Source organism: Miniopterus schreibersii (assembly GCF_964146895.1).
Source record: "Miniopterus schreibersii genome assembly, chromosome: 2".
In the NCBI taxonomy this organism is placed as follows: domain Eukaryota; kingdom Metazoa; phylum Chordata; class Mammalia; order Chiroptera; family Miniopteridae; genus Miniopterus; species Miniopterus schreibersii.
This window is the reverse complement of record NC_138102.1, coordinates 10486758-10630936: the sequence shown is the minus strand read 5'-3', so window position 1 is coordinate 10630936 and position 144179 is coordinate 10486758. Positions and strand designations below refer to the sequence as shown.

General features: G+C 39.2%; 3 protein-coding genes across 6 annotated transcripts in view; 1 reads left to right on the top strand and 2 right to left on the bottom strand.

Moving 5' to 3' along the window:
- Nucleotides 1-17031, bottom strand: part of FGL1 (fibrinogen like 1) — a 19239-nt gene extending 2208 nt beyond the window's left edge. The window contains exons 1-7 of one of the 2 annotated variants that reach the window (XM_081130167.1): nt 16953-17031; nt 11560-11639; nt 9318-9498; nt 6000-6159; nt 5648-5745; nt 2369-2457; nt 2021-2208 (exon numbers count right to left, since the gene is read on the bottom strand). In XM_081130167.1, the coding sequence (XP_080986293.1) occupies nt 2021-2208; nt 2369-2457; nt 5648-5745; nt 6000-6159; nt 9318-9498; nt 11560-11622 (779 nt within the window). In that variant the 5' untranslated portion in view covers nt 11623-11639; nt 16953-17031. Of the gene's footprint in view, nt 1-2020; nt 2209-2368; nt 2458-5647; nt 5746-5999; nt 6160-9317; nt 9499-11559; nt 11640-16475; nt 16529-16952 lie in introns of those variants that run through there. The other variant, XM_081130168.1, reaches the window with a different exon arrangement.
- Nucleotides 17032-30147: 13116 nt separating this feature from the next.
- On the top strand, nt 30148-109867 carry PCM1 (pericentriolar material 1). 3 transcript variants are annotated; one of them, XM_081130158.1, is made up of 43 exons: nt 30149-30493; nt 33281-33351; nt 41123-41236; nt 42662-42907; nt 44610-44879; nt 45572-45745; nt 45931-46047; nt 47512-47700; nt 51993-52170; nt 54956-55065; nt 56608-56824; nt 58657-58858; nt 59715-59888; nt 60548-60705; nt 60819-61054; nt 64844-64998; nt 65142-65271; nt 66238-66375; nt 67204-67394; nt 68667-68870; nt 70448-70667; nt 70774-70919; nt 71563-71753; nt 73693-73864; nt 76359-76423; nt 76505-76714; nt 82800-82964; nt 85219-85275; nt 87888-88060; nt 88371-88502; nt 93096-93216; nt 94660-94818; nt 95051-95187; nt 97542-97676; nt 99635-99832; nt 101430-101492; nt 101765-101900; nt 102493-102653; nt 103526-103601; nt 104099-104349; nt 106016-106108; nt 106194-106311; nt 107644-109867. In XM_081130158.1, the coding sequence occupies exons 3-43, from the start codon at nt 41141-41143 to the stop codon at nt 107667-107669; spliced, it is 6390 nt and encodes a 2129-aa protein (XP_080986284.1). In that variant the 5' UTR covers nt 30149-30493; nt 33281-33351; nt 41123-41140; the 3' UTR covers nt 107670-109867. The 3 variants fall into 3 exon arrangements, with proteins under 3 accessions (XP_080986285.1, XP_080986284.1, XP_080986283.1); XM_081130157.1 differs by lacking the exons at nt 30149-30493; nt 33281-33351 and adding an exon at nt 34181-34263 and having other exon boundaries at nt 76359-76714; nt 82779-82964; XM_081130159.1 differs by lacking the exons at nt 45931-46047; nt 47512-47700; nt 85219-85275 and having other exon boundaries at nt 30148-30493; nt 45575-45745; nt 76359-76714.
- Nucleotides 109868-112524: 2657 nt separating this feature from the next.
- Nucleotides 112525-138423, bottom strand: ASAH1 (N-acylsphingosine amidohydrolase 1). The gene is made up of 14 exons (XM_081130165.1): nt 138287-138423; nt 129237-129283; nt 124646-124736; nt 124148-124234; nt 122726-122804; nt 121883-121957; nt 120946-120991; nt 119995-120139; nt 119411-119465; nt 119202-119283; nt 115128-115259; nt 114904-115027; nt 114437-114493; nt 112525-113499 (listed from the first exon to the last, which is right to left on the bottom strand). Exons 1-14 carry the CDS (start codon nt 138362-138364, stop codon nt 113410-113412), a joined length of 1188 nt encoding a protein of 395 aa, XP_080986291.1. The 5' UTR covers nt 138365-138423; the 3' UTR covers nt 112525-113409.
- Nucleotides 138424-144179: the final 5756 nt, after the last annotated feature.

Genomic DNA, 144179 nt, shown 5'->3' with positions numbered 1-144179 from the left:
CACTGAATTGCCTTTGTCTTCCCTGAAGCCCTATCTTTAAGTCCAGTGGATCACTTACCTGCCCAGGTTACCACATGTGCCAGTTTCATCCGGGCACAAGGAAGCGGAACAACTGAGCAGGTACGTGGCTCTGACCTTAGCTAACATTAGCCGACGTGGTGGCTATTTCTGCATATGGAATTCAGGTCAGAATCGAAGGGGAAAGGATGCTTGCAATTCTGTGCACTGCAGGTAAGTTGTACAAAATGCTGATAATTTTTACGTGACGTTAACTCGGAAGAACGGGAAAGAGAAGGAGGTGACCAAGGATGGCATCCAGAAGAACAAAGAAACCATGAGGGGAAAGACCGGAATCACCTTTGGCTCTCTAAGTAGGACAGAGAGCTTTGTCCCTCTGTCCCCTCCCACTGGCCTATGTGCTTCAGTTCCCTTACACATGACCAAAACTTAAAAGCACTCAAACTTGCAGAAAGGCAAAATCCAGAGAAAATGCTGTTTTTACAGCCACTTAGATTCAACTTGGCCCTGCCTTCAACTAGCTGCACCCCATAGAATCTACAACGCTAAAGCCTTACAACAGCTGATGTTCACAATGAGACTGATGACTTTAGGGGAAATTAGCACCTGGCTGGTAGGCCTCCACGTTGCAAAACAGGGCTCTTCAGTGCTTGAGAAGTGCTTACATAAGTGAGTTAGATTGTGCTTACTGAATGAGTTATATTGCCTATAATTCAGTGAAATCCAAAAATGTGAAAATTTGGATTTTGGAACTTAAATGGATAGTCTTTGATTACATGAACAATCTGACATTTCAGAAATGATTACTAACAATTCTGAAATGGAAAGTTTATTTTATTTAATTTTTTAAATATAGCTTTATTGATTTCAGAGAGAGGAAGGGAGAGAGATAGAAACATCATTGATGAGTCACTGAACGGCTGCCTCCTGCACGCCCCCTGCTGGGGATCGAGCCCTCAACCCGGACATGTGCCCTGACAGGGTATTGAACCTCAGTCTCCTGAATCATAAGTCAGTGCTCGACCACTGAGCCACGCCAGCCGGGCCGAAATGGAAAGTTTAAATATCTAGATATGTTTAAATGTCAAAGATGTTTAAAGCGTGTGGGCAGCCTAACAGTTTGAGCACATCTGCTTTGCAGATCAGACCCATCAGCTTATTTTAAGGGAGACTGTTTGAAGTTTCCACGTCTGCCTTAAACTTGTGTTTACAATGAAGGGAGCTGTCTGGAAACCACCTCGAGTGGAGAAGAGTTAAAGGAATCGGGGATATCTAGCCTAGAGAAGAGAAAATATGGAGGAATACAATAAATACTGTCTCAGCCAGAGCCTGAAGACTTATGTTGAAAAGGAATTACAATTACTCTATAGCTACTGAGTAAAAAACTGGAAAAAAGGCAGATGTCAGGTTAATGAAAGAAAAAAATACAATCAACAGTGGAATGACCTTGCTGATTAAGTAACACTGAAGTATTAAATCAGGGTGGAATTAGATTTCAGGAATATTGTAGAGGAAATTTCAGTCTTGGGAGGAGCTTGGGTTCAATGATTTGATGAAAGTCACAGTAATTGAAAAGTAGTATTGTATGGAAAAATTTACAACAACGACATGGTCACTTTCTATGATGGAAAGTGAAGAGCCCCTTGGTTATTAGAATGCCGAAAATATTTTTCCTGTATATAAATACATGATCTCTTTTTCTTCTTGCCAATGTATGGCCTACTGTTTATGATAAGAAACCTATAATTCAGCTTGCAAACAATCTTCTTAAAAGCAGTACTCTGATTTATTTCTCAGACATATCTTTCAAGCTTTGCTAATGTACACAATGAACGAATCCTCAAAAATACTTCACCGGTGAAGAATTCTAATAAGGATGATTGCTTAATAATACTATTATTACAAAGAAGATCAACATTACATCATTCTGGTATTTTATAATTAATGCCCACCAGTGAGATATCACCAATGCCATTACAACTATGTTTATAAGACGTCAAACCTGTTAAACCACCAGCCAGACTGATCTTCCTCCGCACAGTTCCCTTCGTAGTTGTCGTGGTCTCTGTCCCATGTGCTGAATTTCATTCTTTGGTGACTACCCCACCATTGCACCTCTGGATTGAATTTTACTGCAAGTGAGTCTCCAGCTGTTCCAGAATATTCCCCGATATTCAACTCATAGGAATTCTGAAGGAACAGAGGCAACTTTCACTGTCAGTTGTCATTATTTAAGAAGTAGGTTTATTTAATAAGAGAATTCTATATTTTTGTTTCCACTGACTTTAGGGTTTATCTTGTATGTTTTACCCATTGATTCATGGTGTTAGTTATTTGAAAATTTTAGTACCTTTTCGTCTCCAACTTTGAAACTTTTGTATTGGGCGTAACAGCTATTTTTTTCAAAATCTGAAAGGTCGATTTTTAAAGTGTAGTCTCCTAGAAAAAAGAAAAAGAAATTGTAGTTTTTTAAATGTGTGAGATGACATTGACTTACTAAGGTTTAAAAAAAAAAGTGCATGGCTCTATTTTACTTAGAGCATCTCTTTCTGCCATGAGTCAGTTTTTCAAAGAATAAACAGTGACTCCATTGGATTTACAACTTGAATGTCTTATTGTGTATTTTACTTGAAAAAAATTAGGGACACAATATTAAAGACAGAAAATTTCTACTACATCTATCATAGGTAAAAGCTAGAGCAATTTACTTAGCAAAGAACAACAGAAAATATGTCGTTATTTAGTTAATAGATTAAGAAATGTAACAATGAAAGACAAAAGTATAAAAAGTTTAAATGTTTATCTTCTTTTTCTTAATTTCAGTAAGGATGCTGATCTTAAATATAAATAATGACTGAATAGTTGGTATCTTTGAGTAACCATCTTTTTCTCATTGCCCCATCATTTGCAAATAACAAAGACTATTACTTTTTCAGAAACAGAACTAGTGTCAGGAACGTAAAAAGTTATAAATCAAACTAACTGTTAAATAGCATATGTTCTTTCCTCCTACTTTAATAGATAAAATTTCGGAATGACCTGTAAGACCAGGCTTGAATGTAGAGTCTTAGACTTCTCCAGGTTCTAAGCCAGAACATGGAGGCCCAGGAGAGAGCCCCTGGACCCCCCCATCACACAGGCCTGGTCTATGGAAGTCCTCCCTTCTCCTCCCATCACTATCTCCATCACACATTGTAAGGGGCCTTGTCCACTCTGGTGGACTTTCCACAATGCACATCCAAGTTCTGTTTATACCCACAATAAAAGCTATTCCTTCACCTCCCCCTCAGGCTTAGGGGTACACACATCAGCAGCACAACCTTCCCACAGGGGGACAAAGAGGCATGAACAGGTCCTGGAGGCAAGCCCAAGGATTTTTGGAATGCTAGTTTCCTACTACTGGAGTGAGTCTAGGAAGGGTATGGGCTCCTGTTGACCTTGATACTTTGGCCCCACAGATTCCCTGTCCCATGGAAGTCTCTCAAGCGAGTTCCAAGGAAGAGCCCCTCTAACCTGATCAAAAGGCAGTAAAGGTTATATGAACCAGGACTGTGAAGTAGATGGGGGAAGGGGGGCAGTAAGGCAGTCTGTTAACTCTCCTAAAAAATATTTTGTATTATAGAAGAGATACAAAGTCAATCTCAGTTGTTTAGGTAGCTATCTAAATATCTCTTTGGTCATTAATATAAATGCATTTCTAAATTACCTTTACTGCAAACACTTCCAGTCAAAATTTGTGTAATGGGGATAAAGCTATTTTCAGAGGCAAGTGCTTAGCCTTAAGTGGTATTGTAATTGAAGAATGCAGGGACAAAGTCACTGTTTTTCCTTAGGATGATGTGATATGTGGCTATGAAACTTAGAACTGATAAACATATTTTTGCTACCATGAGAAAAGCTAGACTGAACACTAATCAAAAGATGAAGGGGAAGCTGATGTGTTGGCAAAATGCATCTGGGCAAATAAGTGCTTGATAATAGTTTGAAAAATAATAAGTGTGAATTTTGTGTATTTAGAAGGAGCCAAGGGTCACTCTTTGAGGTTTTCATAGTTTCAATGAGACACTGGATAGCTATTAATGTATGAAAGAAACAAGCTGGTATGGGAAATGTTATATATCTATGAAAAAACACTTAAAGGTAGGATAATAAATATGTTGAGATTTAGAAAACATTGGACACAAGAAGGCCAACAAAAAGAGGATTAGGCTTCTAGGATTATCCATCCTTTCTAACCTATTATTCCAGTGTCTCAAAGGGCCCTATAATTATAATCCTACTGATTATTATGAATATAGAAACACCAACCGCTTTCCTTAACTTGGATGGAACCGAGCAAACCTTCGCTCCCATATTTAATGCATTGCTAGTGTCGTTTAGCATGCTTTTTTGAGTGATACAATTGCCTTTTATGAAACATTTAGAATCAGACCTGAGTGGAGCTGACTACAATCTCAGATTGAAAATGGCATGAGGAAGGCAATGGATTGCAGCAAAAGAACATGGAAAGAGAAGCATGGAAACTTTCTTATCAAAATAATGATATTTTAGACAAATATTGAACTCTCGTTGAAGGTACCCATGCAAAATTATATAGGGGGCATTTTGCAGATGTCTGCAATTTACTTTGAAATATGTCAAATAAAATGAATTGATGGACAGATGGGTAGATATGGGGAAAACAGAGTAAAATGTTAATGTAGAGTATAGGTGATAGGGTAAAACTTCTTTCAGTTTTGCTGTATCTTTGAAATTTTCACAGTAAAATTTGGAAGAAAGATGGAAACAAGGACATTTAGTGTATTATGGTCTATGATTGCAAAACAGCCCCAATCCCCCTAATTCTGTACCTCCCCTTCAGCAATGAGGCTTTGTAAAGCCTCCCAAGAAGTCTATTTCCTTTCCCCTTACTTCTGAGCTGGTCCTGTGACTTGCCTTCACCAATAAAAGGCTGGGAAAATGACTGTGTGCCAGTTCTGAGTCAAGAGACATGTACTTCCACTCTGTTTCTTAGACTTCTGATTGGGCTACAAGCACAAGTCTAGGCTAGCTAGCTGGAGGATGAGAGACCCTGTGGAGAAGAGCTGAATTGTTCCACCTGAGGCCAGCCTAGAAAACCCAGCCTCCATCTGACCAGAAAGTTGATCACAGACCCATGAGCAGGCCCAGCCTAGATCAGCAGAGCACAGCCCTGATCAGCAAAACCACCCAGCCAACTTGTAGACCTGTGAGAAAAAAACCAAATGGTTGTGATGTTAAGCCACTAAAGTTTGAAGTGGCTTGTTACACAACATTATGGTAGCGATAGAGAACTCTACCTTAGGTATATTTTGAGGGACTTAAGGCATTTAACAAAAGAATGATTATGACATCACATTTCTTGCCCAGAAATAGAAAATACATACATGAGAAATGACCCACCCCCCCAAACCCAGGTCTAGTTTCTTTTATTCTATTCTTAGCTTTAAGCAGCCACATTTTACAAAGGGAATTATTGCCCAAAGGGAGCATTGCCACCTGCAAATTATAGTAGTTACTGAATGAGTTATATTGCCTATAATTTAGTGAAAAACATTTTAGTGTTGTTTTTATTATATTTTCAGTGAATTTGATAGTAGGCAAATCTTACCTTGTGTGGTTAATAAGTGAAGATTTTTATTACCCAGCCAATATTCACCATTGTTTTGGACAAAATTTCCAAAGCCATTTTCGTAGTCATTCCAGTCTCTAAAAAAATTCAGAGTCAATGCAGATTTTAGCAAAATCCAAATAGACCTTTGCAGTACCCAAGACGCCTGCACCCCCTCACTGCTGCTCCCACACGCAGTGTTTCCTTGACTTGTTAATGCCCTTCCAGCATTCTTATTTAGAGAGAGCGAGTCTATCTAATTAGGAGACTTTAGGACAGGACAAAAAGGTTTACCTATTTTAAATATCACATGTGCTGCTCCAAATAAACGCTTATGTCATAATTAGCACACCTGTTAAAGTTCTCACTGCCATCAGAGCGTCTCTGAATTACAGTCCAACCTCCTCCATCAGACATGTCGCAATAAACAGAGAATTCTGCTGGGCTCTGATGAGGCTTGATTTTGAAAAATCCACTGATCTGATGGCCATCATTGAAAATTTCCGAACAATCTGTTTGCAAAACACGGTAATATAACATTTGTTATGTCTTTTTTTTTTTTTTTACTAAAGGGAGCCTCTAAATGAGATCACTCAATACTAATGGAGACAGATAAACACATGATATAGATAATCAGCTTTTTAAAATTGCATCTTATACATCTTCCAGTGGATATTAGAAAAGTCATTTCTTTTCCTGGAATTTAATTATTCTCTGACTCCTTGATATGATCATGAAAAAAAAAGGGGGGTAGTGAAATAGGGATCTGCTTTCTCATTTCTGATGTTCGTGAAAAACAATTTTTAAAATTATATGTGTTCAGTTAATTACAGTTTATATAAGTGGAACTTACAGATTTATCAGATAGAATAGTGGAACTTATCTCCCCTCTGAAGCTAAAATAAAAGTAGAAATATAACACCAAACAAATAATATTGGTTATCTTGACTTAGAGCATTACAAATCATTCAGAAGATCTGGAAATAAACTCAAAATAGTAATCTTCTTCTTAGATTCTTACAACCTCCCAGTCTCACCAGATGTTTTACTAAACCACTGAAATTTCTAATAGTCCATGTATTCTTAGATATTTTTGCTGAAAACTGAAAGTTTCTACTATTTTTAGCCATGGTATTTCTTTGACCATTGAAGTAAACAAAGCTACCAATTTGCCACCAAAAAGTAATATCACTCCCTCCCTCCCTTCCTTCCTATTAATCCTTGCCCAAGGATACTTTTTACTTTGCTTTTTAGAGAGAGTGGAAGAGAGAGAGGGAAACGTCAACGTGACCAGACCAGGGATGGAACCTGAAACCCAGGTACATGCCCTTGACCAGGGAGCCCTTGACTGGGAATTGAACCTGTGACCCTTAGGCATGTGGGACGACACTCTATCCATGAGCTACACTGGCCAGGACTAATATCTGTTTCTTAAATCACTTGATGGTGAGATAATTAATATCACTGGGTCTCACTGAGGCTGACCTGTGTGGATTAGAGAATATGGCAGTATGGACTTAGCTATGATTTAGATGCCTGGGAAGCTACATTTTAGGGTGGCCACTGTACAGAGATAGTTTCAAGAATACTCATTCATAGACTTTTGAATAAAAATACTATAATATGGCATCACTAACTTTCAAACTTTACCCTTACCATTTTGTTGATTTCTTATCTTTAAAAAATTTTTTTCTCTTCCTGATTGGATAATTTCATTCTTTTAGCATATTTTTAAGTTCTTTCTTCATTTTCATTGTTTTGATACCAAATTGTCTACAACTCTGCTTTGTTACTAACAAAATATACTCCACTTTAAATAGATGGAATAGGCAATAAGAATCAGAAGAGAAAGGAAAATAAAGGAACTTGGACACTTTCTAAAGCCCTCCCCAAGTTGAAACCAATCACACACTACTGCTCTGGTGAGATCATCATCTTTGTAATGATGTAAGCTTTACTCACATATTTATTTTTGAGATTCAGAAGCCCAAGTGTTCTTGATACTGCTGAATTATAAAGAAATACCCTGTTTTGTAAAACATAGGAAAATGATTACCTAAAATTAGTTCAATGTTGTTCAAAAGCTTACATCTTGTGGTCAAGTATATTGTAGGCCACTCTTCATTAAAGTACACAGATTTTAACGTTCCTTGTTGAGAAAGAAGCCCTTTGCTTACATTTAACCTCCTACCAAAATGCTGACTAGTAGTCTCATAAGGTTCAGACTATTTTCCAAGCAAATATGGAAATAATTAGCTATAATGTTTGCCTCTGGAAAACTTTGTGAGGATGGAGTTTTCAGCCAATGTTTCCTATTTGTTTTTATTTTATGCCAAATGTGAGTTTGTTGGTTTGTTGTGTTTTTAAAATATTTTTCTTCTTCTCAGAGGAAAATATCAAACACGACTTAAGATCCAGAGGAAAGTTTTCAACTGGGAAAAAACACACACAAAAAACACAACAACAGCCGACATACAAATCAAGTAAGTTCCTGTAGCAAAGTAGCTCATAGCTAGTAAGTTAGGAGCCTGCCTTGGGGAAATGTGACTACACTGCCACAGCAGTAAGTTCTAACAGTGTAGGGCTTTCAGTATTAACTATTTAAAACTATAATTTTCAAAATGTTTGACCCACTCAAACCCCTGGAAAACAGGCAGGAGAAGGGCGCGGTTAAAGAGCTCTGTGTTCATGGGAGTTAAAAAAAGAAAAGAAAGGGTTTTTGGATACTTACATAGTACCAGAGCGAGGCCAGGACTTCCTGCCCCATTTGACAAGCACTGCATTAAACTGGGTGAGGTGAGTACTTCCTTTGATCATGCAGAAAACAAACCGTGTTGGAAGGCTGAATGTTCAAGGTCTTCATAAAGGGACATGACAACCTGCCAAGTGGGCTTTTCCCTCTTGTCCCAGAATGCAGGCTGAGCTTAAAGCTGAGAAATAAAGGCACTAGGCCTCTGACATTCTAAGCTCAAAGAAAGGCCAGCAAGAGGCCAGCTGGCCCTCCCCGGGGCATGTTAGGAAATACCAGAAGTGGCTCTCCCACGGCCACTCTCAGCCCCCAGATGACATAAGAAGGAAACATAAGGAGAACCTCTTGTGGTTCCTTGGAGAGTGCAGTATTCTTTTATTTATCGATTGATTGATTGATTTGAGAGAGCGAGATCGATTTGTCATTCCACTTATTCATGCACTCATTGTTTGCTTCTTATACGTGTTCTTACCGGGGATGGAACCTGCAACCTTGGTGTATTGAGACACTAACCCACTGAGCTACCCGGCCAGGGCTTGAGAGTGCAGTATTCTTGCGGGGTGGAGTGAGTGGGCTCTCTCTTCTGCAAACCAGTGAGAGATCCTCCTATACAGTAGTCAGCCCTTATCCATGGTCTCACTTTGTACCATTTTAGTTACCTGTGGTTAACTGCGGCCTGAAAATAGTAAATGGAAAATTGCAGAAATATAAGTTTTAAATTGTGTGCCATTCTGAGTAGTGTGACGAAATTTCTTGAGACCCACTATGTCCCACCTGGGATATGACTCATCCCTTTGTCCAGGTCTCCACACTGTGTCTGGGAAGTCTGGCCCATTAATTCCTCCGGCAACAGAATGATTAGCACCATCATTGCACATAGTGTATAAGTTATTGAAACACTAAAGAAAAATAGATTCTGACCTGCATATTGCCTCTTGCCTCCAAGGTCAATGACACTGCTCTCCTCTCCTTGATCCAGGAACTGGATTTCCTTCTCGTGCAAAAGCTGCTCGATCTTGACCTGTTGCTGTTTGACCCGGGTCTCAAGCACGTGCACCTGGGCTCTGAGACGCGCCTGCTCCTGGAGACAGTTGTCGAGAGCCTGCAAAGTAACGTGCATCTTGGTCTCATGGAAGATAAATATTCCTAGTAAGTTGGATAAATCAATGATTCAATTTTGTTCCCAACTCCCATTCCAGAATGTTACTCCAATCAGGAAGTAGTTTGAAAGTTCTAATACTATTTGTTATTTGAAGGATGAGAAATCACGGCTTATGCTAATGCTCTTGAACTAAAAAATGTTATAATATAAAATAATCTGAATGATTACGCTAAGAATTTTAGGGTCACTGTCTCATTTGACCCTCATAACTATTCCATGAGGTAGGAATGGGTTCAGTCCTGATAAGGAAACTTGCTCAGGAATTCCCAGTGGGCAAGAGAAGTCAGGATGTATGACCAGCTCAGAGTTTCTGTTCTCAGTCTCTACATGACACTTAGTGCTCTCTTACCGGTCAAATAAACTAGGCTTTTGAATGACCTTTGGGTATTAATGGCTTTAAAACTATAATTGAATGCTTATAATCTTAGACATATCATCAGCTTCATAAAGAATGCTTAGCTTAGACTCTCATATCCTTGAGTATCTCATCTATTTACCTATTGCTGAAAATTCTACCAGAGTCACTTTAACTTTTTGCTTACTTATTGTTTTTTCCTTAATCACTTTAAAAAGGGATGGGTGGAGGCTGAGCCATCCAGTTAAGTCATTTATCTTCCCTAAAAAGGCAAATAACCCAAGACTATTGCACATGAGAGAGTTTATCAACTCCTTTCTAAAGGGACATCTGGCTGAGCAAACCCTCCAAAGACAGAGCAAATGTGATGGGTGAACTGGGAAGGAGGGTGGCAGAGCTGGGTCTCCTGGGAAGAGGTACAGAGGCCAGGAAGCTGCAGAAAAGGCTCCTGAGTACTCGATGCTGGGAGAGTTACTGCGGGGAGTAAAAACCAAAAAAAAGAACAAATGACACATTTTTGCCATTTTTACCTTGACATCTCTATTTGCAGCCCATGCCATGACCTCTAGTGGTACGTGTAGGTGTTCACTTCTGAGAAATTATCCATTTTAATGTGTAAGTGCTTCACACTACTTTTATATAAATTATTTCTTAAAATAGACATTTGGTTATAGTCAGATATATTTCCCAATTTATATTTGCATAGCTTTCTGTTCCTATCTTTATGTGCTATCTGTGTTCATTCAAATATGAACACCTACTGTGTTCCAGGCCCTCTGCTAGGCAGTCAGAACAGTGCAATTAGATATCCTCTCCGGGACACAGGGAAGAGGTACATGCTTTCCTATGAAAGATTATAATGTAAATGCAGAAATTCAGCCTCACGACTGAAAGTCATATCAAATGGAGAAGGGGTGGTAGAAGCCTCCCCCACCCATCTCCTGGTCCAAGTCGCTGCTGTTTCTGCAGGACTATTTCTTATTTGCCCTCGGTTTATCCCCTTTGATTTATCCTCTTAGCCCCCTGAGTCACATCTGTCTAAAAAATGGGCAGCAAAGATATTCTATGGTGTCTGGAATTCTGTGTTGCTCTCTAATAGTGGGAAACTGTTTGTGATCTTGTTAAATAACTGAAGGAATTATAAGGCACATATGTTCAATCCTTATGAGATTGAATGTACTGTGTTAGTAACCTTATTTAAAACTTAGGAGTTTTCTTTCTCCCAGAGCTGTGAGCAAATGAGTATTTTTACCTTTTTACTCATGAATGGAGGAAGGTATGAGTTCATTGTAATCACTTTCAAATAATCTGTCTAGTGTACACTAATAGTGTTCAATAGTGGAAAGCTCAAGGTCTATTTTAACAGACAGTTTTAAATTCCTAATGTTCTATAACCACCCAAATAACCCCAACAAATTAAAAAAGAGTTTACTTATTTGTTCTCAATACTAATTTTTACTTCAAAAAAGTTTTTAAAGCACTTGGTAAGTGCCTATTAGTTGGCAGGTGCTGCCACAAACATTCATTTTCCCCCTCAGTTAAGTTCTTCAGAGTGACACTTTACTATTGATGTTCTGCAAAATAAAAGAAAATGCAGGTGAAAGCAGGCACTATAAATACAACAGTAGTTTTTGCCATGAGCTTACCCAGCTTTCCCTGCCCATTAGCAGCACAGTGGTAAGAAGGAAGAAATGGAACAGCTTCCCCATTCTCCCCGGTGAAAAGACTGCAAGAACAAAAGAATTTCATTCAGCTTCTTTCTGTGAATTTTCATGAGGCCAGACTTAGGGTCAGACTCAAGGCCATCCAGGAGGTGAGATGCAGATCCAGGCCATCTGAGAGTGGCCAAGGAAATTCTCCTGGACTTTCCCCGGCTTCCCCCATGGAGACTGATGCTTTGGCTGTTACCTTCTATAGACTGAACCTGTTCAACTGCAAGAATAAAGGAGGGACTCTGATCTCTGGTGGTACCAATGTGCTACTTATACAGTGGTGCTGAAAAGGCACAGGCTCTGTAAACTCACAGGGTCCAGATTATGGCCAAGCGTCTTCCTAGTTGTGTGGCCTCAGGTAACTTACTAAAAGGCTTGCTATCTCTAAAACAGAAATCCTGCTTCCTACTTTGTAGGACGGTGGCAATTTTGATGTCATATTTTTAGATACCCTGGCATATGATAAGTGCTAAACGAATGGTAGCTCATGTTGTATATGGATGACAGCTTTTATTTTTAAAAGAAGAAAAAAAAGTTAGAACAACTAGAAGGTCATATGCATTGTTTGTCTTAATGTCTTAATGTTTAGGCAAGCTACAAATATAATATAAAAACTTTAAGCTCTATTTAAAGGTGTGGAGGAAAATTCACTTTACCATTTCTCAAGATTTTTTTTTTTTTAATCAATCTGGAAGTCATTAGTCCTGATGAAAAATTTTGCTTACCCTCAAAATGACTTCTGTGTCCTGCCAGTGGTGCGTTTGTATAAATTCTAGAAGCTAAGGAGCCTAGAAGGACAGAAATATCTGCAAAATTTTCAAACAAATTTTAAACATATGGTTTCTGCTAAAAAAAAAAAAAAAAAAAAGACGAAAGAAAGAAAGAAAGAAAGAAAGAAAGAAAGAAAGAAAGAAAGAAAGAAAGAAAGAAAGAAAGAGAGGGAGAAAGAAAGAAAGAGAGGGAGAAAGAAAGAGAGGGAGAAAGAAAGAAAGAAAAAACACACACACTGGAATCAAGTGAATTATTTGTTAGCCTATTTTCATTCTTATAAAACCTATGACCACAAGGTCCTTCCAATGTATCCCTTTCTCAATTTTATGTAATTATAGAAATGGTTCCTAAACTTTGCTGTCCATGAGGGTCTCTCGGGAGCTTTTAAAAACTCCCCATGCCCAGGGATTGAATCAAGTGTCTAAAGGTGGCAGTCAGGCCTGGGAGTTTTTCAGACTCTCCTCTGACTGCATGTTCAGCAAAGACTGGGAAGCAATCACTTAAAGACTTAATGGACAAAAATGTTTATCTATGTTAATAAAGCAGGTAGTTCTTAACCCTCCTGGGGCCAGCAAAAACAGCTCCAGAACTGGAGAGGCTTTACTCACACTTGGCCACAGACAGTGTGCAGGCCATCTTGGGAAGCACTGTAAAAAATAATATGAATTTTTAGGATATGTCAAGTTTGTGAATTACAGAGACTAATAAAGAATCTGCTAGATATAACTGATAGTTTTACTTCACACATTATTACTTCTGGCTGACATTTTCATAACTACGTATGAAGAACCGTGCTATGCATTTAATAAACATCTTACATATTATCTTCAAATAACTATATAAGGCAAGTACTGTTATTCTCATCAAACAAATGAATTACAGATCAGAGAGGTTAAGTCACTTCCCTAAGCTCACACAGCAGGTGTACGGAAAGCCAAGCAATTGAGCTTTTTGCTTTGAAGGCTCATGCCCCCAGCCTGTAGTCCACCTGGCCTTCCTCTCTGTACACATGCAGGGTGGGGCCAAAGGAGGTTTATAGTTGTGAGTACACCAAACACATTTATTCTTGTATTATAATTTATTAATCATTGTATTACTTCCATGTGAACAACTGTAAACCTCCTTCTGCCCCACCCTGTATGTCCCTCCCTGCTGCCTAGCGGGAAACGGGCTGCAGAGAGGTATGGAGGCCCTTCTGCTTGGCCTTCTCCGCTGAACATCACTCTTGCCCCTGAACACGGCTGTGACTTATTTGTTCTTGAGTCGCATGGTCTGCAAAGGAGCGTTAGGCTCTCTGGGCAGGAGGGGAGACAGCCGCCCGGAAGCCGCACAGCCCCAGGGACCGGGAGCGTCAGCCAGCGGGGACTGATCGTCGCTGTCGCTCAGCACCGTGCTAGACCCACCCGAGAAGGAGACATAGCTGCCTCGGCAAGGCGGCGTTCTGAGGGAAAACCGAAAATAAATATTAAAATGGAAAATAAAGACAATGTAAATTATGCATACGGGAAACCATGTGTAAATATAAAAACTAAACTCTCCCAGCCCACCCCTCCAGACACAATCACTTCCTCCCTATGATCACGCGCTGTATTTAGACTGACTCAGCAAGTATTCACTCAACAAACGCCGTGTGCAGGCCCGCTGGGCTGCAGGCGCTGCGCCAGCTGATGGCATTTCCTCCGGCAGCTTTTCGCATCTCTCTCCCCCTGCCTCCCTTTCTCCATGCTTTTCGCTCAGAGTGAGACTTTTGAGGGCAAAGCCACACCTTGCTAATTGTTGTATCCCCAGCCTCCGACTTACTGTGGTGACTCCGATAATAATTAAGTTGTTGCTTCTGCAGAAAGTAATCCCCAGGAGGGAAAATCTTTCTCAGCCGGGAAAATGTGACTTCCTTGTCATGAAACCAAGGTCTGTGTTTGTGGCCTGCTTCCTCCTCTATGCTTGTTTTGGTCAAGGGGAAAACGGTGGGCTAAGTACATTTTTGAAAGTAAGCGTTAAGGAGGAGCTAGGGACTTTTAGTTGGATTGAACACATGGATTTATTTTTTCTTTCTCACCAAACCCTACTCCGAGGCCCCCTTACGTATCCTGAGCGTCTTTCCTTGGTGCCTAGTTGCTCCTTTCTTAATATATTAGATCAAACCATAAGAAATGACATATGTGTGAACGAAAAGGGGCCACATGCTAACCTGACTAGCTCAGGGAAGGCCTGCGTGGCAGCCCTGCAAACTCAGAGGCCTAAAGTACCCATAAAGGATGGTATGAAATGAAAACTTTTTTTAAAAATTAAAACTTTTTAACCAAAAAGCAGTTTATGGTGGGTAGTCATGTCCTAGGCCGGTATCTTCCCTGACAAAGGTCAATCTTTACCTAACTGAGCCTGTCTATTGTCTTTTTGCATCTATAATAACATTGTTGGAATGTCAAATCCCCTCATTGTTAGAGTTAATTATTGACTGTTAACTATCCTGCACCCACCTAAGTAAAAGAAGTATCTGTCCATCATTTTACTTTTTATCCAATCCCAGAGGTCCCCACCCCCTTTGTTTTCTCCCACCTCCCTACTCTATCACCAATGGATTTCATGTAACCCACTCACGTCTCCTCTTCTGATTGTAATATATAAAACAAAGGGCAAAACTGCCATTCTCCAAAGCATTATCTCAACCCGTTGAGATTCTGCTTCCAAGCATGTATTGACAATTTGGCTCAAATAAGCTCACAAAAATTCTTTACAGGTTTGAATGTTTCTTACATTAACATATGTTTGAACATTTTGACCCATGAAATTGGCAATTTTATATGATTCAAATGAACACATATTGATTAGATGGAAAGAACACACTTGAAATCATTGTAGCCTTTTTGCCAAAAGGCATAAGTTAAAAATAAAATATTTGTAGCTTATGAATGAGAGAAAACAATTTAGCAACAGCCTGTTTCAATATGAATGCTGCCACCGTGTTAATACATTAATATACATCAATTAAAATATGTTAAAAAATTGCTAACACATAGTCAACATGTGGAGTCTCATAGTTCGGCCCTAAATCAATCCTCAGGAAGTCTATAGAAGAGAAATTACATCTCTCAAAATATTATGTTCCTATATGTCTGAGTCTGGCTCTTGCTTAAGCAACAGTGCATGTTGAAAGTGTTCTGGGAGATACTGGGAAAGTATATAACATTGTGTACATATTGCTACACCTTAGATTTTCTATAAAATAAAGGGCCAAAGAAATGCTTTGGCAGATCTCTGTATCTTGGTGTCCTGAAATTCCTATCTCATTGCCATTAAGTTAATCAAATCTGATTTTTCCCAGAGAAAGGAGTCAGCCTCTAATCTTCAGATCCTGAAACAATGAGTCATTTCAAAATGTCACATATATTTTAATAGTCATTATGTTAATTTGTTCATTTTTAGAGTAATTCCTGAGGATATCTTAAGTCCTCTAAAATTCTGCAGTGCACTCATTTCTAATTCTAACCATCTTCTACAATATTGAAGAAATGTTTAGGCATTAAGAAACTTGCTTTGAAAGCCTGGTCTCCATCATTCATCAGAGCAAACCATTATTATTCTGCAAACCTGGCTTATGGTAAAATTATATCAGGTTATTTAGTTCTTTGCTATGCAACTAGTTCTATTTCTTTTGCAATGTTTTTGCTTTGGGCTATCTCAAAACTTTTAATTATTGTAAAATAGTTTTCAACTGGCTATCCCTTGATGTACTGTGTTGTTTGATATAAGTTATTCTAAGTCTATAAAGTCTAATTTCTTCCCCACTAAAATATTTTAAGTTGGTTGATTATAGTGGATTAAATTTAAAAGCAGAAATATCAAGTTTGGAACTTAGGAGTTCTACAGCTGATACGTAACTTTTACAAACACATTTACAAAAGTACATTAGCAGCATGTAAAATTTCAAAAATGGTATGGTTTACAAGAGCTATTATGGAAGAATACAAGATAAAAGAAATAGAAAAGAAATAAAAAGTCACTGAAGAAAGTGTGTTTAATAAGTTGGCATTCACAAATGGACTGCACCCTTAATGTAAGACAGTTGAAAATTTACTCACGGTCCTGGACTTAGAGGTTGCTTATATCCTATTTTCATCTAAACTTTTTCCTTTTTTTTAAACAGAAAAATAATAGTATCTTTGTTATTTATCTCAAGAATTTATACTCAGTGAAAGCTTATAAAGCTAAATGAATTTGATGCCCAAAAATGGAAATAAAGAAATATTTCTGAACTTTTTACTTCTGAAGTGGAAATTATAATATGGTCTTTTTTCCCCCCACTCTCTATAATGAAACTTCATATCTTATTATTTACGTCAAATTCCCATCCAATTCATTCAAAATATAAAGGAGATAGAATGGAAAGGAGATAGAATTCAAAATCTCTTTTCCAAGCTGCAGAAGCAGCTGTTTCTCTCATCAGCCTGACCTCTCTCAATAGCTGACGGTTGTCTACTGAGCTCTGCTGAATATCAATCCTATTAAATAAATGAGCATTATTACAATTATGCCAAAAGTGGAGAGATGTTAAATACCTTGCCTGAAGTCAGAGACGAGTCACACTCAGCTCAGGCTAGGTCTGGCCGCTCGGCCCACCAGGGTCCACTCAGAACTTGTCATTGTTCCTCCACTATTTGATTAGAAATAGGGACAATGTTGATTCTGGCTTTAATCCAGAAACAAATATGTGAGGAAATCGGTTTAACAGGAAGAAGAACTAAAAGAGGAGATCCAAGGACAAATCCCAATACTCTGAGATATTTTTTCTCCTATTTGTATGAAATTTTATGAATGATCCAATGTCCTTACAAAAATACATCCCTGATTTTTAGCTTCTCATTACTGTGCTCATTCAGAGAATTTCGTACTTCGATTAACTTCAGTAATTCTTAAAACTTAAATAAAACCAAAGTTCAGTTGAAGCTTTGCTTTATAGTACTACTACTACTACTACCAAAATTTTACCTATAAAGATATGAATTAAAATGTCATTTTAACTACAATATAAAGAGAAGCTAACTCATAGATAGAGAGCAGGCAGACAGCGGGCCAGGGGCAGTGGAGGGATTGAGCAAAAAAGTAAAAAGAGAGAACTCATGGACATGGAAAACAGTGTGGTGATTTCGGGGGTAGAGGGGGGGGGAGTGGAAGAGGTGATGGAGGGAATAAATGGTGATGGAAATAATTTAATTTAAAAATAAAATAAAAATAGGGCAAGTTAAATAATTGCCAACATGAAAGGGTCAATTTATTAGATCTTTAAGAAAAGCAAAAGGATTCCGAGATGCAAAATTGTGACATTTACCTGTAAGCATCGATTATCCTCTGAACAAATTGTTCCTTTTGTTTGAAACTCTAGAGGATTTTTTAATGTGTGACTTGTTAGCTCCATTAGTCACATTGCGTAATAGGTCAGGCTGCAAATCCAGGTTCATCATTTCTCTTTTCATTCTGATGTTACTCAGCCGTTGTTTGCTGTTAGTTCTGTGACCCCTATTTCTTAACTCAGATTCCAGTAAAATACTGAAGTTAGGTTTTCTTTCTGTTCTGGACTCAGGCATTGCCGGTGCTTGGCCTTCCCATTAAACATTTTCCTGTCATTCACTCAGGAAATGTGAAGTTTATTAAGGAAAAGGTAATCCTGATGATTTACTGGAAAGAAAAACAGTCCATTAGGTTGAAGTGGCTTACACACACAGAAGTGGATATTATACATTCATAATCATAGTAAATTCAAGATGTTGACATTAAATCTCAAGAGCATGGGTTTGGCTGATTTGATGATTACCCCTGTGAAAATAAAATATTTTGAAATACAAACCTATATTTTCCCCCTTGTACCCCTTTTGTCTTCTCCCCATCTAAGCATTTAATAAGTGCTGAGCGCACTTCCTCAGAGGAGGGACAATAATAACAACAGCAGTAACTAACATGTGGCACGTTAAGTACGCGCCAGACATGGTAAATTTATTAAATAATTCAGCCACAACAGTCCTATAAGCGTGCATTGCTAATACCTTCATTTCACACACGAGGAAACTGAGACACAGAAATTTAAGGAACTTGCCCAAGGTCACATTGCTAGCAGGAGGTGGCCAGGATTCAAGGCAGTCTGGCTCAGATTCTGTGCTCCTCGCTATTCAAAACAGACAATTCTGTTGATCAAGGACTTGGCCAAGGTCATTGCCTCGGGAGAAACCTGGAAAAAACTTTTCAAAGGGCAGAATAAAGGTCAATATTCTGTGGAGGCATGAGCTCACTGGGAAGAATATTCTTCCTTTAGCCATGGCTGCTGTGTCAGAACATGGTGGAAGACTGTGGTCAGGAAAGGTCAAATTTGCGACCTTGTGTGACTGTACCAAAGCTGTGAGATGAGAATGAGACCTGACATCACTGGCTGAAAGAAGTTTGAAAGCAGGATGATATAAGAGGAACAGGTTGGATTTAGGGGTTTGAGGAGATGGACCAGAAATATAAAGGTTGGGATCCACACTGTAAGGCACAGTTTATTTTATTTTAATTAAATGTATTGGGGTGACATTGGTTCAATAGGGTTATATAGGTTTCAAGTGTACATTTCTATGATACATGATCTGTATATTGCACTGTGTGTCCCCACTCAAAGTCAAATCATCTTCCATCACCATATATTTGGCCCCCTTTACCCTTAGGGCCTTCACTGAACAGGACTGGGAGCTTGTTAAGGCTTACATCTTACTTACATTAGCTTATCTAGAAGTTAGATTTTATGGACTTACCCTAAGAGTGATTATTAGTTTCTGAAGAACTAACATTTCATAGTTTCTCATAGGGGATATATAAAACAGAAGAGCTAACACATAATTTAGAACAAGAGAATTGCTTGGTAAGATAACCCATTTGGTCACTTGCCATAAGACATCCTCATGGTGGGCAAAATCACCCTGGAGAGCAAATCAAGTGACAGGAGTTTTGGGGAACAAAGAATATGAATAAAGGACATTGGATAGTCTCAGAGCCTTTTGTTTTTCAAAGTAAAGTAATTAAATATACTTTTCTCTGGCCTGAAAATATTTCCATTGGACAACAGGCTCAGTTGCACCAAGATCAGGTCACACTGGCTCCTAGACAGGGCTGGATGAGCACTGACAAGTTCTTTTCTTCTTTTGGAAGTCCTTAGTCATAGGACCCTCTCAATTAATATATCAGTTATAACACAATTGTCATTGAAACCCTTTGGACTCTCTTGTGTCTGCTAGATTGAACACCTGCCCGTCACCTGATAGCTCACCCAGAGGCAGCCTTTGTAGCTCTCACACGCTGTTGGCTCATCTCATCGGCCCAAGATGGTGACCAGGCCTGCCCAGCCGTCCCCTGGATCTTCCTTCAGCACGAGACAAAGCATTCAGCTCCTACAGGACACCCACGTCACCAAGGTCAGTGGCAACAAGAACTGCCACAGGTTTCAGTGCGTCCTCATGGTCTCCAGCTCCTGCTTCCCTCCTCGCTTACCTGCCCCGCGTGCTTGGAGGTCCAGCATCACATGTGAAGAAAAGAGCCTTTCAGAGACTGTTTAAGCAGCTCCTGCATTCCCAGGAGGGCATCCCTCACATATCCCAGAGGCTCTGCTTCTCTGACTGAACTCTTTTACAAACAGGATCCCAAAAAGGAAAGCCGGAAGCCTGAGAAGGAATTTTCCAAACGCACTGTTGTTTCCCGGAGGCCTCCCTGCCAGAGTCTTCTGTTCTTTTGCTCAAATCCGGACCACTCCCCAACTTCTGCCGCACGACGTATGTAAAACGCAATCCTGACGGACATTTGACAGATCCCCCCAAACGCATGGCTCCAGGGCCCACAAAGCCTGTATTCTCCCTTGCATGCCAGTTAAGGTAAAATAAAATACCGAGTCCCTCCTCCTCTGTTTAGAGATTTCTCACCTGAGGAATACGTGCAGACAAGATCAAGTCAGTACAGCAAAGCTGCCGTTAAATGGAGTCTGTACAGTCAAGCCGACTGAACCGGTTCAGAGCAAACGGGCCGAAGCATGGTGAGTGAATTTCATTTTACTTGAACGAGTCTGAGAACTTAAAGTGTTGACCTTTTCAGCTGTATACACATAAAGCCGACAGATAGCCTTCTGAAGAACCTAGGGAGGAATGTCCATGCGTGTATCCAGCCGCCGGACACCCTTTACCCACACCCCGGCCGTCTGTAGATTACGGCCTCAGACCAATCCAGGGGCTAAGAATGCAGGACCTATTCTTCTCCAGAATGTGCTTCTTACTGTCAGAACTCTCAGTTCTCTTTTCATCAGAACACTCTGGGTGTTGCCTGGTTTGCAAATCCTGAGACGCATGAATAAGTCTTTGTCATTTGTGTCTAGATAAAACCTTCTCACTTTTTGTGTGCTCAGTCAACACACCTATCTGAATTTTTTTTTTTTTCTTCTGGAATCTAAGTCTAAATTGGTTTCCTAACAGAACAAAGTGGAAATGATGTTTTCTTATTCAATTTTTTTTCCCCCTGCAAAGAATAAAAAAGAGCTCTGGCCAAGGAATGTTTGTTTTTCTTTCTATGTATGCAAGGACTTCAGAATTGCATATATTTTATGCTTCTAAATAATAACATCTTTCTTATTTGAAAAAAGAATCTCTCCATAAGATCACACCATTAAAAACAAAACAACTGAAACCAAACAAATGTTAAATTCTAATAGAAAACAGACTGTTTACACTTAACACATGAAAAAGTTCAGCTTTATTGTGTAAAAATATGTGCAGGAAAAAGAAAACAAGAGCACATGTTAAATAAAACCACATTTTAAAATATGCCTTTGGACATAAGGAAGAGGGGCGGTAACTCAAGATGTTTGCTTTCATTGTAGTCCTCAGTATGACTTCTCTGCTTTCTTTAATAAATTTGTTATAAATCTTTTTTGTTCAGGTACCCAAATGCAATCTCTATGTGTACTTTTTCTCCAGTTTTTACATTCTTCAAATATTATCTCATCTTAAAACATTATCCAACTAATTGGGAAACATAGGATGAGTCATACTTTTATGACCACATCTAAAAATAGAATGAATCCCCAGAGTTGTTAGCTATCTGACAAAAGATAGAACATATAAGTAAGTAAGACCACTTATTTATTTATTTATCCAGTTCAAAATCTTGGCCTTATCACATATCATTTCTCACCCTCACCCTTCATTTCCGTAGTGAGTAAGTCCTGTTGATTCTATCTCCTGATGCCAAACTCCCTTCATCAGCCCTGTTGTTACCACCTCAGTGCCACTGCCTTAATTTATGTCCTCACCACCTTAGCATCATGTATTGGTACCTCCTAGAGGATCAATCTACTTCCAGTTTCTTACCCATGCAAACCATCTCCTAGTCAATAGAAAAAAAAGTTATCTTCATAAAAACAAATGTGACCACATCACTCCTCTGCTTAAGGCTTGGTGACCCTCCATAACCCGACAAGATAAAATCCAGTTTCTTTCATGTGCTGATCTAGCCTAAGTGTCCAGAGGTAGTCATGTAGTCTCTACAGTTAAAGCCATCATGAATGAGCCATCCTGGCATGGTGCGAATGCTTGGAAATCGATGCTAAAATGCGAGTCTGGGAATGGATGCTGAAAACTTGGAGGCCCAAGTCAGTATTACCACAGAGCCTTGTTCATTAGCTTAATAAGTGTACAATTTATGTATCATGTACTGCATGCCAAGCCCTAGCAGAACAGTTTCCCTGTTTTAATTCATTTAATCCTCTTAGCAGCCCTTTGAGATATTATTTTTATCCCTATTTTGCCAATGAGGTAGCTGAGACTTAAAGAGGGCAAGCAACTTGCTCAAGGCCACGTATGCCAGGATGGGACTCTTAACAGTCCGGCTCTAGGACACTCACCCGCTTGCTGTAGCACCTCACTAGCTGCACATGGAGGCGGGGGCAGGAGGAGTTGACCCAGCCTTAAAACACGATTACGGCCTGTTCAGGGATGGGTGCTTATCAGAGGCAGTGGTGGCCGAGGGCAACCTGAACCTGGAGCATAACATCATAAGGAGAATCTTGTCTTCACATCTTCCCAGTGCCTACAACTCCCCCACCCAACACACACACACACACACACACACACACACACACACACACACACACACACACACACTTCATGAGAAGCTTCTGAGAGACCAGAAGAAGTGAAATCATCTGTAGAGGATAAGGGTGGCCCCAGATCATGTGAAAATGTTTTCAAAAATGATGAGACGGGGAAGTGTAACAAAGAAAAATAAACAGGACCCATCTAGAAAATTAGACAGTCTCCATTCCTCTCTGCAGGATGAGTCTGGACTAGAGACTGGCCCCTAAGAACTGAATTAGCCAACCCCTACTCCATTGTTAATTAACAAGGGAAGAGACGCCAAGGAAATGGAAATGTTTTTGGTAATATCTGCTAATCAGGACAGTAAACAGTCTTATGCAATTAATTTTAGCACTCAAAGAAGACATAGCTTTCCTAGATCTCCATGCTGAGGAAATGCGTCACGCCAATTAGTGGAGCAGAGAGAGAATATTGTTTAAATAGTGGGTCTAGCTGGGATAGGCTAGAAGGGGGACCAAGGGAACAAAATCGTTCTGTTAATGAATTAATGAAGAATTAGGAGTTCCCGTGAGTAACCTAAGAAGAGGAGGGTGAAAAGGTAGGAGCGAATGCACTAGGAGTGAGGAGGTAGGGCCTGGAGAAAGAATCCATCAGGATGCCAGGGAGTGGACAGGGGGCAGCCAGTGAGAAGTTCCAGGCTACGGCCAAACGTCTTTAAGAAACAGTGGTGGCCAGGACTCAGCTTTGAGATGGTTGTTGCAGTGTAATTTCTCCTGTCTTCCACTGTTAACATCAAAGCTACTGCAGGGAGGTGCCTTGGGTCTGTGGTATTTTGACAAAATAAAGGGAAAGGGGCAGTGTTCTGTCTTGGGAATGACGTGGGATAGAGAGAAATCAAGAATTCAGCAGAAGCAGAAAATAATAGGAAGACATTAGCTCCGAGGGTCCTAGAAGATGCCAGCAAGTGAGATGAGGTCTCCTGCTCTGTGTGGGATGGAGAGCTGGTTACCCAGCAGCTTCAAGGGCTTGGGAACATTTAGGTAGCTGACATTTGAACTCTGTGAGTCAAGTGGGCGTGTTTTTTATGCCACAAATTTACACTTGAAAGGGAAATATAACTGTTTTCTAATTGTGTTTCAAGACTATATTCTGTGGGCTTGGAGAAACCTAATCTCACTGGATTGAGTATCACATCAATTTGGTCTCTCTCCGTCCTGGGATGCTTTAGACTCCTGGGGTTTGTGGGGGGCGGGGTTTACGTAGTGCCTCTGCACCCATCTATTCCTGCTGCCCTCTGAGCTCTCCAAGTGCCCCTCAGTCATCAGCCACACAGATGACACCTTCCTCCTTTTCAAAGATGCAGGGAAGAGTATCAAGTTCTGTTGGTTTCCAATCCCTTATCCCTCTTTCCATACAGGCAAACTGTGAGGGGTGGGACCTGCTCTAATTTTATTCTCTGATGTCTTAATTTTTAAAATTTTTTGTTTCTCTGATTACTGGCTGTGACAATCCTTCAGGCAATGCATGTCTACAATTAATCCGAATGGAAAATAAAATGTGTAAGAAAATGGTACAAACTAATACCTGTAAGTAGTGTTCAGTTATGTTTGCTTTATATCCTTCCTTTCTTATTAGTTCAAAATATTCCTTGTAAAATAACCACCCTACAAAGCAGTGATGTTGCATTTTCTTCCACTGCTAATTTCTCCTTTGTTATCATTATCTAAGAACTTAAAATGGTCAGTACTTTACATCAGGGGTCAGCAAACGATGGCCGATGGGTTAAACGGAGCCTGCTGCTTATTCTAACATTTTTCAATGGTTGGAGATGATTACTATTTTGTGACATGTAAAAACGATATAAAATTTAAATGTGTCCAAAAATAACACTTCCTTGAAACACAGCCATTACTTCGGGCCTGTATGCTTTCATTCTACAACCACAGTTGAGCAGTTGGGACAGGGACTGTATGACTTGTACACAATACCGAAAATATTTAATAACTGACATTTTACAGGAAAAGTTGGCTGGCCCCTGCCTCACACAATTCTGTCGCACCTATTGTCAGGGCTTTACTTTTTTCCGTGTCTAGATTGGGCTGTCCATCCTGCCATCCAATATCCCCCAGTGTTTAACCTTGGAAATTACTTAGTAGTGTCCTGGTAAAGAAAGTGCATTCTAACCTCTCTTTCCTGGTTAGTCTGAGTTTACATGGTTTTTCCAGTTCTCCCGACCTTAGAATCTTAGGAGAATTGCAGTGCGGGAAGCCTTTTTATGGTAAAAGAGCAAGAAGTAGAGCATATAGGGCTGAGGCTTCCCTACATGATGCAGTGGGTTTGATATGGAGCAATGTGACCCCAATCGTGTGGACACCCCTTCACTCTCCCACGCTTATTTGCACGCATATGCCAAACCTCGGCGTCACCTCCTCGTTGATGTGAGAAAAGACACTTTGCAAGAGTTCATCTTTGATAGTCACTCCAGGTTATTCTCTTATAACTGTGGAAATCATTGAGTCTGTATTTCATAAAATTTTATTTTCAATAATAGGGTTTTTAAAATAAAAGCTGAGGATTAATTTTCATAACTTTCTAATATTTTTCATAAGAATGAGGAAACAAAATCTCTATCAGACCCTACTTCCATATTTTTAGAGCCTTCTTACCTAACTACCTGCTTTTTCTACTTAATTAACAAGCTACATATAATTATACTTAATACTTTTATGCTGCAGGGGAGGTGGGAGGCTTGGGAAAAGATAGGTTATTTTCTTTGTATTTTGTATTGTTACCCACATCCCTCCGTTTAAACTGCCAACTTGGTATGTCCTGGGAAGCGAGCATTCCATACAGGACGACACGGTTACAGCTCTGAGAGGGTTTACAATGAGCAGAGATGCCGGGGTGAGAGCATCTAGACCCCAAGAATATATACAACAGAAAGCACAGGAGAAAGTATGTAGTAATGACAACTCTAAAGAAGCAAAACCACGTCACGTGGGTGAAATGCAAATATGGAAGAAAATGAGCCAGTTTTTAAAGAGAAGAGCAAATCGGGCACGAAGGACAGGCTGTGAGACGGTGTGAGCACTAATACTGTCTGTTGAGAGAAGCGACTGGGCATTTTGGAATCTAGTAATAAAAAGAGAAGTAGGTAGTAATGAGAGATGTCCTGGTAACTGGATGTGAGGAAAACACAGGGAAGTAAGCAGCACTGTGGAACATTACTTATGCATGTGGATTTGATATAATTTGTTGATATAATTATATATAGTAATTAATTCACTTGATTATTTATAAGTTCAGGTTTTTGAGCAAAAGAGATACATAAGAAAAATCATAATTAATATGTTTTTTCAATACAAAGACTTGATCAGTGTTTCTTAATGGGGAGTGGTTTTGCCCTCACCCCCTCACGCTACCCGACTCTGACGATGTCAGTAGACGTTCCTGGTTGTCACAGCTGGGGAGGTGGGTGCCACACGCATCTAGCAGGAAGAGGCCAGGGATGCTACTAAACATCCTGCATTGCACCGGGCAGCTCCCACAACAAAGAGCCAGCCAGCCCCAAATGTCAATTGTACCAAGACGGAGAAATTCTGGGCTAGCTTAAGGCAGAGAGGAAAAGTGCTTAAAATCATGTAAAAGGTCTAAGAACTAGGTCAGAGGCCTCTAGTCCCTTGTTTGACATGATCAATCAAGGTACCCACAAAGCTAATATGAAGAGTAGGTAAAATCATAGTCATTTGTAGAAATAGTCCAAAATTGTACATTCTGCTCTTAATAAACTTTGTGCTTCCACCCATCAACATGGATGAATCTCAGGAACTTAATGTTGACTGTCAAAGCAAGTCAAGCAAGAACATAGTATGAGAGCAGTATATAAAGTCTGAAAACAAGCAAAACTAAATAGTATGTTACTTAGGGATATATAGAGTTATATGAGGAAAATTAAGGAATGATAACACTCATTCAGGATATCACTTATGTCTGCAAAGAAGGAAAATAGATTTGGAGAAAAGCACAGGAGGCCCTTAAATATAGATTATAACTTTTAGGGTAGGTAGTGGGATCTTTATTGTACTTTATAATTTACATAAATGTCATATATTCCCTTGGGTGTATCAAACATCACATAATAAAAACAATCGTAAAATTCATTTCTTATAGCAGTATAGTGGCCACTGAAGATTGTTCCCTTAAGTTCTATCACCACCTTCAGGTGAATACTAGATACTGCATAGAACTGTCTTCAAAAAACAAATGAACATCAAAATAAATGAACTCTGCCAAGCATTTGGGATATAAACAAGTACAAAAGGCTGGGCTTCCTCTCCAATAATACTTAAAATCCATTTGTAGATAAAGAACACACAGAACATACTAAGGAGATAAATAATATAGCATAAAATGTTATATTGTAAGGACCTCTTTGTCAGTTTCATACTCAATATTAAACAATAGAAACTGATCTAGTTTACCATCGGAGCCCAACTCCTTGACTTGGGTCTTCCTGCCACTATCTTAGGCCAGGCCTTAGTTACTTCATACCAGTTACCACTCGCTCTCCTTGTCTCCCTCTCTCTTCTGTTCTCCCTAGTTTGTTCTAAACATCGCCACCGGCCTTAAAATAACTACTTCATTATACTAGAAGCCACTCATGTTCTCCGCCTACATTTCCACTGCGCCAAATTTCACCCTATACAGAAATACTGGAACTATTATTATCTTTGAGGCAATATATGAATACTTTCTCTGAATTCCTAAAGCACTTACTGTTTGTATCATTTATTTACTATTTTCATATTCTGGTACTAAACTGATTCATTTACATAAGGTTTGTTTTCTAAGGTAGGTAAGTTTTTGGAAGTGTGGGATAATTTTGTAGTTTTAGGGGGTTTTCTTTCCTTTGTCCCCTAAGATCTGTAATGCCCATATTTGAGTTTGAGGACCCCATTTTAATGTAAAAATTTCTCAGACTCCTCTCTCATCAGACAAAAAGTATTTACATTTTTCAGGGTCCATAAATTTAAAAAAAAACAATGACTATATTGATTTCAGTAATGCTTTTTTTTTTTTTTTTAAATATATCTTTATTGATTTCAGAGAGAGGAGGAGAGAGAGAAACATCAATGATGAGAGAGCCACTGATCGGCTGCAGCCCGCAACCCGGGCATGTGCCCTGACCAGGAATTGAACCCCGATCGCCTGGATCCTAGGTCGATGCTCAACCGCTGAGCCACGCCTGGCTGGGCTCAGTAATGCTTTTGAATCAACCTGAATTGTTAATGACATTAGCTTCTACATACTTAAAAATAATTGTGTGTGTGTGTGTGTGTATATATGTGTGTGTGTGTGTGTATATGTATGAGGGGGATCGAAGTTTTGCCACCCCAAAATATGCCTGTTAGGATTTTGATTTTAGGCTGGTTAAGAAAACAAGACTCAGAAAGAAATTTTGACCCTCCCCCTTACCTGCCTAAAGGAATTCAGGTAGAAAAACCTGCTTAAAACATAATATAATCTGAATGTGCCAGACCCAGAAATCTAGCAAAGCCTGTTTGTTGAACTTCCTTCTGTGTACCATTGTTTCTGAGGCCCAGCATGCATTTGTTTATCCCATGTTTGCTCTACCTACCTCTAAATGCCAGCTTTCCCTTTGAAATCCCAGACCCCTGCCTCCCTCTCCTTTATCCAGAATGGCATAAGTTTCAACAGTCCAATGCCTCCTTAAATCTCATGCTCTTATGGCACCCCCTGCATGTGTATCTGTAATTAATTTTGAACATTTCTTCCTGTTAATTTGTCTCATGTTAATTACCGCAGTCAGAAGACCTCAGAAGGTAGGAGGAAAAATTTGTTTCTTGCAAAACAAAATGGTAATGGTGATAATCATGATAGTAATATTTTGAAATCTCATATGCTAGGATTTTTCCCCATGCATTTTCTTCTTTAATCCAAAAATCCCTCAAGTGAGTAAGGAGACCTCAGTTTAAACCTGGGTTCTGCTCCTTGGAATCAAGGGCTTTGGTGATTTATTCAACCTCTCAATTGTAAAATGAAACGAATGCAGAATCCATCCCTTCAGGATAGTTGCTAGAATTGAGACAATCACAATAGAGGAGACGCTTAATTCTGTGCCCTGTACAAAATAAACACTACTCAACAACAAACAGACAAAAAAACCCTCCAGCCCTGGGTCCCTGCGCTCGGTCTGAGCACCACAGGGTCTTGGATTCAATTCCCCGTCGAGGGCACGTCCCTGGGTTACAGGTTCCATCCCCCTGCCCAGGCAGGGTGTGTGTGCAGGAGGCAACCAACCAATGTCTCTCACGTGGGTATCTGTCAGTCTGTCTGTCCCTCCCTCCCTCGCTAAAAATTAATGAAAAGAGTATCCTTGGGTGAGGGTTAAAAAAAAAAAATCCCTCCAAGGCAGGCATTATTATTCCCCCCCCCCCCATTTTCTAGACGGAGCAACTGAGGCTCGGGCCGGGTCGGTAACTTACCCACGATCCCGGCTGCGGAGTCCCAGGCCCTCGGGTCTGGCCCGCGGCCCAGGCACCGGCCGGTCCCTACATGCTCTGCGCGCTTCGCTCTCTTGAGAAACAGACTTCACTTACCACCCAGCTGTTTCCCCATCATGCGCTAAAACAGGAGCCCTTCAAGGCCGATGCTTTTGTTACCTAAGTGACTAGCAACGTGAGACACTCAGAGAGTACTAAAATATGTATGACAAAAACGCGTCCGAGCCCACGGCGCCGAGCCCGGAGCCCGCGGGGCAGCGGCGGCGGCCGCGCGCCCGGGGGACCGGCTCGCGAGCAGCTCCCGCCGAGAAGGCGCTGCTGGCGGAGCCCGGGCGCCCCCATTCCTCCCTATTCTACTGAAACAAACACCCCACGACGCAAACCGCCGAAAGCCAGAGGCCCTTGCACTCAAGGAAAACGGACCGGTTTTGGCTTTTCAGGTAGGCACACCGAAAGCCTTGATTGTCCCTCCGTCGCATTTTTTTTGGTTTGTTTTTACGAGAGAACTTGACTAACCTTTAACAAAGTTGCTGCTGAGAGAAGTGAAAATTAAGAGAATTCAGAGTGTCGTTTTATTAGAGAAAATTTCTCAATATTAAGTTCAGATGTAAATCATCTGGTTCTTCTAAAAAAAAAAAAAAGTAGAAGACATTCATCCAAGGTGGCATTCATGATTAATATTTACGGTTCCCCCACTAACTACATGGCTTTCGCCGGTGAACTCCCGGGGGCTCGTCTCCTCCCGCGTAAACCGAGGACTGGACTGTCGAGGCCCTTCTGTTCCGTCCCTTCGTGACCCGGATGAGGGTGGACAGGGGCTACAAGAGCGATCCCGGGCTTGGGCTTTCCTCCTCCATCCGGCGAGGTCCGGAGCTGACACCCCCACGGAAAACCACCAAGGCGCCTCCGCTCCCTCTCCAGCTGCCGAGGGTGGCCCACCCACTTCCGCACTGGCCTCGAGTCCCATGTTCCGCGAGCTGCGCCGGAAAGCGCACGGCATGCTGGGATTTGTATTCCTCGCCCTTCTAACCCGGGTCCAGTGGCATTCTGGGATATGTAGTCTCTGGTCGCTCGTTGGCGTACTCGGCGCCGAGGAGCCGGAGGAGATACCAGAGACTCGGGCCGGTCACATGACTGCACTCTAGCGTGCCGAGCGCACTGCGGCTCCGGCCCGGGCGAGTGCTCGCGGCGCGCGGCCGTTGCCGCGGAGACGGCGCACGTCGCACAGCGCGTAGCCCCCTCTGCAGTCCCCCCGCCCCTCTTCTCCCACCACAATGAGATCCTAAGATGGCGGTGGCTGCGGCGGTTGGCGCCGACTGGCTGCGATAGGGGAGGCGGCCATTGGGCCCGCGGCAGCCGGGGGACTTGTGGACTCGCCCTGCTGCGGTCTCTAGGGGAGGACGCGGTCGGTGGCGGGTCGTGGGGGGCTGACCGTTACTCCGCCCTTGGCAGGAGCGGCCGCTCGGTTTACAGGTAATGCCTGCGCGTCTCTAGCCCTTGGCAACCGAGGGCAGCGCGGCCCCAGGGGCGGGAGCGCAACGGCTCTGGGGCACTTGACCCCGTGGGGCCTGGGTTCGGGCCCACGCCTCTCTGTGGGCTCCTGGCTCCGCTGGCTGCCTGCTTCGGGTCGCCTGGGCGGACAGTCCGCCCCCTCGCCCGACCGGCCGACGCCATCTCCGGGTGAGCATCTGGGGGCGCGTTAGCGGCGGCGGAGCCCCTTCTCGCCTCCCCGCCCCTTTCTTTCCCGGCCGCGGGAGGAGGCCGCCCTGCGTCCCGGCTGCCCCAGGAATGTCTCTGGAGCGGAGGGAGCCGAGCCGGGGCTGTGGTTGGGTTGCCAGAGGCAGGGGGTCTAGTTCTCCATAACTAGGGGCCTCGGGGGCCGTAGTCGCCGTCCTCGCGCCCCCTTCGGCCCGTCCCCAGATTCCATTCTGTGGGGCGCGGCGTCCAGAACTTGGGATGGAGAAGGGCGGGTGCGGAGCGGCGCGGCTTCTGTCGTCCCGGGTGGTCGTGGAGCAGAAGGGCCGCGGGAGGCGTCCCCGACTCTGGCGAAGAGGTGCTTTCAGCCTGATTGCCGCGCGGGGAGCGCTGACTTCAGGCCTCTTCCCCCCTCCCGCGGCTCCCCTTCGCCGGCCTCACTGCAGGCCGGTTCGAATGGGCCCCGGATGAGGGCAACTGAACGTCAGTGCGGTTCGGCAAACACGGCTCGCTTCGCAGTCACGGGTGGGAATTAGGTGTAGCCAGGCCCCGCTGGGGAGGCGGGTCCTCCGAACTTCCCATCCCGCGCCCCACTCGGGAGCTCGCCTTGCCTGAAAACGCCGCGCGCGTGTGTGTGTGCCTTGTCCGAAAACACACTGTGTGTGTGTGTGTGTGTGTGTGTGCCTTGTCTGAAAACACACTGTGTGTGTGTGTGTGCCTTGTCTGAAAACACACTGTGTGTGTGTGTGTGCGCCTTGTCTGAAAACACACTGTGTGTGTGTGTGTGCGCCTTGTCTGAAAACACACTGTGTGTGTGTGTGCGCCTTGTCTGAAAACACACTGTGTGTGTGTGTGTGCGCCTTGTCTGAAAACACACTGTGTGTGTGTGCGCCTTGTCTGAAAACACACTGTGTGTGTGTGTGCGCCTTGTCTGAAAACACACTGTGTGTGTGTGTGTGCGCCTTGTCTGAAAACACACTGTGTGTGTGTGCGCCTTGTCTGAAAACACACTGTGTGTGTGTGTGTGCGCCTTGTCTGAAAACACACTGTGTGTGTGTGTGTGTGCCTTGTCTGAAAACACACTCTGTGTGTGTGTGCCTTGTCCGAAAACACTACGTGTGTGTGCCTTGTCTGAAAACACACTGTGTGTGTGTGCTGTGTCTGAAAACACGCTGTGTGTGTGTGTGTGTGCCTTGTCTGAAAACACGCTGTATGTGTGTGTATGCCTTGTCTGAAAACACTGTGTGTGTGTGTGCCTTGTCTGAAAACACACTGTGTGTGTGTGTGTGCCTTGTCTGAAAACACACTGTGTGTGTGTGCCTTGTCTGAAAACACACTGTATGTGTGTGTATGCCTTGTCTGAAAACACTGTGTGTGTGTGTGTGCCTTGTCTGAAAACACACTGTGTGTGTGTGTGCGCTCCTTGTCTGAAAACACACTGTGTGTGTGTGTGTGTGTGCCGTGTCTGAAAACATGCTGTGTGTGTGTGTGTGTGCCTTGTCTGAAAACACACTGTGTGTGTGTGTGCCTTGTCTGAAAACACACTGTGTGTGTGTGTGCACGCTCCTTGTCTGAAAAACACTGTGTGTGTGTGTGTGTGCCGTGTCTGAAAACATGCTGTGTGTGTGTGTGTGTGTGCCTTGTCTGAAAACACACTGTGTGTGTGTGTGCCTTGTCTGAAAACACACTGTGTGTGTGTGCCTTGTCTGAAAACACACTGTGTGTGTGTGTGCCGTGTCTGAAAACACGCTGTGTGTGTGTGTGTGCTCCTTGTCTGAAAACACAGTGTGTGTGTACCTTGTCTGAAAACACTGTGTGTGTGTACCTTGTCTGAAAACACACTGTGTGTGTGTGTACCTTGTCTGAAAACACACTGTGTGTGTGTGTGCGCACCTTGTCTGAAAACATGTTGTGTGTGTGTCATGGGTTCGAGGTCTGTGTCGCCTGCCCTACGGGTGACAGATGGTGTTTGGGCGCTCCCATCACCCTGCCTTCTGGTATTCACTGGTTATGGGGATGGGTGTTGTAGAGCTCGGGGTGCACCTGCTCCTTTCCTTTTTCCCTCTCACCTTCCCAGTGAGAGCCACTGGAAGCCATTAAAACACTGAGTTTTCGAACTGAAGATAAACCTTGTGTTTTTGTAACAACAAGGTTACTTTATTTAAAAGCTAACTTTTAAATAAAGAAACCTTTTTTTCTTTCTTGGATACACAAAGTTCAGGAATAGTTTGACTGAAAGTTAATGACTTATCAGTCTGAAGTGTACTTGGCACGGATCTTTACATGATAATTAGGGTTAACCACTTTTCATTATATTCCAGAGTAGACGTTAAGGTATGGCATTGTTGTTTGGGGGGGATCTTACCAATTTGGAGGATTTAAACATTTGCGTATATCACATTGTTTTCCAAAAGGATTAAAATAACTTAAATTGGCAAATTGGATTTCTCTTTTCTGTTGATTTTCTAAATGTATTTTAGGTATAAATATAGTATTTGTTATTCTGTACTTCACAGTGTAAAGAGTTTACTAAAGTCATTTTTATTTTTATTTTTTGCTTAAAAGCAGACAACAGCTTTGAAGTGTGAAGCAGAAAAAGAGCTGTTTCTGAGCTGCAAAAACTCGTTTCCAAACAGGTAATTTGACATCATTATATATGTTATTTTCCTTCGTATTGTAGTTGAAGAAGACTTTATGGTGGAGACTGCTATCAAAATACCAGTGCATGGTTGAGGGCCCTCTCTGCTTCATAAACAGTCTGAGTTTGCTGCCCTGTTTGCCCTGCTTTTTGGCATGCCACTTTGGTCTGCCTTCATACTTTTGTTAGAAGGGAGCCATGTCATTCCTGATTATTAAGTAGTGGAATAGTTTATGTAATACCTTTTGAAATGTCTGTGTTTTTTTCTCATAGAATTTCCTCAGACCATTTGAGTTTGGATTGTCCTATAGCAACTGTTTGGCTAGCCAAATCCATTTAATCTTAAGTAATCTTGTACAACTTCTCTGTTGATTATCTGCTCTTATTTTTTATTCACAAACTATTTTTTGAGCTTTTTGACTAAAGTTTTTTTTTCTTTTAGCTGTCTAAAATTACTTTAAACATTAGTTTCTATGCATAGGGTATTATCAAATGCCAGTTTTGTGAAGATACTCTTTGACCAGCCGAAAAAAGTCAGTGTAAGTTCATTGAGGGAAAGTTAAGTTTGCTAAGGACAATTTAGAAAGTAAATGACTAAAGGATGAAGATTAGAAGACATTTTTCTTAAAAATGTTTTAGAAATAATTGCTCTTTTAAGAAAATCTCAGTCTGAATTTAATTCTGTTAAAATTTTAAGGCAGACTATTTTCTAAATTTGTTTAATATGTTCTTTCTAGGAAAGCAGACAGATCTTCAGCTCCCTTATGAAATAAGCTGACCCTCATGAGAAAATACAGATTGACAGTGGATTTATATCTTAATTATAATTCTCAGTATTTTCTTTTTTTATTGGAAGACTATAACAGAATAGGACAAGAATAATGGAACTCAAGGGAAAGGTCAAATGTGAGTGTGTGCATTGGAGTTCTGAACACTAAAGTATATACAGTAGGAGTTTGGTAAAAGAAAAAGAATTGTAAAATTAGTTATAAAGTAAAATAATTTTCCTTTTAACACGATAGGGAAGATGGATAAGATGAAACAAAAACAGGGCTATTGGGCTAACTCACATTAGAAAAACTTGGTTTTCTCAGTAGGGGATTTGGCCATATGAAGGAGGCAAGTATATTTGAGACTTGGAAAAAATATAAAGGGTTTGGAATTATAATACTAAGGAATTCAGTGAGAAGCCAGTAAGGGATGCATAGCAATACATTCATCTTACAAATTTAACTGAGTGCCTACCTGTGCTACTTAATGACTAAAGTACTGGAGATGTGGTAGTGAGCAAAACAGACCAGGTGCTTTACCTCATGGAGTAAATTTAAAGTGTGTGTGTGTACAGTATGTTATACCATAATAATGAACACAGGCAGTGCCATTTTATAACTGTTTCCCACTGTTTGACAGATTGAGGGTAAAAGCAGAGAAAAACCATTAGTTGAGTTCACAGAGTAGGCTAACAAGGCATTTTTGGAATGGCTTACTTGAGTTGTGTTTAGGGTTGAGTAAGGAAGCAAGGGATTAATGGATTCCTAGAGAGAGAAATGAAAGGATCAAAAACAGGTTCAACAGGAATGAGAGAGGTAGAATGCAAGAACTTAAGAAAAGAAAGGGATTTCCCAAGCTCAGGATCTTGAACAAATTACCAATTCAGAGTGAAAACAGAATTGGAATAGAGATGAGATAAATATTGGAACTGAGGCTAGTTTTTGAAAAATCATTGCCAATTTTCAGGTCATAAAAGCAGGGAATGGAGTGGAGAGTGAAACTATGAGCCAGTTCTGAGTACAAGAAATGGTGCCTAAGGTAGGGAGGGTGATATTTTTGATGGCTAATGTGGTCAAAAGAGGGAAGTTAATCATTAAGAAAGGTCTACAAAGGGAATCCTTTCCCCATGAATCTGGGAGGACTAGAAGACTAGCATCTTTTAGAAAGGTTTTCCAAGGAAATACTGCTTTCAGAGGGATTTGGAATTTCATTGAAGCCAAAGAAGTAGGAGGAATGTTTGGGAACAGTTGGAGAATGTATAGGGAATTACGTTTGTCATGGTGCAGTAGAAAGGATGCTAGGTAGAGCTGTTACCAGTGAGTAGGGAATGAAGTGGTGTTGCTGATAGGGATTTGAGATTTATGGCAGCAGCATGGCCTGATTCGCCTAGAGAGGTATATGTGATATCAATGATAAGAAAGTGTGATAGATTTGGGGTATAAATTATAGGGAGATTGATTAACTTCAGGATTCTCAGTTGTTTTTGAAGAAAGCAAGGATATATTAAATGTTGTTAGTGTGAAAATGTTGAACATAGAGTAACTGTACCAAAAGATAGACCTAATGCATACTTGGTATATAGTGATTTCTGACCCAATTTTTGTTGATTTTATATTAGGTGTAACCATCTGTTACCCCCCCCCCCCGCCTCTTCTCAGTATCTTGAGTTTTTTTGAAGAGGATAATTATAGAGATAGCTTAAGTTCTAGAAAATTATTAAAATTACTAAAATTTTTAGAAAGACTAAGCTATGGAAAATATTCTATATGATTTTTTAGGTACTTAATCATCTTAAGCACAGAGATGAAATTGAGAAATTTCTCAAGTGAAACTGACTAAACAGTATATAGTACCAAATAGGCATTTTCCTCTCAGTTTCCATTAAAAGTGTTTAGTTGTACACTGTTTTAAGACTTTCAAAATAGTGTTGGAATATTTCCTTTTTATGATTAGCAGAAGATACTATCCCAAGTAATGCAACCTTTAGAAAACTAGTACCAAAGTTTTATAAAATGCCAGCTTTGGTTATTTCTGACTAAGTACTAAATATTTTTTTAAAAGACTATTTTATACATTATTTTATTTGAATGAGTATCTCTAAAACTTTGATTTACAGTGGTCAGTTGAGAAGTAAGGTAATTCTAGAGATGGTTATGAGTAATTTAGTGTCATTTGAAAAATATCTGAACTTCCAAGATTTTAGGAAAATAATTTTTTTTTCTTTACTTGATTACTAAATTTCTTTGAATTTCTTCTTTGTATTTTTATCTCAAAAGTAAATATTAGTCATAGGTACTTTTGTGATAATGCTGTGATATTCTACATATATATATACTATCTCTCTATAGTGAAACTTCCGCAACAGGATTTTCTTCAAAAAGATCAGTCACTGAAAATAGCTTATAAATTGGCATTGTCAAAAATAGCTAAATAAAACTTATAAATAATATTTTCAACATAGTTTAGTAAAACACAGGATGCCTAGAAGTGCTTGTTTAAAGAAGAACAATTTTTTTTTTTTTATCCCAAACCATCATCCATCACTTGCACCAGTTTTCCAGTGGCATCAGCTTTTCCATCTCATTGTCTTTCTGTTAAACCTGCTTGGCAAAATCCCAACCTTGGACCGATTCAATGGAGTGTTTATACCAAGGCTGATGAGCACTGCTGGGAAAAAACTTTACACTGTAGATTAATAACATCAGTGAATGTTCTCTGCACTCACCTGGGTCCTTAGTGCTGCCAATCATTCTGTTTCCTACTCTTAAATCTTTCAGACACTGTCATTTCACCTTTAATGAAGTCTTTCTACTTCATATCACGAACTCCCTCTACTCCCTAGACTTTATTAGGAAGTGGTCCTCTTAAAAAGGTTTAGAAATATTTGATCCATTTTTCCCAAACTAATTTTAATGTATTCAAATTGTTTTAGAACCTTATTTTAATAGTGTTCAGTTATTAGCATAAAATAGATCCTTAATAAATTTATCTTAAAGTAAACTTAGTTTATTACTCTATTAATAAAAAGCATAACATACTCTATTTTAAGAAAAAATTGACATGTAAGAGTTTTTACTTAAATAACCTTAATAATTTTCCATTCTAATTTACATTTTAAGACAATTTACTTTGGTACTTTTAAATATGCTATCACCTGTACTGCATATGTATTTTTTGAGCTCCTATTTAATGTTAAAAATTATATCAATACATCTAGAAAATAGTATTTGCCAAATGTTTAGTTTAAATGACTCATTTCAGTTCACTGGGCATTTCTCTCTGTGGCAATCAATTATTGCAGAAAATGTATAACAGAAAAAGAAAAAGTTCTTCATTTTCCTATCCTTGTAACCAACAGTTGATTGCATGCAAGCATTTTATTATATTTTCTTAAAATCTGTATGCAATTTTGCATATTGCTTTTTTCCTGTTTTATTCACAGGCAGTATTGTTCAGCCTTCATAATTAAATGTTTTGAAGGGTGCTCTTGCCTAATAGCATTCAGCCTGTCGTTTGATACTTACTTTGTTTTCAGTTTATCACAATTATAGCATAATAAACAGCTTCCCTCATTATAGTGCCCTCCCACCACTCCATATTTTCTTAGATTAGCTATGGAAAGGTAGAATTACTGGGTTAAAACATAATTTTAGTTCTTGATACAATATTGCCAAAATGCTTTCTAGAAAGGTTACACCAGTTTAGGTTTTCACCATAGTTACTGGGAGTTCTGGTTTCCCTTTGCTGTCATTAGGATTTGGTAATATATGTAATTGAACAAATTTAATAGTCCTTTATTTTAATTTTTAGCTGGACTTTATTAATATTTTTATCATTTTATGTTTACTGATTTTTTATTTATTTTTTGTAAATTGCCTGATCATACTTTTTTGGGGGAGTTTGTTTAAGTGTTATTGTTGTTGTTTTAATTCTTCATATAGTAAAGATATTAGCTGTATACTTCATATTTATTTCAGTTTTTCCCCCCAATTTACTATTTATTCTCAGCATACTTAGGAGTTACTTTTATATGAATAAAATCTGTTTGAACTTTGTTCTTTTTTTTCTGCATCCCAAATTGGTAAGATCTCTCTTTTTAAAAGTTCGTTCTATTTTGTATGTTTGATTTTTAAATCTTATCTATTTTTAATCTATTTACTATCTTGGTGTTACGATATAAGGCAGCCTTTTCCAGTTGGAGAGAATTAAACTCTGATGCTCTGAGCCATCCTTTGTTTACTGTGAATTAATTACTCTCTGTGTCTGGCCTGGTACTAGGTATGCACCATCCTTGGAAGAATTGAGAAAATAGTCACTTAAATCTTTTTTCTGTGTTAAAGAAAGGCTGTTAAAGCTCTAAATAAATCTTTTTCAAAATTGTTAGCAAATTGTCCCATCAACTGAATAATCCTGCATCATAGAATTCTTGTGAGGATGAAATGATAAAATATACCTAAAATATTTAGCATGGTGCTTGGCTTATACATATAAAATACCAAGATACAGATGTTAGCTATAATTAAATTTTCTCATTTTTCCTAATTGGGTATATTTGAGGATTTTCTTTTTTGGGCTAGTACTAATTTAACCATGTGGGCATTCAATGTGGTTGAATTATCTTGGGACTAGTTTTCTATTCTCCTTACTTCTTTTGCTATTCTTTTATTTTTCAGACAGTAAACTTTTTTTTCTGATTTGTTTATTCTTACCTGTTCTTTTAAATTCCAAGAAGAATCACAGTGAGGTTTTTGTTGGAATTTTATCAAGCCTGTACATTTAGAAAAAATGGTATTTTTATAATACTTGTCTTTTCACCAGGGAAGACAGTTTGTTTTCTACTTATAAAATTTTCTCTTATATTGTTTTACAGTGTTTAATAGTGCTTTTTGACATAGGGCAAATAATACTATTCCTAGATATTTTTTTTGTCTCTATTGTAAGTGACATAATTTTTCCCCAGTGTATTTTCTGACAGGTTGTTGGTGATCGTTTGAAGTTCTCTGGGTTTTTTAATGCATATTCTTTTTTAAAAAAATATGTTTTTATTGATTTTAGAGAGAGATGGGGAGGGAGTGGGGGAGGAGAGAGAGACAAACTCCCATGGCTTCCTTCTGCAGGCCCCCTACTGGGGATTGAGGTAGAAACCCTGGCATGTGCCCTGACCAGGAATCAAACCAGCTACCTTTTGATCCATTGGATGATACTCAACCAACTGGGCCACAGCAACCACGGATTAATGCATATTCTTTCAAAAAGCCACCTTTTCTCTTTTCAGTATTAATATTTTTTATTTTTCTGTGGGTTTTTTTGGTTTTTTTTGGTGTGTTTTTTTAGAACTTCCAAAGCTATGCTAAATAACTGATATGTGGCATTCTTGTTTTGGTGTTTCTTTTAATAGGGATGTCCCTTCATGTCTTATTTTAAAATTATTGGCTATTGGTTTAAAATGTACTTTTTTCAACTCTGTAAAGTAATATATGGTCATTGAAAAAAAAACGCACTGTATAAAAATGCATACAGCTTATAAGGAAGTGTCAGTATATTTGTGCTTCCAATATTTTTTTCAAATTTGAGGTGTTGAATTTTATCACATCACTTTTTATTTTGAGATGACAAACTTTAATCTCTGTGATCTGTTAATACATTATTCTGATAGATACCCTACCATTAAAACATTGGTGGGATAAATCCTACTTTGTTGTGGATGATAATTCGTTTAATATTGTGCTCTAGTGATGACTGGGATAAGTTAGGATCTTAGAATTAAAGCACCTGGAATTTGTATTCACCGACATTTTTAGCAGAATGACCTCAGCAAAATTATCTAACTCCTTTGAATGTTAGTGTTATTGTTTATAAAATGAGAAACCTATTATAACCCTAATGTCTAATGGCCTTTCCTGCCCCTTGAATTATAAAGTTGTCTCACCATCTCCTCTTTCACTCACCCTTCCTCCAGCAGGCACAGCTCACACCCAGTGGAAATCCAAAGCCCTCCACAGGATATATAGAAATCTTATTTTCTCATGATAATCTCTGCCCTTAAACCTTTGCTTCTATCATTGCTGCTACTTACTGTTTCCCATCTCTTTGACTCAGGTGTATGAAATTCACTGCCTTCCTTGATTTTCTCAAAATCCCCAGAAATACAATTTAAAATAGGGTAGTAGGCACTGTATGTACACACACACACACACACACACACACACACACACACATATATAAAAATAAATATTTTAGTCTTTGGAAGAGTTTATTTTATTATTTTTTAATTTATCTTTATTGTTGAAAGTATTACAGATGTCCCCTTTTTTCACCCCATTGACCCCCTCCACCTGGCCCCCACCCCCACCCTTCAGGCCTTCACCACACTATTGTCTGTGTCCATAGGTTATGCATATATGCATATAAGTTCTTCGGTTAATCTCTCCCCGCTAATATTTTTTAAGTTATTTAAGCCACTGTATTGGTTTTTACTGGTCATTCATCCATCTAATCCTGCTTCTTCCTGCCTTCTGATCTTGTTTACCCATTACCTTCCTTTCTACTAAAACCAAACCTTTCTCCATGTCTCATGCAGAGCAGTTCTGCCCCCTGAATCTTTGACATAAAACAAGTGCCCACATCTTTGGAGAGTATTAGTTTCTTATCTAAGAGCATTTTTGGTTCTAGCTGTTAATAACTTTTTCCTACTTCATTATCTTTTAGGATTCTGTTGAAGAAATTAAATGAAATAACCTTAAAGCTTACAGGCCAGTACACATGGTGGATATTCAGAGAGTTTCCTTCCTTCCCTATCACTATTAATTTATGTTAATCATAATATGCCTACAACAGCTAAATCAATTGTTTGTGTTGTGTGGTTGACAGTGCCTCTTTTTATTTTATGAAATCAACTTTTCTGAGATTGTTTTATATTGCTAAGCTTCATGGAGTGATTTTAAAAATTAGAGTTTGTTTTTACGTGTTAAAAAGGTTAGTTTTTCCTTGTTTTACAGAAAATTGTTACAGCCAGCATGGCCACAGGAGGAGGTCCTTTTGAAGAAGGCATGAATGATCAGGATTTACCAAACTGGAGCAATGAGGGTGTTGATGACCGACTCAACAATATGGTATGATTATCTTAATTGATGGTTGTTATTGACTACTAATATTAGAATACAGCTTTCCCTTGACTTAGCTATATCAGACTCACTGAAACTGTAAAGTAAACACACATTTTCTAGCTGGCCAGGATATTAAATGATGCTGGGCTCTTATTTTAGTGAAGACATTTTTGTTTGCAGGTAACAGATATCAACTTGAGTTAGCTTAAACCAAAAAGGAGGTTTTTTTAATAAGGATATAAACTTCTATTTTATGGAAAACAATTTAAAGGAATAAAGTTGGGTTTTAGGAAGGGACTAGAAAAAAGAACTAAAAACTGGAAAGTTGTTAAGAATTACTTTTTCACTGTGACTCTCCTGAGTGCCTCTGCTTAACACAACTTTTTCTTCACAGACCAGCTTTCTCTTTCCTCTGCTCCACGTGGCACACTGTGGCTGCCCTTTCTAAAGTTTTCAGTTACAACTGTAATTAAATACTGACTAGTTACAATGTGAAATTTTAAAGTAGGATCCCAATTTGGATTAGATATGCATCTTTTTTACAGTCATTATGGCCAGGATGGGATGGGGTAGGTAGAACAAGAGGTTGGCAGGAATACCAACACATGCATTAGGGTGGAGGGACAGTTTGTAGAGAAGGGAGTTTTGTTATAAATGAGGAAAATATCCCAAAGGTTTGTTACCATAAAAGTAAAAGATACTTCTAAGTTGAATGTGGTGGGAATAGACTTTTTGTTGAGTGAGTTAGGTTATGTGGGTATAACTTAGTAAATAAAAACGTTTCTTAGTTAAAACATTAAGCATTTTTTATCATTAGATCTTACATAATAAATATATTATTTTCTATAAAAATAAGTTATATTTCTTGCTTACCATGTATTAGGCACTGTGCTGTGTTATTTTTAATTATGTTTTAAAGGTGACACTCTTAGAGATTAGGAAACTGAGACTATGGGAAGTTAAATAAATTGCTTAGGGTCATGCAGTGGCACACTTCTTCAGAAAACAGCAATTGCTTTAGAACCCAGGTTGATTCCAGATCTGTCTTCCTGTCATACATACTAACTTTAAAGGGGGCCAGTAAAGGTATCTGTAGTTTATTTCACTTTTCAACTTATAAATAATAAAGAACCATTTTTAAAAATGCTTTTGAAAATATTCAGACTGACGCTAGGGTTGGAGTTTTGGGATTTATATTTGGTAATGAACTATGAAAAGGAAAGTAATCTGTTTTCTGAGGGACAGTCTATGAAATTTAGGCTAGACATACTGGGGGGAAATGGGTTAGTATAAGTAATTGTCTCTAAGATTATGTTTATGTGAAAAGTGTTTTGTCATTTTTAAGACAGACTAAAATTTATAAAGTATACCACATTTTTTTCTCTTGGTTTGATAGAGGCCATAGTAACTCTTGCCTTTACTTTTTTAAAGGATTGGGGTGGCCAACAGAAGAAGGCAAATAGATCATCAGAAAAGAATAAGAAAAAGTTTGGTGCAGAAAGTGATAAGAGGGTAACTAACGATATTTCTCCGGAGTCGTCACCAGGAGTTGGAAGGCGAAGGACGAAGACGCCGCATACGTTCCCCCAGGGCAGATACGTGACCCAGACGTCTGTCCCAGAGCAGGCGGAACTGGAGAAGCTCAAACAGCGGATAAACTTCAGCGATTTAGATCAGGTTAGTGAATTATTTTAAAAGTAAGTTATGACTATGGGAAATACTTGAAATGGATTAAATAATTTGCCTTAAGAAAAAAATTGAGCTGTTTATTTTCCTTAGTTTCTGTGCGTGTGGAAAGAATTTTAATCAGTGATGATACTGTGTTCTTTGAAAGGCAACAAAGTCTTATTTCTAAACTTGCTAAGGATAAGTCTTTCTGGACTTTGTTACTATACTGTATGACTAACTTAAATGATTTCGTTATGAAACTGTTTACGTTGTATGTCAATACTGAATAAGATTGCTATTAAGGAAAAAGGAAGATCCAGTTTAGACTATTGGCTCTGTGTGGAATGTGCTGGATAACCTCATTTAGAATAAAGCTATGGTTTGTATTTATAATCACTGAAATAAAGTTTAGAAGTAAGAGCAAGTAGAAATTGTAATGAGCTCTCTTTTTAAAGATGCTGAGCTTTATAATTTTTAAAATCATGGTAAAATACAAGTAACATAAAATTAACCATCTTCACCATTTCTAGGAGTTCAGTGACGTTCTATACATTCACCTTTTTGTGATACCATCACCACCACCCAGCTACAGAACTCTTTCCATCTTGGAAAACTAAAACTCTGTTTCCATTAAACAACAACAACTCATTCTCTCCTCCCCACAGCCCCTGACAACCACCATTCTACTTTCTGTCTCTATGAATTTGGCTGCTCTTGGTACTTCATCTGGGACTAACAACTTACACTTTTGGTGATGAGTTCACCATTAATGAACTTCATGTGTGTTTATACAGTGTTTGTCCTCTTGGTGACTGGCTTATTTCACTTAGCATAATGTTCTCAAGATTCATCCATGTTGCAGCATGTGTCAGGATTTCAATCCATTTTTTTTCTTTTTTTATATTTATGTTTTTATTGTTTCAGAGAGGAAGGGAGAGGGAGAGAGAGATCAATGATGAGAGAGAATCATTGATTGGCTGCCCCCTGCATGCCCTCTACTGGGGATCAAGACGAAAACCCAGGCATGTGCCCGGACCGGGAATTGAACTGTGACCTCCTGGTTCATGGGCCAGTGCTCCGCCCCTGAGCCACACCACTGAGCTGGACTTTCATCCTTTTTAAAGCTGAATGATATTTTTGTATAAATGATAATGAACTCCTAATATTTTACTATTACCTCTGTACTTTACAGAGATAAACAGATTTCCAAATATGCATAAAGGTAGATCAAGTCTGGTATGGTGATGATCATATGTCATTTAGTCATCTAAATGATAAAATGTTGTATGCCAGGCACTGAGCCGAGTGCTTTTTTAGACAGTGCTTCATAAAGACACATCTTTATGCTGGTGTTTATATTAATTAGCATTGATTTAGTGCTTCTAAAGCCGATACAAAATGCTGTGAACAAGTAAGACCAGCACTAGGAATTATAAATATGGTTCATAGTCCTAGTACTTTACGTAGACCAATCTTGCTGATATTCATCAGTTTGAATAGTCTGACAAAATTAGGAATAGGTTTTACTAATCCAATTTTGATATTTTAGTAGAATTTTGTAGATCTGAAGCTGCTTCACATTTTACTACAAGGTGTTTATGCACACCTCCTGAATCAATATCTGATGGTGAAACTGACTAAGAATGTTGGAATTTTTTTTTAATTGTTGAAAGGTTAATGTTTGTGGATTTGGTTTCTTTTTCATATATAGAGAAGCATTGGAAGTGATTCTCAAGGTAGAGCAACAGCTGCTAACAACAAACGTCAGCTTAGTGAGAACCGAAAGCCCTTCAACTTTTTGCCTATGCAGATTAATACTAACAAGAGCAAAGATGCTGCTCCAGGTCCTCAAAAGAGAGAAGTGATTGGATCAGCACAATGTAAAGAGTTGTTTGCTTCTGCTTTAAGTAATGACCTTTTGCAAAACTATCAAGTCTCTGAGGAAGATGGGAGAGGAGAGCCTGCAATGGAGAGCAGCCAGGTGGTAAAATTTGTTTCTTTTGCTCTTTGCCTTCACAAACCTTAAGGTATAAAACATTAACTTAAAAAATATAATTATATTAGATTATGCACCTAAGAATATTTGTTAGGTAGATTAAAGTACTCCCCGACCCTTTTCATTAATCTATCAGATTTATTCAAAATAAAGTAAATTTCTTTTTCTAAAATGATTGTAGAAATGACACAGTCAGGTAAATCAAGGTTGCTCTTTATCTGCCAAATGCTGTATTGCCAATTTTTAGTAAAGGGGGGTGTTGGGAGTAATGTGATTAATAGATTATTGTAAGAATTTTTTTAAATGGTGATATAATTCTTTTGAAAAGTACTTTCAAAAGTATAATACTTTAAATTTATTTATAAATATAAACAGAAAAATTTATATAAATAATAGTTGATATGCAGTTATATAAATAAAAATTTTCAGGTAATGTGGATTAAAACTAATTTTGAAAATTTTAAGGTAACAATATTGGCATTAGTATTGCCAATCATGTTTTGATTAAATTCTAAATTTGATTCAGATGTTTTGCATGTATGAATTCACACAGTAATTAGAAGTATTTTTTGTTATGTCTGAAATTTATAATATATAAAATTGTTGCTGTTGAATGAATTATGCTCAAATTTACATACTGTTTACTTTTATACCTTTAAAAAAATATATTTCTCCAGCAGATTGTAAGCAGGCTTGTTCAGATTCGTGACTATATCACTAAAGCTAGCTCCATGCGGGAAGACCTTGTAGAGAAAAATGAAAGATCTGCTAATGTTGAGCGCCTTACTCATCTAATAGACCACCTTAAAGAGCAAGAAAAGTCGTATATGAAATTTCTCCAAAAAGTCCTTGTAAGTTATGGACCTTTCAAATAATGTATTGAGTTATTTTTGTAGTATATCAGTGTACATGTACTGATGACATTGTGATGCCACCTCACAGGAGTTGATATATTTTCAGAAAATCGTGCCATCCATTATAACATTTTGCTGCCCTTTTTAATAGTTGTATGATTTATACCACTAAAATATTTCAGGCTAGAGAAAATGAGGAGGAGGATGTTCGGACTATAGATTCAGCTGTGGGATCTGGTTCTGTAGCTGAGAGCACATCGCTAAACATAGATGTGCAGTCTGAGGCTTCAGATACCACGGTAAGCGGCTTTTTGGTAATTAAAATGCTAGAAGTGAAGATTCAAACTTTTCTCCCATTTTTTCAAGATTATATTTTTATAGGCATTCCTTAATGAAAAGTGTATTTCAGGAAAGAAACCTCAAATTGTTAATGCTGACTGTATTTTTTAAACATGGGAGTTTAAAAGTTTTATTTATTAACATTTAAAATAGTTTTAATGGTTGATTTTAAAATCTAATAATTTCTGATCTTCAGCTTACAGAAACATGGTTTTTCTAGTTTGTTTCGTTAAGCACAGATTTACTCATTTTGAACAGCATTGGGAAAGTTCAAATTCATCATGGATACAAGAGCTGTAAAAGTATAGAGTATCATTGCTTAGCATATTGACCATTTGAAAATTCCAAGTTCATTTGCCACTGAGGACTCATTTTAAGGCTATTAGGATTTTTCATTTCTTAGGTTAGCCTAGGAACTGTAGCAAATCAGATGACTTAAAAATTGAGATGAAAATGGGACAAGGTTGCATTTTCATTGTGATTTATTCACAGTGAGAAAAATACTATAACTCATGACGCTACAAAATGAGATTTATTAAAATAACATCTTTTGAAAAATAAGTAATTTACAGAATTTTGAGGAAAAGATTTATAAAATAAACTTAGTTCGTAGAAATTAGTGTGCTTTGAAACTAGTTTGCTTTTAAGCACTTCAGTTTTAACAGATGCACCCATAACCATGCATTAGTAAACTTGAAAACCTGTTACCAGTAAAGCTTTTCTTGTGAAACATGATGTATGTATGTCTTTTGTTTCTGAGGTATGTTCCAAATACTATTCAGCATTAGGAATTTGAAGGTTTGCTTCCTTTTATCTGCAGTTTCTTACCTGCCTCCATTCTCTTCCCTGCCCATCTTAATCTGAAGAGGAAATTTGAATTTTTTTCCCTCTACATTATTTTCACCAGGAGATACTCAGAGTGCTTGATCGAAACAGTTGTAGCAGAATGGATTCTAATGGGGAAATTGTTTTCCTGTTTACAGTGGTGCTGGGAATAATTTCTTCCTTGCATTTCATTCCAGCAGAAACGGAAGGGTTGGGGGCCTGTGGGTAAAGGAATTCTGTTGGGGAAGGGTGGGAACTGGTATACTTGGTTATTATAATTTTTATATAGTGTTCACCATGAATAGAATTTTTTTCGTAACATAAAATCATGTTGAAGGTTGATTACTAACATAGCAGCATAAATGTTAAAATATGCTTCAGCAGTTGTGTAACTTGGAATTTGCCTAGGATAACAATTACAATAAGCAATAGTATAGTGTACAGAAATTTAGAAGTTGTAAGTTTATTGACACTTGGGGGGGTGGATTGATTTTTTTTAAAATGGACTGGTAAATTTTTTGTATTTATTTATAAGGGTAACTTGTATGTTAAACAGGAGTTTTTGTTAAGAAATTAATGTGCTACACTATTTAATAAAGGAGGCATCTTTTAGTCTGAGAATTCGGCCGTTCATTGAGGACAAACTAGGGAATTCAGCTTCACAAGAACAGGTTTCAGACATTGACGTTACTACAAGTCCAAAAGGGAAAGGTGACAGACCTCCTCAGAATGACAGGGAACTGAGGCCTAATAGGAAATATAGCCGAAAACGTGGATTTCCCTCAAAGGTATATACTTCACGATATTAACTCGGGGAGTCTGGAAATGAGCGGCGCTTTTGCTCTTATTTCCTGTTCCTTGTTTGCTTTTCTGTTACTGCTTTATTCTTAAATACGTTATTAACATGGTTAATTATATTGTGATTTGCATTAGTAAAATGCTGTTTTTTAATGTTTTTATTCTTTTCTGCTTTCTTACACTCCTCTCCATGGATTATATTTGGCAGCTGTTTTGAATTTGCATTAACAAAGGACCTGAAACTTAATCCATTTCCTCTTTTTGCTGTTGAGAATTCAGAATACACCGTAATGTAGTTTTGTTCCTGTTGGAAACCTCTCCCATTTTTGTTTTTTTCCCGAAAAATACTTAATACAGTTGACTTTATTTGCTAATGTTTGCAATTTTTTTCCTCCAGTGTTTACTCTAAATGTTCTTTCTTTTAATTTTTTTATTACTTGCATAAAGGCCCTTGGGAAAGGTTTAAAGACAACTGTATAGTTCCAGTTAAATAGTTTGAATAAAAATAGCATTTCTAAAGGTGCTAATATCCATTTGGCAAGAATAAAGGACTATTTTAATAAGTATAGATAAGACTAATTTCATATGTTTTATTAATAGTTTATTACTTATGATTAGTTTTTCTTTTCTGATGTGTATATATTATATATATTTTTTGTGTCTGTTTAAAAACGGCAAAACTTAATCTCTAGGTTTTTTGTGTGTTTTTTCTGGCTTTCACAAGAGTTTGAGGATATAGATTAAAAGCAGCTCTGGTGATGTTACTATACAGTGTTAAGCAAAAGGTGCCCCAATTCAACAGAAAAGTCAATAAAGTAGCTGATTATTTTTAAAGCTACTGCATTGGAGAAGAGAAAGTGAACATGAAACACAGTAGATATTCTTTGGAGCTAATGTTCTTTAAGTCTTCTGAGTAGTGACAAACAGAACTAAGAGTTGATAATTACTATAGCATAGTATCTGCCAGTTTTTTTCTCCTAAGACATTACATTTACTTTTAAAGGCCACTTCTCTAGTTTTAAGTTTCTTTTAATAACATCCTTGTAAATGAATATTGTTCTCTTGAACTTGGTTCTTGGAGTTTATTCTAATTTGAGTCTCTTTAATCATTCGATTCTTAGGGCCATCCTAGGGTAGTTCTATCAGTACTCTGTTCACAAAATTATTTTAATTTCTTAGAAAAAAATTTTAATTCCCACCAACTGACTTTATTCTTTCTCTGCTATGCAGAGTCTGTTCTTCTCCCTACCCTACCTGCATTCCCTCCTTAGCATCCTATCAAAATGTAGTATTCTGTTAGAAAGTAGGGGGAAAAGTTGAAATCTTAACTGAGATTTAGAGCTTAAAGCAATCTTGTGAGTTGAGGCTTAATAGGAAATTATTAATATTCTCAAGCTGCCTGCAAGCGCAGAATCCATTTTATGGGTTATTTTATAGATATGATGACATTTTGCATAATTTTTAAACAGAAGCCTTCCACAAATACTCATGTCCTCATTGTTTTCCTGTACTCATCTTTTCACCTACTCTTAATCCTAGCTCTTAGTGAATTTATAGGCTTTTAAAAATACCATCTACCCTTTTTTGCTATCATTTTCATTATTTCTAGTTATTTCGTGTCTAACTTTGTCTCCCAAATCAGACTGTGCTTCTTCAGAGATTGTATCTTAGACTTCAGTATTTACAATTATCTAAGTACATAATTTTGGGGCAGATAATATGGTGTTAAAAACACTAAGAACCTAGGAATTTGACTTCCCTAACTGTGATATTGGATAAACCATAGCTTTATTTCCTCTGGGTTTATAATTCCTAACCTTTCACATAAAAAAAAAAAATTGGAGTGCATATTATCTGAAGTACTGTTTAGTTTTAAAAATATATTCGGGGCCTGGCTGGCATGGCTTAGTGGTTGCGTGTCGACCTATGAAGGCAGGAGGTTACGGTTTAATTCCCCAGGGCACATGCACTTGCCTAGGTGTGGGCTCGATCCTTGGTGGGGGGCATGCAGGAGGCAGCCGATCAATAAATGACTGTCTCTCATCATTGATGTTGTTATCTCTCTCTCCCTCTCCCGTCCCCTCTGAAATCAGTAAAAACAAAAAATAAAAATATATTCAGATCCATGAAGAATTTTTGGAGGAGCCTCAGCTGACTAGAGAAGACTTAGAGTTTTCTGAAATCAGACTGATAACCTGTATGTAACTAAGGATTTCATCTTCAAGTTATTTTTTTAAATCTGTAAACTAAATATGCTTGTTGAAAGTGACTCAGAGTTTAGTATATGTTTGAAGGGTGGATATAGGCCTGACTTCCTTTTCGGATTTCTATTCCATGCACTGTTTTTTTGGCATGTTCTTATCCCGAAGTATTTTATTTCCATTTCTCATCTTCCTTTTCTTTATATTTGATAGTAGTCCACACCTACATCCCTAATAGTTTTTCAAAGTATTATTCTGAAATGTTATTTTTATGGATGCCAAAGTTATGAAGCAGTAATAAAACCTTACTAATTTTGAAAAGTGTTGTGAATTCATCTTTGGATTAGTGAAAAATCTGAAGATAATTGTGTTTATTTTAGTAAACATTTCAGAATTCTTTATAATTAGAATATCAGAATTTTGAAAATAAATGTGACTAACAAGGATTAAAGTTCTTTTAAAAAGTTTGCTTTTTAAAGGGTAAAAATCCATAATATTAAGTTGTTTAGTAAACTTTAAAATTAGATAGCTTTCGGGTTACCTTGAGGTCTCAACTGTTTTTTGAGAGATGGGAGGATTTTAAATTAGGTGGAGCTGTATACACCCTTGAAGGTTTTCTTTTTTCCCTAGATGACATTTTGCCTTATTTGTGCAATGTTTCTTCTCCTAATTAATCGCCATTGACACTTTGCTGGAGTATTTGATATCAGTCTGGAGACATTTCTCTTACTTGTTCCATTAAGATCTGTACCTATTTGGGTCTGGTTTCACATTTTATCAGTGACTTTGATGAAATTATTTTGGATCAAATCTGAGAAAGTTAACTATTGATAGTTATCCCTCCCCCTTCAAATGGGTTTTTTTGTTGTTTTTTTGAGATGTAAACAGTGTTGAAATGAGCCAGAACTAAGAAGATGAGTTTTGACAAGAAAGAATGTAACATATATTTCGAAGTTAATAGAAATATTTTATGTAAATATTAGGTAAAATCATTAAACTTTTAAAATACAAGATTTTTAACAAGGCAAATCAGTGATGAAAAATAACATGATGGTATATAGTTCTTGCATAATTTGGTTTATAATTGTTTCCTAGTAGTATTTAAATTTGTCTTTTTGCTTAATTGACTTTTATTTTTTCTTGTTGGATTACATATGAATAGTTTTAAGTTTTTAAAACTTAGTTTTTAAAATTTAATAGTTTTTAAAATAATCTGATCCTCCACTTTTAGGCAAAATGCTAGGCTAGTTTCAGAGGAATATCAGAACATTCTAAATGAACTTATTTTAAAAGAAAGTGATATTTTTGATACAAAATATAAAATTTTCTGCTTTACTTTTGTTTGTATAATATGATGCAAGTAAAGTAAAGCCTTTCACATCAAATTATCAAAAATGCATTTTTTAAATTTTCTTGGGTGTGTTTTTTTAAAAATATATCTTTATTGATTTCAGAGAGAGGAAAGGAGAGGGAGAGAGAGGGATAGAAACATCAATGATGAGAGAGTCATTGATCAGCTGCAGCCCACAACCTGGGCATGTGCCCTGACTGGGAATCAAATCCCGATCGCCTGGATCCTGGGTCGACGCTCAGCCACTGAGCCATGCCCGGCCGGGCTCTTGGGGTTTTTTTTAAAACATCATTTAGGAGTGGGGCAGTACTGGTATTTTAGTCTTTTTCAAGGGTACTCTTAGGGCATTAGCCTGATAGGATTTGCTCTTTTCTCTAAGGCCTGGATCTCTATTATTTGTGTCTTTAGTAGGTGTTTGTAGCTCCTTTTGCCCGTTTAGCCTTCCTATCTTCTTTTTTTTGTATGCCTTTTTTGTTGTTGCTTTTGTTAATTCTTCTTCATGCTAAGCCATTGCTTATGATCTTTCACTGTGAAATTACCTAACAACCTACTCCTAATATGGCAGGCTATCCATGTTACTATTTTATTATTTTCTTCAAGTCTACTAAAACTGTGTCTAGGGTTGTATGTTTAGTACTGATTTATTATCTAAGTGAGTACTTTGCCATTGGTAAGTGAAACAGAAACATGAATTTTAATAGATATAAATGTTGTTGGTTTTATTTTCCAGGCCAGAGATCCACAGCAGGAACCTATGGAAGAGATAGAAAATTTGAAGAAACAACATGATTTATTGAAAAGGATGTTACAGCAGCAGGAGCAGCTGCGAGCTCTACAGGGAAGACAAGCTGCTCTTCTCGCTCTGCAACATAAAGCGGAGCAAGCTATTGCTGTGATGGATGACTCTGGTATGCCAGTCTTAGAATGTTGTTTTTATCAGCAAGGGATGCTGGTATTGCACAGAGGATGCTGGTTATTATATAGTTAGATCTTAATCACTGACTAGTTTAGACACCTACATATAAGGCTTACCCTGTCCTGTGCTTTTCTCTGGTTATGCAGAAAAGGTTGCAGGGACAACGCCTGGCCCTCATGCTGTACCGTGCAGCCAGCCAGCTCTCTCTCCTTTCCATCAGAGAGTACCCTTACGAGGTAAAAGGGACGTGCTGTAGTTCTGTTTTTGTACCTCAGACTGATAGTGCTGTTGATGCTGTTATTTCCACCTATTTTACTTTATTTAAGTAGGATTGCTGTACTTCGATTGACTCCCAAGAAAGGGTTAAGACCTTAAGTAAGGTGGTGATTCGATTCATAGAGTTTTTTTAGCTTCTGAGGTTAGTAGTAGTTCTGTTATTTTAGTTAGGTATCCAATTGTTTACAGTAGTTCTTTTGGACTATATTTACATTCTATACAGTCTTTCTGAGACTCAGAAATAGTCTTTTCTTCTTCTTTCCCTCCTAGCCATTCATCATTTAGGTGGAAATTTTATTGAATTCTTTAGTTTGGAGTTTAATTTGTCTCATCACTTTCAAACCTGTGTTTAATCTTTATTAAGATGAAAAAAAATTGTTACTTATTAAAACTCAAAACTAAGTTAATATTTTCCAGTAGTCTGTCATCCTAGTCTAATAATAATTTATCTCCTGTGGGTTCTTCATTTTGGGTCCTCACTGAAGTTACCTTGTTACTCAGTTTGTCTTGCTGTTCACACTCAGCCCTCTGATCACTGTTACGCATAATTTAATTTTTCCTTTTCATAAGGAACTTTATGCCTTGCAAGTAACTTACTCTTTTGTAGTAATTATATAGTTGTATATAATATATAGTATATAAGTTGTACATAATATATGTAGTAATAATTTAAAAATTTTTTTTTAATCCTCATCAAGCCTATGTTTATTGATTTTTAGAGAGAGAGAAAGGGAGAGTGAGAGAAACATCGATTTGATAGAGATTCTCTAACATTGTTCAGTTGCCTCCCGTACTCACCCCCACCAGGGATGGGACCCAAAACCTAGGTATGTGCCCTGGCCAGGAATTGAACCCGCAACCTTTTTGTGCGCAGGATAGTGTTCCAACCAACTGTGCCACCTTGCCAGGGCAATATAAGATTTATAAAAATCTGGTAATAATACCGCTTTTCCCTTTTAAAATTTAAAGTATCATTAGCTTTCATATTTAGGAAAAACATTTTACCAACAACCAATACTAGTTTGGTTAATAAATAAACTTCTAAATATTTTTCAAATTTGCAGTGTCGGATTTCAGAGACTTACCTGTGATAGTTATAGTTAAGTGTATATCATCTCATTTGATTATTGCAGAATTGTAGGTTAGTTGCCAGAGCTTTTGTATTCTCATTTTTTAGAGAAAGAATTCTAACAGTTTGTGACTTGCCTAAGCTTATATGGAATTTTAGTAACACCAGATCTCTTGAGTTCTAGGTCAGTGGTCTTCTATTTATGAACTTTTACTTTTAATTAAGCAGATAATCTTTTTTTAAAAAAAAAGAAAAAATGTGTACTGTCATGAGGCAGGGACCAAGAGTACAAATAAGAGTTTTAATTTATTTTGTATTTTATTTCAAAAAGAATTTTAGATTACTAATTTTAAGACAGATTTCCTTATGTATTTATGAGATTTTGCAGAGGAATATTGATGAAAAACCAGAATTGTAGTATTTAATTTTCTGATATATAAGAGGCAACATAATTGTTCTGGGAAAGAGTGTTCCCTTCCTCATTTAACTAGAAAGTTGTGTGTTATTTATCTAGACTGTAATCTTAGTTTTCAAAATATAGTTTGGACTAGATGTGTGGGATTCTCTCCAGCCCGAAATTCCAATTTCTCAGTGGGAGAAGCTAGTATTTTCCTTTAAAACGGAAACAGTTTTTATCTAGTGTCTCTTTTAGAGCTGGAGAGGATATGCATGGGGTGGCTGGATAGTAGTGCAGTAACTTATCAAAATTGTCATCAGAAGACTGCCTCATGAAGATAAAAACTGTAGTCTTTTAGTATGACTCGTATCATGAGCAGTTACTTCAACAGATTATCTGTTCTGTTGCAGGGGTCAGCAAACTATGGCCAACTGGACTTGGCCCACTGTCTGCAATAAAGTTTTATAGAATATAGCTGTGCCCATTTGTTTATGTATTGTCTGTGGTTGCTTTTGCCCTATAATTACAGGGTTGGGCAGTTGAAACAAAAATTGTATTTCTACAAAACTTAACATATTTATTACTATCTGAATCTTTAAGAAGTTTGCTAGCCCCTGAACTAGAGCACTGATTTGTTAGGGGATTGAGGTGGGGATTGAGACCTGTCAGAATCAGCTGGTCTTTTCCAGAACTGCTTTCCCTACCACACCCCCAACCCAGATTGCTAGACCTGCCCCCACCCCCACACCATTCAGTCACTGTTGTTAATTGGGATGTAACAGTATTCCTCCTTGAATGTTGGAACAGAAAAAAATGAACCACTGTCTTAAGAGTTTTGTCAGTTTCCCTTTATTTTCAGAATAGATGGAAACAGTAAAACGACATAAATCTGAGGGTTCACTAGTTTAAAATTATGTCAGTGAAGGTTTTTTAAATTCCTGTGTTTTTCCCCAAAATTTATTTTTAGCTTCCCAGAAATTAAGTTGTTATATTTATTTATTTGCTTTAATGAATAGTTGTGAATTGTCTTTCCAGTTGTAACAGAAACTGCAGGTAGCCTATCTGGAGTCAGCATCACATCTGAACTAAATGAAGAATTGAATGATTTAATTCAGCGTTTTCATAATCAGCTTCGTGATTCTCAGGTAACAATTTTTTCACTATAGTTGAGTTTAAAGTCAGATTAATTAAAACGGTGTTGCTCAAACTTTACTGAGCGAGCATAAATATTATCTGATATGATTGTTAAAATTATGTAGATTTCTGGTCAGTGGTATTCTTTCCGCCTCCAAAATTGTGATTCATACATTTAGGGTGGGCTGTCCTCCATGTATTCTAGTGCTGGTAGTCTAGGGACTATACTTTGAGATACACTAAATTAGAGGAAAATCTACTTTGAATGAAGTGTTAGTGAAATTTTCCCTTTGTGTACTACTGGATAACACGTTCTTTTTTCTTCTCAAAGATTAATGATCACAATGTTTAAACTTACTATGTTTGAATCTGTGTCCTAACAATTTTTAAAAAATTCCTAAGTTTAATTTCAGAGTTTATATTTGTTGGCATTTTAAAATAATTATGTAAGTGCAATATTTTCAGTCTGTGGGCCTTGAGTAAGACGGGGTGAATTAGTACCTCTCCAGTGGAAACAAATATGATTGAAGGTGCACTATCTCCTGTTTACTGGCCAACTGAAAATAAAAGAATATGGCACAGCCACTTTGGGGAGTTATTTAGCAATATCTGGTACACATTTTCCAGTAACCCTGCAGGGTCCCACCTTAAGAAACTCCTGTGTTCACAAGGAGATATGTACAAGAATGTTCATGCAGCATTGCGTTAATAGCAGAAAATTAGAAACAACGTAAATGTCCGTGAATAGGAAAATGGACGAGTAAGTTATGATATGTAGGTAGAGTGAAATCCTGTGACCAGTTATAGTAACTGAACTAGAGCCGAGGAATGAAGAAAACAAGTTTAAGGAGGGTACCACTTAGCTTATGCTTTAAAATGTGTAAAGAATGTATTTTCTTTTTATGGATACATACATAGGTATTATAAAATAAAAGCATGTATATTGTGGTTTTCTCTGCAGAGAGTAATGGGGTTGGGGATTGGTATGTATAGAGCTTTAGCTATATTTATAAGGTTATAGTTTTCTTTAAAAAAGGAATTGATGCAAATGTGGCAAAACGTTAAAATTTGACTGAGATCAGTGGCGTTTATTCATTATATGATTCCCTAAGCTTTAGTGGATTTTTGAAATGTTTCTTTTTTTTTTTTTAAATAGAGGAACATAGGAAAGAAGTGGCAGGAAAAACTGATAGGTTTAAAACGTTTATGGTGGTGGTTCTATAAAGATGGCAAGAGAGAGAATGATAAGGTTTATTTTGTATAAAGTGTGGCATTGCTAAATTAATTGAGGTCATTTAATTGAGATCCAGATAATAACAGCTGGTGAATCCAAGACCACTGTGTAGTCATGTGTGTCTATAAAACTCTGGTGTGTTATAGTGGCCCATCAGGAAGCACTATGCCATTTAGGAATAGGAAAGGCATATACTTACTCACCAGTACAACCCAGGCAAATATTTTTTTTCTTATGAAGAATTTTTAAGCATTTTAAAAATGAGAATGCAACCTTTAATTACCTTAATCTTTATTTTTCTTCTTCTATTTTTTATAAGCCTCTAGCTGTTCCAGATAATAGAAGACAGGCAGAAAGTCTTTCGTTAACTAGGGAGGTTTCCCAGAGCAGGAATCCAGCAGTTTCAGAACATTTACCTGATGAGAAAGTTCAACTTTTTAGCAAAATGAGAGTGTTACAGGAAAAGAAGCAAAAAATGGACAAACTGCTTGGAGAACTTCATACACTTCGAGATCAGCATCTCAACAATTCATCATGTAAGTAAATCTGGCTTAGGGGTATTAGGTAGAGGACACATACGTATTAGCATTAGTAGTTAGTAAATATTTGGTGAGTGAACATATAGTTCCTCAAGAAAATTATCTTTTGTGGGGAGATAGAACTTGCATGTGAAAAGCTTTTAAGGAACAAGGCAGTATGTGATAAAACCAAGTGGATGGTAGGCCTGTGCTATAATTCAGAAAAGGAAAGGATGAAGTTGGGCCTTGAAAATTGTTAGGACTTAAAAAAGGGAAAAGTATAAGGTAATTAGATGCTTAGATGTAGTGATACTGCAATTTTAGCATATTCAAAATTATCCCTTGAAAAATTAATCCAAATTAATACTTCAATTTAAAAACTATGAAATTACAACCAAAAAATGAGATAAAAAACTTTTATGTTGTACATATGGTTTAGTGTAGAAATTCCAGAAGTCACATCCTTTTAAAAAAACATAGTCATCTCATGTGGGAATAGGAAAGGCAGCAGTCATCCTAGTTATACTATAGAAACTCTTTTCTGCTCTGCAGATGTTTTACTTGCCTCTGTCTAATTAAGATACAGTTACTAGTTTCTCACTTGCTATCCTCATCTTCACAAGCCTGGTTCCTGCCTTTTACCCAGAGAGTAGTAGGAGCTCTAGCATTGGAAGTGAAGTCAGTAGAGACAGGCACAACTGGTCATTCTTCTTCAGCATTCCAGCTGCTCTCTTATTAAAGAAAAAACAAGGGATAGGAACATTTCCGAAGTCCGTGTTTCTTCATCCACCCCTTTCTTTGCCACATCCAAAAGAACCTATTTCTGCCCTGAAACATACTCCTTTTGCCTGACCTCTGTTAGTCTTCTACTCGTCTAGAGTATAATTTGATCCCAACACTTATCCTTCCTAAACAGATTAACACAACCAAGAACCTTAAAATTTGAAAGTTGTATTCAAGACCTTGTGATCACTTTTAGTCACATAAAGAAAGTAGCACTCTGCCAAAAAGTAATTTTCTTCCCACTGGAAAACAGTGTGCAAAGCAGCAGCAAAGGTAGAACAGTCCAGGAATAGAGTGAAGAGACTGCTGGAAACCAGCTATAGTAATTGATACTGTAGGCAACAAATAATGATGGTGGTGGTTGTGAGAAAGAGATGAATCACAATAAAGTGGTAGGAGATAGAGAAGTGTAGAGATTCTTAATCTGCATTTATTGCCCTTGAAGGCGTAAAATATTTTTTGTCTGACCTGTGTGAACAGAAAAATAATTAAAATGTAGTAGCTGAAGGACTACAGAGGATTAGCCATCATTAGTTAGACTGTTCTATTGCTGAGTAGTAGTTATGGTATGGATATACTGCAGTCACTGTAACAATGTTGCTTTGCCTTTTGGAATAAGAAACTTTTCATCTTGGAAACCATACATAGCTTCCTCTGAGCTGTGGATTTGGAACTCTCTTCAGGACATGCTGTACTAGACTGCCCTGTAAAGACTGTAGATGGTGTACTGCACATCATACACAGCGGCCTTGTTTCACTTAACCTAGAACCACGTTTTTCAAGGGCTTTAACAAGGAATACTGTAGTTACTTTTTAAAGGTAGAATATCATAGTTCTTGTCAATTTCCATCATGTCTTCCTTTATTCTTTCTGTCTTAACTATGCTTAGTTGAGGGACATGTTTATAAGTGGTCTAGATGTTATATTATTAAGTTTCTAAAATTTATGCAGAATTTAAGATGTTAATGACTTTTACTCTTTGTTTTTGTTTTTCTACATCCAAACAAACTGTGAATAAGCATTGTTTGATGCCATATTTGTTTTTGGTAACTTTTTTTTTTCTGCAGTTGTGCCTTCCTCAGCCTCTCCACAAAGGAGTGTGGATCATAGAAGTACAACTTCAGCTCCCTCTGCTCCTGTAAGCTTAGCACCAGTTGTCAATGGAGAATCCAATAGCCTCACATCATCCATTCCTTACCCTGCTGCTTCTCTGGTTTCTCAGAATGAGAGTGAAAATGAAGGCCATCTAAATCCAACGGAAAAACTCCAGTAAAACACTTTTACAAATATTGTTAAATAGATTAGAATTTAATAGTGGGGGTAAATTCTGGGTTTATGTAATGATAAACATTCTTAAGTGATATGGTGGTAGAAGTTTGTGTGTTATATGAACAATCTTTGGGCTGTCCAAGACGTATGTGACATCATAATACAGGTAATTTCTGTGAGCTAATGTATTCCCGTTTTCAAATAAAGAATTAGAAATAGCTAAACTGCAGTTAAAATAACCAGATGGTTTAGAACCCAGGCTTTAGAGTCAGATAGCTCTGAAATTGTGTCTCAAGGCTGTGTTATCCTCACTTAGCCTCTGTTTCTTAATCTGCAAAATAGGGGTATAATATCCTTGTTCGTAGAGATGTTCTAAGGGTTAAAAAGCATTGGCGTACCTCCTGGCACTTAATAAAAACTTAAACTTTCTTGTCATTTTTTGGTAAACATATACTTTGTAGATTTCTGTATGTTACAGACAAATCAGGAACCATCTACAAATGCTCAGTAATGCCTGCATACCTGATTTGCCTGAAAGCTAATTGAGTATTTTGTACTTCTCATTTTTGATACATATTAAGAAAACTAGGAATATTTTTGACATTGAATTTTAAGCTGTTAACATAGCTGCTTAAAATGAGCTCTTGAAACTTTTTGTTAGGCTTTTGTCCCTAACAAAACATGAAAAAATAAAGCAATGATATTTTGAATATGCTGTACTTGAAATTAAATTCTTTACAATCATACCCCTGCATATTTGACTAGACTTAAATTTTGTTTGTGTTGGCTGCTGTTATATGAAAATAATGCATACTTTACTTTGCTAAAATGAGTATTATATACTGTTGTTTATCAGGAAGTTAAATGAAGTTCGAAAGAGATTGAATGAACTAAGAGAATTAGTTCATTATTATGAACAGACATCAGATATGATGACAGATGCTGTAAATGAAAATACAAAAGATGAAGAAACTGAAGAGTCAGAATATGATTCTGAGCATGAAAATTCTGAGCCTGTTACTAACATTCGGTAAGAACATTTTTGTTTTTCTCACATATTTATCCTAACTTAGTACTTCTTAAAAAATTGTTTTTATTGATTTTAGACAGAGAGGAAGGGAGAGAGAGAGAGAAACACTGATTGGCTGCCTCCTACACGTCCCCTAACGGGGATCGAGCCTGAAACCTGTGCATGTGCCCTGACCAGGAATTGAACTGGCGACCTCTTGGTGCACAGAATGATGCTCAACCACTGAGCAACACTGGCCAGGACTAACTAATACTTTTAATATGGAACCAAAGAAACATCAGTTGAGTGCTATTTGTCTTTTATTTAAACTTTTCTCCTGTAAGTCTACTGTTTGGATCAGTGTAAACTTACTCCCTTATAAAAAATAGGGAAGTGTTGATTATAGTAGTTTAGTAACCTTGCTATTTGTTAGATCATATGCAAGTAAATTATAAGAAGTATCTAACTTAGCATTTTTCTACCTCTTTAAGTATAATTTTGATTTTTCAGATGTTTTCTTAAATTTCTAAATAGCACAAATTAATGAAAAGCCAGTTTAAATGTGGACATAGCCAATGGTGTTTATAGTTTGGAATTACTTTATCAGCAGTTCTAAACCTTTGCTTATTACTGTTTTTATTTTTTTACCTTAAATAACTAAGCTGTTTTCTTTCTTTTAGAAATCCACAAGTAGCTGCCACCTGGAATGAAGTAAATAGTAATTCTAACGCACAGTGTGTTTCAAATAATAGAGATGGCAGATCAGCTCATTCTAATTGTGAAATTAACAACAGATCTGCTACCAACATACGGGCTTTAAACATGCCTCCTTCTTTAGGTACGATTGACTGTATTCACAGAAATTATTGCCGTCTTTTTGGGAAGTGGATTTTTTTTCATTAGCACTCTTAAGCTTATGAAATTATGGTTTTCAATGATACCTGTTTTCAGCAGATTGTCGATATAATAGAGGACAACAGGAGGTTCCTGTTGCACAAGGTGAAGATGAGGAGGAGGAGGAGGAGGAAGCAGAAGATGAAGGAGCCAGTGGAGCCTCATTATCTAGTCATAGGAGCAGTGTGGCTGATGAGGCACCGGAAGATGCTGAATTTGAACAGAAGATCAGTAGACTTATGGCTGCAAAACAGAAACTGAGGCAGTTACAAGATCTTGTTGCCATGGTACAGGTAAGTACTGCTCTTTTTTTTAAACTGCTTGTCAAATAATAAGGTAAAATTTATGTATTTTGACAATTATTGGTAAAATTATACTAGTACATGTTTATGTACTGAGTTCTTGCTATGTGCCATGTTTACATGCCTAGCACTTTACATGCGACACATCAGAGATGAGCAAACTTTTTTATTAAGGGTGAGTAAGTATGTTAGACTTTGTGGGCCATACAGGCTCTGTCACAGCTACTACTCCATGCAAAAGCAGCTATAGATGATATATAAACAAATAAGAATGGCTGTGTTCCAATACAACTTTATTACAAAAACAGGTTTGTTTTTCAATGGAGACCCAAGTCTTTATTTTTTAAATTTATTTTTCAGTTACAGTTGACATACAATATTATATTAGTTTCAAGTGTACAGCATAGTGTTTAGACATTTATATAGTTTATGAAGTGATCACCTCAATAAGTGTAGTACCCATCTAACATCATACCTAATTATTATAATATTATTGACTATATTTCCTGTGCTGTACTTTATTTATATCCCTGTGACTATTTTTGTAACTGCCAGTCAGCACTTCTTCATCCCTGTCACCCTTTTCACCCATGGCCCTTACCTCCCCTCCCATATGGTATCAATCAGTTTCTTCTCTGTATCCAAATTTATTTCTCTTGTTTATTCATTTATTTTGTTTTTTAGATTCTACATACAAGCATTATTTTACAGCTTGCTTTTCTCCCCACTCCACAATGTTTTGGAGAACTTTTCATGTCAGTATATTTAGAGCTATATAATTACAGATAAGTAATTATGAAATATATAGAAAAGTAATTATAAAATATAAATCATACTGCATATGTATGTTTGTGTTTGTGGTATGTATTAAATACAAGTCTTATTAGCTGCAAAGTTTTCTGTAGTATCAACAGACCTTACTTAATTTAGTTAACCCTACATCCTTCTGATGTATACTCTTGTTGTTCCCAGTTTTTCACTACTTGGAATACTAGCACCACCTTCTTTGTGCATTTCTGTGGTTTTTTGTTTTTTGTTTAATCCTCACCCGAGGATATGTTTTTATTGGTTTTAGAGAAAAAGAGACAGACAGACAGACAGAGACATCCATCAGTTGCCTCTCATACGTGTCTGGGGATCGAACCCTCAGTCTTTTTAGTGTATGGGATGACACTAACCAACTGAGCCACTGGGCCGGGGCTGTGTTTGCATTTTTTAAGAGCGTATAAGAAGTGGAATTGCTATGTTAGAGTTTATGCACATTTTAATTTTAATGGACACCACTTAACTGCTCTGTAAAATGGCTATTAATTCATATCTAAGCAGTGGTGTATGAGTCCATTTTCCCATACACCCTTGATTACATATTTATTATATTGAACACTGTAGCTTGTTTAATCATTACTAGAATTGGTTTTTGGCTTTTTTCAAGTTTTCCCTACTGTAAGAAGGACTTTTATATAAACACATGTATACCAATACATATAGGTGTATGTATACACATGAAAATATTTTTGCTTATATATTTAAAGTATATATGTAGGATTCATAAACTAATAACATTGGTTATCTATGGAGAATGGAGTCAGCTGGGGACAGAGATGGGAAAGAGTTCTAAATGTCTTTTTTACTTTTTGAACTTTGATTATATGACAGTATTACCATTTGGAAAAATTAAAACAGCTTCTAAAGCAAATAACAATAGGTTGTGCTTTCTTGAACATTATTGTACTTGTTAATTACTTTCCCCTTTTTTTTTTTTTTTTAAGATTCCTTTCTTCAGACGTACTACCCAAAGGGGAATAATAGATCAGAAATGATAAATAACTTGATGGCTTATAAATGAATCAGCTTAATTTCAGGCTAATGTAGAATGGAGATCTTTTGCTTTAGGGAGTTCTAAGACCTAAAATATATATGACAAATGAGAAAACTGCAACCCAGAGGGACTAAGGGGTCTCCTTCTGAAAGAAAGCAATTGAAAAAATGATTGGCCCTGGCAGTGTGGCTCAGTTGGTAGAGCATCATCCCATGCAATCGGAAGGTTGCTGGTTTGATTCCAGTCAGGGCACATACCCAGGTTGTGGGCTCAGTCCTTGGTCGGGGTGCATATGGGAGGCAACCAGTCAATATCAATGTTTTTCACGTCTATATTTCTCTAAAAAAAAAAATCAATAAAGAAAACATAAAAAGAAGAAAAAATGATGTTTCACTTATCTTACCTAAGGGTAGTCTTTGTGTTCTTACATTTTTACTTACATTCTCTTTCCCGAGAGACTAAGAAGATGGTCTGAACAGTTATATAGTTAGGACCATGTAAAGCTCTGATTCCTCTTCTTGATTAGATTTTCTTGGACAACTTCCATGGCCTTCGTGAAACCTTATGTGTCTTAGAAGTCTCCAGATTTCCATCTCTTAGTTCCTTAGTCTGATGCAGTGAGTGTCAATATAATAGTTCTTTGGTTAATTTGTTTTAGTGTTGGAACTATATCACTTCAGTTGTTCAGGTACCTTCATGCTATATCTGAAACATCATGCAGTGTTGTTTTGTATCTTTTCTCATAGTTTAATTTTTCCACTTTTTATTACAAGGAAGTGCCTCATGATCTGGCTTCTTTATTCCTAAGTCCCAACCCAGTGACTTTCTAATCTTTCTCTCCATACTAAGTAATGAATTAGGTTAGTTTTTAGATTGAAAAGACCAGAATAACACCATCTACATTTAAAGTTCATTAGACAGTTTTATAATGTAAGTTATCGCTAACTTTTTAAGGTTTTATTAGAGTGATGTTTGCAAAGGTTAAAGCTTTAGTTTGGAGAAGGCATGAGTAAGTATAAAATATACAGAGTTAAATATGTGTGTGTGTGTGTGTGTGTGTGTGTATATATATATATTTTTTTTAATCCTCACCTGAGGGTATTTTTTCCATTGCTTTTCAGAGAGAGTGGGAGGGGGAGAGAGAGAGAGGGGAAGAGAAAGAGAGAAACATCGATGTGAGAGAGACACATCAATTGGTTGCCTCCCACACGTTCCCCAACTGGGGTGGGGGATTGAGCCTGCAACCAGAGTACGTGCCCTTGACTGGAATTGAACCCAAGACCCTTCAGTCCTTGGGCTGACACTCTAACCACTGAGCCAAACTGGCTAGGGCTATAGAGTTAAATATTTTTAAGAAAATGCAGTAGTTCGCCCCAAACCTCCCATTTTAATAAGTTCACTGATTTCAATAAAAGATATGGATCTACTCTTAGGAAGATAGGAACTTTAGTTGTATTTCCAGTAGTAATACAGATTTGAAATGGTATATTCTCGTTAGTTTTTGTATCGTGAACCATTGGCATTTGTTTGGCAGACTAAAGACAGTGAGGAAATGGAAAATTTCATGTAAGCAAGTGACAGTGGACAATGATTATTTGAAATTGTTAATGTAAAAGTTAAATCTTAAGAAAAATTGTGTAATATCAAGAGTTCACAATGCCAGTAGTTTATTTTTTATCTTATTCTTTTCTTTAATAGCTCAGTATTTGGTCAAAATAAGAAAAGGCAACTTAATATTTGTCATTACTGGATAATAGGCAGCTCAGATTTTAAATGTACTATTTTTAGTTTTAATACTTCATTTCTTGCCATTGGTAGAGGGTGAACTTCAGTATTCTCTAAAAATTACTACTTTCTCTACTCTAATTTTTCTTATGTAACTTTGACAGACTAGTTATATTTATTTACTAAGGTATGAATTGTATACATCAAGATTATTTAATGTAATGATGTGGTTTTAGGATGATGATGCAGCAGATCAAGGAGTTATCTCTGCCAGTACTTCAAATTTGGATGATTTCTACCCAGCAGAAGAAGACACCAAACAAAATGCAAATAACACTAGAGGAAATGCCAGTAAAACACAGAAAGACACTGGAGTAAATGAAAAGGCAAGGTATGTTAAGCTTATAGCCTTCATTTAATAAAAATTTAGTTCCTGTTATAGAGAATGTACTTGGCTGGGCTTACTGTATTACATCATGCTTAATGTTATTAGATTTACTGGAGTCCACAAATATAATGTCAATTTAATTATAGAGAGAAATTTTATGAGGCTAAACTACAGCAGCAACAGAGAGAGCTCAAACAATTGCAGGAGGAAAGAAAGAAACTGATTAAGATTCAAGAGAAAATTCAAGCATTGCAGAAGGCATGTCCTGACCTACAGGTAAGAAATTTCTTCCTACTTGTCTGAAAAAAGATGTCTAAAATCCAATGCCATTTGAAAGTACTCTTTCTAGTACTGATCTGATAGATATATTTCTGTTAATTTTATGATTAATGAAATGGATGAACTAATGAAATGGACTAGGGATATACGTTTACACTGTGAAAGATACCACATAGGAATTGACAGATTATTTCCATTCTTTCACTTGTTGGGTTAGCTAGCTAGAGAGTCAGAGCACGAGTATAACTATTTAAATATTCTGGTTTCAACTTTGCAGTTTAGGACTTTTACTGGCCTAAAATTATATAATAAAGCTCTAAGCCATCATGAGTTATCTAAGGAAATTAATTAAAATATTTTATTTGTACTTTGAATATTAACTGAATATACTTTTGCTTATTAATAGTACCCTGTGCTTAGGTCTTTGATATTGAACAGAGAATGAACAGTCTTTGACCATGTCAGGTAATCAGGGGTAGGGTTAATAAGGGAAGGAAATAACAATTCTTTTTGAGATTTCCGCCCCCCTCAAATGTATTGTTTAGATTTATTCTTCAGTCAGGTTTTATTGTCAAAGAAAGGGAGACAAATCAAATGATATTTCTAATATAACTGTTTATTTTCTAGACTCTTACCTTTTCCACTTTAATCCTTTTTCCCTTGTCCCCAATCTAAACAGTGTCCAGACTAATACTATACCTGAGTTGGGTTGAGTATATTTTCCACAGGAACATTTTATCCCTCTTGTGTCTCTCGTTTCTGAAGGTTGGTTACTACTCATCAGCTTTAGTCTGTGCTTTCATCTTTGTTCTTTATGTCAGATTTTCTTTAAATCATGATAGCAGTTGAGGTCTGATAATAAATTAAATGTTACTGGAACCCTAGAGGAGTAGTAAAATAACTGCTTTTATGAAATTAAAATAATTGCTTTAATTCCTCATAATTTTTACTAATCCTTTTTAGCTGTCAACCACTAATGCAGATAATTGTCCCACAAAAAAATACATGCCAGCTGTTACTTCAACTCCAACTGCTAATGAAAATGAAACCAGTGCCAGCAAATCTGGTTTTGAGCCTGAAGATTGTTCAGTAGACAATGAGGTATTGTATATTGCACCCTGTTGTTCTAGAGTGTTAAGCCACATCTTGTTCTAAAACTTGGTTTTCAGTTACAGGTATTGTATATTGCACCCTGTTGTTCTAGAGTCTTAAGCCACATCTTGTTCTAAAACTTAGTTTTCAGTTACAGTTGGTACAAAATATTATGTTAGTTTTAGGTGTACAACATAATTTATTTTAGATATTTATATACCTTATGAAGTGAACACCCTGTTTAGTACCCATCTGACACCACCATTCATAGTTATTATGGCATTATTGACTATATTCCCCATGCTGTATAAGTCACAACTTAAGAAGGAAACTGAAACATGTTTTTACATGTAGCCTGTTTTGTGTCTTTTAGTTTGGGGAAGAAATAATTTTTTTCCAAAAAGTAATTAAGTTGGGATCTCTAAAAAATAGTCTTATTCTTTATTAGCAAATATTTGGTAGAATTATATGTAAAGGATAGTTGCAGCAAATAGTAATCATTTCAGTGAGAAAGACCTGTCCTTTGGTATTTTATTTTATTTAATTTTATTTATTTTATTTTATATGTGATTTGTAGGAAACATAACTTTCTCTAAATAGTTGGTAAAGTATATTTGGGTGCTACTACTTGTTTTCTTTAACAATTAGTGATTGTCTAAGTTTTTCTTATTCATTATTATTAAAATATTATTTTAACATTCATGAATATTTCAGTATAAAAAGAATAGAGTGAGAATAGAAATATTTGTTGGTATTAACAATAGTATTAGCCTGTTGTCCTTTGAGGGGAAAATAAATCCAAATACACTAACTTGGCTCTAATTTTTAAATTAATAGCTGTGGTCAGAAATGCGAAGACATGAAATTTTAAGGGAAGAGCTGCGACAGAGAAGAAAGCAGCTTGAAGCTCTGATGGCTGAACATCAGAGGAGGCAAGGTCTAGCTGAAACAGTGTCTCCAGTGGCTGTTTCATTGAGAAGCGATGGATCTGAGAACCTGTGTACTCCTCAGCGAAGTAGAACAGACAAGTAAGAGAGCTATTTAGAGCATTTTTTAAGCATCATCTACCTGAGGCCTGCAGGATAGGCAGCCTTGTTTTCCCTCTGCATCACAGTACAAATCTGCTGTGGCATGAGGGTAGTATTTAAGCATCACCTTTGTGCCTCAGTTTCACTAAGTTGAGCTACTTTCTGTTCAAAGTTCTCATAGCATCAACTTTTTCTTTTTTTAAAATTACTAAGACACTTGATCAAATGGTGATACAGATTTTCTTTAGTGTCTGACCTTTATTTTTCTTAGTTAAGTTTTAAGCTTATAAAAAGAAAGTGCTTGATACTGTGTAGTACTATTCCATCAAGCCAGAAATAACCACTTTTTTTAACTTAAATTGAATATCTGCTATTTGTAAGATTTGTAAGGATCTTAAAACATTTTATTATGTAAGACATTTAGTTTTTAGGATTTAAGTTTGAAATTTTGATATCAAGAATATTTCTAAAAGACTTGGTCATCTTTAAGATCAGTTAACTACTTATCTATATAGTAGTATTCAGATCTAAAATTCTGGAATTCAAATTTGTTGTGGCTTTCTGTTTTGATATTTTCCACATGGCATTTCTGGAACATTATACCAAATCTCACTCTTCTTCCTCTCAGAAGAAGAACTTTTCCTGTTCATGGGGTCCCCATACATATTTAGTGATCAAACTGCAGTATTTTATTCTGTTCTGAGTACCGCACATTTATACTTCAACAAAGTTCTTTGGATAGTTTTGATAAGCACCTAAATTTGAGAACATAGGGTCTAGAATTATGCTTTCCAATAGAGCACTCACTAGGTGGAGGTAACTAAGTTAAAGTTAAGTAAAATAAGAATTTATTTTCTCAGTCATACCAGCCATATTTTAAGTGTTTATTGGTCCTTTGTCTAGTGGCTACTATATTGGACAGCACAGATATAGATCATCACTTCTGCTGCAGAGAGTGGTATTGGACAACTCTGATCTAGAAAACTGTTACTCAAGGGAAGGAAAGTTGAGGGGTGTTTAGGAAAAAAATTCCAGGGGATATGATTACCGTTTTAATTTATTTGAACTATTGTTTTGTGTAAGGCAGAGTAAATATAGTCTATATAACAGCAGTGGGGAGAGTACTACCCATCTCGTAGTTACTAAGGTTAAATGAAATTTTATATGCACATACACACATCTATTTGGTACCGTGTCTGGCACATAGTGGGTGGTAAAGTATTCAGCTCATCTCCAGAATGACCTCTTGGTGTTTTGTCTCTCAATCTCTAGAACAATGGCAACTTGGGGAGGTTCCACCCAGTGTGCACTAGATGAAGAAGGAGATGAAGATGGTTACCTTTCTGAAGGAGTTGTTCGGACAGATGAGGAGGAGGAGGAGGAGGAGCAAGATGCCAGCTCCAATGATAACTTTTCTACGTACTCTCCTGACGGCATGAATCATAATTCTTACAGTGTAAAGGAAACTAAAAATAGGTTAGTTTCACTGTTTTAATTTTTTGCTTGATTGGAAGAGTCTCAGGCTTTTCTGACACCAAGCCATTTTTTGATTCCCTGAACCAACGGGGTGTCCTACAGTATAGTTCAATTCTGATACTTAACTCCTTGGAGTTAGGGCAGACTCCACAATTAAGGGGTTCAATCCCCCAAGACTACTGTCACTACAGATGCCAGTCATAAGTCCCAAATCCCGAGGGAACCCATTCTTCTGTCTGACATGGCTACTAATTTGGGGGTTCCCACAGCCCCTCTTCAGGTTTCATAATTTACTAAAACAACTCACAGAACTCAGGAAAAAGCTTACATATATTAGTTTAATATAAAGGATACAATTCAGGAACAGTCAAATGGAAGATACATAGGGCACGGTTTGGGGGTTGGGGTTTCAGAGCTTCAATGCCCTCTCTGGGTGCACCAACCTCCCTGCACTCCAGTGTGTTCACCAACTCTTAGCTCTCTTAATCACTGCTCTGTTTAGCGGTTTAATGGAAGCTTCATTACACAGGCACAGTTGATTAAGTCATTGGCCGTAGGCGATTCAGCTTAATCTCTGACCCCTCCTCTACCATCCTTGGAGTTTGGGGAATGGGGCTGAAAGTTCCAACTCCTCTAATGACCTGGCTGGTTTTTCTGGCGACCAGACCCCATCTTGAAGTTGTCTAGAGCCTGCCAAGAGTCATTAGCATAAACTCGGATATGGTGGAAAGGGCTCTTTATGAATAACAAAGGATACTTAGGGGTTGCCAAGAGTTAAAGGAGCTCTGCTGGAAACCTGGGACAAAAGATCAAATATATACACACATATATTTTTTTTAATTGAATTTATTGGTTAATAAAATTATATAGGTTTCAAATGTATTCTTCTATAATACATCATTATCATATTGTGTGTTCACCACCCCATGTCAAGTCTCCTTCCATCACCGTTTATCCCCCTATACTTTCCCTCTGGTAATCACCATGCTGTTGTCTGTGTCTATGAGGTGTTTTGTTTGTTTTTTTCTTAATCCCTTCTCCTTTCCCAATATATTTTTTATTATACCATAGGAGTGCTGCTGAGATACATCCCAGCTAAATTGGATCAGGATTCATAAGCTTTGATCTTTGCTCCTGTTTGGGGGAGTTTAGCAAAAATTTTAAAATTGTAGATAGTGAAAAAAGTCTATGAATAAAGATACTCATTACATTGTTATTTATAACAGTGAAAGTGTTTCATGAGTAAAAGATGCTGAAGTAGTTCCACCTGGTGGTGTGATGTGACTAAGCTTAAAACACGAAGAATGGAAAAATGCTTGTGATACAATATTTTCATTTTGCAGTATATAGAATTATGTGGACACTTATGTAAGACATGAATGGAAAAAAAAATTCTGGAAAAGAATGAAAAATGATAATTGTATAAGGCTAAAAACCTAGACTCTTTACCTCCTTTATTTTTCATGCTTTTTGAGTTCTTTGAATTTAAAAAGGGAATACTGGCCTGTGGTTTGTTGCCAGATTTTAAAAACCTAATAATTATATTTGATGGCCTAATGCTTTAAACTTTGTGTTAGATGGAAGAACAATCGCCGTTTTTCAGCTGATGGAAATTACCGTCCGTTAGCCAAGACAAGACAACAGAATATCAGCATGCAGCGTCAGGAAAACCTTCGTTGGGTGTCAGAACTCTCATATGTAGAAGAGAAAGAACAGTGGCAAGAACAAATTAATCAGCTAAAGAAACAACTGGATTTCAGTGTCAGTATTTGTCAGACTTTGATGCAAGACCAGCAGGTAAAGTTGACTCTGAAAGTAAAAATTTTTTTATCTTGTTTTTGAAGCAGTGCACATTTTTCTTAAGTCATCAGTAAATATTATGAATTTTGTTTTCTTTCCATAGGCTTTATCTTGTCTGCTCCAAACTCTTCTCACGGGTCCTTACAGTGTTATGCCCAGCAATGTTGCATCTCCTCAAGTCCATCTTATAATGCACCAGTTGAACCAGTGCTATACTCAGCTAACATGGCAACAGAATAATGTACAAAGGTAATCAGTTTCTTGGAAGTAGTGAAACTATAGTAAGTGCTAAAACTGAGCAACTGTATTAGTTATCTTCTGGGACAAAAGGGCATGATTCAAATTGCATATTCAAATATTCTCTGTCACCTGAGGATTTTATAACCAGTGATTTGCTCAAGGTTCCCCTTTAATATTGTGGACCTGACTTTTGTTTTTAAATTTTTATAGTATTGAACTTTACACACATTAGGTGAGTTACGTGGTGTATAACATACCTCAGTAAAGCTGCAAACAAGAAAAAAAATGAGTTTCTTATCCTTTAAAAGACGGCATTTAAAAGACAGCATCATACAAACTCCATATATTTTCTAGGATCAACTGTACAAATAATGGTTTCTTTCCTTTTGCCTGTAAAAAAGAACATATATGCTTAGGTTTCTGAGTATTTAAACATACTGTCTAATTCAAGTGCTAAGTGCAGTTCTTGATCCAAAGGCTCAGTTAATGAATTAAGCCTGCAGGACAAGCAAATATTTGTTGAAGTGAATATCAGAGCAGTCAGTCTGTTATGCATGCTATTGAATCACTTCTTACGCATATTCTTTCTGAATGTACTTTAAGTAGATGTTAATATAACTGATTTTTAAATTACTGCTTAAATTTTTTATAGGTTGAAACAAATGCTAAATGAACTTATGCGCCAACAAAATCAGCATCCAGAAAAACCTGGAAGCAAGAAAAGAGGCAGTAGTGCATCACACCCTCCTTCTCCCAGTTTATTTTGTCCTTTCAGCTTTCCGTCACAGCCTGTAAATCTGTTTAACCTCCCTGGGTTTACTAATTTTTCACCATTTGCACCAGGTAAGTGATTGAAAACTTAAAGGAAAATTAATAAGAACAAAGCATTTGATAATATTATTTGTTGATTGCATGGGTATTTGTCAATCTCTTTTGGAATGGTGGGAAATGTTTGCAAAGAAAGTTACAAACTCTTTTCTACTTTGATTCTTTATAGTAAAAACTTAAGCTTAATATGGTTGTTAGTGGAATTAAGTAAATAATTATGAATGATTGCTAAGTCTTACATCTTTGAATTATTTAACAACTGTTTGTTAAGGGAAAGGGAGTTAATGTATCCATGGCTGCTGTATGCCAGGCACTGTGTAAAACATTGAGGGAGTAAAGGTGAGTAACATGGCACTCCTGTAAGAGGGGCTCCCAGCCTTAGCAGGGAGATGCACTACTCGACCAAAGGTGAATGCTTAGTTTAGGCTTACATTTAATTTTATTTAGCTTAGGCTTCTGTTCAGACTTTTTTCCTGCACACATTATGTGCCAGACACTGTATAAATGACTGGGATTCAAAGGTGACTAAGACTAACACTTTAAGGAATTTAACTTCTAGTGAGGAGGCTAAGAATGTTAATAACTGCCTAGTGCAGTACTGTGGATACAAATGAGGTGAGTAGCCTACTTTTCCTTGGGGCAAAAGATCATCAGGAAATGTATTTTTTCCAGAAAAAAAGGTGCTACCTGAGCTAAAAAGTGAATAGAATTTATTTCCAGGGAGATACAAGGGAAAGTGCTTTCTAATCAATGGAACCACTTAGAGTTAGAAAGCAGTGCAACAGTATATCACTTAGGGAATTTAGAGGTCATTAAGTATGGCTAGTGTTTAGGGCTATGGCAGAGTAAGAGTAATTGATGTGGCTGGAGAGCAGCACAGGCCTTTTGTGCCATGCAAAGCAGCTTAGACTTTCTGTTGCAGATGAGGGGCCATTGAAGGATTTTGAGCAGGAGTATAGGACTGGTGATAGTGTTGAGGGGAGATACAGAAGGAACTAAGAGTATAGCTGGTAACTAGGAAATAGAAGATTATTTGCGAATTAAGTGACCAGTTAGATGAGGTGAGTCATGAAGGAGGAGGAGTTGAAGATATTTGCCAGAGAATATATAGGAGGAGAAAAAGGTTTGGAAGGGCTTTATTTATTTTATATAAATAAAATACCACAGTATATTTTCTTAACAGGATTATAGAAGCAATGGCATTAGAACATTTAACAAGCTTTTGGTTCTCGGATATCTATTAGTATTGGCAGGAAATGTTTTTTGAATAGGCTTTTAAATAACAAATAATATAAGAAATTGGACATGCAGTTCCTTTTCACTGTAATGTGCTTCATAACAGTGCCAACTCTGTTCAAAGATTGTTCATTCTAAACAAACTAGTTCAATTTTGTGACACCTTCCCTGATCCCTTCTCCCCCAAGTTGTTAGTAGCCCCGTGTACTAATACCTCTGATACAGAACTATATGGTAAGTATTTAATTATATTCTACTTTGCCAAATAAAATAGAGTGGAAAGAACATAAGCTTTGCAGTCATGCAGACCCGACATCTAACCTGCTTTTCCATTTACTGAACCTGTATTCTCTAAGCCTTTTTTCTCACCAGTAAAATGAAGAGAATATTTATTTTATAGTGTTGTTTAAGCATTAAATGAAATAAGATGCAAAGTACCTACAATAGAGTCTGACATACTGTAATTCGATGTTAGGTACTGTTATTTCTAGCTTAGCTTTTAAGGGGATGGAATCATTATTTGTTTTTTTATCACTTATTCTGAAACATAGTGGGCTGAGCTGTAAACAGTGGTTTAATAAATGGGTGTTAGTTTGTTTTAATTAACAGTTTCCTGTTTTGGTGGATATGAATGGTACATTTAATTAAAACTGTCTTTTCATTTCATATTAAGGCTAAAGGTTACTTTATTGTCTTACCCATTGCTTTTATTCATTAGGTATGAATTTCAGCCCTTTATTTTCTTCTAATTGTGGAGATTTTTCTCAGAATATTTCTACACCCACTGAACAGCAGCAACCATTAGCCCAGAATTCTTCAGGGAAAACAGAATATATGGCTTTTCCAAAACCTTTTGAAAGCAATTCTTCTATTGGAGCAGAAAAACAAAGGTAACTTGATTGCAAACAGACTTTGTTATGTGCTTAATAGATCACATTAATCTCTTTATTGATTACATCTAATTATATATAACTTGAAAATACAATTAGGGAAGATGTTTGTGACTGTTTGACCTGCTAGTGTGGGGAATATGAAACTGACATCTCACCAGATGTCTCTGAGACATATACCTGCCCTGGTATAAGAGCAGTTCAGAGTTTTGATCAGTGTGTCCCCTGAGATTCATTTTGAAAGGATAAGGCCTTACATATACGGTGTCTTTTGGCCTTGATTTGATATCTGTCCTTAAGTTCACCGATTCAGAACTAAAAACTAATATTAACTACTAGAGGATAGTTGCTGTAAAGTGATGGCACATTTAGATTCAGGGCTCCTGGTCAGAAGAATGAGTACCTAAGGCCTCTCCAAATGTAATGTTGAGTACTGTTTGATTATAGACACGGATGTAGTCAAGAAAATTGTAGTGATATATGGTATCAACTATATATTTCTTTTTTTCTTTCTCAACATTTATTATTTTTTAATATGATAATCTTCTTCCCAAATATAATTTTGACTCAAATAGTGTCAAACATGAGTTGGATTGGGGCAGGTTAATCATTCTGTAAGCATGTTTCTAGCTAGAGAAATAACATTTTTAATGATTGTGTTTATTCATAAAATGATTTTGATAGACATAGGACATAAAAATATTATGTCCTTTTTATTGTTACTAAACTTCAGAAGAATCTTTTTAGAAGGATAAAGTATTAGAGGTCAGTTGAGCCTTGTGTTTGTTCTGTTAGAGTCTCTCTCTGATTTTGTCTTTTTTAGCCCTTGACAAACACATAATTCATATTACTCTTCTCTTTAGTTATGGGATTGAGCATGTCTCGGGCTCTGGAACTAGCATTTTGACACTGTTTAGTTATTAAATCATGATTTTCTTTTACTTTATTAACCAAAAACTCATAGAATTCAACTTTGTATTTGTCTCTAGGTGTCCTATGATTGACTTCTCTGACTTTGTTTTTCTTAGCTGTACTTTTTTAATTTTATTTTTTATTAAATCTCATGGTGCTTTATAAAAGTATTCTGTTGTCAGGGCCTAACAGGGTTTAGTGTATAGTTGCTGTTCAGAAATGATGGTTGAGTGAATCTTCATTATAAGTAATAAACGTTTTTTTCAAAGTTTTAGTGAATAGCTTACTTACTGGAAGGTTCCTACTTCATTATTAGCCATATTTTATATATAATTGATAGTAAACTATAGCTATGGATATCTAATATTGTTTTAGATATTTGACCTACTTCAGATGAGACCTAATCTCCTCCCCAAAATCTCAGCTAGTATAGGTTCCCTGAATTGAATGACTGGAGATAACAAGAGGTCAGGTGGAACATTGTAGTCTTGAGCCAGGGTCAGAAAACTTTTCCTGTGTAGTGCTAACTAGTAAGTATTGCATCCCATGATGTGCCTTTCACACTTATTTATCTCTGCCATTTTTGCACAGAAGCAGCCATAAGCAATATGTAAACACATGGGTGGCTGTGTTCCAGTAACACTTTATGGGCACTGAAATTTAAATTTCATATAATTGTGTCACAAAATTTTCTCCTTTAATTTTATTTTTTCAACCATTTAAGAATATAAACATTTTAGCTCTTAGGCTATCTAAAAAGACAGGCAGCAGGCTCAATTTGGCCTGCAAACTATAGGTTTGCTAACCTTTTGTCTTAAGTTAAACTCTATAAGTCAGTGTCTCCCAAATTACGTTCTTAGGACTAGAAGACTGTTGTCCGTGTCAGGTTTTGTGAGAAAAGATTTTGGACATCTCACTATGTTCCCTTCCAAGACATTTTATAAAGTTCATTGACATATTAAAAGTTCTGAAGAATCCTGTAGATCTGTTTTGGCTGTTTTTTCTAACTTAGCTGACCAGTGAATACCTATTAAAATACTAAGGGATGCCAGTGTTTAGCAGATAAATTTTGAAAATGACTCTAGACCAACAGAACTAAACTATACTTAATGTGTGGAGAAATAAATTACTAGTTACATGGCCATTGATTTTACCAAATTCTGGTTCTAGGTGAACTGCTGTAGATGCCACAGATTCATGTATGTTTCATACCCTCTCCTTCATCTCTTTCTTAGCTCTTCCTCTAAGTCTTTGTTTTTTCCTTATATGTTCCATTCTTCCTTGATTTTTCTTTCCTAGTTTTTTCTGTTATGAATGCTAGGTCTTTGGTTTGGGACTTTTGTCAGTGAAAATGGTTTAGCGAGAAGGGTTTAATATTAAAGTTTGATAATGGAGAACACTAGCCTATAGAATATTTACATGTTTAATGCATATTTTTGTGAAAATATTTTTATAGCCTGTTGACGATTTTATTTACTGAAATCTACTAGTAAACTATAACTTAAGTTCTATATCTAGAGTTTTTAATAAACATAGAAATCTGTCATTGTAACCTCTAAAAGCTTATTTTCATTGGTGTAAGGAATCAAAAGCAGCCCGCTGAGGACGTGGAAAACAGTAGGACACCATGGTTATATGACCAAGAAGGTGAAGTAGAAAAACCATTCAAGACTGGATTTGCAGTGTCTGTTGAGAAAGCTACAAATAGTAATTGCAAAAATCAATTAGATGCCAGCAGGAGAAGACGTCAGTTTGATGAAGAGTCCTTAGAAAGCTTTAGCAGCATGCCTGATCCAGTAGATCCAACCACAGTAACGAAAACATTCAAGACAAGAAAAGCATCTGCCCAGGCCAGCCTGGCATCTAAAGACAAAACTCCCAAGTCAAAGAGTAAGAAGAGGCATTCTACTCAGCTGAAAAGCAGAATTAAAAATAGTGGTAAGGATTTAAATTTGTTGAATATTGACCAGTGTAAATGTTGCTGACTTTATTCTGGCGTGTTGACACACTTAATTTCTGTGGTTAGATTGGTGGGCACTGGTCTAGATGTATTTCAACAGTCATTTTTAGTTACCTTTATAATTTTTTTACCAAATTTATCAAATAGGATTTAACATTGTAGATATTTTAAAATATTGCATTTATTTTTGTGTCTGTGCTTCTTAAAGCCTCTTACATTTCTTATATATGTGGTTACTATGAACTCAGAAGGTTTTTTTCCAAGTCTTGTAGGTTACTTAAGAATTGCTAAAGGCCAAGTTTTACTATTGTATTTTAATATTACATCTTGTCCTACATTTAGCACTTAGTCATGATTTGTGGTTAGATCCTTGATTTGATTAAAGAAATGTGGGCCTCTCACTACATTGCAGCCTTTGAGTATCATATAGATAAAACTGCTTTTAAAACAAGTTTGCTCTTAGCCTTCCTAGTTAATAAGGTATAACATTAACCCATATTTTATTGAATCTTGCCATCGAATATCATATGTAACTTCTCTTTATAGTATTAACTACATGCCACTTTAAATTTTTTTTCTGTGATTTTAAACATTTTTCTATGATTTTTAAAGAATTGAATGAAGGCTAGCACTAGGTCTGCGGAGGCACCTGAAAGTGCGTTTCTGATGAGCTCTCATGTATTGCCAATGTTAGTCTGTGGACTATACTTTGACTATCAGGGTCTTAGAGGACCCTTAAGTGAACATATGGCCATGTCTGCTTAGCCCTAGAAATACTGGTTATTCGTAATTTTGAAATCCCTTTATTCTGAGGAGTTTTGCTTTTATATATGCAATGCAGCTTTTTTACTTCAAAACAAAGATTAACATTCTGATCTATGTGCTGTCTTTTCTCATATTTAAGTATAAAAATACTTGCTAAAAACATACGTGCACATTTGATCAGTAGACACTCAAGACCCATCTGTAAGGCACCCACACAAAAATAAAAACAATAGCAGAACCAAACTAATATGTAACACAGTCAAATTAGTCAGCTAAATCCTTGGTGTTCAAAATGTGATGGCATCATCTAGGAGCTTATTAGAAAGGCAGACTCTTGCCCCCACCAAATACCAACTGAATGGGTATGCATTGTTTTTCAGTGTGCAGTTTAGCAAGATTTCGATGTTTTACTATGAATAGATGCACATAAAGTCTGAGAAACTGAGCTAGACCACTCAGCTCTTGTTCTCTTGATGGCACAGGAATAGCCACAACTTCTTACAAAAAAGAATGTTTACTCTGTCGTAAAGGAAGTAGTAATGGAGGTGGAGCGGATGGAGAGAAGATTGGAAAGCATTCCAAATTGTAACAAGAAAGTATGGAGTCAGGACAAAGCTGGAAGGAGAGATGAGAGGAACTGGGGAAGCAAGTAGTAGATGACAAATAGACCAGTGTGGTGGGACGTGGGTGCTGTCTCGAGAGAGAGTACAGACAGTTGTGCTGTCCCAGATTTACTAGACAGAACCATGTGTGGATGTTTTTTGCACGTGTTGACAGTCTTATAGTAGTGGCATGCTAAATCTTCGTTTAACTTTGTTTCTTGTGATAGTAATGCATTTTAATCTTTACAAAGTCCTTATATGTAAAGGTGCATGTTACTATATGTGAAGTAAGATTTTACAAACTATGAGATTATCATCTTTTAAACTTCAGTTCACATTCAGACTTTATGAGTTGAACATGATTTCTTACCTTGCTAGATGTTTCAGTTATCAAACCTATAATTTGGTTACCAGACCCATAATTTGCCTATGACCTATCAGGCCCATTTCCTCTTAATATTAGAGTAGGAGCATATATTTTAGAACTTCCTCATTTTTTTCTTGGAAAATTGGCTAGAATCGTTAATGTACTCACTTCTGGGTTCTGCCCATCCCTGAATCTTTTCATTTCTTCCCTTCTCCCCTACCTGTGATTCGCTAATGAAGATTGGGATGAAATAGATGTTAAGCATTAGGCATGGCAAAGTATAACAGATGTGGCCAGAAAAGAAACAGCCCTTTTTAGATTGAGAGTTTATTAGTTATATAAATAGAGAAAGGAAAAGTAGCTAAAGGTGCCAGCTCCCTGTGTCTTTTATTCTACACACCACAAGTGCAACACTGAAACAAAAGGGACTAGATGACAGACAAGTACAACATACATTAGTGGTGGACACCTATTCCTGAGGAGCCAGTGCTGTGCTGTAGACAAGCCACTCCATAGAATGGAGTTGTGCCCGTGGGGTGAGACAGAAAGGTCTCATGTCATTAGAACCAGGAAGAAGCTGACAAACTCTCATGACAGCTTTCTGGGTGAAAGGGTGCAGGTGAGTGAAAACAGCCACATAGCTTCTCACAAGCCTCCCATGTTCTTGTGTTCCGTGTTCCAAGAGGATTATTGTAAGGCCTTCTGCCAAGGCTTAGAGCCAGCTGCAGTTCAGAATTTACCTATGTGACTTAATGTGGATACATGCAGGGTTCCCAGGGTGCCATGGCTGAGCTGTTTCCCTACAGTGGAAATAGCTGGAAGTACTGTTTCTTCTAGCTGTGTCAGCCACTCATGCTGAGAAAAATAGAATGAGTGTTAGGCAAGGAGTGATGAAGTGGGATGGGGATAACACCCTTGCAGTAATGAAGGTCATGTGCTGTTGTTCTGGCTGGTTTAGCCAGTGTTAAGTGCCCAAGAGAGAAATAATTCAATCACACTAGCATGTTACCTTTGGAAATCTAGCCCTTGATATTTTTAATTTGGGACTCATAGGACACTATAGTTGTTTTGTTGTTGTTGTTTTGTTTTTTTAATCTTTTTATAGCATTTTAATTATAGCATGCTTCTTTCCAGTTTCAGCTGTTTTGGAGGGTAAGTGTGTCTTTGAAGTCCCTACTGGGGCTACCCAAAGAGAATTTTGTGTATGCCAAATAATGTATATTTTAATTTTTATAAGAATTCAGCATTTTTCACATTATTCATTAACAGTAGTTAGAAGCTTAATTTCACTTACGTAAGTGTTCTTGTTAGAGTAAATATTATCTTCAGAGCTTTGCTGGCTATTTATTAAGCGAATAATAGTACTACCAGTCATATCATTTTGAATATTACTTTTGGCAGTCATACCCTTTATTGCTGGGTCTGTTTTACATGAAGGTCAGAAATCACCAAGAGAGCGCTTTTTCCTGGAGGTTTTGAGCAGAATGAATGAGCGTGGCTAGACTTTAGTCTGAGAGACCAGTGAAGAAACCAGGAACCTAAATATGAGATGACAACGTCCTAACTGGAAAAATGGCTTTAGAAATAGAAAGGGAAGGTTGACTCCAGATAGGATTATCACAGAGAGTAATTTGGCAGTATATTGGGAACTTGTTATTAGGAGAGTGGCTGCTGTGATCTGGAGGATGGAGCAGCAAGGCTTCGTTTAGGTTCTGCTGGCTCTTTCAGGGTGTGGCTAGGGCAAGAGCTCTATGGGTCTTGGAGAAAGTGTGGCTGAGGAGATCCCTGCAAATCTTTCTGTTCTTGGCAACTCAAGAATCCTGTCCTCAGGCAAGAGACCCTTCACCTGTCAAGGTGAAAAGGGATACCAGTCTATCCTGTCTGCGGGAAACTATAGAAACAGCACGTACGTCAGAATAGAGACCTTTATATCGGAAGAGGTGAAAAGGAGAGGTAACTGCAATAAAGTAAACAAATTAATCTCAGTTATTAATATAAGTTCAAAAGTAAAAGTAAAATGTTAACAAATTTAATCTGCCAGTATATTAAAAGAATATTAGACTTGTCAGTAGGGTTTATTACAGAAATGTAACCTTGATTTATTATCAGGAAATCTGTGCACATAACGCATTATATCAATAAACTAAAGGATAAAGGAACTGCCTTATTACCTAGGGATCCCACTTCTGGGAATATATCCGAAGAAATCCAAAACACTGACTTGAAAGGATACATGCACCCCTATGTTCACCGCAACGTTATTAACAAGAGCCAAGCCATGGAAACAGTCCAAGTGTCCATCAGTAGATGAATGGATAATAAAGTTCTACATACACACAATGGGATACTCAGCCATAAAGAAGAATGAAATCTTTCCTTTTTCAACATAATCAGTGGACTAGAGGGTATTATGCTAAGTGAAATAAGTCAGACAGAGAAAGACAAATACCACATGATTCACTCATATGTACAGTCTAAAGAACAAAATAAATAAACAAAATAGAAATAGACTCAGATAACAGAACAGACTGACGGTTGCCAGAATGGGTGAGGGTGGTGAGGAGGCTGGGTGAAAAAGGTGAAGGGATTAAGAAGTACAAATCAGTAGTTACGGAATAGTCACGGATATAAATTACAGCATAGGGAATATAGTCAGTGATATTGTAATAACTGTGGAGCCAGGCGGGTACCTCAGATATTGGGAGAACCACTCTGTAAAGTACATGAGTAATCACTATGCTGTACATTTGAAACTGATACAGAATAATATTGAATGTAAACTGTAACTGAAAAAGAAAAAATTAAAGGACAGAAGTCATAATTATAGTGGTAGATGAACTAAAGTTTGAAGTCATTCCTAATGAAAATTCTAAGTAAAATGGTATACCTGAAACTAGTACCAAAAACAAGTCTAAGTAAAATGCACCTAGAAGGCAGTTATTTAAATATAATGAGGGTCCTAAGCTAATGCCAATCACAGCACTGTTGTAAATGAAAATAGTCCAAAGATACCCCTGTCAAAATTAGAAATTTCCCTCTCTACCACCATCATTATTTAGTATTGTTTGGAAAACATGAGAAATAATTGGAACAAATATTTGAAAAGGAGGGAAACAAATTTTATATTTTTTCTGAGAGCTCAAGAGATACTGGAAATTATCTCCTAAAGTTAAACCAGTAAAGTAACTGTTTATAAAATAAATGTAACTATTTTTCTCTATTATAATAATACCAAGTAGAAATGAAAGTGGGAGGAAATAGTCTTCTCACATTTGTATACAAAACTACTGGCGGGGATAGATTTTTAGGAATAAATTTAACAAGGAAAGTCCTAGTTCTGTAAAAAATTATAAAATATTTTTGAAGAACACGAAACAAGAAGGAACAAATGTAAAAACACAACCATGCTCTTAGGTGAGAATGGATAAATTATTAAATATTACTTCTCAAATAAATACTTTCAGTGCAATTCCATTTTGAATCTCCATGGATTGTTTTTGAAATTGGGGAAAAAATCTTACAGCTTCTCTGGAAGGACAAATGTCCAAGAATATCAGAAAAAAGCTAGAGAAGGACTTGCCTTACCAGATGTTAAAACACACTGTAAAACTTTTGTGCCTAAAAGAATGAAAATGGCATTGGAATAGATAAGTTAAACATAGAATGCCCAGGAATAAAACCCAATAAATTCTGGAGATTTAATATATTGACCAAGGTTGCATTTTAATTCATTGGGAAAGGGGGTACATATAACTGGCTATCCATGTGGAATAAAATGAAGTTGAATTCCTACTTTGTGCCATATGTGAAAATAAATGTGAAAAAAAAGAAATTTAGAAGACAAATTTAGTAGAATATATGTATTAAGACTTTTTACAGTAAGTCGTATTACATAAAAGGTATAGTAAGAAGGCAGGCATATTTGACTGTTTAGGGCCCATTACTCTTCTCTATTATGGACATTTTGTATAGATTGGATCTGATTTTCTTCCCCCTTGTATTTCCTAATACTGAAAAATTGGTAACTTGGACTCTAGTAGTGAATTTGGGTCATATAAGATCTGCCATATAGTTTGAGTTGCAATATACTCATTAAGATGGGTGTCAAAAGACAATGAGTGATAGAATTTATTACTGTTACCCCATGCTTCCAAAGATTATTGCAAGGATATCTTCAAGACATTTCATTTAGTGTTTTATATTCTATTTATACCAGGCCTTTACAGCATGCTCAGTTGAGTTACCTGTACTGTTTCACTATGGAAATCAATTTCCCTTTCAGTTTGAGTTAGTTACAACTGATAACAGGTGTCACTTTTTTTACTCAAGGGTATGAAAGTGCCAGTATGTCTAGCACATGTGAGCCTTGCAAAATTAGGAACAGACATTCAGCCCAGACTGAAGAGCCTGTTCAAGCAAAAGTATCCAGCAGAAAGAATCATGAGCAGCTGGAAAAAATAATAAAATGTTGTAGGTCTGCAGAAATATCTTCAGGTATGTTCTTTTTTGGTTTGCTTTAATTTAAGGACTACTTCATCTTATATTTGAAAACCTATATTAAAACAAGTTTTAAAATTGGTCTATCACTTTTCTATCTGCAAGGTTTTATGTAGAAGTTACAGCACATTTCTTTATATCAAGAAATGTAAACTGGAACATTCTTATTGTTAAGATGCTAGCTTTTGACGCATTTTCCTAAAATTCTAAACAAAAAAGTATAGTTAACATTAATTTGGAAATCCTAATTTGAAATTCTGAAAATCTTATCTGAATAAAAATTCAGGTATACAATCATGTCATTTTCCTGCTTCAAACCTTTGGCCTTCACCATGCCTGCAGGAGAAAGTCCAAATGCCTTAATGTAACATCTGGCCGGCAGAGATCCCTTCCTGCCTCTCCAGACTCGCTTCTCATCATCTTCTGCCTTGAACTTTACTCTTTCAATGGCACAAAACTGAAAATTTTCCATAGCTGTCATGCTGTTTGTTACCTCAGCAGTTGTCTTTTCTGCCTCAAGTCCTTTTTGCTCTTTGTGAGAGCCTTTTTCTCTGTTGGACTTTTAAATAAAATCTTAGTTCTGTAACTTTGAAATTGCATCCAAATGCAAGCTGGAATAGGTTTCCCTTTTTTTTTTTTAAATATATCTTTATTAAGTTTTCCTTTTTTGTTTTTGTTGTAACCTGTGTAAACCTATTTTGTTTCCTGTATCACATTGTCTAGTATTTACTTGTTTAAGTGTATCGCCTTTTTGAGTCCCTTGGCAACAGATAATATCCTTTCATATTTGTATGTTAAATGTTAGTATGATACCTGACACATGGTAGTCACTCAGTGTTTATTGAATGAATGGAGTCATATGTATTTGTCACTGTTTTATTTAAATAAGTACTGGTACTTTCATAATTTACAAAGAATAAGTACACTTCAAATACAGAGAGGGAGATATTAAATATAGACTCTCAATTTTTAGTTGTCAGTAAGACCCTGGGTGAAAATGATAATTGCAGCTACCACTTGTATTATGCTTCATTGTATACAAATTACACAAATTACTCATCTCATTGGAGCTTCATAATCCTGTGAATTGGTTTTATTTCCATTTGTAGATGAGTGTACATGGTCAGAGAGGGTATCTGATTTTTCATAACACTCATAAAGGGCCATAATATAAACTGGTACAATTTTTCTTCAAAAAGTCATGCCCTTAACCCAGTAATTCTACTGTAAGCATCCATCCTAAGGAAAAAAAAATGAAAAAAAAAATTGAGATTTAGTGTTGTTTGAACAGTATTATTTCAACTGTTTCAACAAAAATCTGAATGGGAAAAGACTGGAAGAAAATGTATCAAATGTTTATAGTGGTTTTATCATCTTTAAACTCTTCTATGTTTTCTAAAACTTTTATAGAGAATATTACTTTTGTAATCACAAAAGAAACACCTTTTTTTTTTTCTTATTTTGAAATGATTTCCTCAAGGTCACGTTGCTTGGAAATGGTAGAGTGGAAGTTTTAATCCTGGTGTGTAAAGTCTAGGATCATTTTGGCAAAAATATCAATTCTATTGTCCTGACCCTGAAATTTTAGCAAAATTTTATAATTTTCATCTCCTTTCACTATCTTTATCAAATAATGATATCTTCAAAGAGTAAACATTTGGGTGGAGGTTAGGGAAAGGTACTAAGTTGAAAGGGTATCAGTTACATAAATTGATAGTTGGTCAGACCTTGCCTTCGCTTAGAAAAATAAAATGATTGAATTTTAGTGAATTGAAAAATGTTTGAATAGTGTAAATATACCTTTGTATGTATTTACATAATTTCTGAAAAGATTTCTTTTTAGTGTTAATTAACCATCACCCTGAAATTCTTCATAGCATGTAACAGTTTTTGTTATATGATTATTAGAGAGTAACATATATGACTGCTGGTGTTAAAGTATACAGTCCTCTTCTCCCTTAGGAGATATGGAAGGTTCACCTTGATGCGTGTGCTTCTAAGTGAATGGTAGAAGTTTACTGTGATCATTATCAGTCACATTAATATAAGTTTATAGCACATCTTGATATTTTCTCTGATGAGATTATTTTTAAATAGAACATAAACCATACCTTGTGATGACAGTTCAGGCAAACAGTGTTGAAGAAATTTGCTTATTTAATTTTTTTATTCACTTGTTCATATTATAAGACCCTATCATTACTATTCACAAACATTTTATGTTCATCCTTATGTCTGCCCTTTCCTACAGCACATGCTAGGAGAATACTACAGCAGTCTAACAGAAATGCATGCAATGAAGCGCCAGGTAATAAATATGTTTAGTTTTGGTGTCCAGTTTGTGTTAATTTTTTTCCATTGGTCCTAAAAATCCTTAGTTTCATTGTTCTGATTTTTTTTTTAAGAGCTAGCCTAGTGCATATATGTTTTTTGGCTTGTGAAAGTCAAAGAAAATTCATACTCATAAAATTCCAAAGCCTTTCATTTATAATTCTTTACTTGATAAAATTGGCTGCTTTTTTGGATTTCATTTTCTGTTAGTGTATGTAATATAACCAACACATTCATATGGGTAACAGAAAATGTTTTTATAGTTTCATGTTTTAATAAAGTTAATTTAGTATTTCTTAAATGCTTAAGAGCATTAATTTTTGGAAGCATAAATACAGTCATTTTTATTTCTTCCTCTGATTTGCAGTGTTAAGTATGGTGTATGACTTGTGTTGTAGTTGCTTATTCTTCATTACTCATCATCATCTTTAGAAAATAAACCATTAAAAACAACTGTGACATGCAGAGACCATGATAAATAAAGATCATGGAAAATTACAGATTCCAAAATACTGGTTTTGTTTTAAATTGAGTATTTTCATTAAGTATGGTTCTGTGTGATTTAGAATTGTAAATATTTAAGACTTCTGTATTGCACATGAATGAAAAATAAAAGCCTGTTAGGAATCCTTAGAGGAATCTAAGGAAGAAAAAGGGAAGGACCTGGCACAGACAAAGCTGAATATATCAGTGGCACTTCCTAAAGAAAAGAAGTCTGAAAATAGAGAGGGTAAAAACAAGATGGAACCAGAAACCTGACTATGAGATCAAGGATTTTTCTAGCCTAAACTAATGCATTTTAGTTTAGGAGGATGAAATAGCAAAAACTTTCCACCTCTCTATTGCAGGAGGAGGGAGGGTTGAAGCATGTATTTGACATAATTCAATTGTTTGGGAATATTTAATCTTTAATGATATATAATTTAGAGTGATAATTTTATCACATACAAAGGTATGAAAATTATTAAATATGCTTATCCTTATCTTAGAAATAACAAACATTTTCTTTTTTTAAAAATGTTTTTTATTGATTTCAGAGAGGGAGGGAGAGAGAGATAGAAACATCAATGATGAGAGAGAGTCATTGATCAGCTGCCTCTTGCACGCCCCCTACTGGGGATGGAGCCTGCAACCTGGGCATGTGCCTTGACAGGGAATCAAACCGTGACCTCCTGGTTCATGGGTTGACACTCAACCACTGAGCCATGCTGGCGGGCAAAATAACAAACATTTTCTAAGTTAAACAGCTGTATTAAACTATAATATAGTATATAAATAGAAAGTTTACATATTATATCTTCTTATCTGGATTTTTCCTGTAAGTAGAGATTTCCTACAGAGGTAGTTTGGGTTGCTGCTTATAATAAATACTGTTTTTGTAGTAATATAGCACATTTGGACATTTTAAAATACCAGGAGGACTTTAGTATATCATTGCATTTTATATTCATAAATATCTGAGGCAAAATAGGGAAGTTGTTGCATATTTATTATTTTTATTACATTTTACTTGTCGAAATTGAGGCCTGAACTTGTTAATTTACTTAGGTAATTAGTGGAAAGTTTTTTTATTAAACCCCATTCACTTTGCATTTTCTTATTTCTCTCTCACAAAAAGCTAATTAAATCTTTATGATCCTCACATATTTATTTGAAAACAATATATTAAAACAGCATTTCAAATTTTCTTTGTTAGAGGCTTGTTACTGATTTTTGGAATTTTGAATATTTACTTGTGGTTCTGTTGCTCTAGAAATTACAGAATTTGATAGCTAGAAGAGCCGCTTGGAGATAATTTTTTTTTCACAGAGAAATCAAAATGGGAACAGTTCCTAATTTGTACTCTTAAAATAGAGGTATGGCTATATCATTCAGGGTGATAATTCTGTGTTATCAATAAATACACATGGCAGAATTTTTGCTAAATAATAGTGTGCTACCTGGATTCTGTGAAACTGAAAATTCCACTACCTGCTCCAACTTATACTGAGTATGTTAGTAAGTATGTCAGTGTGTCATACTATAGAAAAATTGGCCTATTATGTTTATGTTATAGTTACAAATTCAGTTTTTTATACTGTAGTGTCATAGTTGAGATTTGAGAATTTATGCATAACTAGATAGAGCTTAAAATAGTAACTCTTATTGGTAGCATTTAGTTTATTCTCAGTATTAAACAAATTTCCTTCTTTGTAACAAGTTCATGTTAGCAAGGAAAGAAAATTACGTGTACTTAGCTGATTTCATCCAAATGCTGAAAGATTTCCACTGATTATTCCTATGAAATGTGTAACATTTTCCAGATATTTTTTATTGAGAAATAATTGTCGTCCAAGTAACACTAGGTACTGTTATTCATACATTTAAATATTTCTTTAATATACAGTATATATCTTGATATTTTTATGATTATTTTTATCTTGGTAATTTTCAGATTTTTTTTCTACTTTGAAAGCCCCAAAATAGAATTAAGTATATAAGTATATACTTAATTAAGTATATAAGGCTGAGAGTAATGATACATGTTAATAGAAATTGTCAGGAATGTATCTAATCAGTATTAACTTTCTGATATTTTATATCTTCCAGAAACTGGGAGTGATTTTTCCATGTTTGAAGCTTTGCGGGATACTATTTATTCTGAAGTAGCTACATTAATTTCTCAAAATGAATCTCGTCCGCATTTTCTTATTGAACTCTTCCATGAGCTTCAGCTACTTAATACAGACTACTTAAGACAGAGGGCTTTATATGCATTGCAGGTAGCTGGTACTTAATATTCTTTCTCCTACCCTATCTGGTATTGCTGCTCTTCACGATTATATATGGTTGCTTTCTTAAACTGAAGTGCGTACTTGTTCCTGTGTCTTTTGATATGTTTTCTATGTGCCTTCTTGCCTTTTATTTAAAAGTTCTTGTATAGCTTAAGTAGCTTTTAGATAAAATCGTTTTCATAGCAATTTTTCAGTATTTTATCTTCAATATTATTTTTTCCTCACGGTTTATAGGAGTACTGAATTTGTTCTTCTATCTGATTCTACTTTAAAATAAGTATTTTATTTCCTTATTTAGGACATAGTATCCACACATATTTCTGAGAACCATGAAAAAGATGGGGAAAATGTAAAGTCAGTGAATTCTGGTACTTGGATAGCATCAAACTCAGAACTTACTCCCAGTGAAAGCCTTGCTACTACGGATGATGTAAGCTGATAATGATTAATGAAATCTATACATAATTTCATTATGCATTAAACAACTTAAATTGTTGTAAATTGTGAGTGTACCTGATATATTTGGTTTTCAGCTTTTTAAAAATCAATCAAAATACATTCTGTATAAATGATTAATTATACGGTCTAAAATAGTTGTATTTATATCTATTGCTCATCACAGGAGTTAACTCATAACAGATATTTAGTAAAACTTGTTGTGTTCATTCAAGACATTCAATAAACCAGACAGCAGTCAGATCAAAGTCAGAACCCTTGAATAAGTAAGTATAAGGTAAATCGGGTCTTTGGGCTAAAAGAGACACCTAGACTAAAGAAAGTCATCTAGGACAAAAACTTAATTTAATGTATTAAAATTGCTGAAGAAAACTTTAAATAAACTAGAAAGGAAATGGACAAGAGTGGTAAGGAAAATGGTGTATTTTCAATAAACTGTGTCCTCCAAATAAGCACCTGGCTGGCATACAGGACCTGTGGTCCTAGGAAGGTGCTATTAAATGACTGAACGGCAAGCTACTAGGCTACTGAGAAGATGACATGTTAGGATTTGGAAATCACCTTTTTAAAGGTGCACATCCTGATTCTTATAAAAGGTTATATGTGGTCTTGGAATAGCAAATACGTTCTTTTTTATGCCATCTCTAGCACCTGGATGTCCATGGATAAGAGTACCATGATGGATTAGCAAATATCTGCTATAGGTAGAGTTGAAAGTAAATTACTGTTTCTGCCCATTGTTGATATGTTAACATAATTTTTTTCTGAAGTGATATTTTCTCAAAAGATTGTCTTGTCTCTTTTTCACATATAATAATTTATTTACAAGTATTTAAGACTTTTTTTCTGGAATTTTGCTGTTTAACTTATACTCATGTTTAAAACAGTACTTTCCCAAGTTGTTTTTTTCTGCTTAAAACCTTTCTCCACCATGCTCCAATTCCTATACTACTATGAATGTAAACATCTGTCTAAAAACTACATGGTTTTAATTGACTTTACAATGTCAAATATAAATTAATGTAAGGAATTGCTACTTGGGTTACATTAAAGATTATTAGACATTGAAATAACTTACTGAGAGCATGAAGTGTTCTTATAAATCTTTTTAGTAATTTGATATCCTTAACTCCAGTGCCTCCCTTTTTATTCAAATTTTTTTTCTTTTTAAAAATTTACCTTTATTATTAAAAGTATTACAGCTGTCCCCTTTTCCCCCCGCCATTGATCCCCTCCACCCTACACCCGCCCCACCCTCAGACCTTCCACATACTATTGTTTGTGTCTCTGGGTGTTATGCATTTATGCATATAAGGTCTTTGATTAATCTCTCCCCACCTACTCCCCCACCTCCGAGTCCCCTCTGTTCCATGCTTCTATGTCTCTGGATCTATTTCATTGACCATTTTTTATTCAAATGTTATAGGTAGTATTACTTCTAGTTGTTTTAAAAGATTTGAGCACATTGGTCTGCACTATCAATAGCAAATTTTGAAAATTGAGTTACAATTTGATAATGTTAGCTTGACAAGGTTTTAAAGTTAAATGAAGTTAAAGGTACTATACTGCTTAATAAGTAGGTATTTTAGTAACTTGGGCTGGTAAACAAAATACTATAGACTGGATGGTTTAAACATTTATTTCTCATGGTTCTGGAGGCCAGGAAGTTCAAGATCTTGGTATCAGCAGATTTGCTTCTGGTTGAGGGCCCTCCTCTTGGCTTGCAGATGGCCACCTTTTCCCCCCGTGTCCTTACATGGCAGTGAGAAGGAGGCTCTAGTGTCTCTTTCTCTTTTTCGAAGGACTCTAATGCCATCATGGGGCTCCACCTTCATGATGTCATCTAAACCTGATTATCTCCTAATATTATCACATTGGGAGTTAGGGCTTTAACATATGAATTTGGGGGGGTAGCAGGTTCACAAAGATTCAGTCCATAATTGTAGGGACTTGGCATAAAATAACCATACTTAGTATTACTTTTAAATAACTAAATCAGTTCTTTTTCATCCAAAACTTAAATTCAGCATTAATGTCAACATCTTCCCTTTATTAATGCCATTTAGTTAGCAGCACCATATCCAATGTTCATACCCGTTGATCTAGAGCAGCGCTGTGCAGAACTGTCTATAATGATGGAAATTGTTCTAGATCTGCATTGTCTAATACAGTAGTCATTGGACACATGCTATCGAGCACTTGAAATGTGGCTAGTGGGATTGAGGAACTAAATTAAAATTTAATTTAAATAGCTACATGGCTAGTGGTTACCATATTGGACAGATACAGAGTCTCATTCTCCGTGTTTCTAGGCCACGGTCCTTTGAGCTTCATTTATGGCACTTTTTACACACACATTTCAGAGTGTGTATGGGAGTCATCATGCCCAGGAAAAAGAAAAGTAGGCATCTGGGAGCCATCAGTGAAGGAGGATGAGGAATTGAGGTTTAAGCTGAGAAAGAAACACTTTGCATCTTCTACCCCGGGCACAATAAAATGGCAAAAGCACATCCACCAACAAGCCTCACTTTATGGAGCAACAAAATGGTTTCATTTCCTAAAGCATGTTCACTAATACCTGAATTTTCTTTAATTGGGAATAAAACTCATTTAATAATTTAAGAGAAAATTTGAAAAGATCAAAAGCTAGGAGAAAGAATAAAATTAGGAAATGAGTTTCAGTCAAAATACAATGAGACCTGGCTGGGTGACTCAATTGCTTGGAGTGTCGTCCTGTACACCAGAAGGTTGCGAGTTCAGTCCCTGGTCAGGGCCAGTACCGGAGGCAACTGATTAATGTTTCTCCCTTTCTCTCTTTCTCTCTCTCTCTCTCTCTCTTTCTCTCTCTCTTTCTCTCTCTCTCTCTCTCTCTCTCTCTCTCTTTCTCTCTCTCTCTCTCTCTCTCTCTCTCTTTCTCTCTTTCTCTCTTTCTCCCTTTCTCCCTTTCTCCCTTTCTCTCTCTCTCTCCCCCTCTCTCCTTCCCTCCCTCTCTCTCCCCCTCCCTCCCTTCCTCTCTCTCTCTTTTCCCCCCTCCATCCCTCCTTCTCTTCCTCTCTCAGAATGAATGAAAACATATCCTTGGGTGAGGATTAGAAAAAAGAAAGTACAAGTGAGACTCACAATACCACCCCCCATCACACTGTAGACAAAAGTTCATTTGAAATTACTTGAAGTCCTGAAAAAAAAAAAGCTAAAACTGTAAAACTGCTAAAAGAAAGGAATTCTTCATGATTTTGATATAAGCAGAGATTTCTTAGGACAGAAAGCACTAAGTATAAAAGAAAAAGTAATTGAATTTGGTTTTTTAAAAGTTACAATTAGGAGAAAATAATCTCAGTATATATCTGACAATGACTATAAGTGACAAATCCAGACTATTATATAAAGAACTTTTACAAGTCAGTTGTAAGGCAATCAACAATCAACTCAGTAAAAAATGGGCAAGAGATTTGAACAGGTATTTCATGAAGGAAGATATATAAATGGCCAGTGTGCAAATTAAAACCACATGAGATGTTACCTCACACCCACTAGAAAGGCTGAAATTAAAGATCTGACAATCAGAAGTGTTGGGGTGAACATGGAGCAATTGGAACTGTCACACTGCTGGTGGGATTGTAAAATTGTACAACCACTTTGGAAAGCAGTTTGGCAGTTTCTTATAAAGTTAAACATAAACTTGGCATGTGACCCAGGAATTTCTCTTCTAGGTATTTATCCAAGAGAAATGAAAATATATGTTCAAAACAATTCTTTTACACTAATGTTCATAGCATCTTTAGTCATGGTAGCCTCAAAGTGGAATACCGACAGATAAATGGATAAAGAAACTGCTGTATGTCCATACAATGGAATATTATTCAGCCATTAAAATAATGAACTTCTGAAACACACAACAGCATGGATTAATTTCAGAAACATACAGAGCAAAAGAAGCCAGACATTGAAGAGTACATACTGAATGGTTCCATTTATATGAAGTCCTAGAGGCAACAAAACTAATCTGTGGTGATAGAAATCACATGAGTGGGGTGTTAGTGGAGATAAAGGAACTTTTTGGGCTAATGGAAATGGCCTTTATTTTTAAGGATGGTGGTTGCATGGGTGCATATATTTTTCAAACTCGTCAAACTGTGCACTTAATAGGTGTATTGTTTGTAAATAATATTTTAATAAAACTGATTTTAAAAATGTGAATGATGCTGTCATGTTTTTCTTCTGATATGAGACAACTACATATCATAGTCTAAGGTACTGGACACTGTTAGGGTTTGGAGGTAGGAGAATTACCCTGAGGATGTAGAAATAATTTACAACATTAACTTTTCAAGTTAAAATTTAATCTGTAGCTGGCTCCGTGTATTGTCATCTACATAATGGCAAGTGTTCTGCAGGGTTACTTAATATTTTAATGTTCTCTGTGACTCTCTAGTCAGTGTTTTATAACTTTGGTTATATCAAAATTTTAAGTGTATAGTTTTATGCAAATAGTTTTATAATTTTAATGTAATCCAACTTTTTAAAAGAAAAATTAGTGATTTTTATTTGTTTTGAAACTATAACTTAGGAAACTTATGAGAAGAACTTTGAGAGAGAAACACATAAAATAAATGAGCAAAATGATGCTGATAATGCTAGTGTCCTGTCTGTATCTTCAAATTTTGAGCCTTTTGCAACAGATGATCTAGGTAAGCAGAGTGTTTTATAATCTTAGCACATGACTTTACTACAGTCTTTGAATTGCATTGATAAGGAAACAAAAGTCTAAAAAGGAAAGTTCTGGTAGTACAGGGACTTAAAAATCAGTCTAAATTCAGGAATCTTCTTGACTGTTAACTCTTTGACCTTGGGCAAATCCTCTAACTTTTCTGATTCTGCATATGCTAAGAAAATGGGGGTCTTTCTTACTTTGTTATGTTCTTGCAAAAAATATACAGAACTTTCTAGCATGCATAATGGAAGTTTAGAAAATTAATTTCCTTAAGGGAAAGATCACCCTTTTAGGTCTTCCAGTTAATCAATGGGAAAAATCCAAAGGTAGCAATTCCTCATTCAATCACATTTTCAATAACAGTGTTAACTTCTTAATTTGAGTTAAGAGCTGAAATTTCCTAGCATAATCTTTAGTGAGAATTCCAGGTAATTCTAAGGCATGGCACATTGCATTTTTTCCATCAATAATAAATTTTAGAGGGTTTCATAATGCAAAGGGAGAAAGAAAGTAACCCCTGAGCCCTAAATTTGGAAAGGAGATTAAGAAAATGTATATGTGTACCTCTTGATTCATTTTCCAGGCTGTAGCCTATGAAAAGATAGCCAAGTATCCAATCATTCAGCCCTCTAGGGCACTAGTTCATATGGTAATCTAATATCCCATTCCAGTGTTTTGTTCATATGATGAGAACAGGATTTAGATTATTTGAAAGACATTTTTCCACTACAAAGGAAAGGGCCAAACCTTGCCCCATCATTAGTTATCTACCTTTTACCAAAGCAATAAATCTTCCTTTTGCTTTGTCCTGATTATCAAGGACTCTAAAGGCCAGCTCACTTCTCAGTAAATGCCTGTCAAGTGTATACTGAACTCATATCAGACAAAAATCACTCTCAGACTAACCCAGTCCCCTTTAGTTGTCTTCACAATTATTCATCATTAGCTTTGTCTGAAGTAGACAAAGGTAAGTTGGCAAATGTTATTCTTAGGTCTTTTCCTTACCTGAGCTGATTGTTTTAGGTTAGATTGTTTGCATCAGAATTTGCATGACATTTTGCAATTTTTTTTTTGTACTATTTAAGTGAAGCGACATTGATAAACTGAAATAAATATGGATTTCAGAGTCCAAGAGACCCGAGTTCAAATTCTTGCTCCAACATTTAACTGGCTATGAAACCTTGTACAGGTTACTTAAGTTCTCTGAAAGTGAGGGTACTATCATCCCCTTTATAGGGTTATTTTAAGGATGAAATTTAAAAAATGTGATAATGTTTGCCAGGTATCCAACTAGTACAATATCTGGAATTTGTTAAAGCTAGTTTTCTCCCCTATGTTCAGACATTTTTTTATTGATAAATTTAGAGGAATACATGAAAACGTTTTATATCTTCTAGACATATTTCTGTTCTATATGCAGGTAATACTGTGATTCACTTAGATCAAGCATTAGCCAGGATGAGAGAATACGAACGTATGAAAACCGAGGCTGAAAGTAACACAAACGTAAGATGTACCTGCAGGATTATTGAGGATGAAAATGGTGCTGCTGCCATGACTACTGTTAATAATTTAGAAGGTGTGTTGTTGAATTCAATAACAGTAAAAATCATAGTTCCATATACAAAAATTAAATGCCCCATCTGATTATATAATAGTGTTTTTTTAATTATTAGGGGTGGTAAAATTACATAGATGTTTCTTTGTATTATTTTAGCATAAAATCATAACTTAATGTTCTTTAGAATTTTACATAAATGCATACATATGTCAGACTTTATTTGCTAATGTCATTTTCTTTTTAAAACTAGAAACTCCTATTAATGAAAATGATAGTTCACAGCAACCTGTAAGTGAAATTTCTACCGTCCCATGTCCTAGAATTGATACTCAGCAGCTAGACCGACAGATTAAAGCAATTATGAAAGAAGTCATCCCATTTTTGAAGGTAAGCAATAATTTTTTAAAATAAACTTTGTTTTGTTTTTTAATTCATACAAAGTACTCCAGTGTAATAAATTCAGAAAACACGTTAACAAAAGAAAAACTAGAAATAACCCATAATTTTGTCACTCAGAGATAGCCCCATCAACATTTTGTGAACCTTTCCATAATATTTTGTACATATGTATGTGTGTTCTGCTTTTTTCATATATCATGAACATCTTTCTAGATCACTTTTTCTACTGCATATTTTTTAATGGTTACACAATATTCTGTCATTTATTAAAAAATGCCTTCTTTAGGCCAGATCTTGTGGACATGACAGTGAGCAAGTCAAAGCCCTTGCTGTGTCCCCCCTGCCCATCCCATCCTCTTTAGACCCTTTCTCTTTACTCTGACTCATGTATAGAGAAGAAACTCAAATGAGTATCATGTAGTAATCCTGGAAATTGATCAACTTATTCCCATAACACTACCATTGCTCATAAAACATTTTGAAGATTCTTCTATTGCAGTGATTTTCAACCTTTTTCATCTCATGGCACACAAACTAATAACTAATTCTGCGGCACACCAAAAAATATATTTTTTGCTGATCTGACAAAAAAATAATTTTGATTCATTCACACTGATGGCTATTGTTGTGTTGGCTGTTGTCATTTTTTTTTATTTGACAATATAAGGGAAAAGAGATCAGTGCCCCTGACTAAAGAGTCAGGTACTGCATGTTTTAAAAATTCTTGCAGCACACCGGTATGCTGCGGCACACTGGTTGAAAATCACTGGCCTAGATTGCCTGTCATAATAGGCACAAAGTGAATGTTTTCTGAGCTAACGCACCACTTACTGAGAACTCACCACTGGATCTGGTACACGTTCCCAACTTCATTCTCACCACTGGCCATCTAGGTACGTTCACTTCAAATTACTCACCATTTCCCATTTCTGCCACTGCTTTTTCACATATTAGCCCATAGTTCAAGTTGTCACTATTGAAAATATAAAAACTCTTTTCTGCCTGGCTGAAATATTTTTTTCTTCAGAGATATTTGTTGTTGCGTGTAATAAACTACCACAGCTTCTTATAGTACCTAGTGTGTGTTGCTTTTATGATGTTTGTTTATTCAGCAAGTAATGAGCGTCTTCTGTGAGCTAGCCTCTGTGCTAGGTGATAAGAAACAGTCCCTGCAGTTAAAAAGTGTCACCTGCTGGACAGTGTAGTGATTCATATATCTGACTTCTCCACTGGGATTCAGCCCCTTGAAGACAAGGGACTGTTGTCTTCCTCTTTTTTTTTTTTTTTTTTTTTTAAATATATCTTTATTGATTTCAGAGAGAGGAAGGGAGAGGGAGCGAGAGAGATAAAAACATCAATGATGAGAGAATTGTCACTGATCGGCTGCCTCCTGCACGCCCCCGACTGGGGATCGAGCCTGCAACCCAGGCATGTGCCCTGACCGGGAATCGAACCCCGATCGCCTGGATCCTAGGTTGACGCTCAACCGCTGAGCCACACACGCCCAGGCTTCCTCTTTTTAGTTGCCTACCTTGATGCATGAATTTTTTTAAGTGAGCTTAAATCCTTACATTTAAGGGACCTTAGACATCATCTAGTTTGGTGTCACTTTACACATTCATATAGAAAAAAATACGCATTTACCCGACCAAAGGTTGGAGGACCTGCCTAAATGAGTTTAATGGCAGAAAAGGGATTAGAACCTTGAGGTGCTTGATATGGATGTTTTATGGACTCACCTCAGAAAGCTAACCATGATTTGGACTATAGGTACTCTGAACATGCTTCTACAGGAAGATTAAAGAGAAGAGACTGCCCAGAGTCGCTTGTTAAGACGGTTAGGACAGTGGTCCTCAACGGGGTCATTTTGGCCTTCAAAGCACTTTGTGATATCTAGCTACATTTTTAGTGATCAGTACTTTGGAGGGTGGAGGGTGCTACTGGCATCTAGTGTATAGACGAGAATGCTGCTGGGCATTCTCCAGTGCGCAGATGTCAGTAGTGCCAGCTGAGGATGGTTGTAAGAGTAGTTGAGCTGAACTGCAAATAGAGAGGCAGATGATGTGGAAACTGGCATGAGTAATTCTCCTTAAGGTACATAAAGTGATAGGATTTGAATCAGCCAGTTTCTTTTACTGGCTATTATCTGCTATTATGAATCAAAATTTGCCAACCTCTTAATGTGTTTAGAGTGGGGGCTTGGCTATTATGAATAAATAATTCTGAATGTATATCTGAAAGTTGAGAAGCATCTATGCAAGAAAAATAAAATCTGTTATATGGATTAATATTTCTTGAACAATAGGTAAGTTTATATCCTAACCAGCTAGAATTTTTCTCAGGAGCACATGGATGAAGTATGCTCTTCTCAACTTCTAACCTCAGTAAGACGCATGGTGTTGACCCTGACCCAGCAAAATGATGAGAGCAAAGAGTTTGTAAAGTTCTTTCATAAACAACTTGGAAGTATATTACAGGTAAGAGTTTATATTTGTATGACATAAATATGTACCACCTCGTTAGGATTTTTTTGCATCTCAAGCATTACACAATTCAAGTAGCTATCCATCTAACGTCTATTTGATGACCTTTTAATACTCTTCAGGTTATTCTTTTACCTGGTTAAAAAAAAATTGTATTAGCCTGTGTCTTCATTTAATTTTTTTTTTTTTTTAATATATCTTTATTGACTTCAGAGAGAGGAAGGGAGAGGGAGAGACAGAAACATCAATGATGAGAGAGTCGTCATCTATCAGCTGCCTCCTGCAGGCCTCCTGCCGGGGGTGGAGCCCGCAACCTGGGCACGTGCCCTGACCGAGAATCAAACCATGATCTCCTGGATCCTAGGTCGATGCTCAACCACTGAGCCACCCCTGGCCATGCTCTTCATTTAATGTCATTTCTAAGGCCTATCCCAACTCTAATAAAATTTTGTTTAGATTTTTCTCCTACTTAATTAGAAATTTCAAGTTTGAACTATTTGAAAGTTCTTGTCATATTTTCTCAAATAATTTCTTACCAATGCTGGAAATTTTTGAAGCCAGAAACCAGCTGTCGATCGTGGAGACCTCTTGGGTTGTAACAGTAACCTTAAATTATGTTAAAGTAGTGATTCTGAAGGGGGCGGGTGCAGTTTTGCCTTTACGGAGACATTATTAGCAATGTCTTCCCACATGTTTTGTCACTACTGGCTGGGAGCCATCTAATGACATGTTAATAGTGCCAAGGTTGAGAAAACCCTTGTTAAGTGAGGATACCTTCCTTACTCCATGTAATAAAAATGTTGACAGTTCAATTCACCTGTATATTTTCCTATTGAGATAGTTCAGTGATATGTATTGTTATTCCAAACTAGGAAATACATTTTTTAAATCTATTACAAAATTTTTCTATAACAAAAATAAAATTAAAAAATTTTTTTTCTATAAAATTTTTCCTTTCAATTCCTGTGTTTAAATTGGTTTTAGAGACAGTATTATCATGTAGCTAATTTTTTAAAACCCTAGGCTTGATGCAGATTTCCATCACTATAATTTTCCATTTTATTTTTATTCAGACTAAAGAGTAAATTCTGTATAGTTTTTAAATTGTCCGGCTCTGTTTAATAGAAATAACATATGCTTTATAAGGGATATAAGAAGACATCAGTGATGTTACTTATGCATTGTTTAAGAGTGTCTAGGATAATTTTTAGATAAATGCATTTTTATAAATTTAGCTTGCATGTCTACAGAAATAAATAACTCTAGTTTAGAATCAGGCTGAAAGAGGAATTGCAATTTAAATACTTTTTGTTTATCAAGATCCATGCAGTCCTGCATCAGTTTTGCCTACTATAAAGAATAATTGTGGGCAAATCCCAAAGTATAAATTTGGAAATAAGATTTTTTTCCCCTGCATCTCAGAAAATCTGCTTTTCTTTTGTCCTCTTCCTGATTTTTCCCCACAATGGTATCTACATGAAGAATTAGAGTAGTGTACATAAGATCTTGCTTAAAGTATTGAAAGTTTTTCATGGAGCTAGAGCTTAAGTTACTTTCTTCTACTTTTTTTCTTAGGAAACCTGTTCATGCTGGATTTTTTTTCCCACAAGGCACCAGCGTTTGTACTGCTTTCCATGATTGTGTTAGATAAGGTAGTTTTTGGAGTGGAGGGGATAGCAGACATTGTTATTTGCCTATTTTCTAGATAGCATAGTCCGTGTTTTTAGGAAGAAAGAAAAAGATAAGTGGCTTTATTAAAAAGTGTCTCAAAATTTACCAGGCTTGTTCATTTGATGATGCTGTATTTCAGACTGAGTAGAACTAAAGTTTTTCAGTACTAAAAAGTAATAAAATTGTTTTTTACCAGGCGAGTATTATAATTCAGATTTATATTGCCGTATCCACAGTTAACATTTACTATAATCTTAAAGTGATTTGGTTATTTTGAATAGGATTCACTGGCAAAATTTGCTGGCAGAAAACTGAAAGACTGTGGAGAGGATCTTCTTGTGGAGATATCTGAAGTGTTGTTTAATGAGTTGGCTTTCTTTAAGCTCATGCAAGATTTGGATAATAATAGTATGACTGCTAAACAGAGATGCAAAAGGAAAATAGAAGCAGCTGGAGTGATACAGTCTTATGCCAAAGAGGTAAATAACGTTCATTTTTATTTTAGAGGTAATTATAATTAGCATATAAATAGTTATTGATTATTACTAATAACTATAATCATACTTGATCTCAGAAAAGTAGTTTACAATAATACTAGTTAATCAGATTATATAAATCAGTACATATGCTAGCCCAGTACTGAATCTCAGTGGTAACATCGGTGGCTACAAATCAGGAATGCAGGAAACGATGCTAAATGTACATTGTCAGAGATCTCGTTCACATTCTTGTCACTGATTCAGGTTTACAGAGAAGAGAGGATGATAGGTCTTTGGCAGCTGTTGCCTACCCCAGTAGCTTCCCTGGGCATATGTTTCACCCAGATAACACACATGCTTGTTATCAGTAGGACTTTGGTTGCACATCCCTCTAGCTTCTTATACCCTGTTAAATTAGTCTTGATCACGTGTGAAATTGGATGAGATTTTTTCCCCTCAATTTGAGGTATCCCAGGGGCTTATTGCTTAGACCTACACCCTTATCTTGACTCTCTAATGATGAAAGTGAAAGCAGGTCAAGACCCAAAGCAGAATGGAATAACCCTTCTTTCTTAAATCTAAAGTAGATAAAGTCACGCCATCTGTTTCACAATTTTAAAATATTTTCTAGACATAAAGACATTTCATATTATTTCAGCCATTGCTTAGAGTTTGAAGGAAATAAAACAGGATAATGCCATAATAAAGGATCAGAAGTACTACTTTAGATAGGCATTCTCACAAGGCTCTTTGAGGGAGTGTAAAATGAGCTAAGTCATGAAAGACAAGGGGTTTATAATGATGATAAAGGGGAAGAGCATTCCAGGAGGAGAGAACTTAAGTGTGAAGACTCTAAGGCAGGATTGAGCAGTTTGGAGAACAGGGAGAAAGCCAAGGAGGCAAGAACACATTAAATGAATTGAGAGTGTAGAAGATGAATTCACAGAAATAGATTCGGCCAAATTATGGGGCCTTAAGAAACTGTGATAAGGATGTTTTATTCTAAGCATGACAATCTATGGGAAAGATTGAAATAGAGGAGTGACATAATCTCTTATACAATTTAAAATTTTTGTCTGGATACCATATTGAACAGAAATTGTGGGAGAGGAGAGAAAGAAGCAGACCAGTTGTAAGGCTGTTAGTAGCCCAGGTAAGAAATGATGTGTCTTAGCTCTGAGTGTGCAACAACAGGTACACTTTGATGATTGAGCCAGTAAGGCATTCTAATGGTTTAGATGTGGGTAATAAAAGTAAAGTATAGGCTGCTTTGTGGTTTTCTGACTTATGTATTGGGGTACATGATGGGCCATTTACTGAGCCTGGGAAGACTAAAGGAGGGTAGCATTTGGAAGGAAGGAGTCAAGTTTTGTTTTGGACTTAGTAAATTTGAGATGCCTCTTATTTACCCAAGGAGAAGTCAGTAGGCAGTGTTGCTTTGGTTTTGTTAATTTAAAAGATTTAAGTAGAGTTCAATTTACATTTCAAAGAAGTATTGACCTCTTTGGATGATGTAGCTTTTGTTAAAGTTTACTGAATACATAAGTGTAATGCTGAACGGATACCCCTAAATTCTGTTTAATTGATTTGTTTATAGGCCAAAAGGATTCTTGAAGGAGATCATGGCTCACCTGCTGCAGAAATTGATGAGGAAGACAGAGTACGTGCTAATTTGTGCCTAAAAAATAATGCTTTCCAGACGAAATTAAATTATTTTTAACAGCTTTTACCTTAATGTTTGAAAGCAAAGTATATTATCAAATGTCCTTTCTTCTGACAAACCTTTCTTTTAAGAGCAAAACTAAACTGTCAAAAATGATTCTTTATGTTTTTTATTAGAAAATGACGATCATCTTTTTATGATAGACTTACTATATTCCTTTTTAAAATGTACTTTAAGAAATAAATTAAATCAAATTTATTTGTGGCTAGGACAAGGATGAGACTGAAACCATTAAGCAGACTGAAACATCTGAGGAGTATGATGGTGACGGTCCCAAAAATGTGAGATCTGATATTTCCGATCAAGAGGAAGACGAAGAAAGTGAAGAACATCCGGTGTCTATTAGTAAGTTTAAAGGCTTCCTGCTGGGTTCACACACTTGTTCTTTTTATTGTTGTTAATCCTCACCTGAGGATAATGTTTCCATTGATTTTTAGAGAGTGGAAGGGGGGAGGGGGGAGATGGAGAGCCAGAGAGAGAGAGAGAGAAACATTGATGTGAGAGAGACAAACATTGATGTGAGAGAGACACATGGATTGGTTGCCTCCTGAACATGCCCCTACCCAGGCTGGGGATTGAACCTGCAACCCAGGTAAGTGCCCTTGAGCAGGAATCCAACCCTCTACCCTTCGGTACATGGGCTGACACTATTAAGTACTTAGCAACACCGCCAGGCCATGCACTTGTTCCTTATAGGTCTCCTATTGAAACAGTTTGGTGGAATGTAATGAATATAGAATTAGGTGTCTGACAACTCTGAATTTGAATTGCAATGTGATCCTGACTAAATTTCTTGTTTCTGCACCACAGTTTTTTCTAGTACTTACTGTTTTGAAGATTTCAGTTGTATGTAAAGCACTTGCACAATACATGAATACAATAAGTTGTAGCTATCGAGTGCTGAAAATTTACTAAAATATTGTGTTAACCAACTTAGATTTGTCCAAAGCTGAAACTCAAGCGCTGACTAATTATGGAAGTGGGGAAGATGAGAATGAAGATGAGGAAGTAGAAGAATTTGAAGAGGGGCCTGTAGATGTCCAGACCTCACTCCAGGCTAACACTGAAACTGCGGAAGAAAATGAACGTGGTGATCAGGTATCCAACATAGACCAACAGCCTCCCTCCTGCCTTATTTTAACTACAAAAAGCAGATCCTTTCTAACCATGTCAAAATTTACAGCTTCCCCATTCTCATTTTCATGAATACAGATTTTTAATATATCCTTAAAATATCTCCTTGGCTGCTGGTATTCTGGAGCCAGATGTGAGAATGGGGCTGGGGGTCCCACCATCATGCATACTTTAACCAAATACTTCTGTTTTCAGTATGACGCTTTGCCCTGTCCTCATTTGTGCTCTCCCTACCCCACCCCTACCCCTGATGGCCCCCAGGCCTGAGACTTACTAGTTTAATTTCTCCAAAATGTATTCTTTCGCTTTCTGTGGAAGTTAGGGAGGGACCTGGGTGACTACACTTTCCTTAACCGGCCTCAGATACCCACTACTACCCCCTTCCATCCCCACCACGATACTCCTCCCTAGAACCTGGCACTTCAGTTATGAGGTAAACCTCAGCTTTTGTTTCCTCCTGCTGAAGGCACGTAGCTTTCCTCTTTCGCCCCTCCTGGTCAGTTCCTCTTCCATTCTCTTAGCATCTACATATAAACAGATGTAAGTTTTATTTAAGATAGAGTCTGATCTGAAAAATTAATAAAAAATAGTGGAATTCATAATATTCTAGTTCTGTGTATTATTTTGAGGTTCTTTAAGGAGAAGAAACATTTTTATTTAGCTGTCTTGAAATTGCAATCACAGCCCCCTTGAAATACTTTTAGAAGATATTTTTAAAATTCTTTTGTATATAGGTCTCGGGTTGGACAAAACCCACATGGTGATAATCTCTTCCTCCTGTATAGTGACCATATATTTTAGGTCACTGCTATCAAGATTTTTTTTTTTCCTTCTAGGTTCTACAACAGAACTTTGAAAAATCAGCAGAAAGCAAAAATGTCCCATCAGAACAAGAACCCACTACTACTAAGGGTAAGAAATCTAAATAAGTATTCAATTTTAAGATTATTTAAAGTGCTCTTTATGTGCTTAAAGAGTGAAAAAAATTAAATTCTTAGCTAATGTAAGTTGAAGGTATTTTTGGCCTTTGCTCCCCCTAAAAACGTTGTAGAAAACTTGAGGGCTTTGTTTTCTGTAGTCGTTAAAGAAAAGTTGACATACCTAAATATCTAAATACACAGAAAAAATTCTGTAAAGAAAACATCTTTAGATAGAAGTGTGAGGGATTTTTTAAAAATACCCATTCCTGGGCTTTACTCCTGAAAATCCTGCTTCGTCAGAAATCACATGGATTTTTAGGAATCTAATATTAAAAACATCCCTAGATGGATCTGGTCAATTAAATTTGGAAATTGTTGATAAGGAAAGTGTATAGTTGCCTTTCTTTTGGGTCTGTTGCCTTTATTTGGTGTAGTAATAAAATAACAGCTGTGCTTTACACTAATGCTGAGACTTTCCTTTGATGACAGATGACCAGGATAGTGCTCCTGTGAAACCATGTTACCTCAACATCTTGGAAAATGAGCAACCTCTAAATAGCACTGTCCAAAAGGACTTGCTTACTACCACTGATTCATCTAAACAGCCTAACGCTTTGCCTTTAACTGAAATTGAAACCTTGGTGCCTAAAGTCAAAGAAGTTAAATCTGCTCCGGAAACTCCTGAAAGCTCTCTGGCTGGAAGTCCTGATACTGAATCTCCAGTGTTGGTAAATGACTATGTATGTATCACATTTCTAAATATTTCTGCATTTCATTTCTGCATATTTCTTTATTTGCAGGTTAACATTTTCAGCATGTAAATACAACTCCACTTTGTGTTTAGGTTTAGAAATTGTCAGAATATTTTTATTTCTTATTCAAACTTATTTTAACTTGAACAGAACGGTGATAGGAAATGAAGACAACTACTCAAAACCTAAAAGCTATTCTACTTTCCATAATTTCGAAAACCAAAGAGGTGAGTTTTAGGTGGCAACCTGAAGAGAGTTCATTTCAAGTTCAGACCTGAAGCTATAATGACACTCGAATCATCATTACTCTCCTATACTACCTGTACATGACTTGACTATTTAGAACATTTTGTAAATCTTTGATAACCCTAAAGTTTACATTTGGGATGGGAAATAAAACAATTTGACAGCAATAGTGTCTTTATCGCTATACACTGAATGACCAAAAAACATGCTAGGAAATATGCTACCAAATCTGGACCTTTGTATCAATTTAATTTTATAGCAAGCAGGTTATTTTTTGGATCCTTGGGTTGTATATGTTTTATATACTTTGTTTTATCAGCAAAAATGAAGGAATTTATAACAATATACTCTTAGGTCTATGGAATGTTTTCACATATTTTTAAAATTAATATCAATTTTCTTCCTGAAGATAGATTTATAATTAGAATTTTATAATTTCTCAGGGGGCTTAAAATGTTTCAAAAACAGTAGTAGCAAGAGTAATTCTTAACTGTGTTTTATTTTCTCCATTACCAGTAAAATTTTGCATTTAAAACTTTAACATTACCTGTTAGATTTATTCTTATTATCATTTGATGATTGTATAGAGTTGCTGAACGAAGCACTGCAATGAAACAAACTTGAAGTTAGGTTATAGAGGGTCTTGAATTTGAATTTTAGGCCAGGGCACTACTGAAGGTTTTTGCATAGGAAAATGAAATTTTTATAGTCATGGTTTTTGAAGATGAATCTGATGACTATATAAAATATGTTGTAAAGGAAGAATGTTAGAAGGCCCCATTACCATATAAGTACAAAATAGGAGCTAAATGAGAGAGATGGGTGAGAAATGTTGCAAGAAAAAGAAAAACCTATGGTTTCCACTTGGGTAATGGTAGGATGATGATGCTATTAAAAGTCAGAGAACTAAGAGAATAAGAGAATTCAGGTTCCAAAAAAACACAGTGTGAGGTGATCACAAAAATGAGTACTAACTTCATACCTCATCTTTCTGTCTGAGCCTCCACAGAGTTGATATTGAAAGTCTGTAAATGTCTACTTAGATTCTACTGGATTCAGCTCTCGTATTCTGTAAACACATCAAGAAACAAAAGCTGTTCTTCTAATTATTTTAGCCCTAAGTATAACTACTTTTTCCTCCTTTAGCCTGGATAAACTGGCTGTTTGTTTTATAAAATGAGAGCAAAAAAGCATGAAGTATGCTCCCTACCTGCAAGTGTGTAATCCTTCCTGTGAAGTTTAGGTTTCTGTTTCAGTTAGAGTGTAACTAAATTAGAATACCAAATATGATAGAATTCCTAATGTATGCTTATATAAGAATCCAGTTTATCTCTCTGCATGGATGACTTTGGTTTTAAATCACAGATAGTGGATAACTTTTGTTAAATACAATATGCTTATCTTACAGGAAGCAGAATCTGGTAATATAAGTCAGAAATCTGATGAAGAAGACTTTGTGAAAGTTGAAGATTTACCACTTAAACTGACAATATATTCAGAGGTATTTGGCTCTCTTTAATTAAGCTTATCTTTACATAACAATTATTGTTAAGATGAAAATGATTGTTTTTTTCATCATTCCAAAGGCAGATCTAAGGAAGAAAATGGTAGAAGAAGAACAGAAAAACCATTTATCTGGTGAAATATTATGTGAAATGCAGACTGAAGAATTAGCTGGGAATTCTCAGACACTAAAAGAACCTGGTATGAGTTACCAGTTTTAACCATATCATGTTGAAAATTTACTTAGTCGTACACCATCATTTTGTTTTGTTTTTTTTAAATGCACTACTGGTACATGGGAGATTTAAGTCAGATATTGGAAAGGAAACATAATTCTCTAAAATTTTTAGTTCAGCTTCCTAATTTGTAAAATGGTATTATCAGGTGATTTTTTTTAATTTTTAAAATCTTCAGTTTTAGCAAAGTAATACATGCACATGGTTTAAGAAAGGAAGTTGCAGAATAGTTAATGATAATTAGTAAGAACACTTTTTAATTGTTGGTGTTTAGTCCTTTTGAAGGAGACCCTCTATCTCAAAATAATACTCGTGATTTTCCTTAACTTTAAAAATTTAGATAACATTCCTTATCTCATAAGTGAAAAGTGGGTATTTAGACCTTTCCTCTTCTTTCAGTCTTCATACTGGGTTTTTGTGGGGTTTTTGGTTTGCTGTGTGTTGCCTTTGTTAACTTTAATGTATACCTTCTCTGGTTTCAGCAGCTCTGGTCGCTACCTGGTTACTCCGTCCCTCTTCCTTTCTCCTCTGTTCAGTTTTCACCCTTTCTTACATTGAGGTTATTTAAATAAACACGTTTATATTTGCTTTTATAACTAATAGTTACATCTCTTTTTCTGAAGATGGTTCCGTATAAATATGGTTCATTGCAGAGCCAAGTGATAGTCCCAGATTTCCCTCTTCATGGGTCACAGAGGAGAGCATTTCTTGCATCAAACTCAAAAGATGTTTTTTTGTTACTATCAATTCCTCAGTTGATTAAAATCTTGTAAGATTTTTTTTGTTTTTCTTAGAAATGGGATGAAGAGAAGGGCAGACCAAATATCACACCTTCAGTTAATCTCCCAGTTTTCAGCGCAGTTCTGCTTGTTAGAATCTCAGCTGGTGACCATCTCCGTGTGTGTCCCGGCTGCGGCTTCTTGGGCTCACTGTGCCTCCCTCTGCATTCAGCTTCTGGGGAGCTGATGGTGTCTCCTGAGCTCTGTTCTCTCAGACCCACTCTTCTCCTGTCGGCTTGGATTGATTCATTTTTACACTCCTTTTTTTTTTTTTGAGAAAGAGAGAGAGACAGGCACGATCTGCTCAGAAGTCTGCCATCTTAAACTCTCACCTGTTCTTTTAAAACTCTTACTGTGTGTTACCAGGGAATTATTGTAGCAATCTAAATTAGTATTTCCTTGGTAATAAGTTTGTATCAAAAGTGAAAATTATAATGGAAGACAAAAATATTAAATTATAGTAAGTCAAAGCTGGATTCAGTAAGTAATTCATAAGGCACCATTATTCTGTTTTTCAGAAACGGTGGGAACCCAGAGCACATGAGATGTCTTCAGAGGCTCATCTCACTCTCTCTTTTACATAGTCAGTGCATATATGAAAATGGTTCTAAATAAACATCTGTTTTGATCTGTATAAAAATGTAAATTAGTTTGACACTGCATTTTTGATAGGTGTGCTAATTTCTGCCCATGGCAGTTAACATGAGAAACTAAATTCTGGACACAGTCAAGCCTTGATACACTGTGGGGTTTTCTCTTCCTCTTTCTGATTTTCCCCTCATTGTGATGTTTGGTAATGTTGAACTTAAAATGTAGTTTTAAATAAAGTTTGGATTTATCTGTAAAGTATCTTTTCTGGAAATTATGTTGAATTCTATACAGCAAGCCACTGTTCTATATAATTAGGCTGCTCAAAGAAGAGTTAGTGGTCAAGAGTTAGAGAAATACGCTATTTATTATAAAGTCTAGTCATTATTATAGCAGACTTCCAAATAATGCCAGTGTTACTGCTATTGGGCCTAATGTTTTTTTAGATACCTTCATGTCTTATTCCTATGCAAGAATAGGACAGGTTATAAAGGTTTCCAGGATATCTGTGAAGTTATTGTAGGATATATAGTAATACTCTGTTCAAATTGCATAATAAGCTTAGAACACATGTCCTTAGTACCGATTAGATAACTATTTTCCAGAATTTCAATTCCTATCTGTGTTGCCTCCATCTAAAAAAAAGTTTCATATAGAGAGTATTTCTGCACAATTAATTGTGATTAATTTCAAATGAAAAGCCGGCTCTTTCAAGTAGGGATTGATAGAACTAAATTTATGTACCAGAACGTTAAGGTGTTCTGTATGCCTTTGGATGAACTTATTGAGATGATGGTTTAAGATCAAAGCATAGCACTTGCTTCTGTGTGTAGCGAGAGAAATGAAGTATTGAGTAATGAAAATCTGTGTGTCGACTTCATCACTAAGTCAGCCAGCTTTTAAAAGATGGTTTACCCTTAGATCTCAAATTTGCCATATACCCAATAGGGCACCACAGAACCAGTTATTCATCCCAGGTATCTTTTAAATTTGTTAAAAATTGACTGAAATACCCTTTAAGAATTTGGTTGGTATTCCTTTAAAATTCTTACCTGCCTGATACCTCAGTGTAAAACTGTGATGTCCAACCAGGGAGTAGTAAATGAACATTTTCCTATGAGGACATTTACTGTATTGCTACTTAAATTATGTGAGACATGTATCTCCTACTTCAGTAAAACCTATTCAGAAAACTGTCATTCCAGAATCAGGAATTCTTATCCAGTTTGCTTGACTTCAGGAGAGTTGAAACACTAAGTTAAATTATATGTGTACTCCGATTCTATATTTGTTTTCTAGATTGATTGTATAGGAGGAGAAACTTCATTTTGTATTAAAGCCAAGCCTCACATATTGTGACTTTCTCTTGCCCTGCTTGCATGTTAAAGAGTGTTATGGTGGAAGAGTTGTACTTATATCTTAGTTGTTGTTATAGTACCTGTGAACCTTATCAGACTTGTTTATTTGACCTATGTTATAGCTTCTGTAATCTAGTCTGGTGTTTTCTATTTTAGTAGATAATTTAGTTTTAAAATACCTAGAGTTTGAGAGCAAATACCTAGTTTCATATGTTTTCCCCTAGTAGCTATTGCTAAAGAGTTAGGCATTAAATATTCCTGTGTGTTTAATTTATAAGTTAAAATTTTGGTTAGATATAAAAGAGGGAGAAAAGGTCAGAATGAGTGAGAGAGAGCCCTACACAGGTCGAGGCAATGCCTAAAGTAATGCGCTCCGCAGACTGCAGGTACTCTTTGTATTTTGTAACATTCACTTTGGGTAGATGCTTTTCCACTGTTAATAAATGTATATCCTGTGTATGATCCTGAATTGCATTTTCATTTAAATTGACATACTTACACTTTAGAATTTACTCCAGAATTGTGGCTTATTTGACAATTTTAGGTGTAAAAAGCAATCAAGACATGAAAAATGACATATCAACTAGCCAGAGAGCAGCTTTATTAAACTTGAGACCATTTTTCTTACAGTGCGATATGCTCTACTATTTCTTAGTTGTATCTGTCTTACATCCTGTGTGGAGAACATTCTCATATTTATTCAAAATTAGACTGGGAGGTTTCTGGCTTATTGCTAGACTTTTACTATAAACAGGCCATTTTTCATCTGTCAAATAATTTGCTCTGGATTTCACTTATTTCACTGTATAAATGTGGTTGCCTAGCCGCCTTGTCTGGAAGAGCCAGCATTTCTTGTTGTTCTTGCTGTACAGCTCTAATTGTTACTTTAATGTTTGCTGTCCTTACGTGTCTGGTTCTTTCCTCATATTGAGTGGTGCTTCTGGTTAAGGAAGGGGGGGGGGGGGAATCCTACGCCTACCAATGACTTTGATTCATATAGAAGATTTTTAATTATCTTATCAAACTCAGAAATATCCATAACAGAACCTTTGGGGCAGCGTTTTACAGAAAGCTATTGATTTGGTTATTTTGAAAACTAATCATAATGTAAAATTTCAGTACAACAGAGTTCTCTTTACATAGTATTTTTACATTAAGACTCTTGCTACGTGTAGTTATCCCTGATATTTAGGTCTGTTAAATCACATGTGATTTTTAAATATATTTTTTAATGTTTTGGGGTATTTTTAAAAATATATCTTTATTGATCTCAAAGAGAGAAAAGGAGAGGGAGAGAGAGAAACACCAAAGATGAGAGAGTCATTGATCGGCTGCAGCCTGCAACCCAGGCATGTGCCCTGGCCGGGAATCGAACCCTGATCTCCTAGATCCTAGGTCAACACTCAACCACTGAGCCACGCCCGGCCGGGCTTTAATGGTTTTTTAAGAGAGGAAGGGAAAGGGAGAGAAACATCAATAAGAGAGTGAAGCATCAATCTGCTGCCTCCTGCACACCCCCCACCAGGGATCAAGCCTGCAATCCGGGCATGCGCCCTGCCTTTTAATCCAGCCAGCAACCTTTCAGTGCGCGGGACGATGCCCAACTGAGCCACACCAGCTGGGGCCATATCATGAAAGATCTTGAAAATATAAAGTGCTCTATCAGTTCACAGTATAATATTCAGCACTTGTGTTAAACCTCTTTTCCGGAGACTGTGGACAGTTAGGAGTTCTTCCATCTCCCCTGCTCCTTCACCTGTTGGCTATTCAGTCTTTTCTAGAAGGGGAATATGGGTTGTCTACCCAGTGAAGCAGTGCTCATGTAGGTGTTTGGATGTCGAGCACTACACAAGTGTAAGGCATCACATATGTACCCATGTGGAGAAAAGAGGCACAGGAAAAGAAGGGGTCTTTCAGGACCACACTTGCTTCCATATGTTCTTTGCTTAACAAACATTCTTTTCTAACATGTCCTGGCTCTATACTCTTTTTGTAATTTTCCCCTTTACATAAGGAGGCAAAAGCTAAAGAGCCTTCATTATAGTGGATCTTAGATGTAGAGTTTTCCCACAGTGTCACTTTGACCATTCTACTAGTTACCTTCTATTTCATTCTCTTGCCTCTTTCCATTCTCTCACTCTATCCCCACAGCCCCCCAAAATGTTTAAGACATACAGTAATGGAGTTCAGTGTTTAAGACATACAGTAATGGAGTTCAGTTAAGCTACAGAATTAGTATTTCAGATAGCTTTCTGGATTATATAATTTTGTTTCACCTTGGATTATATCATGATTGCCCCTTGTCTTTTTCTCCTTACCTAAAACTAGGTGGGGAAATTGCAGTCCATGGTTTGGATCCAGCCTATCCAGGATTATTATCCAGTATATTTCTTAAAATACAATCTCATTCATGTCCTCTCCAAATTAAAATAGCAATTTACATCACTTTCCAGAGGGAACCATTGTCAACGTATCTGTAAACATTCTCCTAGTCACCTTTTCATATTATAGATGTAGATGATGTAGATCTAGTTATGCATAGACACACATATAAAGTTTATGTAAATAGGCTTATACTGTATATCCTATTTTATACTTTCCTTTTTACCACTAAACAACCCTACCTCAAATTTTAATACCAGTATTACCTCCAAATGCTTTGATTTAGTCCTAAGGAATCAGTCTGAAACAATCAGTGTCTCATTTTATTGTGCATATCAAAGGCGGCATTAGAAAAAACGATACAAGTTTACCTCACATCATTTTTATAAGAGGGACAAAATCCCAAGCAAAGCTTTTTAAAGTTAATTGAATCCTGCCCGGCCGGGTGTGGCTCAGTGGTTGAGCGTCGACCTGGGATCCAGGCAATCGGGGTTCGATTCCCGGTCAGGGCACATGCCCGGGTTGCGGCTCGATCAATGACTCTCTCATCATTGATGTTTCTGTCTCTCTCTCTCTCCCTCTTCTTTCCTCTCTCTGAAATCAATGAAGATACATTAAAAATAAATTAATTAGAATTAATTGAATCCTATTTTAACACAAATCCTCTTGTAGTTCTTACTTAAGATAATACTGGCTCACTACAGTTTTGAGGAAACAAACCAAAAGCCTCTCCAGTCTGGGAGGAAAAGCTGCCCTTGGACACCTCCACAATGGGCTGGTAACAGTGGGTTAAAACGTGGCAAGGATTAGTCATGTAAGCGTAACCAGTCATAAGCTGAATAACCCACTTACACAACTCCTGTAATTAATTCAGACACACTCGGCAGCTCTGATTTCTCCATAACCACCCCCACCTCAGACCAGTACGTAAGCGTGCGCTCAGTCAGTGCAGCCTGCTCACGCTGCCTTATCGACGCCGTGGATACAGCTGATAGGCGTGAAGCGGGTACATCCATGCCCAGCTGGCACGCGGTTCAGTTAACTGAGAGTTTGAAAAGTCAGCAAGCTCGATTAACATTTTCATAAATGTATTTATTTCTGAAAAACATTTTTAGTAACTACTTAGTTTTTAAAAAATACATATTGATCTGAAGGGAAAACTCAATCTGTTAAGTAGGTGATACTGAGGAAAGTCTGAAATAATGGGTTCGCTTCCTGTTTCCACAAGTCTGACCTGTTTATTTACTACTGATTCACAGAACCTGGGACTCAGCTGTTGAAGCCAACTTGCTGGGGTTTCTGGGAGGTAGGGTAATCATGAAAAAGGAAACACTTCCATTCTGTGTATAAAAGACTGCCTTGCATACGGAATGAACCCCAGAAGTACTGCTACTCAGAGTCAAATGCCCAGGTACTGACTGCCCTTGCAGAAAGAGACAGTTGAATGTCTCCTCTCCCTGCAGTCAGAGCTGGTGCAATGACACTGCTGTCACAAACAGCAAAGACAATGGTGTTTGACTTTAGTAGCATTTAGTACCCGGAGGAAGACTGCTGTACAGAAAAACATACAAATCTGCAGATCAAAGTGAAAAGCAATGACGTACTGTTGCTTACGCAGATGTACTGAATTCAGTGCCCACAGATTCTTTATTCCATGGGAGTGGGTCCTACAATAGTTTAAGGGCCCACCCCCGCCCCCAGATGTCAAAGTGAAATGAAACTCAGCGCATTCTAAATGACTGCTGTACCTCACTTAAACTGTCTATTACTAAGAATGATCAACTGTGATGGCACAAAGAGCCTGTGAATTGTAAACATACCAAGTCGGACAAGCCCATGCCTTAAGAGAACCTGCCCTGAGCTTAGCTTCTGGTCAGAGATCAGACGGCTGCACCAGTCGCCCACGCATGAGCTCCCATCTTGATGTCACAGCGCATTCTTAGGCCAGGTGTGTGCTCACCAACCTATACAGGGGTCTGGGCAATCCCGCAGGTAAGTTTCAAATTGACCTTTGGTAACGTCCATCAAGGTTGTGAATACAGTCAGCTGAAAGAAAAGTTAGTTTTATTTTAAGGATGTTTTAAATCCTAAGATGTCCTGATTTATACTATCGTTTCTTGTGGAACTGCTTTATGAAGTTAATATTGAATATATAATATTACATTATATATAAGTAAATACATAAGACAAATGTTATATAAAGATCCAGATAATAAATAAGTTAACAATAAAAACAACTGCAACAGACTATTACTCCAGGTTGTGAATGTGAATAGGCTTGGGAGAGAACCTTTGGTTCTTTACACGGTCTCCTTCCTGAGCGCACACCGCTCCACCAGCAATGCTGAGGCTGACTTGGCCGTCAGTGTGCAGTCTGTCGTCCTGCAAAGCCTAACGCTTACTACAGAGTGTGACCTGCTTAGCTTTAGCTGTCGTTGTCCTTAAAGCGCCCAGTGGGGGGCTCGGCATGCAGACTGCGAGGCACAGAATCTGTAAGTAACCACTGAGCGCTCATGAAGATGCGCGGGCAGGGTCAGCGGGCTTAAGGAAGGCTTCCTGTGAGCAGGAGGAATCGGCTCTGGCAGAGGTCATCGAGATGCCGGTTTTAGGGAGGATTAGGGGAAGGGGCCAAAGGAGAGAACAAATGGGAAAATCTGTGTGTATATCCAGAGTGCACAAGGGGGGGCTTTCGGGTACACAGAAGTCAGGCCAAAATGCTACACTTAATACTATGCCATGTCAGTAAAACCGGAAACAATACTCTGACCAAACTGACATCTAAGCCACAGTGGTCAGTTTCTTTGTCACATGCCAACAGTGACTTAGTCACACACAAACATTTTGAAAAATCAGTCTTAAGCTGAACATGCCTTGGGATTCTAGCTCTGATTTCTCCAGGATGACAGAGAAAGATAAAACATAGGACCAAATTCTTTCCCTAAAAGCAAATGCATATATATATACATTTTTTTTTTTTAAATACCTTGTTGAGGACAGGTTTTGTTGACAGGACATCATATATGGTTGGTAATGAGATATTCTAAAACACAAAAACAGTTTGTTCAGTACATTAAATACGGACGTTAACAGCCTTATCCACACAAATGGGTCATCAGAAACCAAGACGCTGTTCAGTCGGCCCCTCCGCACCCCCCCTGAATTTCCCTTGGGGTCACTAATGTACCCCTTTTCTTTGAGTCTTCCTCCCCCTTTCATTCTTGCCTGCCTGTCATTCACCTTCACCAAGCAGTGTCCAGAATTAGAACGAGAAGGGGAAATACAGCAAAATTTTGCTCTTTAAAAACAAAAAATGTCAGTGGAGACTGTCCATTGATACTGGATAACATGAGGTTTATAAATTCTATAAAAGCAAAAGAAAAATGCCAGAACTAATACAATCTTTAATGGTCACCACCTGTTTCTACATCAGACACTGTGAGTGTTACTTACCTCTTGGGTTGTCTGGTTTAGACACATCTTTGTAGCTGATCTTCGATCATCGAGGAAGAAGGGATGTTTCCAACGGTCATAATTAGTTTCTACCACATACCATCTATCCTGCTCGAGGTCGAGTCTGGACACAAAAAGAGATTCCTCTCAGGCTTCATGCCTTAAACCTGTACATACGTGAGTCTGTGCTTTCGTTTTCGCTTTGCTCTAACAAATGTACTTACTCATAGACATCCAAAGATTTCTTTCTGTCTCGTGTAATCACACAGCCCTCCCCAGACTTGTTGCCTCCCAGGATAAAGTATGCTGGGGCCAGTATCTTCGTTTTGATCAATATATTCCTGGCTTCTTCATAACTACATAAAAACATTTTTAAAAAGGAAACATTTTTAGTTGACTTAGAATGGAAATTTTTTAACTACAGAAACTAGGTGAAAACAAATATCTGAGGAACATGTTTTTTAAAAGAGGATGATGACAGTGGCCCAGGGAGAAACCACCTCCACCTCGTATGTGGTAAAACACTGATCTGAGTGACCCCTCTGGTCCGAACAAACAACAGCCTCAAGAGAGCATCGTCCACCCTTCCTGTCTCTGCCTTTCACTCAACAACAGAACAAGGGGAAGCAGTATTAATTACCATATATAGGACTTAGGGAATAGAGAGTAAACCTTGAAAATTAGGACTATTAATAAATGAAGTGGGTTTTCAAGGACAGTTGCTAAATCTTACTCCCTGGGAAGCGTTAAAAATAGAATTGATGCCCAGCTATTCTAGGTCATTTTGATGTAGTGCTGGCTAAAGGCAGGTTTGCTATTACAGGATTCCTGCATCAGCACAGAATATAACTTCTAGGTTAACAGGTATAATTTAAATGAATATTTATTATATAATTTTTATTTTGTGTATAGGTCCCTTCATAGCGGCACTATCACTAGAACTTTTAAAATCAATTCATTTCCTTCTTTTAAAACACACCACACACACAAATGAATTCCACATGAGGTGCACCTAAGAAATTCTGAAATAATTCTTCAATAGAAGGTAAGCTGGAAAATATTTTAATATTTTAATATGAGTCGTTTAAAATAAATACAATGCACTAAAAGAATCGTACACCATGATCAAGTGGAACTTACTGGATGTAGGGATGGTTCAACAACCACAAGTCAACCAATGTGATACACCATGTTAACAGAATGAAAGATAAAAATCATATGATAATCTCAAAAGATGCAGAAAAAGCATCTGACAAAATTCAACATATTTATGGATGATAACTCTTCACAATATGGGTACAGAGGGAATGCACCTCAACATAATAAAGGCCATATATGACAAGATCACAGCTAACACATTCAGTGGTGAAAAGCTGAATGCTTTTCCTCCAGGAACAAGGCAAAAATGCCCACTCTTAACCATTTTTATTCAATATAGTATTGGCAGTGCTAGCCAGAGCAATTACGAAGGAAAAAAATAAAAGGCATCCAAATAAGAAAGGAGTAAGTAAAACTGTTGCTATTTGCAGATGACATATTATATATAGAAAATACTAAAGACTTCACACAAAAAAACTGTTAGAACTAATAAATTCAGTAAAGTTGCAGGATAAAATCAAAGTATGAAAATCAGTAGCAATGTGCTAATAATGAACTATCAGAAAGAGAAATAAAGGAAACTCCCATTTACAACTGCATCAAAAAGAATAAAATACCAAGGAACAAATTTAACCCCAGAGGTGAAAGAACTGTACACTGAAAACTAGAAGGCAGGGGTGAGGAACCTTTTTTCTGTTGAGGGCATTTGGATATTTGTAACATCATTCTTGGGCCATACAAAATTATCAACTTAAAAATTAGCTATGACAGCATAGTTTACAATAGCTAAGATCTGGAAACAGCCCAAGTGCCCATCAGTAGCTGAGTGGATAAAAAAGCTGTGGGACATTTACACCATGGAATACAACGCAGCTGTAAAGAAGAATAATCTCGTACCCTTTGGGACAGTATGGATGGGCCTGGAGAATATTATGCTAAGTGAAATAAGCCAGGCAGAGAAAGACAAATATCACGTGATCTCGCTTATACGTGGAATCTAAAGAACTTAATAAACTGATGAACAATAGATTCAATGACATGGAAGCATAGATGAGACTGACGAATGTCAGAGGGATGGAGGAGGGCGGGTGGGCAGAGGGGGAGAGAGTAACCAAAGAATTTATATGCATATATGCACAACCCAAGGACACGGACAATGGTGGGGAGAGGGACTGGGGAGAGGGAAGGGACGGGGTAGAATGGGTCATTGGGGAGAAAAAGGGACATCCGTAATACTTTAAACAAAAATAAGATTTTAAAAAAATAAAATAAAAAATTAGCTATGAAAAAAGCTCCTAGATGTACTGAATTTTGAGTCCCACCTGTGGTTGCCTTGGCAGGGCCAGACCAAATGATACGGCCCGAGGGCCAGATGTTACCACCTGTGCTATAAAGACATTGATGAAAGAAATGGAAGACATAAGTAACTGGAAAGGTATTCCATGCTCATGGATTGGGAGATCAATACTGTTAAAATGTCCATACTACCCAAAGCAATCTACAGATTCAATGAAATCCCTGTCAAAATTCCAAAGGCATGTTTCACAGGAGGAAAACAAAACAATCTTAAAATTACATGGATAGCAAATAAATAGCAAATGCAATCTTGAGAAAGAACAAAGCTGGAGACATCACACTTCCTGATTTCAAACTCTATCGTCAAAACAGTACGGTACTGACATAAAACAACATAGCTCAATGGAACAGAATACAGAGCTCCAAAATAAACCCATGCGTATATAATCAGTTAATTTACAACAAAGGAGCCAAGAATACCAGATAGGGAAAGGACAGTCTCTTCAATAAATGATGCTGGGAAAACGACAGCCACATGCAAAAGAATAAAAGTAGACCATCTCACACCGTAAATAAAAACCAACTCAAAATGGATTCAAGACAAACGTAAGATCTGAACCATAAAATTCCTGAAAGAAAACAAAAGTGGTAAGTTCTTCGACACAGGTCTCGGCTATAATTTTTTTTGGATTTGGCACCAAAAATTAAAGATAACAAAAGCAAAAATAAACAACTGGGACTATAACAAACTAAAAAACTTCACAGTAAATAAAACAAGAAAATGAAAAGGAAACCTACTAAATGGGAGTACATATTTGCAAATCATGTATCTAATAAGGGGTTACATCCAAAATATATGAAGAACTCATGCAATTCAATAGCAAAAAACCCCCAAACAATCCTATTAAAAAATGGTCAGAGATTCAAACGAGACATTTTTCCAAAGAAGACAAGTAGATGGCCACCAGGTAGGTGAAAAATGTTTAACGTCACTAATCAGGGAAATGCAAATCAAAACTACAATAAAATACCACCTCATACCTGTTAGAATGGCTTTTATAAAAAAACAAAAAACACACACACAAGAAATAACAAGTGCTGGTGAGGGTGTGGAGAAAAGGGAACCCTGTGCATTGTTGGGGGGAATGTAAATTGGTGCAGCCACTATGAAGGTTCCTCAAAAAACTAAAGAACTATGTGATCCAGCAATTCCACTTCTAGGAGTATTTAGCGGAAGGAAACAAAAACACTAATCCAAAAAGATAGATGCACCCCATGTTCACTGCAGCGTTATTTACAACAGCCAAAAAACATGGAAACAAATTCAGTGTCCACAGATGGGGGAATAGGTAAAGAAGATGCGTGTATATACGCACAATGGAATATTATTCAGCCATAAAAGAGGAAACCTTGCCATCTGCAACAACATGGATGGACCTTGAGGGCATTATGCTCAATGAAATAAATCAGACCGTGAAAGACAAATACCATATGATCTCACTTATATGCGGCATATAAAAAACAACCCAAACTCATAGATACAAAGAACAGATTAGTGGTTGCCAGAGGTAGCTGGGGGATGGGGGTGGTGTTGGTGAAAGGGGTCAAAAGGTAGAAACATGGAGTTATGAGTCCTGGGGAACTAAAGTACAGCATGGTTACTATAGTTAATAATACTGTACTGTATATTTGAAAGTTGCTAAAAGTAAATCTTTAAAAGTTCTCACAAGGAAAAAAAATTTTGTAACTGGTGATGGACGTTAACTGGGTTTATTGTGACCATTTTGCGACACGTACATATATCCAAACATTTTGTATACCTTAAGCTTTGTATATCTTTGATTCACATAATTTATATCAAAAATAATTTTAAAATAAAATAAAAAATAAAGCAAACAGATTACCTTGTGCTATTTTCCAGAACTGATCTAGTGATAAACCCTATCCACATGGCATCTTTCTTTCCCAAGATCCACTCTATGACACCTGGAAGAGATCAAGCACAGTGTCACAGGACCTGGGAGAGGTGAGAGTACTGACCAGAATGCACCGTCCAGCTCTCCTCTGAAAACATCTACGAAATTTCCCTTTCATTTAACAACGGCCTACTCACCCATGTAACCGCCATTTGTGCTGAAACGCTCATTCAGCGTAAGACTAAACAGCCCCTGAGAGAGAGACAGAGGAGTGAAGTGAGAAACACAGACCATCCTGTTCGAGGCCCTCGCTGTACTTCACATGGTACATCGAGGCCTGGACGGGGTCATGGGGCAGGCCAAGGTCAATCCAAACCACGCTAATACCACCTCCTATTACCAGAGCTTTTTCGGAAGTTCAAAGAATTTCCACACCTAGTGTGCAAGATAAGTAGGTAGGATATTTTTGGCCTCACTTTTCTAAAACGCTGCAGGGCAGAGAACTAATGCCGAAGGTGCCGAGAGGCACACCTGGGACCAAGTTCCAGCCTGACGTTCCCAGCCCTCGGCACCCAGCCGCATGCTTTACCCCGGAACGGGCTCGCAAACCTTCATGCCTTCGGCCCTGCCCTACCCTGCGAGCTCGCAGCTACGGGGGGCAGAAGTGCAAAGGGAAGAGGGGCTTCGGACACTTTAGGTCCCCATTTCCTTAGGCTCCAGCCTCCACGAGTGACAGCGGACGGGCGCTACCTGGCCGGCCCTGTCACGGGAGAGTCCTTACTGGTTTGAAGCCCGTTAACATGCCCACGTAGCCCGCAAAGCTCGCAGCCTGGAAGACAGTTTTATTGTTTCTTTTGAAGTCCAAATTCACTGTCAAAGGTTTCAGCTCCTCGGTTACGACCCAGGAGTTGTTATTTATATTCCACCTACAAGAGAGAAATTTAGTGACGTGTAAGAACAATGATGATGATGATGCCAGGCGTTACACTAGGTACTCGAATCCTTACCGACCAATCCTAACGGGAATTTTGCGTCAGAAGGGAGGCGGTTCGGGGGACAGGGTGAAAAAGCTGAAGAAGGGATTAGGCAAAAAAAACCACAACTCACAGACACAGACAGGAGTGTGGTGCCTGCCGGAGGGAAGGGGGGGCGGGGGCGGGCCGAAGAGGGTGAAGGGGGGATAAACGGCGATGGAAGGAGACCTGACGGGGTGGCGCCCACACAGGCAGTGCACAGACGATGCATCACAGAACCGTACACCTGAAACCTACCTACTTCTGTTAGCCAGTGTCACCCCAATAAATTCAATAGGAAAACGGGCCTTTGCAGTATGGGTGGTCTTATCCCCACTGGCCACACGACAAGACAGGCTCAAAAGTTAAGTACTTCTCCCAGCATGACAGCCGATAAATAGCAACCTCCAGGTTCAAACTTAGGTCTCTAGTTACAAAGCCCTGTTACATTTTTTTTCAGAAAGTCAAGAAGCCGTGAAAGAGAACGCTGTTCTTCCTTCTAAGCAGTGCACTGGACACGCGTCGGGGGCCTTCTGGCACGCTCCAGATTTCCGTTCACTCGCTGACGAACTCGCAGATAACAGCCGGAGTGTGCCCGTCTGGTCTCACAACTAAGAAGTCCGCTCTTCACTTCCGGGCACACTTTGGGTGTGACTTGGGACTTTTCATCAACAATCTACTCTTCCTAAGGACCGACACACACCATTTTCTTTACTTACCCAAGAAATATTCCGAAATCCATGTTTCGCCCATGTATTAAATGGCCTAATTGAAAGTAAGCAAAAGAGACATGTAGGAGCAGTTATGACAGTACGACTGACCCTAAATCAAAGCTGGACGCCTAATTTTGGCTAACTGGTATTCACAACTGTTAAATCCAACAATAAGCATTAAGCAGCATCCTGATACCGTTAAGTCTTAAGATCAAACCGTTGTCCCTGTCACATCAGCCAGATCCCCCCAAAACCCCCAAGAACACAGGGTTCCAGGTAAGAAAAGAATGTGAGGAAAGGGTCAGTGGTCATTCTCCGGTCCACTCTGACACGGTCCTACCCGGACACAGCTATTTTAGCCTCGCTAATGTGACTCGCAAACATGCTTCGGGCATTGTCACCTACAGCTGGACACCTCAAGGGTTATACCAAAGTACGGGTGAAAAAGAGCGAATCAGGGTAAATCGCCGTGTGCCTTGTACTCTGGGGTCTCCCAGGAACAACACGGGAAAAGTGAGGGCGGTCTTCACGGGGTCCCTTGGCTGAGAAACGAGGGAGACGTGTCCTGGGCTTCGAGGGAAGGCTGGGCCCATTATGCGTATGAAGCTAATGAAGCAGCCCGTGAGCACTTATGTCCAGTCACGAAGAGGGTCCGAGCGACGGAGGGCGGGCCGGCGCGTTCACAGTCCCGAAACCCCTCCCGGATGTTTCGCAGCCCCGAATTAAACTCCGGTAGGCGTCACAGTGGTCTTAAAGTACGGATACGTTTCAATTCACTTTTAAAAAATTTACCTTTAAAAAAGTTACCAAGATCCATACACTGTATGCAACATACACGGAATGTGCACAGCAAGCCCGGATTTTACAAGTTCCAATTCCATTCACTTGGAAGATCTCCTTTCCCCTGTACTCTGCAGCGCCCACCCTCCCTCAGCACACTCACCTTTCTTGTCCTCTGCTATTATTGACGTACAAATGGTAAAAAATTCATAGAAAATGTTGAATGAAATAATCTCTCCTATGAGAAAAGATGGGAATTTTTTTGGTTAATAAACAGGGCCACGACATTATCAGAAAATTCTTTTTTAAGAAAGGGTTCAGCTGTCATCACTGTGTGAGTTTTTGCTTTGGCATGTACAAGAATGTTCGTAACTGTTTGTTCTTAACCAACCCAAATCTGCGAACGACCCAAATATCCTATTCATGCAAAAAGTGCAAGAAACCAGGCACAGCAGTTCGTACTGTTTGGTTCTATTTATAAGCAGTTCCAGGGGCAAAACCAATCGAGGGTGAAGGCAGAAGAGCTGTGGCCTGGGGACGCGGTATTGTCTATTGTGCAGGAAGGGGTGTGACGGGGCATTCTGGATGGCTGGAATTTTCTGTATGGTGATCTGAGTGGCAATTACATGCATCTAAGTATTTTTATTTATTTTATTTTTAAAAAAATATATCTTTTCTGATTTCAGAGAGGAAGAGAGAGGGAGAGAGAGAGAAACATCAATGATGAGAGAGTCATTGATCGGCTGCCTCCTGCACGCCCCCTGCTGGGGATGGAGTCTGCAACCCGGGCATGTGCCCTGACCAGGAATCGAACCCGCGATCTCCTGGATCCTGGGTCAATGCTCAACCGCTGAGCCACGCCAGCCGGGTACATCTAAGTATTTTTAAAATTCCACTGAGCTGTATACTTAAGATCTGTGTGCTTTACCATATGTATACCATACCTAAAAAAAAAAAAATTCAAGTGCTTTATTAAACTTTTTAAAAGCTGAGAAATGAGCTTTACCTAAAGGTATGCCAGTGATATCTGCAATCCCCTTCATCTCTTCCTCATACGGGCCGGGGAAGTTGCCCAGCAGACCAGGCTGAAAACCAAACAGATTAACAGTCACTCAACCTAAAGAGCTGCTTTGAGATTTGGTTCTTTCACATATATTTGTTCTAGATTCTGCTGCCACAATAGGTGACCTTATTTTTAAAGGCCTTTTCCATCACGTGTTCCTATAAGATCGATGGAACGCTCGCTATGACTCTTGCTCTCTGTACCTTTGAGCTCAGCTGTTCTCAGGTACTGTGCAGAAGCCTGTGATTCTCCGATTGCTTGTATTTCACCCTCTATTTCATCTAGCGGGTGGGGAACTGGAACAGTTAGTTCCACCTGGATGATCTTCTATGACCCACGACACAGGAGCATCACAAGCAGCACACATCTCTTTACTCAAACCCACCCGCCAGCCAATGGCATCCCACCCTCATCGCCGTTTCCTTCCCACGCATAGCAGAAACCTGCATTCTAGCCATTCACCAACACTCCCAGCATGGTGAACATCCCACCTTGGGCCAAGACGCTTCATGCACTCAGCTGGCAAACAACGGACATGTGAGCAAATTCGACGGTGGACATCAATGCAACCTTCTGCATTGATGCAACTACTTTTATCCTCAATGCAACCACTCACCACCTGACCCCCACAACAAAATGTTATCCAGTCCCGAATGTCATTAGGTTAAAACACCTGCCCAGGGCCTTGGTGCCCACCCCCATCCTGCGCACCCTGCAGGCCAGTGAGGGCCCCAGAGCAGTCTGAAGGAGGGTGAAGAGAGTGTCTCGGGGGTCCCAGGGGCCAGGCCCTAGATTTTCCACTGGCTCTACCTAAATAAAAAAAAAGGGGGCTGAGAAATAGTCTTGCTGTAGGACCAGGAGGAAGGTGAAATGGTTTGGTGAACATGCAGCCACAAGAAATACACAACCCAAGTGAGCTGCAATGATCGCAGCTACTGAGGGCTCCGTAAAGCACAGGCTGGCTGGAAAAAGCCCTGGGCGTCCTGGGAGACTCAGGCAAGGCACCGAAGAAAAATCCCCAAATTTTCAGGAATGAACCTGTAAGCCCAAGTGTATGTAAGGGGAAGGAAACACCATACTCCCAGTGAAATACGTATATTTTGCCCACTGCTCTGTAAGACTATCAAGACTTTTAAAAAAGCATTAAAGAGCAGTTAGTGGCCAAAATTCGCCATGCTACTTCAGGTCCTGTTGCTCTAACGGTACCAAGCCCCAGAACATCCGGTCCCTCTGAAGTTTTGATAATTGTCTAGAATAAAAGCAAACGTGTCCAAGCTCCTTAAATTATGCCTTTAAATAAATACCAGAGCCTTTCCTGAACTGCGGGTGTGTGTTTAAAAACTGATTGTAGGAAATATTTCTTACCAACTTTTGATCCACTATCTGCATAATTTTTCCACTTGGAACAAAGGCATTTACTACGTCCCTCAAGGAATTCACGATAATCCTCAGCTGAAAAGTAAATTAATTAGTTAATTAATGAATAAGAAACATAAAGAAGTATTGACATTTAAGATTGATATTGGTATAATGAAAACATACATAGGCCACTTATTTGTATGTAGCTAAATAAAACAGGGTGATATTTGAAAACATTTTCAATTCATGTATAAACACAATACATCTTTAACATGGCATCTGATTAGCTCTGCGGACGAGGGCCGATGATACAGAGACGGAGACAGAGGGAGGGCGGGGAAAGGCAAGAAGGTCCTCGTCCGCTCCCATCACTTACGGTAAGCGGGAGAAAGTGCCCCGAGCTCATTCTTAAAACACCTGGTGTGTAATTTCACCAAGTGTTCATTTACAAGGGCCTTGTATTCAGTAAAGGCAGAGACAGGAGAGTTAAGAATCGCGGCGTACCGACGGCGCCTTGTCGGCGATCAGCTCGTGCCACCTCTTGTAGGGCGGCAGGTCCAGGTTGATGGTGTACCACGGGACGGGGCCCCGGTAGCTGCAACGAGAGGGGCGCCGTCTTGGAATGTTAAAAGCAGTTTTTGATATGTGCCTCTAACACATCCATTGCTTTTTCGGAGAGAGCGGAGGGAAGGGGGGAGAGAGAGAGAAACACGGGTGTGAAAGAGACACATCGACTGGCTGCCTCCTGCACTCGCCCCAACCGGGAGTGGGGAGCGAACCCACAACCCAGGTCTGTGCCCTCGAGAATCAAACTCAAGACCCTTCGGTGCAGAGGCCGACGCTCTGACCACTGCGCAAGGCCGGCCAGGGCAAGGTTATATTCCTGGTAACAACGTAGAAGTTAGCGCTGGACCCAAAATTTGCAAAAGCCCACTTCCCAGGGCTTCTGTCCCACGCTGTCCATAATCATAAGGAGCTTCAGAAATCCTGGAACAGAGCTACACGTTCCGGAACAGCAGCGTGAACTCGGGATAAGTAGCCTGAGCCTCACTGCTAGAAAATACCCGCCCCCTTTTCCCTCCTGAATCTCTGCAGAGGCTTAGTCTAAGCTTGGGAACCCCTCGGTCTCCCCGTCACACGTCCTCTTAGGCGGTCTGACACTGACGCGGTCATTGCTGGCTTCGGCAGGGTCGCCTTTTAGGACCCCAGGGTGGCCACCTGAGCTCGCTTCCCTGACTGGCTTCCGGGAGCTTCGCTGCTCACGCAGCCCCTTGCTGTTCCTGCTGTGCTGCAGTCCCTCATCCGTCTGTGGTAAATCCGGGCCCCAGCACCGGGGTCACACCCTCCCCAACTCCCTGCTCACAGATTCACACACAGCAGCCTGCGCACCCTTCCCTTATCGATGCGCCTGGGCCATAGTGCTTTGCGTCGCTATGGAAACGTTATCATCTGGCACTTGCTACCACACTGAAACAGCCTCGAAGGCGTACCATTCAGTGTCTTATCAGCCTAAAACTCTGCCTAAAAACAGCCAGCGTCTGTCCCATTATTGCTCTGCTCCAGAGAGGCATCGGGTGTCCTCAGCGTACGCAACAGTGTTCCCGGGACGTTAAATTAACATGTGACCCAGGCTTGTCACGGCAGCAACGGCGGGTTAGTTCCTCAAAGTCAGGAGCGGCGGTCCCATTTATACTTCCACTGTCATGAACACACATTTGATTCTGTCACTAATGCTGCTGAGCTCGGGGCCTGGGTATAGGCTTAAGGTTTTAGGGAACTTAACCAGCAGCCACTGATGGTGTGATGCAGATAGAAAAGGAGAGCACGCTTGCTTTGGAAACATACGTTTAAACAAAATCACAATGACTGCGTTTTGTTCTGTTCAAAATCCCATTTCCTTAGTAGCTGATAACTATAGTAAATAGCACAATACTTAACTCCTAGAAAAAAGCTTTATAATTTCATTATTTCACATGCATAATTCTGCACCACGATTCAACAAAATAATTATTTTCATCCTATTACAGGCAGGTGCTTCTAAGCTCCTCCCTCCTGGCCGGCCTGCACCCGTATCTCCGTGTCCAACAGCAGTGAGACGTCGGGGGCCCCCTCGAGCCACGCACCTCGGTGGCACTGTGATAAGACAGGTGTTCGACCTATGAACTCCGGTCAGCTGCTCCTCCCTCCACAGCACCCAGTAAAATCCAAACCATGCCCCTAACCTGCCCGAAGCTCTGGATTCTTTTTCAGCCCAGAGTCTCGGGCAGGCTCAAGAATTCCAAAGAAATGCAGAGGGAACAAATTCCTACAGCAGACGGTTCCACTGAGTGGGGACGGGAGACCCCAGAAACCTCTCTACAATAAGCCCTCCGTTAATCAGAATTCTTTGAAAAAACTGTTAATCTGATTAACAAAATCATTTTCATAATTAAAGGTTAGCCATAATCCCGTATTTTACTTCTCAGTAAACATTTTTCTAAAATATCTCAGTAACGAACATCTACACCTCGACTTCCTAGAGCAGCGAGTTTCAGCCCTTTTCACCTCGTGGCACACGTAAGCTACTTACTAATATTCTGTGGCACGCCAAAAGATGTGTCTTTTGTTGATTTGACAAAAAGTTGGTATAATTTTGATTGATTTACAAAAATAAAAATAATAGTAATTACCTACCCTTTTTGCTCTAAACCGACGTTTAAAAAAATCAGGTGCCTATACTTGTAAATAAGGATTTCCGGTATCAAGAATTAACCAATCAGATGCAACCTTATTATGGGACGTGACTGATAAGATGAAACTCTATTACATGACCTACATATTTATGGTTCAAGACAGGGCATTCATACCGGACAGCGATTGTGTTGGCTTTTGTCATTTTTTTATTTGACCACCTGAGGGAAAAGAGGTCAGTGCCTCTGACTAGATAACCAGGTACTGCATGTTTTAAACATTCTTGCGGCACACTAGTTGGAAATTGCTGGGATGGCCGGGTGTGGCTCGGTGGTTGAGCACTGATCTAGGATCCAGGAGGTCAGGGTTCGATTCCCGGTCAGGGCACATGCCTGGGTTGCGGGCTCGATCCCCAGCAGGAGGCGTGCAGGAGGCAGCCGATCAATGGCTCTCATCATTGATGTTTCTCTCTCTCCCTCTCCCTTCCTCTCTCTGAAATCAATAAAGATATATTTTTTAAAAAAGAAGAAAGAAAAGAAAATCTCTGGTGTAGAGAAATAAATAGTATCTGCCTTATGAGGATTACATGAAATATGCAAATACTTAGCATCAGTGTTCAGTTGATGGTTAATTACCGTAAAATATTTTCCCACTTTACTACAAACAATAAACATGAAGTTATTTCTGAGATTTAGCATCTGCTATGCCCAGGCATCATAATCAATATTAAGCATTGGCAGAACCCACCTGGCGCCCCGGGTGGTTTGGAAACTAGTCCAAGTGACACACACTCATCCGTATAAATAACAGAGCAGATGCTAAGCACCAGTGAGCAGCAGAAAAGAAATGCTAATGGGGTTCAGAGGGAGTCAGGGGTGCTCTGGCTGTCAGTCCCTTGACCTCCAGCACTGAAATGGCTGGTCAGGCTGGATAGACGGGTGTTTCCTTCCTCCCTCACAGCGGCCCACTCAGATCTCCAGAATCCAGGCACTTGGTTGAAAAGGATGACCTGGAAGGCATGGGTGGGTGTGCTGTCATTCAAAGGCACTTCTCTTCTGGATCTTAAGACCCACGTATAGTTCAGAGAAGAGAAGGGTCAGAGCAGAGCTGAGGGTTCCTGAGCCGGGACCTGGCTAGTGAGGTAGGAAGGAATCCAGCAGAAATACCAGGGCAAAAATATTAACATTATGTAGGTGTTTAAACATACGTATAAATAAATTTATTTGTATATGTGTGTAGGCACATGTACACACACACACACACACACACTCGGCAATCTGGAACCAGTTAAAACACGGAAGGTTTGCCGGGCAATCAATTCATAGACACGTATTAAGGTGCGCATAAATGGGAGTAGGAAAAAAGGCCTTGGACGTGAAAAATACTCATTAAACGTTCAATGAACTGGGGCAGTGAGACCAGCCAAGGGACGGGCACAACCAACAAGGCACTGAGGACTACCAGGCTGTCAGCGACGGCAGCAAGGGGGACCCGGAGAGAGCCAACCCTGAGCGGGCTGGGCGCGCACCGTCTCCAGAATAACAGCCACTGATCCCTTCTAAATTACTCCCTGCAAACACTGGCCTCTTCCGACAGAAAGGAGAGTAAATCAGAAGAATTTAGTTTAGTACAGTTTCATCGTATCTGGACCAGAGGCTATTTAGGATACGTAATTTAGACACGTGCAATACAAAATGTATAATTAGAGACCTACAAAACTGGAAAAGCCATCTTGATACTACCGGTTAGAGCTGTACTCTGCCTTCTCCTACCCCCAGCAGGAGACTTCCATCCGGCAGAAAGAGCGGGGCAAACAAGATCGCCCGCCTGACACCGCTCCTCTTTCCCACCCTGGTGCCCTCCGGGCCGGTGAGCTGGCCTTCGGTCTTTCTCACAGACGCAAGTAGCCACAAGCATCTGAAAACGCCGTCCATATACCTGGACTGAAAATATTTAAAATACACTAAAACATGATACTGGCCCTTCTCTTATGATTTCCGATCCTGTTTTTTCCTTGATAAATTTGATTATGGTGCCAGGGTTTATTTCTTGAATGTTTCACATATAAGACCCCACACTTTTTTGTTCCAATATAATCTGGTAGTTTAGACTCGGGCACCACAGAAAAGCCCAGGTCAGCTCTGCATTTGTCAGGAAGAGTAAAATGCGTAGCGGTAGATAGAAGAATTTAGTGGGAATTCTTCCCCCTGTGACTTTGATAGGCTGGAAATTAGCATTTTAATCATAAGGTATTTTCTTATTTGTCCAGGGTCTTAGTCAGCTGCATAATACACAAACCTAAGAAAAAGAAATCTTTGTCTTTCTTACGATCAAGGACATGACTTACATTTTCATTCACTGCCATTATTTTTATGGGATCATTACGTAGGGAAATGTGAGTTTTGATCATCTGATATTTACTCACGTTGGTCCAGAAGGAGGGTAGGTTGATTTTCTGCAGTCTTCTGTCCACTAAAAAACAAAGAAAATTTAAAGTTTCAGAAAATAACAAATGAAGTAGGCAACAGGCAAAACCAGTTAAAGCTCGTGAAGGCAAATTCAAGTATGGTCTGCCCTTTTAGAGCATTTCAACACTTCTTAAAAGTCTTGTCCTCTGACAAAAACTTCTGAAATCTCGAACGTGAGTGCACTTTCGGCCTCAGTTTGATTTGCACTGGTGCCAGGTGTGGTGATCTGGCTTTTACATTGCAAATATAGTGAGTAAAGAGGAGTGTTAAGTAGATGGCTCTGTATGTCAAATAGGTTGATTTATCACTAATTACTTGATAGGAGGTGCTGTTACTTGAATTTATGAGCCAACTCTATTGCAATAGAGATCTGCGTCCCAAACCAGATTTTCAGGGCACACTGTCCAGGGCCCTTCGTAATCTGGTCATAATTTACCATCCAGCCTCTCTCCCTGCCACGCCCCATTACATGCAGCCACATGGCGGGTGAGCACGTCCTGCTACGATCTCTCGCCCTTCCATATGCGCACATGCTGTTCCCTCTGCCCGGAATGCCTATTCTCCACTGCGTGAACTTCTGGCTGTAATTTCCAAGATCCAGTTCAAATGCTGCTTTTGTGTGTGTGTGACATCTCCATCTACTTTCCATGTGAAAAGTCACCCCCTCGTCTACACGCCCACAGCCTTTGCGCACCTCTCCATTACCATATCTTGGCATTGCATTATAATTATGACTGTGTCTCTCTTCACGACCAAACTCTGCTCCTGGAGGTGGGGGTGGCTCTGAACACTGAGGCGAAGGACGCGTGAGACTTACAGAAGAGTGTTCAGGCTACGTAGAAAAGAGAATCAGCCCTGAACATAAAAGGAACGAAAAAGTCCACATGGGTTCATGATTCCCTTATTACTAGTTCAAGATAGCAAGCACGTTTATCTTTCCTCTGGAGACCCAATATTATGAAAGTAAAATAATTTTTTTTCCCACTGCTTTTTCAGCGAGAGTGGAAGGAAGGGAGAGAGAGAGAGAAATGCCGATGAGAGAAACACAGCGACCGGCTGCCTCCCATGTGCGCCCTGACCCAGGCCGGGGACCGAGCCTGCAACCGCGGTACATGCCTTTGGCCTGAATCGAACCTGAGACCCTTCAGTCTGCAGGCCAACGCTCTAACCACGGAGCAGACTGGCTAGAGGAAAAGTAAAATAATGTTTAAAAAGAAGAGAGAGGTAGAGTAGGGATGGAAACCACGAGAACTGCAGTTTGAGCTCAGAAACTGTATCTGCAGCAAATTTGTGTGAGAATGAAACTCTTAGATTTTGTTTTAACTTTTAATAATATAGGAAGTGCAGAAAGTAGCTTGACATCACCAGTGATTCTAACTTTACTACAGTATAACTTTCTCATATAAGTGCTACTTTGCTTTGTAATGTTAGGTAGATTTTTATTAAGAAACAGTATTAAGTATCAAATTGTCAAAAACTACTTCAATCATTAGAATTTAAATTCTATTTCTAAATTATTACAATATAAAAGTATTAGGCATTAAATATCAATTTGATAATCCAGTATCAATTTAGCAAAAGCTAATTTCCAAAGCCATTCAATGTTTAATAATAGTGGTTGAAGGACGTGTCTCTTGTTTAGAAAACTTTCAGTCTCAGCCCTGAGCTTAAAAATCACAGTGAAACTTCAAGGCTGCTACCTGTCTGTTGTGTGGCAGGGAAGTCAGCATCTGTTTCTTACGCTGTTGGGAGCCGGTGACGTGTCTGGACATGGTCCACGCCGCCTGAGGGTCTGGAGTCAGGGACCCGACCCTCCCGACAATGACCCTTGATATTGAGAGCCCGCTAGCTACGTGTCTGGACATGGTCCACGTAGCCTGAGGCTCTGGAGCCAAGGACTCAATCCTCCCCAAAAGTTCCCACTAGAAGCCGAGATAAAGACGGTTACCAAGGTCTGAGCTCATGCAGGTGGCAGAGCGTTTGCTCTGAAGGAGCGTTCAGACGGCCTTGTGGGAATGTGGGGAGGGGTGCTACTCAGCAAAATCAACAGTGTCTGTATAAATTGAGCTGGGAAAATAAACTCGGGGCTGGCAGCTGGCAGCAGGCACGAGCCGCGGCCCTCCCGACCCCATCTTTTTTGTGTCTGGCTTTTCTTCATCCTCACCCCTTCCTCAGGACCGTTCGACTCTGCCGGCGGCTCCGGCATTACGCAAATTCACAGAAATGAGGATGGTGAGGTCTACGCGGGCAAAAGAAGTTCACGGCTGACAGTACTCGTTCAGTCACACACAACAGATTCAAGCGTTTTCCATAAAGTGTTTGCCAACAGATAATACAATAGCCACAACCTTTAAACACCATTTTTACAAGTTTTATACATTTATCCAACTAAGCCTTTTTCTGCTTCACACACATTTCCACTGTCAACTGTTACACATCACAGCAGATTCCGCTTTGGGTCTTACCGAATGACTAAGTTCTCAGTTTCTTTGAAAACATCCTTGCCTGTAGTTGTTTCACAGACTATTCATAGAGACTAATCCCTTAGTCTCAAACTTGGCACTGACGCTCTAATAAGTACCAATAACTAGGAACTTCAAGAGTCAAGGAAAACAGCTGGGAAACGTGTGCCCTGTTCTTCAATTGATACTGACGATGCTGCCAACGTCCTGGGCAACTGTTCTCATCTAAAGGCTAATAGCGTGGAACAAAATTTCTCAGGACACACCTCCTACACTGCGGTAACCAGATGCAACTGAAGTCGCCACGGGTGAATGGCCTTCCTTGCTGGGCTAACCAATGAGCTACGTGGCGACGGACTTCGGTTGCAGCCTCATTTTACTATTTAAAATCTATAAGTAAATTCTGCTGTGATGACATACTCTAAAGTTTCTTATTTTTCTGATCACTTTTTTCCCGTGAGTTGGGAATATTGTGAAGACTGTTTTTGTAATGTCACATGCACTGGAATTTTTCGTCACAACTCCAGCGTCACTGCATAGTAGCCACAAGGGCCTGTCATCTAACTCAGTAACAAGATAACCCATTCTCCACTTTGCCTCAAGAGAACAACATTCACTTCTTGTTTTGATATGATAGATTTGCTCCGGTAATTTTTTGTTAACAATTAAAATAATAAGGCATATTATACAGGTGGCACTTAAAATGCTGTTGAGTTATAACTGCCAGACTGTCATTTGAAGTGCACCGAGCGGCAGTGAAAAGCTAAAGCAGCCACAGGCATAGGCCAACAAACAGGTGTGCTGTGATCCCAATCAACGCTGGGACATGGACACTGACATGTGACTTCCGTGCAAGTTTCACGTCACAAAGTGTTAATCTTCTTTTGATCCCCCAATTTTTAAAAAAATCTAAAACCTGCCTTTAGCTCACAGGCCTTCGAAGAACGTCTGGCAGGCGGGGCCTGGCCCGCGGGCTGTAACTTGCCAACCACTGTTCTGGGGTACCCGCGCCCGCACAGACCGCCCTGGGTCTTGCTAGACCATCTACTCAGTTTCTTCAGAGGAAAACCCTTTAGGTGCTGTGCATGTGTAGAAAGGGAGCGAGAGGGACAGAGGTTGTGTGGTTAGTTTTTTGCCGACCAACAATGCCGCCTGCGGAGGTGGGGCTGCGGGGGGGGGGGGGGGGTGAGGTGTTTTCTGTTTACTGGCCCCTCGTTTACGGCTCCTTTCATCTTCATCTATTATTCTTACTCTCCAGAATAACAGAATGTAAGAGCAAAAGAAAAACAACCAGAAACTACAGGGAGAAACTGTAGTATTAGAAAAGTATGGTTCTAATAAAAAGAAAACAGTCCCAACTAGAACAGGAGTTACAGGTTTAAAGAAGAATGGAGAAAATCAGAACCAAGAGGGTAAGTCGGAAGCTGAAAAAATACAGGATCTAGTGATGATAGCAGCACAGGTTCAGTTCCTCCGCCGTTGAGAAAAAAGGCGAGAAAGCAATTAGGAACCCCAAGGACAATAATCTGTGTGAGAAAGGCATGATATAAATATGAAGCGAGCTAAGCTGGAATTAATATGAGTATTTGGTAGAGGATACATCTGAATATTCTTTCAGTGCCAATAGCATCTTGGCTTGAGAATTTCAGCAAAGGAAATGTAATCACAGTGCACTGAGCAATGACCAATATTTAGAAATCTTACGTTATCAATGTTTACTAAGCAAGAGTAAAAAAGTATGTAGAAGGGAAGAAAGGGAGACAAAAGGTACAGGGGTGAAGGATGTCTCCGTGTACCACTGCAGACAACCCTCTGATTACCCCCCGAATGCCCAGGGAAAGAAGGTCCACGCGCCCAGGCCACCGGTCACCTAGAGGATGCCCATCGCGGCCCAGCCCAGGGGCTAAGAATGCAGGGCCGATTCTTCTCGAGAACGTACTTTTCACTGTAAGAGCTCAGCTTCCGTCTTCTCTGGAACGCCCGGGGTATTGCCTCTACGGTTTGCAAACCCTAAGACCTATGAATAAGTCTTTATCATTTATTTCTAGCTAAAGCCTCCAGACTCTGAGTTACTTTGACACAAGTTACCGGGAATTTTAGGGTCATGTTCTGGGGGCAAAGCGGGCTCCATGCGTGATGAGCGGGTCACATGGCTGGTGAGAGAGCTGGTGCCCAGAGCCCCAGCCCCAGCCTCCCCTGCTCCCTCATAGCTCCCCACAGAGGTGCAACGGAAGCAATGCCTCAATTCCATTCCAGATACGGAGCAACCCGCACTTCCTCAAGGGCTGTGACCATCTCAGCCAGTAAATGCAATGGAATGATGTTCATCTCTCTCAAATAATTGTATTTGCATGACCTGGGTTCCAAAGCCAGTATCCAAATCAAACTACACGGCTTATCTCTTATGAGATACTGTGGGGGAAGTAAAAAGTGCTCTGTCAAGTCTTGGGAGAGAATTCGACCTGCCCCAGGGGTAAGAGAGTAATCTAGCCATCACATATGTGGGAGTCCAAGGTCAATAAGATATTTTACTATGATAATTCTGGCAGCAAAAGATAAACATGAAATTATAATAGACATGAACTCTGCCTAGAACCTGGCTGTAAGAATAAGTGGTAAAAAGGTCATTCTAAACAGGTTGGATTTGGGGGTAGAGTCTCCAGGGGTGAAGACAGCTTCCAAACCTATGTACAGGCTTAAAGAGAATTACGATGAGCTCATTTGTTATTTAAAGTTTCTCACTGTCTCTGAACTTAACGACACAACCTTATCAAGGTAAGTACAAGTCTGAATAGATGAGAGGGAAAGATTATAGATGGGTTAGGGATGTGACGTAGTCGACTAGGTATAACTGGGCTATTCCGTCACAAGGGAAAAAACACAACCCACTTAGAATCTCATCGCTCTCTCACGTGCCCTCCGAAGGCAGAGGACTTGCTGAAAATCTGTGTAAAATGTTGTTTGTTTTTTTTGTTAAACCTTACTCAAGGATATTTTTTCCACTGACTTTTTTTTTTCTTTAGAGAGAGTGGAAGGGAGGGAGGGAGGGAAGGAGGGAAGAAGGAAGGGAGGGAGGGAGGGAGGGAGGGAGGGAGGGAGGGAGGGAGGGAGGGAGGGAGGGAGGGAGAGAGGGAGAGAGGGAGAGAGGGAGAGAGGGAGAGAGGGAGAGAGAAAGGGGGGGGGGACATCCCCAACCAGGGCAGGGAGTGAACCTGCAACCCAGGTACATGCCCTTGACCGGGAATCGAACCCGAGACCCTTTGGTGTGCAGGCCAGTGCTCTAACCACTAAGCATGCTGCCAGGGCTCTGTGAAGCATTTTGTAAACACTTTCTGGGTCAGTGAATTCTCTAATTATTCTCGTGATTCCATGGGTTCTCTGTTTTTCTTTTTTGCTCAATCCCTCCACCCCCAGCACCCCCTCCTCACCAGAGCTGCCTGCCTGCTCTGTCTGTTTCTACTTTGTCAGTTTATTTTGTTCATTAGAGTCCACATGTGAGGGAGATCATAGGGCACTTCTCCTTCTCTGCCTGGCTTATGTCACTCGGCACAATGCTCTCCAGGCCCGTCCAGGCTGTGGCAAAGGGTAACATTTCCTTGCTTTTTATGGCCCAGGAGTGTTCGCTGGTGCGAATGCCCCACAGCTGTTTCACCCACTCACCTGCTGATGGGCACCTGGGCTGCTTCCAGATCTTGGCTATTGTAAACTGCACTGCAGTGAACATGGGGTGCACATAGTCTTTCCAATTAGTTTTCGGGTTCCTTTGGATAAAGTCCCAGAAGTGGAATTGCTGGGCCACAGGCAGCTCCCTTTCTGATTTCCTGAGGAAGCTCTAAAGGGGCTGCACCAGCCTGCACGCCCCCAGCAGCGCGCGGGCTCCTCTCCCCACGCCCTCGCCAGCACTGGCTGCTTTACTGATGACAGCCATTGCCACACGCCCGGTTGCCCGGGCACCTCAGCCCGTTAGGCCTCCCTTTAATCTCTGTTTCCTCCACCTACTCCGTGTTCACCTGCTCCAATGGCTTCAGGTAAAATGCCTATGACTCCCAATCTCTCTCCGGAGCTCCAGTCCCAAAGGCCTGCTGGGCATCTCGGTGCCACAGGAACCTCGGCGTGACGGGAATGACAGTGACCTTCACTCTCCCAGCCCCGTGTTCCCGGGGGTGATGCGGCCCCCGCCCAGCTGAGCGCCTGAGAAAGGTGGCTGCCCCCACCTCCTCCTGTTCTCTAGCACCGTCCCCTTCCTTCCTTCCTTCCCCACCGGCATCGCCTTCCTGCAAGTCACCCCGTTTCCCCCCTGGACTCACATCCCCCTGCTCCCTTTCAGCCCAAAGTGATCTGTTTAAAGTGAAAACGTTTTCTTGTCGTATCTTGTTTAAAATTATCCAGTGGCTTCCCGCTGCTTTTAGGGTACATTCCAAAATCCTTAACAAGGCCTAAGAGCCTGATGACTCTGTCTCCCTCTCCCTCTCCCCCTCCAGACCTTTCTGCTCTGCTGGCGCTCGTTACCACCATCTCTTAATCTGTCTCCCAAAACAATCAATAGCAAAGAATGACTCAGGAAGACCTTAAGATATGCTATATTCTGAAAACACAGGAAGAAACAACGCCCACAGACATTTCAAGACAAATGATTTTTTGTTCATAAGTTAAAGAGGGGCCTCATTATTGACATTTATCAGAAGGAGCTTTGAAGTATCTTTTGTTCCTATGTGGCTACAAACTATCACATAAAATGATTCCAAGTGAAAAACTGCTTACTCTTGTCAGAGACTGAGGACACTGAACTTCTGTGAGGTTCCAAAGAGCCTTTCAGCCGGTGCCCCAGAACTTTCCAGAGCAGTAAAACAATTAAGAGGGGCCCGGCACACGGGAGTCCACATTTTAATTTAGAGGAGATACTAAACTAAAGCCCCCACACATCAAAGAAAGGACACTTTAACAACAAAAAAATTGGAAGGCCATAAAATCAGAATAAAAGCTAACACTCTGACTTAAAAATTTTAGTTTTATGCCCTTACTGTTCTCATTTCATTGAAACTTATGAGAGCAGCTGCCCAAACAGACGCCCGAAGCTGGACTAGATTTTGACAACCACTGCGCCAGGGAAGAACATTAGATTCATGGAGACTGTTGGTTCTTCTTGTTTGAAAAACGGCCTTTAAAATACTTTTGCTTGATAAAGTATTGGGAAATAAAAAATTTTAAAAAGCAGCCCCAGACACCTGCAACTTCTCTGAGGTTCACAACTAGACCTCAATCGGATGACAGGCTCGTCTGACACTCACGGCCAGGCCCCTGCTGTTCTCCCAGCGGGTACAACCAATGGCACAGAACGCCTTCCTCAGGTAAGCTCACGCTGAGACCGGATGAAACCAGACTAGGCAAGGCCGCTCGTGATTCTGTCCCGGCACAGACGAAAACGAGGGAACTATGCAACCCACAAAATACCAAACACCCCCCTCTTGCTACACCAATGGCTGTTTCCTCTTTACCCAATCAGGGAATTGCCCCGCTTGCTAAAAGCATTCAATGTATAGCAAACCCTGGATTCCTCAGGCGTCCCTCCACATCGCACGGCCAAATCCCAGTTATGGAACAGGCTTTTCCCACAGCCCTTGACTGAGAGGCATGTTCCCACGGTGGGGCTCCCTCACGCCAGGGCGTCGCCCTTTGTTCAGCCCCGGGTGCTTCCCTGGAGGGGTTTGGCTACGGTGCACACATGGTGTCAGAGCAGTAACTCCTTCCGACGTCCCCAACTCCAGCCGCTTCAAAGCAAGCTGATTCCCTCTCCGCGCGGCAGCCCTAGTTTCACCTGTCCTCAAGCTCTGCCGGTCCTCGTTCCCGTGGACACTGCGCATCCTCCTGGTAACAACACCGCGGTCCGTGCCACTCTGTACTCCGCTTTTACTTGCATAACATGGTAACTGTTACCGGCTGAGTAATATTCCGTGGTTTTATTCATGAAGCATTTCTCCTTGGAGAAACAGAGTGAGAGCGCCCGCCGCTGCTGTCAGCGCCCTGCCTGAGCTACTGGCCAGGCCCACTGCCCTCGGTCTCGGGTCGGGTCCTACGTATCGATCAGCTGGGGGAAAGCGCTGGGGGAAAGGCTTGTTGCCTTTCGAGGGGAGCTGGGCAAGCGCAGGGCCCGGGCTCCGGAGGCTGAGCGCAGACCCGCTCCGGGCACGGCGCCCGGCCCCTGCCGCCCAGGCCGGGTCCCCGCCGCCTCCCCGCGGGGCCAGGGCCGCGGGACCCGCGCCGCACGGCCGGGGAGGCGCGGGGGCCACGCGGGGCCCGCCCGGGGCGCTCCCGCTGCGCCGTTCCCGGGGCGCTCGCACCCGCGGCGGGCACCGGGCCCCGCGAGGGCCGGAGTCGTCCCCCGAGCTCGGCTGCTTCTCGGCGGCTCCGGGCGCGCGCCCCGGAAAGGCCCCGGCCCCGCGGCGCCCGCGCACCCCGCGGTGGGGTTCGCCCGCCCCCGCGCGGGGAACGGACCCCGGGAAGGACGCGGCGCCCCCGCCCGCCCCCCGCCCTCCCGGCTCACCCACCGGCGGCGCGTGCTGCGCCAGGGCGCAGGTGACGGCCACGGCCAGGAGGGCCCAGGGCAGGCGACTCGCGCCCCGCATCGCTCCGCCGCCGACGCCGCTCCCCGACGCCCGCCGCGGGCCCGACGGCTCCCCCAGGCCCCGGCAGGCCGCGCCCCCCACGTGACCGCGCGGACCGCACCACGCGCGCGGGGCGGGGCGCCGGCCGCGGGCACCCGCGCGGGCGGGACGGCGGGGGCGCCTCGGGGTCGCGGGGGGGGCGGCGGGAGCAGGCGGCCTCCGGTCCGGGGGGGGGACCCCCAGGGTGCGTGGGGGCCCCGCGCCCGCGCCAGGACCGTGCGAGGGCCGGGCGCCCTCCCCGCGGCAGTGGTTCGGCCGAGCCCGGGCCCCGCCCCGGCGGGTGTGGCTCCCCCGGGCTGCGCGGTGCCGGCCGCGCTCTGCGCCGAGCGGGGCGACCGGGCGGCGAGAGGTCAGCCCCTCTGCGGGCCGGTGCCGCCCGTGCCGCGTCCGCGCTCAGGCCCCTCGGTGCCAGGGTCCCGCGAAACGGACCCAGCTCGCGAACGCCGCGGAGCGCGCGGCCCGACCCGCCTGTGCCCTGGGGGGGGGCGGAGCGGCGCGAGCGGGCTGTTCATCCTGACCCTGGGCCCTGGGCGGGCTCGGGGCTCGGGGGCTGGGACGGGGCCCCCCGCGGCCGAGCGACAGGTCACGGGCCGGAGGCCTCGGCGGCGCCGGGCACAGGCGGGATGCGGGGCGACCCCGCGGGCCTCCCTCCCGCGCCCGCGAGCGCGCCCCGCCCCGCAGGGCCGTCGGGGCCGAGCCGAGCGCGCCCTGGTAGGGTCGTTCCCCCCCCCCCCCGGGCGCGCCCTCAGCCCGCGGGTGGGTGGCCTCCGAGCCCGGGGGCGCGCTGGGCGCAGGCCCCACGGAGCCTCTGCCATCCCCCAGCGCTTCCAGTTCCTGCGGAACCCAAACCCTCTCGCGAACACCTCGCGTTCATCTCCCGCGTGTGCCTGTGCGTGTGCGTGTGCCTGTGCGTGTGCCTGACTGTGCGTGTGCCTGTGCGTGTGCCCGTGCGTGTGCCTGTGCCTGTGCCTGTGCCTGTGCGTGTGCCTGACTGTGCCTGTGCGTGTGCGTGTGCCTGTGCGTGTGCCTGACTGTGCGTGTGCCTGTGCCTGTGCCTGTGCCTGTGCCTGTGCGTGTGCCTGACTGTGCGTGTGCCTGTGCGTGTGCCCGTGCGTGTGCCCGTGCGTGTGCCTGTGCCTGTGCCTGACTGTGCCTGTGCGTGTGCGTGTGCCTGACTGTGCGTGTGCCTGTGCCTGTGCGTGTGCCTGACTGTGCGTGTGCCTGTGCCTGTGCCTGTGCCTGTGCCTGTGCGTGTGCCTGACTGTGCGTGTGCGTGTGCCTGACTGTGCCTGTGCGTGTGCGTGTGCCTGACTGTGCCTGTGCGTGTGCCTGTGCCTGTGCCCGTGCCTGTGCCCGTTCGTGTGCCTGTGCCTGTGTGTGTGCCTGACTGTGCGTGTGCCTGACTGTGCCTGTGCCTGTGCCCGTGCCCGTGCGTGTGCCCGTGCGTGTGCCTGACTGTGCGTGTGCCTGTGCATGTGCCCGTGCCCGTGCCCGTGCATGTGCCCGTGCGTGTGCCCGTGCCTGTGCGTGTGCCTGTGCGTGTGCCTGTGCCCGTGCGCGTGCCTGTGCCTGTGTGTGTGCCTGTGCGTGTGCGTGTGCCTGTGCCCGTGCGTGTGCCCGTGCGTGTGCCCGTGCGTGTGCCCGTGCCTGTGCGTGTGCCCGTGCGTGTGCCCGTGCCTGTGCGTGTGCCTGTGCGTGTGCCCGTGCCTGTGCGTGTGCCTGTGCGTGTGCCTGTGCGTGTGCCTGTGCCCGTGCGTGTGCCTGTGCCTGTGCCTGTGCGACTGCAGTTTTACCCATTTGTACTCCTTCCTTAGAAAAACAACCTTGTTGGAGACTTGAAACGAGAACTGGATGTTTTGGAGGGTTTTCTCCCCTAGACGTTTTTTTCTGTAGATGAGTGTTTCTCTTTGAGGAGGAAGTTTGACTTTTGAAACCTACCACGTGATTAATGGGTTCCTGACTCAGCAGTAAGCGAGCAGATGATAGAAATGTTCACTGATTCAAAAAATATGTGCCGTCGACCTACAACGAGCCAAGCGTTGTAGGCTAAGCCGCGACAGAAGGACAATTCCTCCCTCGTGAGGTTTTCAGTCCAGATGAGAAGTGGGCAGTGAGCATCACCCATGAGAAGCTCGTGTGGGAGGTCAGAAGGCGATAAATGTCATACGAAAAGCGGAGTAAGGGAGGTGGGTCAGGAGTGGGGACGGTCACAACTTCAAGTCAGGTGGGCAGCATGGGCGTTGTTCAGAAAGTGGTGTTTGAGCAGAGATTTGACGGAGGTGAGGGAAGTGGCCCTTTGGATGCCCAGGGAAGAGTATTCCAGGCTCGGGGAGCAGCTGGTGCAAAGGCTTAAATGTGAGAAGGTGGCCCTGGCTGGCGTGGCTCAGTGGTTAGGGCGTGGGCCCTGGGACCAGAGGGTCCCAGGTTTGATTCTGGCCAAGGGCACGTACCTCAGTTACAGGCCCTGGCAAGGGCCAGTGCTGGAGGCAACCAGTCGACATGTCTCTCCCATCTCTCTCTCTCTCTCTTTCTCTCTCTCTCCCTCCCTCTCTCTCCCTCTCTCCCTCTCTCTCCCCCTCTCTCCTTCCACTCTCTGAAAAGCAGTGGGAAAGAATACCCTCAGGTGAGCATTAAAACAAAACAAAACGTGAGAAGGTGCCTGGCGTGTTCTGCGAACGCAGTAAGTCAGTGTGGGTGGCGGGGAAGGAAGTAGGAGAGTCGCAGAGGTCAGTGGGGCAGGGCAGGCTATAGTGGCCATGAGGAGCCACTGTAAAGGCCCTGGCTTCACTCTGGGCAGATGCATAAACAGGCCGAGTTATCCTGCACCGAGAGCACTCCCACCTTCCAGTATATAAACAGCTATTTGGTTTGAAAACCATTCACCTTAAATACTGCTGAGGGAATTTTCCACATGTCACCAAACATATTGTTTTCCCTATGAGAGGACAGTAATTGGTGGTTAGGCCAAAATCAGATTCTTTATGCAGAAAACTTCTAGTAATGGTATAGTGTTCGCAGGCACAATTTCCATGTAATTTTGCATTTAACTTTTAAAGGCCTTTTATATGCTATTGATTTTGTTTTTGGATAAATTAAGAATTTCTACTTCCCTAAAATTATATCAATTTATGCATCTTTTTTCTTACGTGTTTTTTTTTTGTTTGTTTGTTTTTTAACCTACTCCATTCTTCAATCGTAGAAATGTACAAAAAGCCAAGGCAAGGTGTGTGGCCGTAGAAAACTTTGCCATGGCTGGCAGCATACTGACATATTAATAGAAAATGCTATTTAAATGGACAAATGAATGACTATGTCCGCAGGAAGGGTGGTTCAAAATACCACCTTCACGGCAAGCATCAAGGATAGGGCTTGGATAACCTGTTTATTATGCAGGAGTCAACATCAGTAATCAAATTGTTTGTCAGAATAGCTGAAGTTCTTGGCAGGCTGTGGACCTTCTCTAATCTCCTACCTAACATTCCTAGGGCCCTGAGGTGGAGCCTTGATTTAAAATCATTGCAATCTAACTATACCCCACCCTAAATGAAATCTATCGCACATAACATCACATCACCCAGAACAGGTAGGACTTGATTTGTAAAACTGAATATTCAGAAATTTGTATTAGAAGATCAAGAAATACGGAGCTGATAGTTCAGTTCTAAATATAAACATTTACCAGAGTACTTGTCAATGAGCTTTTATGTTTAAAATGTACTCTGAGTTTGAAAGCTTAGATTTTTGTCCAACTTTTCAGGAGAATACAGGATGGAAGGAATAGAAAATAAGAGGTCATGCAAAATTATCACATGATTCTTTCCCTCCAGTAGCTTTATCACACTAAGAAAGGGTACTTGTTTTTTGCTTTACTTTTCCGTAGAAAAATATGTTTAGATCATTACCTTCAGCACAAGGTATTTATAAAAGAGGACCATCCAAATTATATGAGCTTCAGGCCTCACAAAACCTTAACTGTCCTTCACTTTTGACTTTTTGTTTCTTTGCGGAACGCTTTTGATGTCTGGTTGCGTCTCTGACACCATCGGACATGCTCGAGTCGGAAGAGCCATTTACCCTCTTTCCACTTTCTTTGATAAGTCCTGTGGTTCTGACCCGATTTGTCAGTGCAGCTCAGATCCAGTCACCTCTAAATCTTTTCGTTGATTCGACTTTATATTCCCGCACACTTCCGTTCTTACATAAGCCACTGCAGTTACCCGTTTAACGCTCCCACCCGTTTCTCATAAGTTTGTGGTCAACTCATGTATCCTCTCAATACATTTTGACCACTTGCTCCAGGTGCTGGGTGGACCAGTGAACAGGTGGTCCCGGCCCTCCTGCTATCAGCCTCGTGGTAGAGGAAAGTGAAGGCTGGGGGGAAATGTAAATCACAGGAAATCCGGAAAGCTTTGGGTACACGTAGCTTACTACTCCGCACTCTAACCTCTGGTTTAATATCGGGGATGTTTCGCCAACCTCGGTTCCACACCTCCAGTATGCAGACATGTGATTCGGATGAGCCATATCCTAATCCTTAGTGTTACCTCTGCAGGTGGGCCCTGGTTGGCCTGACCTTTGAGAGTATCCTAGGCCTTTTGCCCCAGGATTTGACTTCAGGCCTAATAATTCGGACTATTGAATCCAGGGCTTTTGTCCTATGATTGAGGCACTTGTCCTTTCTCTTCTAACAGGGGAGAGTAAGCTGGTAGTCCCCACTGCTGCCGGCATTCATGCTGTAAACTTGAAGGGAGCTGCCTAAGGGTGAGTAGATACTGTGGACAGCGTGGAGGAGACATGGGAAGAAACTGGGTCATTAGACATTGTTAAGCTGCTAGATCAATCAATCAGGGAGCCTGTCCAGCAACTGGGACCTTCATCAACCTGAGCCACTGCTCTTATTATTTAAGCCGGGTCAGGATCGTTTGCTTGCAAGTTGAATTGTTGTATCTGAGAGCATCCTAGCAGATGTGCCCACTAGAATAGGCATTTCAACCTTCTCAAGAGCAGGGGGGGATTTATTGTAAAGCTGCCCCCCTGAAGTTTCAGGACCTTCCTTGCTCTGGCCTCTTCCAAGGCTTCTACCAAATTTTGCACTTGAATTTTTTTTTTTTAAAAGAGGACCATCCAAATTATATGAGCTTCAGGCCTCACAAAACCTGCATCTACCGTCAGATGTTTTGGGGGAGAAAACGTCCACCTTTCTCTCCAGTCCCCTCAATTCTTGCCTCCCTAGGGGAGGAGTGACTTACCTAATTGGAAGGGTCCCAGGTGGCCTGGCCTCTCTGGCTGTGTCATTCAGACCTGCCTGCCCACGGTGGTAAGCTGGTTGCAGCAAGCCCTGGATGACGGCGGGGCGGGGGGAGTTGCCACCTTTGACCGCCTCTTCCAAAACTGGCACCTCTCCAACAAACTTTTAAACACAATGTTGACACAGTGGCTGCAAAGACTGAAGGAAGCGTCACGGAAGGCTGGCACTGGGATATGTGGGGAGAAGGTAAAGAATGGAGCCTCTGTAGGGACTTGAGTCTGCCGCTCCCCAGCCCAGCCTCACCCTGCCTTCAGGTGTTCCTTTCATGTTAGAGACCGGCTGTGCCCTTGGGAGGCAGTTTGCATTTGCCAGGTGACTGAGTGTCTCCGTTCATTCCAGAGGAGAAAGAGCTGGGTTCCCATCCCGGACTCGGGTCCCAGCTGTTTTCTCTGTTTCAGTTTAATCGGCCGTAAAGCTGCGATTGGTCCCCCGCTGATGCCTGTGTCTATTTCTTAATCATTTCCCAAA

Excerpts from the sequence above, each read along its gene's own strand:
- PCM1 (XM_081130157.1), top strand. The coding sequence starts at position 41,141 with ATGGCCACAGGAGGAGGTCCTTTTGAAGAAGGCATGAATGATCAGGAT. Across the intron at positions 73,865-76,358 it reads ATTGGAGCAGAAAAACAAAG|GAATCAAAAGCAGCCCGCTG; the intron begins GTAACTTGATTG and ends CATTGGTGTAAG. Across the intron at positions 88,503-93,095 it reads GCCTTGCTACTACGGATGAT|GAAACTTATGAGAAGAACTT; the intron begins GTAAGCTGATAA and ends ACTATAACTTAG.
- ASAH1 (XM_081130165.1), bottom strand. The coding sequence starts at position 138,364 with ATGCGGGGCGCGAGTCGCCTGCCCTGGGCCCTCCTGGCCGTGGCCGTC. Across the intron at positions 129,284-138,286 it reads TGGCGCAGCACGCGCCGCCG|TGGACAGAAGACTGCAGAAA; the intron begins GTGGGTGAGCCG and ends TTTGTTTTTTAG. Across the intron at positions 120,140-120,945 it reads GATTTCGGAATATTTCTTGG|GTGGAATATAAATAACAACT; the intron begins GTAAGTAAAGAA and ends TCTCTCTTGTAG.